This window comes from Saccostrea echinata, unplaced genomic scaffold (assembly GCF_033153115.1).
Source record: "Saccostrea echinata isolate AGI-Se365-2 ecotype Australia unplaced genomic scaffold, CSIRO_AGI_Sech_v1 ptg000054l, whole genome shotgun sequence".
NCBI lineage: Eukaryota > Metazoa > Mollusca > Bivalvia > Ostreida > Ostreidae > Saccostrea > Saccostrea echinata.
This window is the reverse complement of record NW_026889803.1, coordinates 47,953,141-48,097,319: the sequence shown is the minus strand read 5'-3', so window position 1 is coordinate 48,097,319 and position 144,179 is coordinate 47,953,141. Positions and strand designations below refer to the sequence as shown.

At 32.7% G+C, this 144,179-nt stretch overlaps 3 protein-coding genes and 1 long non-coding RNA gene across 4 annotated transcripts; 2 read left to right on the top strand and 2 right to left on the bottom strand.

Annotated features, from left to right (window-relative positions):
• Window positions 1–24,721: 24,721 nt before the first annotated feature.
• On the bottom strand, window positions 24,722–27,360 carry LOC133205274 (transcription factor HES-4-A-like). Its single transcript, XM_061341047.1, has 4 exons — window positions 27,237–27,360; window positions 27,001–27,096; window positions 26,177–26,264; window positions 24,722–26,057 (listed from the first exon to the last, which is right to left on the bottom strand). The coding sequence occupies exons 1-4, from the start codon at window positions 27,291–27,293 to the stop codon at window positions 25,099–25,101; spliced, it is 1,200 nt and encodes a 399-aa protein (XP_061197031.1). The 5' UTR covers window positions 27,294–27,360; the 3' UTR covers window positions 24,722–25,098.
• A 27,107-nt stretch (window positions 27,361–54,467) lies between these two features.
• On the top strand, window positions 54,468–76,841 carry LOC133204971 (neuromedin-K receptor-like). The gene is made up of 3 exons (XM_061340711.1): window positions 54,468–54,696; window positions 60,347–61,023; window positions 76,590–76,841. The coding sequence occupies exons 1-3, from the start codon at window positions 54,468–54,470 to the stop codon at window positions 76,839–76,841; spliced, it is 1,158 nt and encodes a 385-aa protein (XP_061196695.1).
• Window positions 76,842–101,339: 24,498 nt separating this feature from the next.
• LOC133205925 (uncharacterized) lies at window positions 101,340–104,407 on the bottom strand. The gene is made up of 2 exons (XR_009723679.1): window positions 104,187–104,407; window positions 101,340–101,487 (listed from the first exon to the last, which is right to left on the bottom strand). It is a non-coding gene; the product is annotated as an uncharacterized LOC133205925 (long non-coding RNA).
• A 15-nt stretch (window positions 104,408–104,422) lies between these two features.
• On the top strand, window positions 104,423–111,485 carry LOC133205924 (MICOS complex subunit Mic10-like). Its single transcript, XM_061341818.1, has 4 exons — window positions 104,423–104,496; window positions 104,898–104,945; window positions 108,081–108,190; window positions 111,355–111,485. Exons 1-4 carry the CDS (start codon window positions 104,424–104,426, stop codon window positions 111,373–111,375), a joined length of 252 nt encoding a protein of 83 aa, XP_061197802.1. The 5' UTR covers window position 104,423; the 3' UTR covers window positions 111,376–111,485.
• Window positions 111,486–144,179: the final 32,694 nt, after the last annotated feature.

Genomic DNA, 144,179 nt, shown 5'->3' with positions numbered 1-144,179 from the left:
ACATCAGAGATGGGATCAGCTGCGGAAAAATGCGTAGAAAATTCAGTGTGTAAATAATGGCCTAACATTTAGTATAAAAAAACGTCAGTCAGCATTTGACCAAAGTTTCTCCTTCACTGCTGTTAATTTTTTTTTCTTGAGGAGTTAAGAAAGAGGCTTGGTAGAACATTTACTAAATCCCGCTAAATATCTTTGTTTGAATTTTTTTTGCATGAAGTTTTAGAAACCAATATAGATATGGTAATTCAAAAGCAATTTGGTTGTTTGGAATACTAGTATTGAAATATTTAAAACTGACATGTGATTTGAAGAATCTCTTCCTTGGAAAGGGGGCGATGAGTATAAGATAGATTACACATGGCCGTAGGAAACGGGGGGGGGGGCACGGCCCCCGCCCCCCCCCCATGCCAATAATTTTGCCGATATATAGATTACTATAGAAGAAAATTTATAGCGGTGCCTTCCCCAACTGAAATTGCTTCCTACGAGTCTGTTACAAGTAACACTTGAAGAATTAAATCCAAGTTTTTAAACTTGATCATACTAAACCTTGTCAATAAAACTTCATTTTTATAAATTTGTACTTTTTTCAGTTTGTTGGCAGTGCTTCATCAACTTAGATTTTTGAAAAATCCTACCATATCAAATTCATATATATCTGCACACGAAATTCTAATCAGAGAACGAATCATTTATGAAAATTATTTAGGTGCTTATCTAGGGCACATTGGACATGAGCACATCATTCCTGTATCAGTATATCATTTACTCTCAATGTGATTTATGTTTTCAAGTTTATCGGGAGACTGGCAGGAGTTCCGCCGGCGACTCAGACAAGCATTGAGAGATCTGATCGGGTCAGGACACTTTAGTCAATTGCCTCTCGACGGTCGCTATGACTGCTTACTTTAAATGCCCATGTTAATGTGTCCAGTTGTCCTCCGGCCAGGTTATTTTGTTGATGGTCATCCTAAAAAAACACAAGTTTCAGTATCGTTTTTACATTTAATCGCTAGTAAGTGTAGATTGTAGACATGATAATGGATAAATATTCATCATTTGTAAATGGTTAATGTTCATCTGTCAGAAGACAGATGGATCTTGTGGACCTTAAAAAATATATCCTGCTGAGTGTTCAAAATGGATTGTGCAGGAAAAATGGCCTAACAAACCATATGCTCTGCTCCTGGTGGTTATAGTATAGATCATATACTAATTTAAACATGAACATTAAACAATTTCCTTTAATTTTCATGTATTTGAAAGTGAGGGCATTTTAAAATACACTCTCAATTAAGAATAGGTTATAAACATGAAATATCTTTTAGAAACGTACTTTGCTTTGCATATATAGTACCCTAAATCGTTTCAATTTCTTAACGTAATATTCAAGATTATATTTTTACAGAAAGTATCTATAAGATTCTTTTCTAAATGCAGTCACGTTGATTAAATATTGGGATTTCAAATTTTCTCATATTTCCTTGGAGTTTTTAAGCATCCATATCTGATTTACACCACTTCTTGAATATATTGTTGTACAGTACTCCAAAATTTCTCCTTCACTGCTGTAAATATTTTAGTGAGGAGCAAGGAAAGGCTTGGTAGAACATTTGTTGGAACCCGCCATATATCTTCTTTCTGTAAGGATTTTTATGTAATTTAGGAATCCAATATAGGTGTGGTAATTCAAATTCAATTTGATTGTTGGGAATATTAAAAATGTTCAAAACTGACATATGATTTTAAAGAATTACCTCCTTCGAAAGGAAATTATTAGTATAAGTTGGATTTCTACTTTTAGAATCAAAACCAAGTTCACAATCTAAATCACAATCAAAATAATGAGTCTTAAAATTAAAACAAATGTGAAGATTACGAAAAGTGAATGATAAAAAAATGTACAAATACAAATCTGTGAAGTGGGCATAAAACACGGACCCCTGGTAATTCCAGAGGACGATCAGGTGCTTAGGAGGAGTTAGCTTCAAAGACAATGTTGTTACCTGCTTTGTCAGCTGGTACCAGTACATATTGATCGTGTAATCTATATAATTATTTTAATCACATTCGAAGCAAAATTTATTCAAACCTAATATGTTTGAAAAATATACTTGCTGTGACCCTCAACTCGACATTTAGATATATCGATGACGTATTATCAATTAACAATATATTCAACTCGCTATATCGCAGTGAACTTGAAATAAAGGATACTGCAGTATGATACATCTGTTTCATATTTGGATATTTTACTAGAAAAAGAGGTTAATGGCAACCTAACAACAAAACTTTATGATAAACGTGATGACTTTAACTTTTCTATCGTCAACTTCCCTCACTTATGTAGCAGTATACCCTTATCTGCATATGGGGTTTATATCTTCCAGTTGATTCGATACGAAAGAGCATGCTCTACCTACGAAAACGTTCTAAAACATGGCAAGCAATTGAAAAACAAGTTGATAAAACTAGGATATCAACAGCCTCATTTAAAGTCATTATTTCGTAAATTTTGTGGCCGATCCATTGACCTTGTCAGCAAATATGATCTATCATTAAGTCCAATGCTAACTGACGTTTTTCATACCAATTGTCAGGCCATTATTTAAACACTGTATTTTGCTGATCATGACAATGAACACACGGCGGCGGGTGTGACCAGTTGATAGGGAATGCTTACTTATCCAAGTCACCTGATTCCACCTCTGATGTTTTTTAGAGGTCCGTGATTGCTCTGCTCCAAAATTGTATTGTTTCAACGGACTTTTATGGTTGTCTACTGTTCGTTATCTCCATATTTTATTCCGAATTATGAAAGACGGAAGAATAGATGGTTTTCTCACTGCTCTTTAGCCATTTAATGCAAGATTTAAAATCCATCAGATATTTTTAATCCATTCTGATAGAGTGGCAAAGTCTTATTTTTCATATTTGGCTGATCGCTTAGCATAATCATCCAAAAAAATCACAATTTTTATAGAAAAATGACGCCATTTGAAAGATAGGAGTTTCCTAACTTTTGTTCCTTTAAGAATAAGTGATTTAAGGTCCTCATTTTTAACTGCATTTACGTCACCTGCTATGACGTGTCCAGCAGGACTATAATCGTAATGTGAAGAACATGAACACATAGGATGATTATCTTTTAGAAGTTTGATATCTTGACACCGTAGAGATTTTTTGTACTTAAAAATTTGGAAGCAATAGTCAATGTATATATGTAAGAAATACAAATTGTGGACTTAACTTGAAATATGGTGGAATACAAATCTGGACCCTTTTGTGGTTTAGAATATTACTAATATTAACTGCGTCAATTTTTTTTGGCAATTTGTATTTTAGGTAACAAACGGGTTGCTTGAGCAGTGTTCTCTTCCGGAAAACGTGGCGATTTAAAAAGCCTATGGTTTACAAAATCTATCATTACAGATCCAGACTGTATTCTAGTGTCGCAGAATCCAAATATGGACATTCCTTGACCTTTACAAATAGTCCATTAAAACTTTCAAAGGAAAAGAGTAAAGTCTGGTGTGAATGTGATGAAGACCTAACTGTTTATTTACATATGGTGAAACGTTCTGAAAGATGATTCTGCCTCACACAATTTTTTTTCATACTTTCAGATATGTTTTTCTTAAGCTCACGAATCCTTTTGATCTCAAATATGGCTAAAGGTGTAGCGATATCACTAAGCTTAATTCCCCCTTTTTCCATTAAATTTGAAGTTTATGATTTTGTAATAATATTATAATTTTGAAAAAACAAAAAAAACCCAAACATATACGGGTGTTCAAAGTGCGACAATTGACATGCTCTCCTATAATTTGAACTGTTCCAGGGCGTCTTTAATCTTCAATACCAACAATTTTCTCAAGATATTGAAATAAATGTAATTAGTCATTATGCTCATTTTTCATGTAGAAGTATAGAAAACAAGGTGAATATAATGAAAAATCAGCAATGACGAGTATTTTCTTTTCTGAAATAAACTTCAGGATCGATCTCCTTACTCTAGAACAGCGAAAGAGGCACTCTCCTTCAAGGGGTAGCGATTTTATTAAATACTATGTAACAGTAACTTTTTTTTGTACTATTATTTTTAGTAAACATGTTTACTATTATTTTTTACTATTTCTTATGATGCTATTTGTAAGTAGTGTACAATTATGTTATGCTATGCTAACAGTGTAATGTTTTCTTTATTTGATTAGACTCAAGGAGGCTATCGACAGTATATAATTATTTGTCGTTTTATGTCCATCTGCTTCGGAAAACTACTCTTATTTACATCAATGCTTTAAAATTTCTTAAATCTCATAATGAGGTATTGAAGCTGAAATTAGAGAACTGGCTTAAATCTTCAAAATGCTTAACCTTTACATGCTTTTTGAAAAATCCTTCCTCTTAATCATGTATAACTTTATGTTAAGCAATAGTGATTACTTTGGAGACATATGTTTAAAAGGCTTTTTTTAAATATCATAATAACAAGACTCGGCAAAGTTTGTCATGAGGAAAATCCAAGGATTGACAGAACAAAATTGTTGACAATGATCCTTCTATCATTCTGTTTTAATCTGTGCGTGAACCTACTCTCTGGAGAAAACTTGGGTTCGGTATGAAAAATTAAGACTTGCTCTGAATTATTGATTTTGAAAAAAAGATATGAATATCCTTTTCGTTTAACTAAACTAATAATCGAAAGACACTAATTTCATAATGATAACTGAAATCAAATTAAATCATTAGCATTTCTCCCGGTAATAAAAATTTTACTGTTACCCACAAGAGAAACAGTGTCCGCAAACGAAGTGAAATTGAAAACACTCAACCCCCCCCCCCCCAAACCAATCTGGATTCAAGTATTGTATGTACCCCGTTTTATGTATTGTTAAGAACGAAATCGTACTAACTAACAATATTTTGTGATTTGTCAAATATTACAAGCTACTTAAAATATCACTTTGCTAATGTTTTTTTTTAGAGAGAGAGAGAGAGAGGGAGATTTACCTCCAAAATTATTAAGTATAATGAAATCAGAAAAAATACCAACAGAAAAGCACATGACAGGCAAATGATCTTTACGACAAATATGTTTGAATTCATTCTGTTTTACTCTATCCATCGTGGTAACCTAACTGTATTTTTTGTTCTACTGGTAATACATAAAGAAACGTTCAAACAAAATGCTTTCATTTAAAGGTTATTCATCTTCACATCAATGAAATAGAAAAACGTCTACAAGCACGAAAAGTGGATAAGTTTAAAAACCAAAAGGATCTGTTTTATAGCTAAAATATAGCATTAACTTTCAATAAACTTTCATTTCAAGTAACGTCTTAAAGCTCAGTTGTGCTTAAATGTCTATTGCGTTATTGAATTAAATTCTGATGGAAATTTGAAAATGCTATACATTGAACAGAGTGAGTGTGAAGACATAAGAAAATTGCTTCTGTCAAAAGAAATCTGTAATGAAATGAAAACATTTCCAAAATTATTTCTCAAATTTCAAATAATTAATCAAGTTAGATTTGTAGATGACTCTAGTGGTGTTAAGATAATTAGATATCGTTATCAATCAATTTCATTCTTAACTGATTAACTTTCATTTGAGTTGATTAATTTTCAATCTGAATTTTGTAGATATTAAACATTTTTGTTAGACAGCTTCTTATGAAACGAAGACAAAGAGCGTGGATTGGGTTTCTTCTCCAATTTAGAATATTTGTAAGTTAGACTAATTATGTTGTCAGAATGTTTCAATGTTCAATAATAAATAGTTAGAAAGAAACAGGTGCTCGCTAAGACATATAAAGACTGAACGGTTATCATTATATATTGAATTTCCAATATCACAATATGTGTTTCTCTCAATGCATTGTACGAGTCTAATTCAGGTTTAAAAAATGTGACACTTCACCCAATGTCAACACGTGCTCCAAAGATCACCAAAGATTAAAGGATTACACCCGAGACACTTATAAATGTTTTAAATTGAAATGAATTCTATTCTGACTTTTAAATATGCAAGTAAAGGAATAATGTTGAAATGCAATGTTATCTGATTTTCATTGAAGTGCCAATAAGGCATATAAAAATATGACATAGAAATGAAAAAAAAAACCCTTTCGTTCTACAGGTCAGTTTTAAATTAAACATGGAAATATTTCCAGTCAATCGACCTTATAGTGATCTGTTCAAGAAAACCCTAATTTTCATAATCATTGGTATTTCATCTATCTATCTATCTATCTATCTATCTATCTATCTATCTATCTATCTAGCTAGCTAGCTAGCTAGCTATTAGGGGACACCAAGGTATTTTTTATTTTGAACTGACCTTACAATTTATGTTTCAAATATTTGTAAACAATCAATGTAACGATAGGTTGTATTTGCAAATGAGGTCATTGTGTCGTCCACAGAATTTACAAAATGTTGAACTTTAAGGAAGATATATTCTTGTAACATCAACTTAGTTGTCAGTAGCCTATCTCGGTGTAGAAATTGATTGTTCTTGCTCTTGCGTATCGAATCAATTAGGAGACATAATACCAAATAAAGGTGAAAATACATGGCACACTTCAAGTATGACAACTGAATATGTTCCTTGCTCATTTTAAAACTATTTAATACTCTTAATTCGCATCATAGCTCATTTCCTTTATTTCAAACAATTCTACAAGATATCTTCTTTACGTTCTTGACAGATTTGTAGGAACTACGTGCATGTAAGTTCTGATAAACTTTTAAATACTAATAAAAAGTTCACTTCATAAAAATCAAATGTTCCGTATATTGCAAATATTTTATTCAAAAATCACTGAAATATTTCAAAAATAAAATTAAAATAATTTAGCGGATCGGTGGCGTGTCATAGATGTAATTATTTGCGAATATTATTCTGATTCTGCCTTAAAGTATGTCAGAATTTCACAATATAAACCAAATTACTTGATTTTAATCTAAATTTCCTCATTATACAACACAATACAAAATCACAGTGTCAGTGGAGATGTAAAAAACTGGAATTAGAATTTTGTCTAGCAAAGATTCGATCTTGTGAAACATAAGAGAATTTGACAATTATCTACGAAATTTTAACAAGGGTTCAATGAAACACAATTTTTATCTAACTTGGAGACATCTCCTATCGTGTGAAACTATGGTTCTTTTCTAACAAAATTAATTTTCCAAGTCATAAAAAAGCGAAACTGTGTGAATCTCGGTTTTCAATTAGCACTTAGCAGAGACATCCCAAGGGATCGCCGACAGGGTTTAAATTCTTAAGGACCTAGTCAACACAACCGTGTCTGTTAGTGGGAACTTTTTAATGCTGTAAATAAACGTCTTTTGTTCGTGATAGTAGGATATTTTTCGGACCAATTTTTCTTTATTTTTAATTTCCAAGTTATCCAAACTGTGTCTTAAGATTATTGACCTAAAGAGTTTACGTGTTTTGAGTTTATGTAGTTTGATTTTGTTTAAGTTGCAGCACAGTCATGAATTTTATAGTTTTTTTTAACAAATATAATTAAAATACATTATGTATTGATATAAACATCATATATAGACAACCATTCATATCAGAGATCTTTTTCAAACTAGTAACTCTGTCATTTTTTTTTTTTTTTTTTTTTTTTTTTTTGTTGTTTGTCGTACTATGGGAGATAAACTGCACATCATTACATAAAAAAAGACAAGAACATTCTAAACGTACACTTAAGGATTGTTGCTTAAGAAAGGAAAAGAAAAAAACCCATACCATCTGCAATGATTGTTGAAAGATAGCTTATTCGAAATTATTACCATAAAAATGTTTGTAGTCTTAACTTTAAGCTATGCTTCATCTTTCTTTTCTTTTTCTTGTTTTTGAAATTTAATAACTTTTTTAAAAATGATTATCTTTTATAAACATTTTTATCCTTTTATTGTACATTGTTGAGGAAAGCAAGGAAGTGTCAAATAAACAGAAACTCAAACGAGAAAAAAAAGCAGTCACCAACAGAATTCTAAGCTGTGTTCATCTGTTCCTTGGAATCATTTTTTCAATCATTGAACTTGTATTTGTTGTCATTCACATACAGAGGACCTGCCCTAATCAGTTACAAATAAGTTCATTGGTTCGTTAAACGGAATGTTTTCTTGTCGTGTGTGTGAAGGTATTTATTTCGATGCGTCACCAAACGTCAGGTAAACCGCTTGGCACGCGACCTACCAGTTATGAGACTGTGGGAAAACCCCGCCCCTTTTACAAAGCCACAAGATTACCTGAGCTACGTTTTCACCTGCATGATATCAGTAGATGATAAACCAAAGGGGCAACAGGAGAGCGTGAGAAAGTATAAAAACATGCACCGACTCAACCATTTGATATATTAGGACTTTAAATGACTAACAAACAAGAGATAGGGGAATGAAGCGAAAATATTCAGATACCTTAGGGAAAGGTACAGAAATTCTAATTTCTTTTGATCTCTGCAAAACAGGAGCAAATCAGTTACCATTCTATGTATTTGTCAGAGGTCGTTAGAATTAAACAAAATGAATAAAAACATTTTGTTATGTATTATTTCAGAGATATAAGAAACGTCCTTACCTTTGTTTAAGTTTAAATATTAGAAATCTTAAGACATAGCGAATTTTGTTTTATCACTGGCAGTTTCAGGTAATCAAACATAGTTATTTGAAACTATCATTTTAATCAAAGAAATTTAAAACGACATTACTAAAACTTCGTCGATTAACTATTTTGTTGCCAAAAGTCTTCCTAAAAAGGAAAGATAAAGGAACATAAACTAATATTACTTCTATTACCATGTACTTATTAACGCTTTACGAAATCCACTCAACATATAAACTATACTGCAAAAGCTGTTCAGATGGTATAAGTATTTTGAAATTAATTGCACATTTTTCCCATTTCTTGATTCACTAACTTTGCTTCTCATGTCTGTCTATCATGTGTTTTTTTTAAAAACTTAAATGTGTATTATACCAAATCAAGACTATACTAAAGTCAATCTTTGAAAGTATGGCCTGTAAAAGTTAATCAACAAAATATATACTGTCACACCTTGAAATTCTTTGCATCTTTTCCTTTCAAAATATAAACCCAGATATTCATGGGCAAATGGATGTTCAAATGTAAAAATGTGATTTAATACATCGTAAATTCCCATCCTTATGATTTATTGTGATCGCTTACAATATTATTGTATGATATATGTACCCTACTACTCCAGTTTAGAAAGAATTGAGAGAAAAAGCTACACTGCATGTTTGTCTTCTTATTCTAATTTGTGAAGAAGCATAAAAGCAAAATACATGCACGGATAAGAAGAAACAATTTTTCTGTTAAAACGAAAAGGTTGCATCCAGCGACCACTCAAAAATTGAATGGTGATGAATTGCAAGTACCTACCTTGCAAGAGATGAATTGCAAGTACCTACCTTGCAAGTTATTCAGTTCCATGACAATTCAGTGGATACATTTCAATTATATTTCATTGGTCTTTTTGTGATCTTTCAGTGTTTCTATTATAATTGACCATTCAGTAACCTTTCAGTAAATGTTTCATAAAATTTCAGTGATCATTCAATGGTCATGCAATGACATCCTCGTCAACTTAAGGGGTGTAATTTTATCCTTTGACGTTAGTTTGGCAGCAAAGAACTGACCATTTCTGAGTAATAAATTTAAAAATGAAAAAATAATTTATGCCACTGTGCACATTTTTGGCTGTCACATAAAGAAGAATGCCATTGTGATAACAAGAGAATGATGACCCCATATTGTAAAATACGCTTTGATATTTCAGTTTATTAAAATACAACGGTCCTCTGAAACGAAAAAGAAATTCACTTTTTAAATGAGCAAATTAGATCTCAATGAAATATCAACTTATTCCGTATGGTCCATTTTTGTAGTTCTTTTGAATATATATGAAAGCACCTGCTTTCCTTTTTCTGGTCATCAGAAAAGAAAATTAGAAATTTATTGATCATAGTCTAAATTTACCTTTTGAAGTTTTTGTAACTGTCATTCATAGAAAATTGACCATTTTTATTCAGTTCTAGATCCAGACTTTAAGGTTTTCAATTTATATACAAAAATGATATATAATACGCAGAAGAATCTGACATTGAAACATACTCACTACCAGGAAATCTACATTATCGTTATCCTAGAAAACATCGAAGGGTTAATTGTTTGATATTTTGTTATATGGAAACGAACAATCTCTGCACATCCTTAAAAATATTAATTATACCTGAAACACTTTTTAAACTACTGCTTACATGTTTATAGGCACAATGAAAAAAAAAACTGGATTGGGAATACACGTTTCATGAATATACTTTTCAAAAATTCTTAGAATGTCAGTAATTCGATTTGGTGATTTATAAAATCAAAAGAATGGATTGTGATCAATACCCTCTAGTGATAGATGGACGATCGGTTTGTCTTCACCCTCTCTCAAATTCCTGACTTATTAGAAGACGGCTAATCTGGACAATTTATCTCCATTTCTCATTTTTATAGTCCTGATAGAACAACATGACTTTGTATGTAGATTTAAGCCTTAATTAAAGATCTAGGAAATGAAGGGTGCCTACACATTTCTCAAATTTGAAAATACATTGTACATTCTTGCCTTTTAACTATAAAACTTGCTGAAATAAGATGTATCGGGGCATAATTTTGGGGGATCACAACTATAGAATATTTTTAAACTGTCATTTTCCTTGAGAAGTGTAAGAAAATAGTTTTTTTTTAAAAAAATCATATCAGAAAAAGAAAATGTAAGCACGGTCTTTCAGAAATGGTCATTTAAATGTTCTTGGCCTCTTCTTTAAAAAATATTCAATTGAATATGGTATCGGAATTGCATGTACTTTTCATATGATTTCTAATCGAATGCCATTAAAATGCTTCATTTAATAAATAATGTAATTCAATTATAACATTGGAGTGCGGGGAAAATAAGTTTATATTAATTGCGACGTCATAATGGACTTAGAACAAAATAGACATTCGGTAAAATATAATTTACTAGATCTTGACCTCAACAATTTGTAATAACCCAATCTATATCATTTTTGGGGGTTTCTAATTCTGATGGCAACCCCCCCCCCTTAGAAATGCAATTTAACAATAGAAAACTTACTATTACAAATTTTGCTTCCATGACAATAAACTTGTGAAACCGTTAATGAATTGTAATTTTTTGATTGGTTATTGATGTTAACTTTCATATCTCTCTTCAAAACTACTAATAAGAAACTTTTAAAAACAAAACCAATAGCTTGAGTGTATAATTTGTGACGTGAAATTATGATATGTTTATATATATAACTGCCCAACCGAAGGTACATTTGTATTAAAAACATGAAAAAAATGATGCCTTGCTTGTTCTGTCTGAGCTAATCGTGAAGTATAATGAATATTTGTCATTTGTTTTCATATACAGAATTTATACCTTTAGTACATAGATGTCTTCTGTTGAGCAACAAGGGATCTCAATAGTGCCAGCGCCCTCTGTGACACGGGGCCGTCCCATCCGAGAGACCCACGAAGGAATAATTATCTTGTGATTAGTCGTCAACAAAATTACTTGTTAAAAATCACTCTGATTCTACAAGTACTCTGAAGTTGATATTAAACAGAGATGCTGGAGTTCCTCATTGACAACATTTCTGTAGTCTTCGGAAACCAGATCTTCCAACAAACTGTTGGAATATCTATGGGCACTAATTGTGCTCCTTTATTAGCCCAACTTTTATTATATTCATATAAAGGAGAATTTAGTCAAATACTTCTGCATGAGTAAAAGAAAAAAAACTTGCCTTGATATGGCTTTCAATGCAACATTTAGATATATCGACGACGTATTATCAATTAACAATAGTTACCTCCATTCATATGTCAACTCGATATATCCAAGTGAACTTGAAATAAGACATCACAGAGTCTGCCAATCTATTTCATATTTGGATGCTTTACTGATTATAGACGATAAGGGACATCTAAAAACTAGATTCTATGACAAACGAGATGATTTCAGCTTTTCCATCGTCAATTTTATTTATGTAGTAATATTCTGCTATCGCCTTCATAGGGTGTTTACATCTCCCTTCTTGCTCCATACCCAAGAGCATGCTCCGAGTACGATCAATTCTTAAACCGATACAGGCCACTGACAGAAGACAGAAAAGTTAATTTTCCAAGGATTTCAACAACCTCGTTTAAAGTCAGCATTTCGTAAACTGTAAAACGTTATATGACGGTGTTAGCAAATATAACCAATCATTGGATCGTATTTTGGTTGATGTACGTGTTTCACAGCAATTGTTAGGCCTTTGTTTTTATACTGAATTTGGCTACGAAATGATCCGTCTACCTATCTTAAAAAATGAAAAATAAGGAAGTGAGGTATAGGTTATATGGAAGAACAAGGTCAACACATTTTGATACAGTTGAATAGCTCTCACCAATATGCACATGCATCAGTTTATGAATTTCATAAAAATATTTTGAACAGTTTCTTTGAAAGTACGTAGAAGTTTGAAGACGGACAGAAGGACGCAAAAGGCCATTTTCATGACAGGGCGAAATTATGCTGAGATAATATATTACACAAAGTTAGTACGCTTGAAAAAATGGTCATTGCCTGTCGCGTGTTGTCAGGAAGGACAGGGGCGGTACCAAAAGAATTGTTGATTGACAGGAAGTGTATTTTAAAAAGCTGTCATACGGAAAGACGGACAAAGGGGAATGTTTGGCGTGTGGCCAAACTTTGACCACCAAGCTAAAAACCTTAACACACGTGCCTTGTTAATACATATAATAGAATGTATTCACAAATGTGAATTGAACTTGTTTGTTTTCTTGTTTACATCAAAGGATTTGATAACTTTCATGAAGTTGGTCGATTATTTTCTTTTTTTGAAAGCAAAGGCATTCAAAAACCTCAACAAGCCGTCCCTTCCACACAATAGAAAGCACTTCGTTTAGAAACTCTCGTTTGTTTAAGGACTTTGCATGCAAAGATTTAACATTAAATTCTAATAAAAACGTATTCTGAAGATGTCACACTAACTTTTATTCCTTCATGGAAGTTGATTTGAAATGGTAATTGTAATAAGAAATGTCTTGATTTATATTTTTACTTATTAAACTTTTAACCACAAGTAGCAGAAGAAGTGAAACAAAACCACTTTCCCACGGCCTACGAGGGCTGGTTCCAAATTGATATACATAAATTAGTCTCGGTGAGGTAGTTCCTTGACATTAGTCAACGCCTGAAGACGAATGAAGAGAACTCAGACAATTCTATTGTACATCAAATAATAAACAATTAATTGAAATAATAAATCACACCAAGAACAAAAAAACTTCCTTTGAGTTTGTTCCTTTTTTGATAAGACCTATTAGCTGTATGGTTGAGGGACAAGTAAAAGAAAGCGGATGATCAAAAAATATGTTTGAGACACTGTAGATGTATCTTGTAAGTAGGCAGAAAAAAAGACAGTAAATGGATGAATTTATGGCAAAAGAATTAGAATTGTTTGAAAGAATGTTTGTAAAACGTAAACACAAGAAATAGAGGATACATGTTTTTAATGTTGCTTTGTTATTATCTGACATCATAGAGATTTTACAGAATCTGCTACGACGCAATCAATTTAGTTGTTAATTGATAACTAGGATTGTTCTAATTATAACCCGAATTGAATGGCGTGTATTAACAGTCAAATAACATATTTTGAAGAAAAATATTTCGAGTGCATTTTTAATGTTTCTTAACACGGAGATTGGAAAAAATTTAACTAAATACATTTTTCTTTTTGTAAGGAAACCACAAAATTTTTTCTTCACATTATGTCATTTAAAAATTTCTCTTTAAATTTTGGAATTCTTTTTATCTTAAAAGATAAATCTAAGAATTCACGGCGTAATTTTCTTGTACATATATAAAGGGCATTGATTTAAAGAAGACTAACCCTCCCTAAAAAAAATACTAACACATTTTATAAAAAATTGGGAATATCTTCCAGGGAGACAAATAAGATCTAGGTAAGTATGTGCGAGTATATTTCTAGCCAAAATGTTGACTAAAATTAATTAGCCACCTTAAAGTTAATTCCATGTTGCAATGATGAGAATACAGATATTACAATTTTAATCTTCATAATATTTAATTTTAGAAGTCTCATTCTAAAATTCCAATTCTTTACATGCTCTTGGGAAAAAGTCATACATGTACGAAAGGAAATCAAGTCCATAATGTAATATATTTTTTATGTTAATTTATTCTCGCTTACCATCACCCCGCAAGTTTATATATTGACGTTCTTGATATATGCTTAAAATGAAAAAAATGCAAAACAGTATCTTTAGTATCCTTCTAGGGGTTTTACCATATATTAAGTGCCCAACAAACTCTCAAAATGGTGCTTTGGTATGTGTTATTTATTTGACTGTGAAATGGTGAAGTCTCTTCCAACATTGTGGCAGAGAGGACGTGGGGTTTGTTCAGAGATTACGGAACTCTGATAACATCTTATGAACGTTGTGTAAACACCCCTACCCCGTTCTCGCTCTTGATATGTTGATTTAAAGTTTCCGCGATAATATTGAACATTCAGTCCGTGTTTGATTTTCCCACCCTTTCGATTTGTTAAATTCAATCATCAGTTTTATCTTCTTGTATGAAAATGTCCATACACTTCATGCACAGATTTTTTAGTTCAACAAGTCAATATTTGGACTGAAGATTAATTTTATTGTTAATTATTTTGCGTCAAAAGAATTGTCACCTCTTTTTTTCAATGCATCCGTTATAGACGGAAAGGTTAATCAATGTAATCTTATTTAAACCCTGCATGCATAAAGAAATTCATTTCTTCTAAAGTTCTGTCATGAATTCATTTTGTATTTAAAAAAAAAAATCATTTAGTCAGTTAATCTTTTCATATTAATTTGGATTTTTTAAAGTCAAACCGAAGACGTGAATTAAGATGTTCTTTACACATAACGAATGAAAGAATTTCAGTTTCAACGGTATAATACTGTATTTTGTTTATTGAATAAAACTGGTATATTTGGAAGTGATATTTTCACACTGTGAAAAAAATATAAAAAGTACGACAAAACTCGATATTCCTTCCCTCAAGGAAGAGTGTTATGAAAAAATATTCTCTAGCCTGTTATGATAGCGAAAGTAAATGAACCATCTTAATTGACAAAGACTAAAACTTCCAAAATTCCTCCAAATTCTACGATTTCAAATCACTTAGCTATGACGTTACAGCGTACGACACTGCGTTGCGCAAAAACAGGCAAAGGGAAAATTAAAGAAAATGTAATAAACAGAAAATTCATTATTTCGTAGTTGTTTTTGGAATTTATTTCACTAGTGAGACAGGATTTTATATATTTTCACTCGTGCTTTGCACTCATGGAATCCAGGTTTGGACTGTGAAACAGTGTTTACCTTTATAAACGCGAAGAAGCGGTTTATAAAGAAGCATTAACTGTTCTCACCCAGTTATACCAGTATAACTTGGGTAGTTATTAAATTCATTCCTTATAATTCAACTTTCCATCATTAAGTGTAGAAAATAAGACAATTTCTCGGTCAAAAATACCTTCGAATTGTACATATTTTAAATGTAACGTAAGCGGATTGATATGTTTTTGACGTAAGTCATTGTGAGGTAGGCAACACAGGTTATACGATATAAACTAATTTTTTTATCGATTCAAATCACGCGTTACAACGAAAATTAAATTATATATATATTTTATGAAGAACATCTTTATATCCTTAATCTTTACTTTTCAAATTTTGCTCTCCAAATATACGTTTATAGTCGCCTCACGCAATTCAGTCAGTTCTCAGTCGGATAGTATATGGACACAGACTGTGAAAAATATGATCAGTAGCACCTGGCTAATTAAATATGTATACCAGAAAGGTAAAATTTACTTTATATCTATCTTCTCACAAGAATCTGTGTGCAACCAGGTGTGCTTCACATGGGAAAATCAACGCACCTGACAAGAAGACCACAAATTACGTCCAATCTGTAATCTGAAGCAAAAGAAATATGCAGTCATCTAAGTTTAAGTCTTACGCAACTTATCTTTAATTGCTGAACAATCTTTGAAAAATATGTATCATTATTTCAGTCAAAGAATACAGTAAAGAGATTAAAGAAGTTTCCAAAACATAAATATGATGTCAATGCACTTGAGAAAATCAGCTGTGTTTCTTCTATGGAGGAAAATGCATATTTTAAAAAAATATTTATTAACGTGTTGTGCCTTACTCTTTAATCAAAATTTACTATAAATTCCAATGAAAGTGTAAAATAATTCACATTTTTCATTATTATTGATTTAAACATTGATATACCAATAGCGACACGAAAAGAGTCGCCATTTGTTGTAAAGTGAAACTTAAAACACCAGGCCAGAGCTTGTCAGGAAAAAGATCCCCTAAACAGATACTCCTCAAAAATATGTTGCATCTTTGGCCTTTTCCTGCAACTTTATCCAAAAAAACTCATTATCAAAGGTGTAAAAACAAAAATACCTTTAATTTAAGTTAATCTTCGCAGGCGCACATCAAGCAATTACGAGCAAAGATTAGACTCCCACCTAGATTTATCTCGGACCATCGGATATCTTGTTGCCAAGTAAAAAGATGAAATTGCAAAAGAAACTATTAAATTGCTATGTATAAGAAATTTAAAACATCCGTATTATAAGGTAATAATATCTTTTACGGCAGAATTGCCAGGTATCTTTGTTTAAATCTGAATCCCGATACCAACATACATACGTTCCCACGCTGGAAAAGAGTGTCTGGCAAGGATTCTATTACAGGGGAACGGAACATGACCTTCACAAGTCATACAACGAACAAAGGACACTTTCTCCCGACTTTCATCTACCCGCAAAGAGCCACCATCTTGCATTTTTCAGACAGGTCAGCGTGTCAACTGTTTTAATGCCCACTGCCTGCTAAAATAACATAATTATGTACATCAAGATTTTCAAAAATATCATTAATCTTGGCGAGAAAGCTCCTGACTGTCGACCTTATGTTTGGAGAACTACTAATCATTGCAAAGAAAAAGGCCAGTTGTCTCATTAAAATGAAAAGTAGACAACCATTAGGACCATAAAAAGTAAAAAGTTGTCATAAATGTAAATTGTGCCACGTGTTCGAAACTGCCCTCACCTTTTGAATCCCTTGGGTTCCAAACTTTTTTTTGTTGTAATTTTGTGTTATTTTTCAATTAAACGATTATCATATGTATGCTTCGTCTAATCGGTTTTGCATCAAATATGTATAATACATTTTTTCCATATCAGATCCTAGTTGATTCACAAATTAAGTTTATTCATGAAGATTTCAAACAAAAATGATATTTATTCTTTCAGCAGTTTGTTTAAAGTTGCCTTAAATATCAAGCCCAATACCACTTTACAAGAAATATCAATTTTGATGACAGTATTTCAGTTGGTTGGTTTTATATTGTCACATATTGTTACTAAGTATAGAATATATCATTTAGAGACACATTGTATTATATAATTACTATATATTTTTTTAGTCTAGTAACTCCATATCACACAATTCAGTCATCATGAATTCCTTTTGCATTCCTTTCACAATACGCGCCGTATTCCATGAATATTCATCATACACCTGGCAAAAATAAAATCAATCAAATCCTGCCAGATGACCACATCTAGAGATATATCGGACCTGCTGACCAGAGTCCAGAATATAGAGCCATGTCGGGTCACATCGCCCCCTGACTCAGGACACATGGGGACACCTTCTGCCCTCCAAATGACCACATTGTCTCTTTGTTTATCACAACATCAAACAGGAATGGTCAGAAAAAAGCGAGGTTTATGTTGATGCTTTTTGAATATCTAAACAGAACTACGATTTTGCTGCAACAAATGTCAAGAACAATTTTAATGATCAAGAAAAGTCTATTTGATTGAATACAAAGTAGAAGAAAATGTCAACGATTCTCGAGAAGTTTTATAAAAATTTGTGAATATGAAAAAAACCATTCATAGTTTGCACTGTGGTTAAAAAATAACTCGTTTTTTAAAGTAAACCAAATCATAGCTTATTTTATGCTGGAGTCTAATAACAAAGAAAACTGTTTGTTTTCTCATATGCACTTTCCAAAGGAGCCTAATCCAATAAGTTCAAAAATATAGTACAATAGTGAAAGATTCAAGTAACCAGCAAACATTTTATGATCATTTAAAATTCAAATGTCGAATTATAAAAGGCATACAAGATAGAATAGGTGGATATCTTCGGAATAATTTTGAAAGAAGCTGAAAAGTCTCTCGTCAAATAGAACATTCTCACTACCATCATCATTCATTTAATATAGAGATTTTGGACACATATTTAACCTGGAAATAAAGCTGAAATTCTGGAATATGCAGAAAAAAACTTTTTGTGTAAAACAAAAATTTCTATTCTAAAGGATGACTGCACTTAACGCCTGTTTTTGGGTCTTTTTCGGTTACTTCTCTTGCTTTTATATCTAAACCTTATCTCACTTTTGTGTGTTTATGAAAGAATACTGTCAATTTGGAACCACATTTAAATCTTAAAATGATTTTAGACTGTGATACAATAAAATGATTCAATGTTTTTTGTCCTTACTGCTTTCCAAATATAGTGAATTTACACTTACCTGCCCTTGATTGAACATTAGCTATGCATGAGAGGTGGAGCTAACATTGTAAGAATGGGTCTAAAATTAGACTTGATAAATAACAATGACATGTTTGAAAAAAAAGAACGTGATCACTCTTTCCAGTCTCCCTCTCCATTCTGTATGGCACAAATACACTTCTGACAAAGGTTTCAAAACGAAATTAACAATATGAGCACGTCAATGTAATTAAAGCAGATTTTATATCAATGCCAGATGACTTAACGTGTTCGAACACAGTGTCCTAGTTAACACAAAACATGCTACCTTTACAAGTCACGTGACGGAATTTAGTATTCACAAAGTTACCTGAAGTAAGAAATCACGTGGTGAATTATAATATTCAACATGTCACAATCCTTGGTTACAACACAGAGAGCGAATGTAAGAAGAAGCAGTTTTTTCTCTTTTTAATCATGAGCGCATGTTTGTCTATTAATCTCCTTTTAACACATTATTATTTATGCAAATATACAACTACTGTTAAACGTAGAACAATAGACAAACATGCGCTGACTATGTATAAAGTCAGTAAAAAAGTGGGCGTCCTCATTATCAAACGGAGATTCAAGAAATTGTGATGACCCCTGCCTTTGAAAACAGATTTGAACTTCGTAAATACACACTTTTATTAAACGTAACTACATAAAGTTGTAGATTGGATGTTGACCATTCTTGCAATGAAAAGAAAAATGCTTGTTTTGAAAGTTTACTTTGTCGCAAATTCCGCATGTCCTTAAGTGCAGTCATCCTTTAAGAATGTGGATCAGACAATAATTCACGTTTTCTTCTAGATATTTCAATGATCTTGACTTGAGAGCACAACATACTTAACCAATTCCAACTGTAAGAAGAAGCATTCGGTTATTTGTCTGATTGTATAAATGAAATGGAATTGATTCATTTTGGAACAAGAGTTGTATTAATGTTTAGTCAGGGCATTGCAGTTTGAAGAAACTAGGACAGAAATTGAAAGAATTTTGTAGTTATTTTGATTCATGGCTTCAAGGATGAAAAATTAGCTTAAGAGCACAAGAATTCTGACCTTTTATATATATATATCCATAAAAAGAAATCATGACACTGCAAAGTTGCAAGAAAAAAAATAAAATCATGAGAAGAATCAACTTGAAGTATGGTTTGTGTAGCATTTTAACCACAAGGACAATGGTTAATCTCGACCTTCGTAAAATATCCATGATCCAAGGTCACAAATTGCACGATTTTGGCAAGAGCACCTTAGTGCGAATATTAAAGTTAAATTATAATTGTACAAGTAAATTACAAAGTTGAGCAGACGAACAGCCAAAAGGAGCGAAAACGAGCTAAAAACCAATTGCATATACCTTCCAAGCGTGTGTTAGCTTCTGATGTAAAATGTATTATCTGAGTTAAATGTATTGTCTTGCCTACTGATTAGAAACACAATACGTCACAAACCCCGTATATATTCACATAATTAGTCAGTTCGCCTATAAGTCAGTTGTATTTTTAATATCTTGTTATTGACCCGCTTGCTTATTAGTCAGTACAACTTTTTTTAGCCAGAATCTATTTGCAATTTCAGATCAATTTTCTATTGTATTGACCATGTTTCAAATTCAAAGCATGTTTTGGGGTGTGACATCAATATTTGATATTTTAGTAAAAATTTAAAGAAAAATAGTATCTTTCAAATTTGTAAAAACTAGTCTTTTAGCATAAGGTAACCTTAAATCTTCATTTCCTTGAATTAAAGAATCTTAAAATTGAGCTAAGCCCTTTACAAACGATTATCGTTAAAGTTGTTACAAAATCACTATATTTTCTCCTCAATTAAAGAGAGAGAGAGAGAGAGAGAGAGAGAGAGAGAGAGAGAGAAACAATGTTTCTAGACTCCTTATACATTTACATTCTTGTAAGTTAGACATAGAGTTTTGGAACAAAATTTAACTCCAACACACCCGACCTATGGGCCAGTATATACGGTTATTGTGGCTCCTGAGAGTGTTATTACTTTGCAGAAAAGTCAAATCATCTTGGTCTATAACATGCCCCCCCCCCTAAAAAAGGAAAAAGGGGAGGATAAAAATGCCCCGTCCTCATTTTCAGTAAAAAAAAAAGTCAGACGAAAGTTCCATACATATATTTAATAAAATTTCCAATTATTGATTGAATTTTCAAAGAAAGCATCCAAAATTATGTGAAGGGAGGCCAGTTGATATTGGTAAGTTTTCTTGAATGACCATAATTTAATTTTGGAATGAAATATAATGAATCTGGCGATTGTTTATGTAATTTCTAAATCTAAAATGAAGTATTAAGTAACAGACAATTTGGACATATTCAAAGTGGCAGGAAACTACAGAAGCGTATTAGTACCACGTAATATTTTCATAAGTTGGTAATTCCAACTGTAAAGTTGGCTTTTTAAACTTTAAAGTTGGTAATTCCAACTTTAATCTTGGCTTTTCCAACTTTAAAGTTGGTAATTCCTATTTTAATTAATCTTGGCTTTTCCAGATTTAATATTGGCTTTTCCGACTTTAAAGTTGGTTATTTCAACTTTAATATTAGCGTTTTCAACTTTAATCTTAGCTTTTCCTTCTTTTTTCGGCTTTATGCGTAATATTCAGATACATTGTAGTTAGAGTCGTGTTGCCCTTTTATACATGTAATTATAATGGAAAGAAACGATTTACTTATGAGATTAGGATGGAAGAAGGAATTATTTCACTGTGTTTTATATAGAGAATTAATAAATTTAGTTCTGTTGTATTTGAAGCAAGACACACATGCATAGTGTTGATTCATCCTATCAAACACCTAATAATGGTCTCATTCGTTTTAGCTTATTCTCTTATGCAAATCAAAATATATGGTTGATCTCTTAAATAGGTTTGGTTGAAATCCTTTTATGAACGAATTTGTTTAAGGTTATTCTCTATTAAATTATATATTTAGATGAACTAAAAGAAATATAGGGGCTTTTCAAGTTGGGAATTTAATGTAAGGTCATAGGGAAGGTCAAGGTAAAAAATAATTGACACAGATTAATATCTCACCAATTTGTTTCAGTGTATTATGCCTGCATTAATAAAGTTGACCATAATTCAAAACAAAGGAAAAGGCTATGGAAAAGGGCTAGTAAAGCTCAACTTAAAGTTAGAAAAGCCAAGATTAAAGTTGATCGAATTACCAATTTTAAAGTTGGGAAAGTCAACTTTAAAGTTGAAAAAGCCAACTTTAGAATTGAAATTTCCAACTTCAATGTTGGAAGTACCATCTGTAAAGTTGGAAAAGCCAGCTTTAAAGTTGGAACTACTAACTGTAATGTTGGAATTACCACTTTTAATTAAACTTTAAATCTTAAAGTTGGCTTCTCCAACTTAAAAGAGCCGTCACCGGTAGCTCAGTCGGTAGAGAGCTTGCTCCATGATCGGAAGGTCGTGTGTTCGAATCACGGCCGCGACTGACCTAATTCGATAAAAAAAAAAAAGGTTGCAACTGTTCCTTCGCCAAGCGCTCGGCACTTTGAAGTGAAAGCTGCGGGTGAGACCTTAAAAACCGAGGCCCCGTGTCACGGCAGGCGTTGGCACGAGAAAGAAACCTCATTGCTCAATGGCCCTAAGTTCCGAGTAAAGTTCTAAATTTGAAGTCCTTCACCGGTAAATGGTGACGTCTCTATATGAGTGAAAAAATACTCGAATGGGACGTAAAACAACATTCAATCAATCAATCAAACTTTAAAGTTGGAATTACCAACTTATAAAGATACGTGGCACTAATAGGCTTCCATAGGAAACAGTATCGCACAAAAGGATACGTCAAAAATGAAACAAAGGTTTAGGGAGTTATTTCAGGGTTATAAGTTATTAATCAAATATGACTATAAAGAGTATAAAATCCAGTCATATCAATTTTCAAAAACCAATATTTAGTTTCACTATCATTTGTATATTACTAATTTTTTTTAAGTGATTATTTTTGTAACATTTTATAGGGGAACGGTATGAAGTCCCATTTACATTATTGTTGTAAAAAATGCTTTTAAATGAATGACCATTAAAGTACATGTACCTGTCCCATCATACCTGTCCTGAACCCTTATGTTGGATAAGATTGTGGTAATATGGCAAAATTCTGACGATCATCCATTCTGTGACTAACCTTTAAACCTTCCAGTCCCATTCATTTAATGTTGAATATTTGACGAAGCTCGAAGTCTGCATTTTGTTTTTAATGACTTAAAATGGAACTGCCACAACGTAGATCATACCCTGATATTAAATCGAAAAATAATTACGATGTCGTCGTTTCTCTTTATATTTTACGTATTCATGTATTCATTCTTACTAGATAAGCTTGGAAATTAAGGTGCGGGTTTCTCACAAGAACGTCGCCCTAAAAGAGTTGCCATTACATATTAAGTAGGTCTAAAGGTAATAATGGAATAAAACAGTGATCAGATAACTTTTGGCGTTAACGATCTATGTAATTGTAGTTTAATTCTGTATGAAAGTTATCAGACATTAGCATCACTGCGTATAGAATATTCTCTTGTGTAAGGGCCATGATAGAAAAGTACATCAATCTGATCGGTGGGAAAAGTTAAATATCACAGTAACGTCTTTTTAGATCTATTATTCTTCTATATTCATGTTTTGTGAGAATAGTATAGCTATATTTTATGCATGGACAACTTTGGTACAACAAATAACTTTTCCCCTTTCCACTCTCTTTCCCTCTCTGTGTGATTGGATGAGGGATATGCAACATTCATATCACAACCTACACGGTATTGGACAGACTTTGGATCGAGACTTTAGTTGCAAAATTAGTTATAAGAAATATATATATATATATATATATATATATATATATATATATATATATATATATATATATATATATATATATATATATATATATATATATATATATATATATATATATATAATGTAGATTTATAATCTGGAGGATTGTCATTAGTCATAACAGTTTGTCATTATGAAAATGAAAACTTATGAAGAAGATGTATTACGACATAACCAATTAACCTCTGTTTTCGACCACTCTGATTTTTTAAATATACATTTTTGACATTTTATTATGAACATTATATTAATTATATGCAAACATTGACATATCTTGCAAAAACACTACTTTGGGAAATAGGACAGGATATGTTAAGCTTCTTCTTTTGCGTACAAATGGTGATATTATTAAAATCCAAATTCTCCCTTTCTCTTGGAAACCTTTCATTCGGTGTTCAGAGGAATACCCCTGGTTTCTAATTCGTTCAGTAAGTCCCTTGTTAGCTTTGGGAATTTGACAGAGAAAATATGTATTTCCAAGTAAAGGAGACGTGTACACGCCATGGAGATATTTATCAGGATTGCTGATAGCACTTGACTCCTTCATATATTTTACAGAAAGAGGTGCTATATTTGTCAAAATTGACACTTGATTTTTTACATTCCTATTCTATATCTGCTGTTTTAAATCACAAGCCGATATGGGTATGAAAGAATTCATTTAAATCCAAAGATTCAAATTACAGACCTTCATCTACGTGTAAATTCTTTTCGACAAAAAGCACACAGCTGACAATTACTGCGAAGACGAGTAACGCATTTCTATAAATCTCACATATGGAATTTTCTTGTACCTTTCCCTCAGAAGTAATTGATGTCATGTTACATTGAATTTCACAATGGTATTGCCCTTTAAAAGGAACCGGTGGTATAAAAAGAGCTCGTCTCCGACATCGTTTTAATTTTGTTTTCATGTTTCTATCTAGTTTTGTATTGTTTTATTACTACAACTTGTGGCAAGCTGTGAATTTATTTATCTGTACCAGATAGTATAAAATGTAAAATGCCACAAAAGTCTCTCTTTTACATGTCATTTTCTTTCCGATCGAAATTTTAATTTTGTTAGCGAAATTCGTTTACAATACATTAAGTAAATGTTCTAACATGTTTTATTGAATGCATTCGAACGTACACTTTTAATCGCCATTCAAAAGAAAAAAAAAAAGTTTTGTAAAATGACTATATTCGTAGCACTAAACACTCAAGCACTCTATATCACAGCAATGCATCAGGAATAGCTAGTAAAACAATTCCCTAGTCTAATACACAATCGATGTACAGTATGAAGCACTCTTTTATAAAAAAAAGTATTTTTCGAGTAAACACTGAAGTAAAACATAATGAAGAATTACATAGCATGCATATTTATGTATTTTAATACAGTAATCGTAAAATTGTCAAAGTCACAATAAAAGTATAGAGAATGGAAATTTTGTTACACAAAAGTTTGAATTGTATGACCTATATTTTACCAAGGTCGCCACATTGGGTCTGTTTTATCCTCAAGTCCATGAGTAAAACGAGATTCGAGAGGGGGAACAACTCCCGTAGCCTTTAAAAGTGAGCCTTCATTTGTTATCTTGGTATTATTATTGTCAGAAAGCACATCAATCTTTGGACTGTGGGTGACCTGTGTTCTGGCATTAGTAACAGGAAACGCTGTGAATTGTGGTTCATGTTGCTGAACAGCAATTCCATTTCCGGATGAAACTAAGCTTACTGGCAGACCTACCGTGTTTGGAGAAGAGTTAACAAAAGTTGTATTTTGAAGAAATGACGGAAGGACACCATGAGATGTGGTTATCCCCCCTGAGTAAGCAATAGGTACTGTTTGATGAGTTTGTATCACACTGTTTGAAGAATGGCTGATCTGAAAGCCACCCTGAGGTTGTAAGACAGGGATTACATAGTTTGGTATTGTTCCATACTGTACCATATTGGCTGCAGGAATGATAAAAGCAACGTCTCCTGAGGACATTTGAGTTGGAATGGTGTGAACTCCTTGAATTATCTTCGAAGGAATATTTTGTTCACTACATATCACGTTTTCTGATTTGTGTGCTGTAATGTTCCCATTTACCTCCAAACTTTTTACATTTCGTAGGACTTCTGCTGATACATTAGACGACATAGTAACATTTCCGTTCACCTTTAAAACGTGTCCTGGATTTGATTGAGCAGCGTTTGAATTAACTTTAGGATATGGGCCTTGGTGCGAAATTTTTGTTAGAGGGGGAGATTTCGGTTCCTTGGTTTCTTCCGGTTGCTCAGTGTTCGTTGTTATATTTGCAAGGTGATTCAATAGTCGGGCTCGGAAATCTGTATTTAGTCCATCCATGTTTGCAAGATATTTGCTAACTTCACTTGCACACTCATTAAAGCCAAGTCGGTATTTATTTATCACGGCAGGGTCTGTAGCACTCAGAGCTTCATAAAAAATAAATTAATTAGTAATTTAATTAATTAATTATGATAATAATGATGGAGCGATATCAAAGTAATTAATAATTTAATTTTTTGTTGAATTGACAATATTTGAATCTCACCAGAAAATTGTTGTCTTTGTAATTGTCGTAGGTGGCGAACTGTCATTTCCAAGATATCAGCTTTCTCCATTTTATTTTGACGAGTACCCTATTTTATTAAAAAGGGAGAAAATGAAATTCTTCTAATATTAAGAAAAAGAAATAATTGATACTGACATAACTGTAAGAATATGATAAATATCTACAAACTGTTGTTAAGATACTAATCTATACCTTACTGTAAACACTGAACACATTGTAATCGAACAAATAAAGTGTCTTTATTACAACATAGAAACAAACATGTTTAATATTCTAAGATAATTAATGAAAAAAATCCAACGATAATCACATGTTTTACAAACAAGAGGATTTGTGCTTGTTTCATCTAAATTCTAAATACGTAGAAGTTTTTCTTTCCGGACGACTGTGGAGAGCGTTGATTTTTTTCTTTATCAGGTGGAGTGAAACAGAAGAGCCTGTAGCTATTACAGCTAGCGGAACGTCGCGCGAGATGACACTCAGGTAAACATCAAGATCGTGGGAAAGTTTTTAAAGACGACCTAATGAAATGTTTTCCAATTTTTCATTTTTTTTTAAACTTAAAAACATTCGAAAATGTGAAATCGTACAACCCTCTGCTTTTAATTTCAGAAGACAAAAATATTTTGACAAACTTGAAATAATTAAAATAATTATCAATCTTTGGAGGAAGACACGACAAAAATGTTTTAAACACCTAATAAAATGTAAAATTAAATCAATTTTTTGTTTATTTCCTTCTGATATTAAAAAAATGTGATCGATATCACATGAAAATGTTCCATATGGAAGTTAATTTCTACCTCAGCTTTCATGACGTCCAACAGCAGGGACTTTAATTCAGCCAAACTAGCATTTATTCGTGCTCTTCTTTTCTTCTCCATCACTGGTTTCGAATTCTGCGAAAACAAGTAAGATTTGATTGTTAAATCTACCCTATCTATTTTTTAAGATCAAAAACAGCCAATTGTGTTTTTAAAAACGATACAAAGTAAAGATTTCTTTAATTTAAACTTTTAAACTATAAAAATCTCCTTACTTTTCGAGTTTCTGATGCAGTGGACGATACATCGGAATTCTTTTCTGGACTCTCCATTATTTCAGACCAGAGAACGCCCGTTCGCTTTAGTACTTTTCCTTGAAAGTGTCACTTTTAAGAAAATTTGCGCATGCTAGGACTCGTGGGAAACCTTAACATTATGAATCTTCTTATTTGTCATTCTCAATATAGTCCTGCCTTCAGTAGGTAAAGAAAGTGGTGATTGGCTCGTGCGACGGAATTTCTTGGCGTGTGTGTAAAGGTATTTTTAGTGAAGTGTCACTGAAACATCAGGTGAAACGCTTGGCACGCGACCGACCAGGTATGGGACTGTGGGAAAACCCCGCCTCTTTTACCAGCGACAAGATTACCTGAGTTGCGTTTTCACCTGTATGATATCAGTAGATAATAAACCAAGGGGCAACAGGAGAGCGTGAGAAACGCCAAAACATACACTTATTCGGCACTTGATATATTGGGACCATAAAAAGGCGTACGCCTCGGTGACTACAGATTGAAGGCAAACAAACCTAGAGACGTATACTGGCGCACAGTGAAAATGTCAGTCGTAAGCGTGGCGAGATCCTTGCTACATGAATACAAAAGTACTATTATTTCTGCACTTAGTTTTCAACTTTTTTAAATTTCAAAGTGAAACATACTCTATTTGTCGTGCCAGGACAGCAATGCATTGGAATAAGGCCATAGCTGTTATATCATTGGTAAAGTTTATGCCTATAAAAAGTTCATTGATTCATTTCAAATTAAAATATGCTCAGATAAATTATTTGAAAATTATTACATATTGTATAAACTTACAGCTTTATGTATTCGGTTTAAGATAACGTCTTACACAGAATGAGAAGATTCACTGCAATTTACGGACAAGGTAAAGATATCCAAGAAGATAGTTGTGTTCTACGATGGCCGATATGGGCCGGACAAAAAGTAATCACGAGTTGTGTTCGATTTGCCGGCAATTCTTAGATGCTGGCAAAAAGTAACCACGAGTTGTGTTTGATTTGCCGGCAATTCTTAGATGCCGGCAAATCTTAGATACCGTCAATTCTTATTTAAAATATTTAATTAAATTGCCAGAGGATATAGAGGTTTCAGAAATCAAGTTATCTTAATTGGGCAAACAGTTTGACAAAAACAAAAAACCAAAAACGATGTTCAACAAGGCAGTTTCATATCAAAGCGAAGTCAAGATATTTAACTGGCTACAAAGCAGCCTCCCCGAAAATTACAAGAAGTCTATAACGGGTGATGGGGGTATGGATCGGGGGCTTTTTCAACATTAGTCTGGGTTACGTTCACTGTATATAGGAAAATAAAACATTTCTTGTGTAATGTATATCGGTCCTACGCAAATCTACAAGTGTAAACTGCTCTTCATCCTCATTAAATGGTTTTTCATAATTTTTGCTTAGGATATGGTGGAGCCTAGATAAAAACGGACAATACAAATTCAGATATTTTCTGTACTTTCATGATCATCCTCACAAGTGTTTATGGTAGTTTGGTAGTTTATGAACCAGACAATTTTTTTTAAACATCTAATCAATTGACTTCATGTAGCTGGGCCGTCAATCAGCAGGCAGCGTGTACAGCGTTCATTAAGTATTTGAGGGAACACTAGATTTGTTATCAAAAAAAATTAACACAACTATTGAAGATCAAATAAAATATGTGTTGGTATGAATTTTAAAAGATATTATACTTTTATCTGGAGTGCACGCGTCTGGAAACCCCTTAAACAATGCCTATATGCGGTTTCCCCCTTCACTTCTCTCAGTATTCTGGGTTTTTTTCCCCACACCATTTGCCCTGTTAAGTTAACTTGACTTCTGTGACCTTGATATTCTCTGGCATTTAAATTAAATGTTACATATAAGAATTGCTATTACATGTAACGAAGATTTCCCGGTTCTAAGAATTGCCGGCAAATCAAACACAACTCGTGGTTACTTTTTGCCAGCATCTAAGAATTGCCGGCAAATCAAACACAACTCGTGGTTACTTTTTGCCCCGGCCCATATCGGCCATCGTAGTGTTCAGAGTCAACCCAGCAAAATGAAGAATGCTACTGAATCACAGTATGAGTTTGGATGTCAATTACATAAAAAATGTTTCTGTAGAGACTAAAATGGCAATAGATAAAAATGAATATTATTTTTTTTTTAGATTTATGAAGTAAATAAATTATGTTCATATTAGTTGTCAATACTTGTTTTGTTTATTTTACTTTTTCCTGTTTTGCACTTTGGAATAGATCTGTGAGAAACAGGAACTTACATAATGTTGTAGTATTGTACGTAAAGATAAATTATTTTAAAAAATATTATTGTTGATAAGAGTGTTTTATTACACATTTTTATACTCTTACGTACATGTAAACTGCAGTCTATGTGATTTCAAGCATGCTCAATATAATTCTATATATCACGGTTACAAGTGCATCTTCGAGGTTATTTTAAATGCAGGTTGGTTTGTCAATACATGAATATGCATGCATGTTACTTTTGGTATTTATAAATTTCTATTTGATATTCATTCTTTGAAATTAACTTCAGCAGAATAAGGTCTTGATCGTGCACCAGATACTTTGAACTTGATTCGACACCATGCTAAATATTCAACAGAGAAGCTACAGTTTAAGTATACTAATAAAATTTTGTTTTGAAAATCATTTACTAGATATTCTTTGATATTATTTGTCATCCCATTGATATCAGACTTATTTCAATTGAATTGTTTTGATTTGAACATATTTTATTGTAATAATACATACAAAAGGATTGGATACAAGTTCTTTCAACTTAATAAATCCTCTCCTTATTATACAAACAATGAATACAATATATGTTTGTCATAATAAATAAATTGAGATAATTTACGAGAATTATGTTGTACATGTAATATGTATGAAAATTATAAAGACACATACTCTGAGTAATCTACCAGAGCTCTAATACTACATAAACACTGATTACAATGTTTATTGAACAAGAAGCTTTCATATTTGCTAAAACATTTAAAATTTTCATTCTGCATATACATATTGAAATCAAAGACACTGTTTTGAATTAGAATCTATCTGATTCTCGAATAAATTTCTGGACACTACAGAAAATTTTAATATTTACATCGGTAGACAAAGATTCGTTTTCACATAATAAAAAATGAGTATCTATTATATTTTGCTGGTTAAGTTGAAGAATAGTGTTTATTAAGTCATTTCTTGGACGTTCATATTTCTTGCATGCAAAGAAAAAATGATAAATGTCTTCAGTTTGGCCGCAAGTACATTTGGGGGAAGAAATTATATTTCTCCGATACAAGTCGCTATTTAAAATAAAATTATGTCTTAATTTAGTGTGAATTATATTCCAGAAACGTTTTCCATATGAAAGAGGGAAGTTTAGAGGATGGTGTACAAATACTTTTCTTAAATTGATTGATGGACTTTAATTCCCTCACTCCCAGATTGAGAGAATTCCAGTTGTTAATTACGTCTGGGACAAAGGATTTTTTTAAAGATTTCAAGTCTACATTTCGGAATTGTGTAGTTTTCTATATTACGAGTATTGTATGATGAAATGTTTGTATTGAATTGTGTATTTCTATCCATAAATAATTATATTAATATTTATTGAGATATTACAATTATTTTTTCTCTTTAAATAAAGTTTGAATTGAATGAATTATGTATGTACATATATAAAAAAAATTGTTTTGATTACTCTTTTTAATAAAATGATTTTTTGAGATTTCATTTTGATAAATCTGTAGTAATAATTTACTCCATTGTATTGATCACAGAATACTCCGTCTACTTGATCAATACATAGGGCATATGGCGGGTGTTACTAGTTGACAGTGGATGCTTACTCCTCCTAGGCACCTGATCCCACCTCTGGTGTTTTCAGAGGTCCGTGTTTTTTGCACAGTGCGCGATTTTTTTGTTAAGTGTATTTATTAGATTAATCAAACTTCTTTATCTTCACCTTTTCCATTATCATTATTATCTCTACAAAATGATACCTTTCATGAAAACTTCCGTAAATTATGCAAAATATCACTTCAATCTTTGAAACACGGGTAAACTTCAGGTAAAAATTACGTAAAAGGAGAAAATAACTAAATATAATTGAAACAGATCACACGCGTTGTTTCATTTGAAATAGAAGATAACAAAAGCATCCATGCTCAAAAATCCACAAATTGTGAGGAGCAAACACATCAGAGGCGGGATCAGCTGCCATGGAGGAGTAAGCATTCCCTCTTATGCTTTGACATGATCGGATAAACGGAGAAATCTGTATCCAATATATCATGAGAATAAAGGCCTCACAGTTTTACATGTAATCGTTCAATGTGTGCAAACTAGAAAAACACTGTTGCTGATTGCTACTTTATAAGGTGTGTTGAAGTACTCAGTGTTATGTTAATATTCTTTATACATTTAAATAATAGCCAAGTGGAAGTGGTCATATACGACGAATGATGCTCATGTACCGGTTGTTTGCTGATTCTGTTATTTACAACAATTCTTCACCTGCAATCATCATATTTATGATGGGTAGAATCAGCTAGGTAAGATGAGTCTATTTCAAGATAACATTTATAGTTATTGATAATTTAGTGCAAATAAGCCTCAATTAAAACTTTAATAAGCAAATCAAAACGCTTGGTTTTGAACTCTTCAGTAAATACCGATATTGAATAATTCTCATTTTAAAATTTTGATTTATTTCATTTAAATAATTAATATTCATCTATGGGAAAATATCTAAGCTATAAATGTATAATAAAGGAGTTACAGAACTTACATGTATATTGATGAATATTGACACTCGCTGGCTGTACAAGTGCACTAGCAACCCCGTGCATTTGTCCAACTCGTGCCAATATTCACTAATATAAGTTTAATAAAGCCCTGGCTAGTATTATTACTATAAATATTTACAATATGTCGACGTTCTTTCTGTATATATTGGATTAAAAATGTCTTTTAATTAGTCTTCTTTACTATAATTATACATGTAATATAAGTAAAGTACACACTATCAATTAAACCCACTATTCTAAAATAAAATCGTAGTTTTTTTTTTAATTTCCTAGACTAATAATATTATTCAGCAATATTCTGTTTCAATGAAATTGCCCAGCGTTTTTAACTGGCTTATCGTCTCACATTTAATTACATGTGAATTTTGCTTTTGGCTTCCTTAAGAAAAGAAACAAATAATTTCACACCCAGTTTGAATAACAACAATTTATTTTTATTTAAAAGATATATATGTATAATTTATATGACAATGAACAGTTGTCACTGACAGATAGGCCATTATCTTGTTTTTCTGAAGAAAGGGAAAAAACCAAAAGACGATTGTTTCCCCAAATGTTCTTTCTTTGTGTGAACCGAATAAAAGAATTTTGATTTCGAGCACTTTGTTAAGATAAAAAATAATAACACTTCGGGTTAATCAGAAAACCTGACTCAGGTAACAAAAATAAGCACGCTGAGACCATGAATCATTTTTCAGATAAAATGATCTTTAGGTAATACGATCGTAAATCTTTTTTCTGTATATCTTTAAAGTTCTCATAGAAATCGGAAGAAAAGTAAGACTATTAACGAACCTTCGGCATTTAATTTGTTATCTCCTTAAATTATTCATTTTAGTAAAGTGCCAACTAGCTGTGATGATATAAAGGGGGCCGAAAATTTAATTAACACTTTTGAGGTGGCTGCCTTTAGGGGCACGAAACTAAGTTTACATCAAGATCAACCACTTGAAGTTTCAAAAACATTCGTTTTAATACAAATATATTTGTCAGTCTACGGATAGTATCTACTAATGTTAATTTATTTTTCGTTTTGTAAAACGTTTTTGAAAATTGTGATCAAGCAAATATACTTTTCAAAGGTGATTATTAAGACAATCTTATGGTAGTGGGCATTTAACTATTGTATAATGTAAGTGGTGGCTCTTGGTAGCCAGGCAAAACAATAAGAGTCGATATTGGATACTAGTATATATATCAGTGTTAATTCCCTGTTCATTAACTTCACCCTTTTTACATCCATAAGATATGAAAAGGAGCAAATGATGCCTTAGACATAGACATTGATGAAGTGAAATACAAATAAGAAATTTAACAAAGGGACATCAGAACATGATTCATGTTTACTGTTATCAATGATGTTTTATTGTAGAACATTCATTTGTCTTGTTACCATACCAAAGGAAAGGTAACGACTTGTCAAAATTCTCTTCTTGTCTGCTCGTGATCTTTTAAATAATCTGTATAATTTTGTTCCTTATGACATTTTTCCTATGGTTTTCTTTCTAATTTCACATACATATTAAAGTGCCAAAATTTGTATAATTGAAATGTAAATTAGTTAGTCATGACTATATTTTTCTGTTACCGTATCCTTAATGGAATGTTATTTGCTTTTCTACAGGAAGAAAAAACAACGGAAAACCAATGAATCAAGCCCTTTGAACACATTCCATGTCATAAAATTGTTACCTAACCTTAAAGCATAATACATTAAAGAAAAAAAAAACCCCAGGATTATTCACACGTTTTATAGGGCTTAAAAAGGCAAAGGTCCTGAAACCTCCAAATAAAGCTTTTGTTTCATATCTAAACATATTCAACATAATGGCATGTAAAAATAAATGCACAAATGTTATTTCTGTCAAATACAATTTTAGTGCAATTGGAGAAAAATACATTAATGTAGACTTAGTTTTCGATGACAACTAGATTGATGTCGTTGAAGCGGTGTTTTATCATGTATACATATGAAGTACAAATGTCTTGGATTTGATGAAATAACAAAGATGAATTATGAACATAAATTCTAAAATTAATAAGGTTATGGTAAAAATTTTGTCAGAGCTCTGTCATTTTACATAAACCCTCTCAATTTGAATAATCACAAGTAACAGACCGATTTAAAACTTCATATATATCAGAAATAAGGTCCTTACAAATATGAATATGCTCTTGTACAAGTTTTCTGTCTATTTACATTAATCGACCTTTTATAAAAGCACCGGGTTTGAAACTATTAACTTCGATGACCAAAGTGAAGGAAATTGTATCTAGCATTACACAACTATGGACTTCAATGTAGGTTGATATGTGGTTATAAGGACCCATGTCAAGTTTGTTTGTTTGTTGTTTAACGTTCCTCTTGAAAGTTTTTCACTCATATGGAGACGCCACCACTTGCCGGTGGAGGGCTGCAAATTTATGCCTATATTCGGCATTTAGGGCCTTTGAGCAATGAGGGATCTTTTTCGTGTCAACACCTACTGCGGGACCTCGGTTTATACGGTCTCAGAAGGACCGGTCTCCACATCCCGCAGTGGATTCGAACCCTTGACGTACATATAAGGATCATCTCCTTACTCCGGGACTCTAGAGCAGACGGTCTAACCACTGCGCCACGAGGGCGACCCCATGTCAAGTGATATTGACCGAAGACAAAGAAAGTGATAGCGACCGATCTTGTTTATGTAAACAACATTTAAAGAGTATCAAAAATAGGTGGTCGGTGCATCGCAATCTTTTCACTTTTTAAAAAGAACATTATCAGCGATGATTTGTTTGTAATCGGATTAAACGGAAATGTAATGTGATAAAATTTCCATAGACAAAAACTCTATGATCTTTGGTAATATAATAAGTAAAATTGCATCAGTTTGACATCTAAATTCGCAATAATGTAAAATGGCTTGTTTTAGATAAAGACGTCGGGTGATAATGTGGCTTAGTACATCATTCAGTAGTGTCTTGAGCGAAGTAAGACTCCTTTCCATACCGGAGAAGAGACAGAAACGCTTGTTTCTGGCACTGGTTTATACCTGTTTGAAAGATTCAATAATGGCTGGACTGGTTATCCAATGGAGGAGGCGCTCGGTAGACGAACAAAATATGTGAAATAGATACACTCAGTTGCCAGCTGAAAATCAAATGTACTCTCCAATTTCTTCTTCAATGGAAATTTAAAATTCTAAAGAAAAGGAGCACAATTCCTGAATAATTTTACAAACGTCATAATCAGGAACTATGTTTTGACATCATCGATGTTGCGCCGACAGCCATTATGTAACATCAGTTTAATTGGAAGAAAATTTATTGATAGAGATATTTTTTTTTAAATTCATATATATAGCATTCAAAAAGTTGATAATAGTGCATGCGAATTTTCATCTTAAGAACAATGGTGAAACAAAAATTTTGTAAATATTCGCATTGCTGTGAAACCCTCGTTTAATCACTTAAGGTATGTCACTCGTGAAATTTGTTATATCAAGGATTTTTAAGAAGTATGTTTTGGATAAGTACTCATATAGTATGACTCAGAATCGCAGAGAAAACAGGGGGTCAGTGTGCATCTGACTGAGCTAGCTATTGCTGCTGAACTGTAGATCTCTGCTTGAGAAAATTCGGACAGACAAAGCAGAGAGCTACAGATCCAAGCGTTGTAAAAACCTTCGATTTACGCCGCCGCTTTTTTGTCGCTCGCTTTGGGTATTATTTCTTGTATTTTATGCTCTCATCCGCTTTAAAAATAGTATCCGATAATTAACCATATATTTTACTCCTATTCTTGATACCTTATTTACCTTTCAACGGTTCCAAACAGCCCTTAATGGTTTTGGAATGTCGGTTTAAAAAATCCCCATTCCGACGTCCATGTTTGGGGTCGTGCGAAAAAAAATTTCTCTCAAAAAACAAATACTTGCCGAGAAAATGTAAATAAAAAATTCAGGAGGTTCAAATAGCATGTATAATGTCTACAAATAACACAATACGTATGTAAAAAAGAAATGAAATAAATAGAACTCGGGCGTGTTATTTTAGGATGACACCAACGTCGACGTCGGAATGCATTTTTTTTTACTGATATTCAAAAACCACATACGGCCGTCTGGAACCGTTGAAAGGTAAATAAAGTATCAGGAATATGAGTAAAATATATGGTTAATTATCGGATACTATTTTTAAAGCGGGTGAGAGCATAAAATACAAGAAATAATACCCAAAGCGAGCGACAAAAAAGCGGCGGCGTAAATCGAAGGTTTTTACAACGCTTGGATCTGTAGCTCTCTGCTTTGTCTGTCCGAATTTTCTCAAGCAGAGAGCTACAGTTCTGCAGCTAACTGAGCTAAGGTACAATTAAGTTGACCTTTTTGCACTTAAATTTTAACTCTTTGGTTAATCACTTTAACCCTTATCATATTTTATCAGATGTAGGCAATAAATATAATCTTATTTTACGTAAAATAGTTTGAATAATATTTATCATTGAACAAATCTTGCAAATTAATGCGCGTAAATTATTGTGTGACCTTTTTGCACTAAAAAAGTAACATATTTGGGGTATTAAAAGTCTAAATAGGCAATAAAATATTTTCTTGTATCAAACTTTTTACGACTTAAGTGCTGATCAGTCACAAGTATCGAGTAGTTTTAAATAATGAAAGAAAAAGTTGAAGTCAGTGATGTGAATAATCTAACTCAGTCGTAACTGAACAAACTTGGCTGTCATTACGCAACAATAGTTAAAAAAAATGTTTCTAATATTATGACATCACGTTCTACGTAACTGTTGTGCATCCGTTCTTGCTTGGAAACAGTGAGCCGAGCGATAAGATATTCCTCGGACTAGCTTTCGCATCAATATCAAAAAAGAAGGATTATCACATGACTTCCTTTCAGCCAATGAAATAATGAAAATTTTCTTCTTTCATAATATTGTAAAATAAAGTATCAATAGCTTGGTTTGTTCCCCATTTTGCACACATTTGAAGACCAGGTATTGAAAAAAATGTGTGCAAAACGGGAATTTATCCAGGTTAGATTGTATGTTGTTTTTACGTCCCAATCGAGAATTTTCACTCGTATAAAGACGTCACAATATACCGGTGAAGGGCTTCAAATTTTGATCTTTACTCGGCACTTAGGGCCATTGAGCAGTGAGGGATCTTTATCGTGCCAACGCCTGTCGTGACACGGGGCCTCGGTTTTTAAGGTCTCATCCGAAGGACCGGCAACGTTCACTTCAAAGTGCCGAGCGCATGGCGAAGGAACAGTTGCTACCCAGTTTTTATCGACTTAGGTCAGTCGCGGCCGAGATTCGAACTCACGACCTCCCGATCACGGAGCGAGCGCTCTACCGACTGAGCTACCTTGAACGATGTGTACAGGTTAGATAATTATCTAATTGCTATAGTCTATATCATAGTGGTGAATTTGGAGAAAGAGAATCTACGGAAAGAATAGGAAGAAAAAAAGATTACTTTTGCATTTGATATTTGTCGCCCGCGTGACGCAGTGGTAGAGCGTCTGCTCTAGAGTCGCGGAGTAAGGAGCTGATCCTTGCGTCGCGAGCTCGAATCCCACTGTGGGACGTGGAGACCGGTCTTTCGGATCAGACCGTATAAACCGAGGTCCCGTGTCGCAGTAGGGGCACGAAAAATATCCCTCACTGCTCAATGGCCCTGAGTGCCGAGTGTAGGTCATTGCAGTTCTCCACCGGCTTGTGGTGGCGTCTTCATATGAGTGAAAAACTATATTTTCAAACATAAAAAATAACATAAATACTAATCAAAATTATTATTACATTCATATGATACTTACTGGATAAGTAAATTTTTTTATCATTTAAGATTGAATTCATTTACTCATTCATTTTATCCTCATTAAAAAAAGGTCAACAGCGATAAGGTTATTTGTATAAATCATCAATTTCATCTTTAGATGGGTTTGACTTGTAAATTTTCAAAATTTATTCTTTGGTATAAAAATTATAATGTATTGGTAGAATACAGGTAATTCCAGGTAAATTCCTAAGGAGATCAGACTATAACTGCTATCAAAACATCCCATAAAACAAAACAAACGCTATTAGAATTCAATCGGAGTATTCAGTTGACGGTTCGTTGAAGATCAGTTGACCGTCAATTGGCCATTAGTTGAATTTTTGCCATGCAAACGAGGGAGCATTCAACTCATACATACATGTATAAAGATGTATATCATTTTAGTAGTCCAATTCTTCTGACTTTTCCTTCTCATGCAGAGACACAGCAGATTTTCCAAACACACTGCTTGTCTTTGGTTTTCAAAACTCATCCATTTTTTTTTTTGAAATGCATCATGCACTAACTAATGGATCCTTTAACAGTTGTCAACTTAACAGAAAAAAGGGGGAGTATTCAACAGTGGTCAACTGCAAAGAAAATAGAGGAGCGTTGAACAGTGGTCAACTGCGAGTATTTACCTAATGGTCAACTGCAAAGAAAATAGAGGAGTATTTAACAGTGGTCAACTGCAAAGAAAATAGAGGATCATTCAACAGTGGTCAACTGCACAGAATATATACGAGCATTCAACAGTGGTCAACTATATGCAAACGAAATATATGGAGATAACGAACAGTATTCAAGCTCATCAGTCTCCAAAATTTGTATTTTTTCTGAGCTTGAATACTGTTCGTTATCTCCATATATTTCATGTACATATAAATGCAAAAATTGAGCTGGTACACTCTCACAAGATGCTATGCCTCCTTTATATTCTGTGCAGAAAAAAGTAGATTTAGTCTGAAGTAATGGCATATTTTACCAGCAACACAAAAAGAAACACAACAAAAACTTAATGCACGACAAGTTATCGGAATTCTTTTAATATTTTAACAAGTACACAATAGTAGGGACCTATACTAGCTACATGTACATGTACAGTATTAAGAAAAATATATTTTAGAAAAAAATATAAAGAAAGAAAAAATTAAAAAATTTATAATTACATGGATTGCACAAGCTGAACATTCATGAAAACAATTGTCTCCACACTCTTACTAAACACACACTGACACACGTTACTTGATTCAAATTTTGATTGTTGTACAGTGCAGGGAACTAATTTTGTTACATAAACCAGCATCAGCATCAGCATTAGTAGCATCAGGATCGAGCTAGCATCAGGATCAGCATTTAAAAAACAGCATTACCAGGATCAGCATCAGCAAGCATAGGATAAAACCAGCATTGACCTACATAAAACCAGCATTATCCTACTAGCATCAGAAAATCAATGATCTTTAATTCAGTAAAAAATTAAAAAAGAAAGAAAGAAGATTGGTTAAAGTATTCACATTATTGAATCATAGTGAGATATTATGATAAAATAATTGTAAAAGGCACTTTTATTGCTTTAAACGGCAATGCTGAAATTCATTATCTACTTCCGGTAGCATGATGCTGCTTCCGGTAGCATTGACCTAATTATAAAACAGCATCAGGATAAGGATTACTAGCATTAAATCAGCAAGCAAAGGAAGCATTCAAATCAGCAAGCAAAGGAAGCATTCAAATCAGCATCGATGCTGTAACAAAATTAGTTTCCTGCACTGTAAGAATTAAGGAATTGCAAATCCGATCTACATAAATGTCATTTCAAACCCAACATAAATAGAGTATGAGAGCTTTTCTAACACTGAGTGGTCAGCTATAGCCATCTCTGCAAGATTTCATAAAGTCAGATTGTTCAACAATGGTCAACTCTTTTCTCGCATGAAATTTTCAAAGTATTAACATACAACTAATGGTCACCTCGGTGAAAAGCAGTCAATTGACGGCCAACTGACCATTTTATGCAAACAGTTGAACAACTTTTCAGAAAAAGCATTCAACCCCTAGTGGTCAATTATTTTCGAGTATTCAACTCAAAATGACGGTCAACTAGACATTTTCGAATATTTCACACCTTTTGTTCTATACCTAATTATTAAATGTGTGCAAAACGGGAACACACCAATAGCCTGGGACCTGAGCAATTTAATTTTCTGAAATCTAGATGTGGCATTACTGCCTTTTAAAAATTCTTTTTAAAGAAGTTTGTACAACTACGATGCATTTTCATGCTATGTTAATTATTCCGCTATAGTCCCTTTTCTTAATAAAAGGCTGTGCAAATTTACATCCTAATGAATGGCTAGGGCTATGGACTTTTTTGGTAGACTCTATTCCCAATAGCGTCATAAATATCTTTGTTTCCCTTGTTGTATGTCATCTCTGTATCATTGGAAAGTCTGCAAACAAAAATCTTGACTTTGATAATTACATCCATTATATATTCACTCAGTAGAATTACTCAATAATATCTCATTAACATCAGAATCTTAACCCTTCTTGTGTTTACTATAAATCATTATAAATATAGTTCCTGTAATAATGGCTTTAATGAAGTTATCATAAAGTTCTTTATTACAAAACAGAACAGGAAATAAATTTCAGGTCGGATTAAATGTGCACTCATAAAGAGATTAACGTTGAATTTCAGGCATGATGTAATGAGAATTCTAGTTCATGAAAAACCCGTTTGACAACCTTCTAATTTTCCCACGGTTGAATGTCTTCAGAGGAAGAATACATACCCCTAGTCGAAATGTCGTTCTATCATTAATTTCTGGTGACATTTATTAGTTTAACAGATTTTCTCTATTATGTGAAACTTATTTAATGTGACGTTCTTCACTTCAATAAAGACGAATTTAAGGAGCAAATGGTTGTTTTGGAAATGAATTTCTATCTTTTCAGTTACGTTGGAAATAAATCACTAAATATCTGATTTGGAGATTTAAATATTGAAAACAATTTATCAAGTTTAGTCGTGGCCTGATTTAACCTATTCATTTATAGATCTTAAGCGAGGACTTTGAAATCGAATTTGTGTTGTTCAGATGATTCTACGCAACGGACCCGCTTCATCATTTCTCTTACTTCTTTGGAATATCCTACACTAAGTAAACAGAAAACAATGAAAACAAGAAAATGGACATTATTTTTTTAAGTACGCCTTTCGTTACTGTCATTAAAATTAAGTTTAGACTGAATTAAGACTAATTCAACTAAGCAAACTGCAAACCTTGCAAATATGAATTTGGAATAAAACTAAAAAGGGCGTCTTGAAAATTGTGCAATTTCTAATGTTCGTGTCAGACTGTCCTTACTGCAATTATCTGTCTACAACAATCCACTTTGGTACAATGATCACGATTTTTTTTTCATAAAATTTATAAATTTCAGTTTTTGGTAACTGTCTGTCAATTTCAAAGTATAATTTCGTAGACTCATAAACATGCAAAATAAATATCAAGACACTACCTCTAAAACTTCAAAACACGCAAGTTAAATAATTAAACTACCAGAGTGTTTTTGCAACGTAGGTCAAAGGGCAAGGTCAAGTGGTATGTAACACTACAATTTTTCATATTATTTTATGACAAGCTGTGCACATGCAAATTAAGAAATAAGTCTAACTTACCTCTAAAATGTCAAAAATATGCCGTATATCGGCACTTTTAACTATTTTGAAAAGTAGGTCAAAGGTCAAGTTCAAGGCTTAAGATATTAGTAACCATGATAATTTACAAAAACCATATTACCAAGCAATATATGTGCAAAATATTTAATCCATACCTCTTACAGTTCTCTAGATATAAGGTGTGACAGACAGACAGACAGACAGACAGACAGACAGACAGACACCGGGAGAAGTGATATCAAAGTGTCCTCTGCAGCCGACACGAAAAAGAAATCGTTTAATTGTTGCGGCAATGTACATGTATTTATAATTTGTAAAAACTGTTGTGTTTCGTTTACTGATGAGAACATTTTAACCTCAATAAAATGAAAAGTCCTCATTTTGAGGATAAATTATGCTTTGTTTTTGTTTGTTTTTGTTTCTGTTTTTAAATGATTATTTTATTAAATGGAGCGATACAATAAAAAAAATGTCATAAGCAGATGCATTTAGTATGTACATGTATGTATATTTTTAATATTCATTGCAAAATAGAATTTAACCTAGTATTCAACAAGGGTTACCTAGTATACATGTATACGAGTGGAAATAAAATGTTAAACTATTAATACTGAAGGTACAGTAAGCTATGCGCGATAATCCAAAAATGACAAGAAATATTTAGAACACAGACTGTCTCATACCAAAAGTTTAAGAGCAATAATAGATTAATTTAAATCTAATTTTGTTGGTACAAAAACTGAATTAACACCAATGACTTACAAAGTTTAAATCTATTGGAAAGCAACTCATCCGAACACAGACTGCTTTGTCTCTCTTTAGAAATGTTCAAAAATGAAATAAAAGATGCAAATTAGCAACGGTTTAATGTACATGTATGATAACTATACATTATTCTATATGTATGTTAATAAATATTTTGTTATTTCGATGATTACTCTCTGCTTTTTATGAAAAATTATGTTAGTTAAATGCTAACATCATGGGAATATATTCTTATAATAATGAATTGTTTATTTAAGATTTTTTTGTTATCAATAAGTATCCTCCCTGAAGTCCGAAACATTGTATGATGATGCATGATAATGGTTATTTTGTTTCGTGTCTTAGGAGAGGCAGAGAATGATCATTCAAAATCTAACAGCTAAAATATCGTCCACGGGGCGCGTCACATTGCCTCTTCTCCCACTTACAGTGGCTTCATGTACAGGGCCATGGAGGACGGACGTTGTTTCAAGTTTGTGAGTCACCTCCTTCCGCCTTACCCCCGCCATTTTTTGTTGTTAATATTTTATTTTTGTAAGCATTTTCGGACCCATATTCGTAATTTTTCTGTTGTTTAAGTTTTAATTACGAAATTTGGAATAGGTGTATCTCCCTTTACAAAAGTGGTTCATTTTTACATATTTATATTTTATATCTTAAAATTATATGACATTGCTACATATTGTAATAGATACTTTTTAGAATTTCAAACAAATCATTCAACGTCACGAAGGTGAAAACACACGACTAACTGTTTAACAGGCTTTTCATTTCATCGAAGGAGGATAATACACAGTGTTTTTAGTGATGAGGGAATTGTGATTAATGGGTTACATATTGCTTTGATATAAAAGGGAATATTAGTATCTAAGATTTAAACTGCAAATTCAGAATATTGAGAATTTAAGGTATTACATGTTTTTTTCCTGGGATATGGTCATAGTTAAAGGAGGCCCCAGGAACATGAAGCAGTGTTAGACTGAAGTCAAAGTTCCAGTCATTCAGAAGAAATCTGTTATAAACGAACACTTGAAAATTTTAAATTTTGAAACTTGAGAGAGAGAGAGAGAGAGAGAGAGAGAGAGAGAGAGAGAGAGAATATTGATAACATTTTAAATTGTATGTATTTTCTATAATAAAACTTTAAGACAATGATTGAATTTTGATTGAATTCTATGACTGCTACATGATCCTGGGATCTGAACCAAAAAATCTCTATTGGGTTGAAACCTTACCCATTATAACTTTAAGAAAAATATGTATAAAAAGTGTATGATTATGGTTTTCTTATTCATAATTTAACTACAAAAATAATTAATTGCAACGAAAAGAATTAATTGTGATTTTATGTAAGGACTAAATTGTTTTGTAAAAATACGCCCCCGATACTTAACTGCTTAACCTAAATAGACAATAAATAGACTTAGAAATTTTAGCTTCATCATTTTGAAAAGTACTGTAATGGATTCATGATTCACAAAATCTATTATGGACTCTTTAGGTGGTTAATATGGTTTGATATTCACGAAACAAAATATCAGTTCGCTTAAGTCATTCCCCTCGATTAATGTTGATATTTTTCTGGTGAATATTAAACCATATTTACCATGTAAAGAGTCCAAAACCATTTTATATAGTCTGTTATAGTATAGAAAAGGCGTTAAAGACTGTATAAACACACCATTTTCATTCTGACCAACAAAAAGATTAAAAATGTCTAGATTATATGTTATAACTTCCAAGGTTACCTTTCTTAGTGTGTAAGACATTCAGTAAAGAATTGTCTCCATATTCTCTACTGTACATAGAGAAAAAGTCAACATAAATGGCAAAAGGTCCTCCAACAAATATTGATTTTGTCATTTAATTAATTTTTATGCTCTGTTCTCACGAATGCGCTTCATATATTTAAATCACATTAATTTAACACGAAATTAAATAACTGCTCACAAAATCTTGAAGAAACGAGATTTATGGGTGACTATTTCCTGTGATGGAGGGATAATTCTTCAAATATACACTTTTTTTTTTTTTTTTAATTTATTATCTTTAAACTTGAGTCCTACATATTTTTAATCAGAAATGTTTTTATTATAAGCTATGAATATTTAATATAGGTTTCAATTAATATTTTTAAAACAATTTTTACAAATTTTCTTAACAGACTTCACCAAAAAATTTTAAAAAAATATTGAGGAATTCAAAATAAATTTACATATTTTTGGCCTGAAAATCGCATCGAATATTTTGACCAGTATCTCAAACTTTACATCACTAGCCCCAACCTTTTCTTTCATTATTTTAAACTACAATATACATGTTCTTCCAACCAATCTAAACTAAAGTCATAGATAGATTGATACAAAAGATAATATTTTATTATCTTTTTAGATTAATACCCGAAATATGATTTTTTTAGTGCAAAAAGGTACAATAATTTACATGCATTAATTTTCAGGATTTTTTCCAATAATTAGTATTATTTATTCTATTTTACAAAATAAGATAATATTTTTTACAATGATCGCATTAGGTAAATTATGATAACTGTTAAAGTGATTAACCTAAAAATCACAATTTAATAGCCATTCTCTGTAAGCATTTAAACTCTTATATAGGGAGTGTGGCACGCTAGGTCTTAGATTTTTATGAAACTTGGCACACATTCCTATAATGATGTATGAAACTAAAATTCATAATAAAATGGTTGCTATGGTCAATGGTTACCATGGCAACCAACATACATTTTTCATGGCCTAAAAAATGCTAAATTTTGATGAAAAATGACCATTTTTGACTAATTAAAAGTCTTTAACACAACAAGATATTTACATGACTTTATCTTTTTGTCAAAATACATCATTTTTATAGTTCTTTAGATAATTTCTAGTATTTGAGTAACTTAACCTCATAGAAAAAATATCCCCCCTTTTTAAGTATGATTTTTCTAAGGAAAAATTGTAGATTTTAGGCTCTTTTGAAAAGCTTGGTATAAATTTTTGCGGACATATTGGAAAAAATAAATACATTGGTTTGAAAGTCCATATATAGTTGTAATATAAACTGTAAAGAACCACTTGGTATTCATACCTTGTTTTCATGTTACCATGGTTACAAACTAATGCTTTTTTTAAGAATTCCAGACAAGGGCAATAGGTATCTACTATCAGTTTCCATATAAATACCTGAGTATTTTAAAATGGATTAAAACCAAATTTGTACATGTAGTACACAATAGCAAAAACAAAGATAAAAATCAATTTTCATAACAAAAGGTCAAAGGTCAAGGTCAAAATGGCTCGATTTAGATGGAAAAGTAAGGAAACTAAGTACATTTTTTCAATGCCATAACTAATACTTTTGTTTTAAACAACATAATTATGAATAAACAAAATTACAGTTCTGGTGGACAATATATGTAACTAGCATCACATGAATTGGTAAATACGGACAGAAGGTCAAAGTTCAAGGACACAATGGTATATAAAATTTGCCTTTTTGTCCCCTGCTTTCACCTGAAGTGGGGAATATTTATTTAGGTCTGTCTGACGTCCATCCGTCTGTCTTTCTGCAACACTTTCGTTTCTGCACGATGTCTCGTGAAGCCTTTGAGCCTTTGCAATGAAAGTTTATATAACAACTCCCTGTGGCCTAAGGAAGACCCCCATTGATTTTAAGGTCAAAGGTAAAGGTAATGAATTCATAAATTCTGTCTGTTTTAACACTTTATTTCCGCACAATATCTCAAAAACTTCGAGCTTTTGCAATGAAATTTTACACTGAAACTCCCTATGGCCTAAAAAAGACCACTATTGATTTCGAGTTCAAAAGGTCAAAGGTCAAGATCAAAAATTTATACATTCTGTTTGTGTGTAAAATTTTCATTTCCCTGCGATATCTCAAGAAGCTTTTAAGCTTTTGCGATGACATTTTATATCATAACTCCCTTTGGTCCCGCCCGCAACTCTTAAAGTATCCCGTCCCCCCAACCCCACCATCCTCCGACCCCACCCCTCAAGACCCGTACATGCTCTTTTTTCCTTAAGCAGGGGACACAGCTTCTCTGAATTAGCTTGTTAGTATAGCATTTAAACTCGGATATTGTGAATGTTGTATCCTGTTTTATATACAATGCATTTTACTGAAATTGGTAATACATTCTCACCTTTAGCTTGATGCATAATGTTAAAATGCTATGAGAATGGTTTCATTTATTGAAAAAAAGTAGCCAACTCAAAATATTGAAAGCCTATACACTTACCATATTGAGCGACTTGTATGTAGAGAATTGTGCTACGTGCATGTAAAAACACTCTTTTGTTGTTTGGTAGACTAAGTCCTTGTTCTAAAATGTACATTTTAAGACCCTATTTAACACTCCACACTTTTCCAGTGACAGTCAAAATGTGTTTTCCTGTGACTTTTTTCAGAGAAGTTGACAGAAAAAGCTTAAATCCATTTTACTTTGAAATACAGTAAAAATCTATCATGTATTATTCTTAAAAACTTGAAAATTAAGAGACATTGATGATAAATATTTTAACCCAAACATGCCTGGATTTACGTAATAGATCTGCTACTTCCAAAATTTAATCAATAATAATCTTTTGTAAAAATCTGCTGGACCTTATGGTTTGTATTGTAAACATAATTTCTAAACTTGAGTCCTTGAAAATATTGAAAATAATCTGTCCCTGCCTTCTTCCTACGCTTTTCATTTTTTAAAATGAACATGATAAAGTAACCAATGACCAGGACTTACTCCATCCCTTCCAGGAACAATGTAAAAGCACTTACCCCAAATAATTGGGTAAGAGGCATTTGTAAGAAAAACACAGATCCCTTGTGAAACATTAATTAAGAAGCGTTATATATAAATATGAAAGAAAGCAGTTCATTCATAAGTGATTAACCTCAACCCGCCCCCATTCAAGAGTATAGATTTTTTGTGGTTAATTTTATGATTTTTTTCTTTTGGTAGAAAGGGGTGGGGTGGGGGACTTGTCAGAAATTTATTTATGTTTTCATTATTAATAAAATACAGCTACACAGATTTACTATTAATTTTACTGCTACAAGGTTCGATCTACATTTTTCTTAGTCTAGAGAAATGATAAACTTGATAAAAATGATAACTTTAAATATGACTCAGACAATTTGTATTTCTATGCAACCCCCCCCCCCCCCCCCAAAAAAAAAAAATGAAAGTATAATTTTCACTGGTCGAAAGGAATCAATTACAAAACAAAACATTTTCATTACTGACCTTAACCATTTTTTTAATTCTTTTTTTTTTTTGGATAAAGACCATTCCCTTAAAGAAAATACTTGGATCTGGAACATTATCAATTTCTTTGTAAATATTTTCAAAGTCATTGAATAAAAAGTTCAAATCTGAAATATACACAGATAACTTTTCTCTTTTTTTCTGAATCAGATACAGATAAAGGCAAACAGTAGTATTAAAAAGATTAAGTTTTCTGTTACATCCCTCACTAAAACCGGGTTTTTAAGGTGTGGCTTTTTTCTACATGTAGCCTTTAAATAGAGATAAAATATACTTTTACGTTCTTTAATTTTAGAATGAGGGTGTAAAGAGTATCAGTTTATATTTTAAATGTAGCAAATCAAGTGAAAACACTCATCATATAAAAATTGTAAATTATGAATGACATAAATTCTGTTTAAAACTGCATAATATGACTGTGTTGACTATGGGTTAAGGGACGACCATTTGATTCAGAAGGGGGGAATTTTTTCAGAGTCAGATTATTTATTTTCATGGAATTGAAGGACAGATTATTTATTTCTAATATGATCCACGACAGATTATGTATTTTTTGCTTCACTGAAAAAAGGCTGAAAATAAAATAAACAATCCACCCACCCCACCCCCCACCCCAAGGGAAAACGCCCAAACTTTGGTAGGCATTTGTTTCGGGAATAATTTTTTTAACCCATAGTACAATAATAATACTTATTATAATATGGGTTAAAAAATTATTACCGAAACAAGTGCCTTTGGGTTGGAGGTTGTAGCACTTATCAAAGATGGATTATTTATTTTCCTGCCAGTTGAGGACAGATTATTTATTTTCAACATTTTCAAGAACGGACTTTAGTTTCTAATATCTGTAACCCCCCTCCCCTCGCATCAAATGGTCATCCCTTTAATGACAGACATCAACTTCCAGTTCTGTACAAACATGTAAATGTAGCTTGACTTTAATTATTTAGGTAAAATCAATAGCCTAGTTCTCTCACATTATAATTCAGTTTTTTTTTCCACATTTGTTTTAAAAAGGCACTGATCGACTTTCCAAGGCTGTATTCATTATAATATATCAATAGCTTCAATATCATGAATGTGCACAGAGCTGATTTCCTGTACCATGTGGTCTTTTACATTTCGCCACTGTTCACTCATCAAAATTATTCTTTTGCATGCAGGAAATAAACAAAGAGGTTAAAATTTGTATGCACATTAAATAAACAGAAAAAAACACTTGATTTTACTTGAAATCCAGGATACATGTTGATAATGTAAACAACTTCCAGTCAGTTTTGTCCAATGATTTTTTTATCTCTCGCACTAAAGAGCTCACAATTATCAAAGGGAGATAATTCAATTTTTAAATGAATGTTTGCTATTTTAATCATAGATTTCTTATATTTATAGACTGAATACCAACAATGTTTTTAAATGCCTTTTAAAATCAGATGTCATACTTTTTATTTCTGTGAGTAACATGAATTGAAGTAGCCGCATTTCATTGATTGACATTCCCAAAAATTGCATTTTTTAAGAAAAAATCAACTTTAGACACCGTTTCCATGGTAACTACTCAACATTCATATGATCTAACAACATTTTTTGGAGTAGTTTATGAGGTGGTAAATTCTAGCCAAATTTGAAAAAAATCTGTGACTATGCGTGCCACAAATGTTTAAGTGGTTACAGAGAATGGCTATTAAGTGCAAAAAGGTTAGGATAATTGGTACCGTAGCTCATTAAGATGCACACTGACCCCCAATTTTTTGCGATTTTGAGTCACGTTATACAAGTACATGTAGTTTTCTAAAATATACTTCTCCAAGAATCCTTGATATAACTCCTGTCAGGAGTAACAAACCTTGAACTCTCAGTGTGAACAGGGCATTACTGTTGACCGGCAAAGAGACTCAATATTATTGATTTTGATTCTGATTAGTAGAATGATTTATCGTGATGTTATAAAACCGTCACGACTCAGGCCCGTAGGAAGCAATTTCAGTTAGGGGAGCACAACCATACATTTTCAATTGGGGGGGGGGGGCACTATCAACTACAAAAAAAATTCTTGACCAAAAAAAAGTCATCAGAAGTTATTATTGAGGGGGCATAAGCATATACATGCAGTAGCTATGTTTTCTATTAATAGTATTCTAACAAGTGCCCGTCCCCCGTTCCTTCGGCCATACGACTTTCAAAAAAAAAAAAAAAAAAAAAAAAAAAAAAAAATTGAAAATAATGTCACAATATAGATTGTGTGAGTGTCAAACACAACATCGCTGCTATTGTAATCATTTATCAAATTAACATGAGTAGCGATGGATGTCTACTGAAATATACATGTAGATTTAACGAACAGTAATCAAACTCAAAAGTCTATTGAAACAATACAAATTGGGAATAGAGCAAACACGAATCTCCAGTAACATTAGAAATGGGATCAGTTGCCATGAAAGAGTAAGCATCAGCTCTCGACCGGTCACACCTGCCGTGTGCTCATTGTCATGACCAGGCAAACGGAAAAATCCGTAGACAATTCAGTGTTTAAATTATGGCCTAAGAATTAGTATAAAAAACATCAGTCAGCATTCTACTTAGTGATAAATTATATTTGCTGAATAGGTCATTGAATCGATTATAGAACTTGCAAAATGATGATTTTAAACAAGACTATTAATATCATAGTTTCATCAACTTGTTTGTGAATAGCTTGCCTCGTTTTATACATTGTTCGTACGTGGAGCATGCTCTTGCGTAACGAATCAACTGGGAGATATAAACCCCATATGCAGGTGATAAAGGGAAATTGCTACATAAGTATGTGAAGTTGAGGATAGAAAAGTTAGTCATAACTTTTATCATAAAATTTTGTTGTTAGTTTACCATTAACGTCTTTTTCTAGTAAAATTTCCAAAAATGAAACAGATGTGTCAGACTCTGTTCACCGGGATATATCGAGTCGACATATGAATGGAAGTAGAGCTTAACAGAGCTTAACAAAAATGCAAGAGAGATACAAAACAAACATGGCCTTCATGATTCCAACTATAATGCATATTCAAAAATCATAATTATATTAATTTTTTGAAAAGACGGCTCTCCTTCCAAAAAGCCTTGTACACGTCTTCAGCATTTTTATATCAAAAATTTAAGGTTGGGGTTCCCTTTACTTTACTAACACAACACACTTAAAAATTAAAAGATATGACTAGATGTGCACAAGACATCATTTTGGAAATTACTGAATGATTTGAATCTCATACAGTGGAGAACGGATAAAAATCGAGATTTAAATGTCGTTTATGTAAAAGGATATTTATTCTATTCTTCAGATGACACTTAAGGAATTGACATGATTATCTTGTAGTATACTAATAGTATATCTCTCCAACATTGCCTTCTTCCAACAAAATTTCTCACAAAGTTCGAAATTTAATAATTGTTGCAACTTAACTAATAAGCTGAATGATTCCTTTTTATGAGAAATTCAAAAAATGGTCTTCTCAAAATCTATGATCAAGACAAACAAAGACATACAAAATTGTTATTTTTGTGACAAAGTTAAAGCCTTTCCTCTTTTTAAGAGATGTGGATGAATTGGTAAGAAAAAATGTTACAAGCCCTAGTAATATCGTCTTCTATTTTAATGACTAAATGCACCATTTAGGGCTGGAGAAAAGTGGAATTAATGGAAAAGTTTAAAAACTTGTAAGTCTCAAGTTGCCTTAGCGTGGGGACATGATACTAGTAGCCGTGCGGCTTACAAAAATGCAAGGTTTAAGACTTATAAGACAAGCCTTAACGGTTGTAACGTGTTTAGTAATTCTCCAGTCTGACAAGATTATTTCGAATTCTTAAAAGAATTACGACAGTAAACAATTTTAAGACAAAGTTTAAACCTAAATTCTTTTTTCTTTGCCAATGATGCGATTTATTTTTTTTTAAACGCAACACCTTCAGAAATATTTTCGGAAGATATATGATGTTCTCTTTTCACTCAAAAAGAAACATTTTTGCTGGAGGCAAAATGATTTATGATTCTAATAAAAGTAAACTTTAATGACCCACAGATTAAATTTTATCAAAATTTACTGGTATATTACTTGATGTATTTCAAAGCTTTTATTCTCTTTTCAAGATGATTATTTTCTTTTTCATGAAAAAAATGTAATTTATGACGTTAGATAAAATAGGTGACTTACTCATTAAATTGTTTGCAAGATGCTTGTCTAAAATAAATTGGATTTGCAGAAGTTATTTGCCAAAGAATTGCCTGGTTATTTATCTTAAGTTGTTTTTAAGTTTGGTTTGGAATCATTACAAAAATTAATCAGAATATGTGACAGTTATATACGTAAATTCGAATTATTATACTTAAATAAATTGTTAAAACCTTTCCAGGGAAATGTGTTTTTTTTTCATATACAATGTTTCACAGAATGCAGAAACATGTAAAGGAGATATATGAAATGTGACAACAACCATCCTGATTTCATGCTGTTTATACCTTGTAATTATTACATGACTTTATAGAAGTTGATTGATAATGTTGAAGGTTTTGAAGTTTTTGTAATTATTGGACTCTCTTATCGTGACGTATAACAGTTCTAAACCCCTTTTATCATTCCTGTTTGTGACGTAGCAATAGAGAAAAATAAGGCAAATCGCCTGATGAAAAATCATTAGTACCTGAGAATTTTCCTGGGTACATTTTAAGCAATAATTTCTCTAGGGAACTACCTGCGTAGATTTTTTTTAATTATTCTTTTTTCAAATAAAGTACGAACCCGTTCTTATTGATATTGAGTAACTATGTAAATTACCTTATTACAATATTGTACTCGACTTCATCCGAAGTTAAAGAAAACAGATTCTGGAGTTTATAATAGATCTACAATAACAAGTGCATTTTTAACAAAGCAAAGAATAAATAAAAACAAACAAACTTCATATTTGGATATTCTACTAAAGAAAATCAATGATAGCAAATGCACAAGTATATTTTATGAACTACTTCCCTTAATTATGTAGCAATATACGGGCATATGGGCTTTATCTCTAGCAGTCCATTCGATACGCAGAAGCATGTTCTTTGTATGAACAAAACGTGATAGACGATAGACAAATAAGTTGATGATACATGGATGTCAACATTTTGCAAAATTCTATGGTTAGTACGATCACCTTGTTTGCAAATATAATCTGTCGTAAGGTCGAATGTTCACTGACGTCGACATGATTCTTACAAATAAAATAGACCATTATTTTCATACTGAATTGACTATGGATTTCTCCGTTTACCCGACCATGAAAAGACAAACGGCGGGGGTGTCCGGTCGACAGGGACGCTTACTCCTCCATGGCACCTGATCCCACTTCTGATGTTTTCAGAGATCCGTATTTGCTCTGCTCATAGTTTGTATTGTTTCATTGAATGCTCTTAGTTATCTTCGTATTTCATCGTTTGTACGATTTAAAAGTTATTTGTACAAGATAAAAATTTGTTTGTACATTTTGTTGTTTATAAATATTTATTACTGTATTATACTGTTCATGGCTTAAGGTAGGCGATTGATGTTATATTAAATAATAGCATGTTTAAACTTTTAAAGAAAATATTTTAATATCTTTTAACAAATTAAACAGAATTAAGACATTAGAGATAAAAAATATTGAATTTTATAAAGAAAAATATGTTTAACGACTTTGTTATTAATAGTTTGGTTGAACCCGTTATTGTATGTTTGTGACACCGAAAGTTTTGATGTATTGATCTTAATAGCTAAGAAACAAAGAAAATAGGAATGATAGTGATTAGATAGGCGCCATTTTTGCGGGACTCTGACCGTAATACATCTACCTGTATACTTGTACTATTTCTTTGTTGAATGTAACACTGCTTCTACTGGTATTACATGTACAATTGCAGTCTCCTCAGATTAAGGTAACAGGGATAATATTAATATTTTCAGTTAGTATTCAGATATATTGCTCACAAGTCTATACAGAACAAATATATGTAGATGAATAGTCTATGCTTTGCTCCAAAACTCGAGAGGAACCTTGATATCGAACATTCTTGAAAACCATGAAATACATCTGTATTCATTCATGCGTTAATTTCATGCAGGTCTTTCTTTTTGCTGTGTTAACAGCTTTCAGTGGTTGGGGTTGAAGGGACAAAGACGTACAAATTTTATTGTGTCAGACCGCTTTCCGATTACTTAAAGAGCGTACTCATGTAATATATACTTTCTAATGAAAATTATGTAGTCTGCTACACAAATATGTAAATGATTTTAAATATCATTCAGATTAAGAGTTATATTTTTTTCCGTGACATACTGCCTTGAATTATTCTAAAAGAATATGTGAATTTCTTTACGGGTTTAATAACAATTTTAAATTTTGTAAACTTGAGCTTTAGATAGTTAAAAAAAAATTATTTTGCAACAAATTGGTTTCGTGACAACTCAGTGTTTATAATGATAGAAAAGTAAAACAAACCAGAGCCTCTGTAGTCTCGACATATTGTCAGAGATTTGATCCCTGAGTATGTTAAACTTAATTAAATACCTGGTATATGAGATAAATGACGAAATGTACTTAGTATTAACATTTATTTTATGATTTGATGGGTTTTTAATAAACTTTGTATAATAGTATTATTAATGCTTCATGAAATATTGATATTCATATTCTGTAAGTATTGATCTTCTTCTACCCAAGGTATTTAAGAAAGCTCTCAGAATCCAGGCGGAGATGAGTCTCAACGCTGATACACTCTGTTGTCTTACAGTGACACAGCACCGATATTTTTTTTTTCAAAAATGAGTGTAAGTTTAGAATTAGGGATTTTTCTTAGCATCATATCTATGATATTAATCTTTGCAGTGGTCAGTAATTTCCTCGTCGTAATCATCGTCGCCAGAAACAAGAAGATGAGAAGTGCGACGAATATCTTTATTGGGAATCTTTCCCTCAGTGACATCATTTTGGGTGCCTTTGTCCTACCACAGAATCTACACGACTTGACGCACGCGGAAAACTTCCACGAAGGTATGAAAATTGTTCAGCTTAATCTGAATCTTTTTTTTCAGAATCTTTCCAAGTTTTACAGAACATTTTGATCACATTCATAATAAAATTTGTGCTCCTACATGTATTCATGGTATAAAACTGCAAATCAAAAGCTGTTTTGATTTCTTTGTTATAAAGGATGCACTTGTTTACTCAAATATTTTATATATATATATATATATATATATATATATATATATATATATATATATATATATATATATATATATATATATATATATATATATACACATGTATATATAAAGACACCGATGAAAATAGTCGTTCTTGCAAAAGTTCATTTATTTTGCAGCAAAAAATAATAATAAGAAGAAATAAATGATAATAAAAAAAAAAAAAATAAAAGGCATTGAACATCAAAATTAATGAGAAAGATACACTTTTTTATATAGCATAAACTACGTTTCAGATCTCACGTTCCTTCCTCGTTTCAAAGAAAAGAAAAATTCAATTAAAAAAAAAGATAGCATCTACTATCACTGTATAAAACAACGCTCTCGTTGAATATTGACACTTCAATCAATTGACATTTCTCATTCTTCACTGTTTAGCTATTTATCTATAGCGATGAAGCATCTTTTGCCAAGGAGGTCTGCGAACTGTATCAAGAATTCAGTCATTGATTAGTATGTCATTGTTCGATAAAGTACCACACTGCATGATCACTATTGCATTTTATAAAATTTTTCATGAGTATTTCAAATTCATTGCAAATACTTGCTGGATCGATTCAATTTATTCAATTTGTCATATTTAAGGATTGTGGGATGCCTAAAAGAAATTATTATTACTAAGTTACATGTAGATTCATTTGGACCTTTTATTTGATAAATGATTGTGATCCTAGAGACAATTATTTACAGTTTTATTGCATAAATTTGTAATAATGCACACATACACTGTATGATATTGGTCATTTCAGAGCATCAAAATGATTTAATTTTCCAAGTGAAACTGAATGTGTTCAAACACAACAAAGCGGAAAATAGCTATTTTTATTCAGGTTATTTAATAATCATATTACTCATAATTTGGAGACATACGAGGGGTGATCAGATAGTTCGCGAACTATATTTACAAAACCACAACTGAGATCAGAATGGAATTTGACAACATATAGACACACACATATTCTATGAATAGCAGGTGTTACATTATGTTTTGCTCCATGTTTGTGATGTCACAATGTGAAAATGACGTCAATATGTAGGTGACTTGTGACAAAAAATGGTTGACTCAGTCGTACTCGAGCAACGAACGGCTGTAAAGTTTAACGTATATCTTGGAAATTCCTTTGCAGTAGAATATGATAATTTGTAAAGGTTTATGAAGACAAAAGACTTACCAGAAGTTCGTTATTAATTGGATTGATTGTTTTAGTGAAAGCAGGGAGATGGTTAAAAGAGACAGAGAACTCGAGTTTTGATGATCACCATGCTAATTCTGGGAAGGGATGTCGATCCTTACCCACCCATCCTATTGCCAACAGTTGGCCATTTCTGACAGATGGACTGTTCTTGTTATAAAAAATATCTTGCATGGTAAGAAATATACGACTTGGAAAAATCTTTTAGCTTCTATGAACAGACCGCTACGGAGCCTGTCACGTGACCGCCTGGATCACGTGATTCGTGCATGTGCAGAACAATAACAGATTTGCATTAAAATCGGAGAGGACTACTTTAAAAAAAAATGAGCACTGAAACCTCATTTTATTTCTTTTGAGGAAGTAATTCAATTAGTTCGCAAAGTTTTTGATCACCCTTCGTACAGCGAATCTCGATCCCGAAGTTTTATGTTAATCATCATTAGTCCCATACTGATGAAATAGTTTTAGGGACCGTTTCCTATCCGCTTGTCTTACATATATTAAACTGAGCTGTAATTTTTTTGTGATCGAGTCTACCTTGAATCACAGATTTAGTTTGCATTTCGTTCTCTTTCGATGATTTTTGTCGGAAATATGGCTAATATTGTTAGAGGACTCACTATTGCTTAATATGCTAATTTTCAGAATGCTTGTTGTATTCATTAGGCAATCTATTTATTTAATTGCACTTATTTTTTTTTAAATTTCAGTTAAATGATTTGAATTATCATGAAAATTCTCAATATTCAATATTTACATTCAGTGTAATTTGTTTTTTTATGAAATCCATTAGAAATCTACGACGTTCAAATTTCGGGAAGTTTCTAGTATGCCGGTCCCCAGAATCACGCGACTGCGCATGAGCGGTTATTTCCCTTGCCGTTGCTATGCACAATGTAAACAAACCGCCATTTTCTCCTCGCTTCAACAAAACGCATTCGATCGAGTGATTAGGTAATAATGAAATGCGGGTATCAAAAAAATAAAAACACTACTTACCTTAAATATCAAAATCATCCATGCTGTCATTAATATTTGGAGACAAAATAGGCAGTAGCACATGTCGTTGTTTCTTAGGCGATGTAGGTTTGTCGGAAGTAAGTTGAGGGATGAGAATTTGGGGGTTGTACACGGACTTTATAAGTTCTAGAAATTTTAGGAAAGGATCAGAGGAATCTTTTAAGTATTTTTTACGTATACAGTACTGGCTAAAATAAGTGTCATAGAGAGATTTAACAGTCCCGCTCAGTGGCAGTGATTTTTTCAATGCTCTCCAAGTTGACTCGATCGTGTTTGTGTGTGCACCAGTGGTAGGGTCGACAAAATGCAGAGAATGGTTAACCTTTAAGTGATCGAATTCCTCCTGGTCGAGAATGTCATATGCTTTCCAGCAGTCAGATATAATAGTAGTTCCCGGTAAAATATTTTGTTTTATGATGCCGAGTAATGTTTCTCTCGAGCGATCTGTCACTGTCGTGAAAAAACACTTCTTTGATCCTCTCTCTATCCCTCCAAACACCCACACACCTTCAACTTTTCGTCCTTTATGAAATTTTCTCTTTCCAAATTTGCTCTCGTCTATCTCGACAACTTTCCCCTCTCCTCCTATTTTCTCAGATTCCTTTTCTAATACGCAGGTGCAAACCTCCCGTGCGAAATTGTACCAGTCTACGATGGTTTGACATGCAATTTCAAGTTCGTGTCTGACAAATAATTCACTTACTTGGTACACCCAAAAATAAGTAATTAAAAGAATTTTTTCCAGAGTTAATTTATGATTCTCGAACCAGCTCCCAACTCTCACGGACACTTTCTTGTGACATTTTTTGTTGGAGCATCTCCAAACATGTTCGTCGCTGGAATAACTAGAATCTTCCTTAATCCAAATTTTCCCGTCTCACAACTTTTACATATTTCCCCATTTAAATCAATCAGAACATTCAATCCAATTAACCACTGAATTAAACAAGTTAAATCGGTGCTTTTCTGGTAAATATCCTTTAATTTCACCGGCATTTCATACAATCAGCTGTTTCTGTTTACAAATTACGTCACATGCTAGTATGTACCAGTGACGAAAATCTCATGAATATTCATTTATTTCTACAGAACGCGCTCGAGACAACCTTCGAAGTTGACAACATTAAAAGTCGATTTTTCAAGAAGCGTGTAGTTTTATTTCTGGATTATGTTTTACTTCGAATTTAAAAAAACTGTGTTTAAAAACCAGTTTTTTAAACCTCATTTTTTACAATTCATCTCTGGGCTTATTTTGACTTTTTTTGGCCTTTTTATTGATTTTTTTCGATCGCTCACGCGATCGCTTTATTATAATACACCGCCTTCGGCGGCACATATTTTAGCGCCATATTAATGGGGATCGGCATACTAGAAGTGTTCCCAAATTTCTATAACACACGCGAAACCTTTTCACTTCGCGGTAGAATACACAATAGGAACTACATGCATTTTCAATACTCTAGGAATTGTATAGTGGAATTGAAATGTATATTGTTTTGACTCAATTTAATTAAAATCAACTACCTGTTAAATTAACGTAAAATATAACAAATGTGCGTTTAAAATTAATATGTCATTATTTTTTTTCGAAATGTTCATTTGCGTTATAATTTAACTTTCCAATGTCACAAACGGCTCTTACGTCTATTAAGCACACCAGTTCTGAAAGACAATAAATTCATAATAAAGATAAATGAAATAAACATTTATGAAGAGAGAAAACATTAGAGAATGTAAATATAAGCATTGAATTCTGTAACACATCTGGCCGTGCCGACAAATTATCATACCGCGCTAACGCGTGGTATTCAATTTGTCTGCACGGCCAGGGTGTGTTATAGGACCGACGACATCCAAAAATAAGAATTCAATGCCTTTCTATGCTGACCGGTCAATCAAAGTATTTAAGGATTTTTTTATGTAAATAAAAGTTATAATTAGAGACTTCTTAGAATTTTTGAAAATACATATGAATTTCCAAACAAATTTCAATAATTTTAGCATGTGTAAGCTTTTACTCTATAGACTGTTTTGAGTGATTAAAGCAATAAAAACTGTTTTTCTCTTCTTCTTTTTTTTAAATTCGTTTTGTATCAGTCTGTATATGACTTCTTCACCATATGTGAAATTAAAATAAGAAAATAATTCAATATATGAAACATAGAAAATATTACCTAATTTAAAAAAAAAAAAAAGAAAAAAAATTGAGTATACTTCAGCGCTAAGGTAACAAAATGATACTCCAAATCATAAATCCAATTATAACTACTGATGTAATTGATAGGTGTTAAAAGTATGTGTCTAAACAAGGGACAAGTAAAGGATGCATGTTCTAACTATATGTTTGTTAGTCACGGATAAATATATTCAAAAAGAGCTTAAATAAATATAACGAACGGTTTTCTCCAGGTGGGGGGAATGATATACACAATTCCAAGAAAACATGCCTTTCATTAATCAGAACAATTATTATCAAATTCCTATTCCATGTAAAGGAAGAAGAGGTGATAGCCTTTGTATGGAGACGTCTTATTTCTTATAGAGGGGACCACTATTTCTTTTGAAACCTAGAAATAGCAATTTTAAATGATACCGCATTTTATTATGACAGTTTTTTTTTATGTGAGTGAGTGTGTTACGTAAAAGGCATAGGCACCTAACATTACTTATTTTTCTTTTAATAAACAAAATATACCCCTTTACTTAATAATTTACCTGACGTTCCTTATTTTTCTTTTAATAATAATAAAAAAATACCCCTACCTAATAATTCACAAAGTACACATCGCCGCCATCTTGATTTCATCTAGGTCGGTCACATCAATTTGTATTTTCGTCTCAAACTCCGTGAAATATTTTTTTTATTAAAAGAAAAATAAGTAACGTCATGTTCCTGTGAGTGTAAGCTAGAACATTATATAAGTATACAAACTGTTTGAAATATTTTTCCGGCGTTAAATTATGCAACTTCCATACAACAATAGCGTTTGCTTGGGGACACAAATGTAAATTTTGCGCAAGGAAAAGAATTCACATAATGTGTTGGTTTGTTGTTTAGGTCTTATCAAAGATGTTTGTGTGCTGATAAATTATGTGAAAATTTACTCTTAGCATAAATTTCTCCCACGCAAACATTTCAACGTTTACAATTGGTGTCTCGGACTGATACAGGGTATGGTATAAAGAAAGGTATGAATAGTTCTCTATTTTATCTTTCAGGTGAAATACTATGTAAAATAGTGAATGGATTTCCCATTTTTTGTATCACGGCCTCCATATTTACTCTGGTCGCTCTGTCCTGTGAAAGGAAGCACAGTATCGTCCATAGTTTGCGTCCACAACTGACCTTGACCACCTCCAAGAAGATAGTGGTCAGTGTGTGGGTCTTGGCGGGCATTGTGTCAACGCCCTCGTTTGTAGAGTATTCTGTAACCACAGTTGGCCTGAAAAAGAACGTCACAATAGAATCGTGTGGCAGTACGTTCCATAGGACATTCTCAATTTTCAATGGGCTATGCGTTCTTTTGCTTGCCTATGTCATACCCTTAATCATCATGTGGTATAATTATGTTCTCATCATTAAATTTGTGATGAAGAAAACATCTTCTGTAAGGGATACACCGACCTTTCAATTGAAAAGAAATCGAAATAATGCGCACTGTGGGAATAATGAAGAAATGACGTTGAAAACTACATCAAATGAAAACATTACAACGAATTCTACTTCAAAACCATCGACTTCTAGACTCGAAACGATTGAAACTACGGAAAAGAGAGGATTGCCAAGCAATAGCTTTCTCTTTGCTAAGCGAATGAAGATCATAAAGATGTTAATTTTAGTTGCTGTGCTGTTTGCCATCTGTTGGTTGCCATATTTTGTCTCCTTAGTCATTGCTGTAAGTATTGTAACAATGCTAATGTGTAAATGATTAAAGTTGTCCCTTGTCATTAAAAGTCAAAGGCATCAAAATCTCTCAAATGATTAAAGACTAATTGTAAAGAGTGAACGGGATACCTTTTTTCAATCAATGACATCTACACGTTTTATATTTTCAATCTCCCCAGTATACCTGTAGGTGTTATATTCTGCCGTTTGGAATTTCAATAGCAATATATCATAATATAAATGTCTTTTATTGATGTAATGTTCATTGCATTTAAAAAGAAAAATAGTTTTTCTGAGCAGAAGGGGAAAAATTAAACCGTGATCATGTAGCAAATTGCAATATTGGATTTCAATTAGTGAGAAAGAAAATAGACAATTCATTTTAATGGAATGATAAAGCGATGTTCCTCGCCCAAGCGATAGTTTCGTATAGCACAGAAATGATGTAACCGAAAATCTTTCTTACAATGATGATGGAGGTTAAGATTATCGAATAAATTGTTAATAGCTTTCTGTAATATTTCTCATAAGCCGTGAATAGACTTCAAAAATCTTCTCGCGTTTGGGCGAATAAAAAAATTGATTCTGATATGCATCTTGTAAAAAAATATTCTCGACTTTTTTGGCTTAATACTAAGTAAATTGGTTATACTCCAAGATGAGCAAGGAGAAATCAATTCAGTAAAATTTCTTTCTTTAAACCCCCTTCGAAATAGATGAAGACCGCACCACTTTTCGAATACACTGTTATACAGTACTCTGAAGTTTCTCCTTCACTGCTGTTAATATTTTAGTGAAGAGTAAAGAAAGAGGCTTGGTAGAACATTAACTGGAACCCGCTATGTATATGTGTTTGTAAGGATTTTTATGAAGTTTAAGAATCTAGTATAGGTACGGTGATGCAAATTCATAGTGATTGTTGGGAGTTCAAGATATCAATTATTCATTTTGCTTTCTGATACCTTTATTATATGGCAAGCCCTTTTACTATTTATTCGTAAAATATTTTTTTCTTTCAATAAGAGAGATATCTCTTTAGCTTAGAGAGATATCTCTTTAGCTTATAGAGATATCTCTTTAACTAAAAGAGATATCTCTTTGACCAAGAGAGATATCTTTTTGACTTAGAGAGATATCTTTATAACCTAGAGAGATATCTCTATAAACAAAAGAGATATCTCTTTTTGCAAGAGAGATATCTCTTTTACTTAGAGAGATATCTTTTTAAGCTAGAGAGATATCTCTTAAAGCGAGAGAGATATCTCTTAAAGTTAGAGAGATATCTCTTTAACAACGTTAAAAGAGATATCTTTCTAAGTTAGAGAGATATCTCTTTAGATTTTCAAAAAGAGATATCTTTCTAAGTTAAAGAGATATCTCTCTTAATGAAAGAGATATCTCTTTTCAAGTTATCCTTAAAATGAAATAATTATTCCTCCCTTATAATACGAAAGCGAGGGTAGACACAACATGGCAGGGAGTGTATGTGTGATGATCATATATACGGTAGATCTCTCCCTCTGGAATAGATTCAGCATGCCCAATCCCAGAATGAAGTATGTAGAAAGTAATGTTAAATCCCTTGTTTGAAACAACAAAAGGATAATGACTACTTTGTTGATAAACATGCTTAAGTCTTTATATTCAGGAAAACGAAAGTCTCAACTGCGATGGACCGAATTTTCTCAGCTTTTGAAATAATTAGCTGTTTCTAATTTTAAATCTAGACAACACTGAATTACTTGTCATATTTATTTAAGTTATATTGTAAAATAGGTCAAATTTAAAGACTACTTTAATTAACATCCTCGTCGAAATCAAGTTGGAGAAATCGGGTGGGGGTCTATTCCGTTGAACAGTGAACTTTTGCTGAATATTTTTACTGGGCGTAATTAATGTTGTTTTGTGGAAAAAAGTGGGGAGATTTGCTCCCAGCCAACCACCAGCAATTCTACAATTAGCCCCATTAGGTTCTGATACTCATGGTTTAATGCACAGGTGCTTAAGGACATCCCCCCCCCCCCATCAGGCCCGTTGCAACGATTTCAAAAGGCGAAAAGGGGGGGGGTAGCAATTTCTCCAAAAAACATTAATGGCTCTCTGAATTATTTTTCATGATTTTTTAAAGCATTTGTTGATGTATGATGCACTATAAAAATTCACAATTGATGCAATAAGCTATACATGTATATGTATCCAGAGATATATATGTCTCTGGTATCTGATGTATCCCCCCCCAAAAAAAAATATAAATAACCTCTCTATTTATATCATTGGTATTTTTATACATAGCTTATTAATGCATTAATTGTGAATTTTTATAGTGCATTATACATCAACATATATGCTTAAAAAATAAATCAAAAAATAACTCGGGAAGCCCAAAATTTTAGAGGGTTGGGGTGGGTTGTGTTCCTGTTCCCTTGAAGCACCTGTGGTTTAATTATGTACATTTTGTCTTTTGTCTTTTATACAATAAGCTGAACTCTGATTGATTGCAAAGATCAATAATATGCGCTAGTCATTATCCTTCAATAAATTGCACAAAAAATTAACAAATTTAAATAAATTCAGTCTAACTAAAATAAGATCTTTATTCCGCTCCAACAAGATTGCTACACATTGCGATCTAGTTGGGTCTAATTTTTATTTTTTCTGCTCTCACTAAAGGAAAGGGATCAAGACATTCTTTGATTTTGATGCAAATTCTATTGTGTGAAACGGAAATAAAAATTATAATAATGGATTGCCAAGTCATAATTGCAACACTTCTTTAAAAATATGGAAATCTATAGCTTGAACTTGTTTTTTTTTTTTAGAAGTTTGAAAATTTGCCTTAGCAGAATAGAAATACTTTCCTTGTCATCTGAAATGTAGAAGAATATAGGTACCCCTTAATCTTCAGAATTTTTATGCCCCCACCATAACATGGTTGGGGGGGGGGGGGGCATATAGTGTTACCCTGTTCCATCATTCTGTCATTTCGTCATCATTGAATTTCCGTTCATTATCTCGGCTACAGTTGTACACATTCAACTCAAATTTGATATATGGATACGTCATAGGAATATGCAGGTCAAGTTTGATTGGTCATGGTCTTGACAGTTATCCCCCTTGAACTTGGAAAAGATTTTAAAAAAATTCTCAATTTCTAATCATTATCTTGGCTACAAATGTGCAAATTACAATTTGCAATTTGAAATTTTGGCTGCCTGCGGGGGCATTTGTGGTGTTACCACACACATCTAGTTTGTAAAATAAAATCCTTGCCCTTTGGTCCTTGTTTTCATTTCCCAGCAAAATATATATATGATATATAATATGATAATCTATCATAGTACATGTACATTCTCTGACAATTCCTCAGAATTTTTTTTTATATTTTTGAAATTAAATATTTCTGATATTAAGCAAAGTTTACGGTTCAGTGCAGTCATTTAGGGTACCAGTAATATTCCAAATCACTTTTCATTTAATTTTATTTAAATGCAAAAGGTGTAAATAATTTTATGCTAGAAATTGGCTGTTTGGTATTGACAGAAAGCAGTTTCAGTGACTATGGCACAATTCATTGAGTATACCCTCCATAAAGTAACCATGACTGGGAGATTTTTTTTTTTTATCTCTGATATAGTGTAAAACAGGTCACTTCAAATAATTTGTGTGTAGCAGGTTGAGACATCTGAGTTGTGTCCCCTCCTTTGTCATAATGCCAGCTAGTGTAAAGCTGAGATTGATCAATGTACTCTAAGCTAACTTAAGGACTGTGCTCTAGACCTGGTGTATTCCTAACAGGTATTTATTCTTACTGATTGCATGACTAAATATTAATAAAATATATTAATCATATCTTAATGAATTCCTTCTGTTCAACAATCTTTGGTTTACCTCATTACTTAAAAAAATGTTACACAGAGGAATTGTCCATTACAGAAAGACAACTATAGTTGTAAGGGTCCAATCACTTTGAATCCATTTCATTTAACATTTATATTGGAATGGGATATAACTCAGTCAACAATATTAGTTTTCTTTATAATATCCTTAGCTTTCAAATCTTATACATGTTTGGCCACAGAAGGAATACACATGTAGTTTATGAGAACACACAAAATAAGTTTGTTTGTTTGTAGACCATTCGGCGTCATCACATTTATGGTAATGTGTTAAATACACATAAATAAATACATGTATAACTTTAATCCACTCTGTCTTACAAATTAAAACCCTTCAATATTATATACAGAAGTAGTTGATGAAAGGTTGACACCTACATACACTGTAAATGAACTAAAAATTTAAGAAATACCAGGTACATGTTCTAAGATTGAATTGTGTGTCTTTCAAGCTTGTTTACTTCCATTATGAATTAATAATTAAACCCTTAGTTTGGCCCTCGCTCACTTTCATATTTTTAGCTCACCTGAGCGGAAGGCTCAAGTGAGCTTTTCTGATCACATTTTGTCTGTAGTCCGTCTGTCTGTCCGTCTGTAAACTTTTCACATTTTCGACTTCTTCTCCAGAACCACTGGGCCAATTTCAATCAAACTTGACACAAAGTATCCTTGGGTAAAAGGGATTCAAATTTTTTCAAATGAAGGGCCACGCCTTCTTCCAAGGGGAGATAATTATGAATTCGTGAAAAATTAATGGCATCATTAAAAAATCTTCTTCTCAAGAACCTATGTGCTTGAAAATATGAAACTTATGTGGAAGCATCCTCAGATAGTGTACATTCAAGTTTGTTCAAATCATGACCCCCGGGGGTCGGGTTGGGCCGCAATGGGCGATCAAAGTTTTACATAGGAATATATAGGAAAAATCTTAAAAAAATCTTCCTCTCAAGAACAGCAAAGCCATGATTGGTCATATTTAAATGGAAGCATCCTCAAGTAATGTAGATTCAAATTTGTTCAATTCATCCCCCCCCCCCCCCCCGAACCACTTTTATATTTAAACTTTTCAACCTTTCAACACTAAACTGATTTCTGCTTTTTCCTAGCCATAGTGCTCAGGTGAGTGATGTGGCCCCTGGGCCTCTTGTTTTTAATTTTATATTATCTATTCCTTTATTTGCTTAGCTTGACATTGAATGATCAGTTACATTACTACATTTTGTAATATTTATTTTTGCAATAATAATTTCACAGGTGAATCACAAGAAGCAACTACCTAAACAAAGTTGAGAATCTGAGGGTGTCCTACCAAACCTATCCTGTCCTGTTTGAAGAATTCCAGGCCAAGAAAAGTGATCCACAGACTTCTACACTCTCTGCACATTTACTTGTTTTTAAATGTCTAAAATTGTTTGAAAAAGTTTAATTACTTACTGGTACCGTGTATATGCATGTATCCTCATTTCAACAAATGACAAAGCAATTTATTCCCAAGTCAATAAAACAATGTATCAATGTTTTCAATATCTTCATTTGAATTCATTTTAAAAAGGTTATTACATGTACAAACCAATACTTGTGTTTTTGTGTACTGGTAATACATGCTATGAAAAATTGTAATATCATAAAGTATAGTCGCCCTGATGCTTATTCTTATGTGACTTTTTTTATTCAAGAGATCTTCCTAAGTTAAGTCAGTAAAATCTAAATCTGCAAAAATTCTATCATTAAGGATTCAAAAATACCTTCCAGTTATGGATAAATTGTCATGGATTCTACATGCATGTATACTATAATTGAACTATGCCTATAGAATTCAATGACTGTGAACAAACTACAACATTATACCCCCTATACATTTTTTTTTCTGAAAATGCCAATATCAGTTTTCTAAATGTGACCTTGAACTTGCCAAAATGATACTTGTTAAGAAAGAAAAGATATATCTTCTATCCATCATAAATCTTTAAATAAAAGGGAGATATTTACTATTTCTCCATTTAAGACATTATGGACCTGACATGAGCAATTTTTTTTGCCAATGACCTTGAACTTGCCACAATATCATGGGTAAAGGTTATGATGTACTTTCAGCTTACAAATTATCTTTGAAGTTTCCAGTTTCAATACTTATCCACGAGGGAGTAATGAAATGAAAACAAATTTCACACATTTACTGCCATTAATCTTGACATTGGATAAGGTCATGAAACACCATTTAGACATAAGCAATCTTTGTGTCAAGTATCATTTGCAAATTATGCATTTGACAAAGGTAATACACTTTTTCTGCCAGTTACCTTGAACTTGCTTAAAAATGACCTTGATTTAAGATCAGTCATAACCGCAGATCATGCTCAATATTTGCGATAAGTATGAGCCTCTAAATGTTCTCAATTACAAAATATAATCAAACTGGAATTATAGATTTTTATTTTATAAAATCACCTCAAACTTCATCAAATAACCTTGGGTCAAGGCCATCACACATATATTCAATTTATGCATGAGGCACAAACTTCCAATGCTTCTTCAATAGGAAATCAGGGTTTGGGCTACAGTCAGCCTTTTCATTCAGCCCTCACTCAAAAAAGTGTAAGGTAAATATGAAGAACATAAAGAAAAGAAAATGAAAGAAAAGACAAAAATTTTATATTACTTATAGATGAATGAAAAATGAAACTTATACTTGTGTATTGGGAGCTAGAATTGAAAAAAAAACAAACAAAAATCTTAAGTTATAAACTTGATTGCCGTTAAATTGAAATTACATGTATTGTGTAAAAATATTATACATGTGAAATATTCTACCACTCTCTACCATTGGCCCATACATGTCTGAGAGATGAACAAATGACAGCTCTGAATAGGAGATTGATATCCTACAAGTTTAAATAAGGTCCACAGTATCAGTAACATAATAAAAAACTATACTAACATCACATGTACATGTAATTTTTTTTCTGTAGCCAGAAGATTAATAATAGGACAATAATTTCTTCTTGGGTTGCAGTTTTGTTGAAGTGTATACAGTGAATTGTTAAATTATGGTCACTTGGCATAGGTGGAGTAAAACATCTCTTATTGATAAAACTTGGATATTTCAGAGTTCCACAGATCCATATAGGGCATTCAGGTGGCCAGATAGTTAAATTGGTAGAGCAAATGACTACTGATTCAGGGGGCCCTGACTTGAATCCTGGCCTGGTAAATACACCCCACTGCTTATTTCTTTTCTGTCTATGCAAAGAACTTGACAATGCAGACTTTCCCTCAATGATAGAAGTGCTTGTCTCTGCAGACTGTACTTGTGACCTACACATACACAAGGAAAAATCTTTTAAAACTTTAAGAGAACATAGTGTCTTTTTGAATTGATCTATTTCATGTTTCAATGTTGTTAACAGCATATTTCTAAGTTATGATAAAAAAAATACATACACATGTAAAAATTAACTCACACTTTTTCAGATAATCATATTGACTTGTTACAATCACTGGAATCTTGGACATCCTTCGCATTCAAAGACAAGTGTCACAGAAAGTGTGTTGAACATACCCTTGTTGCACTTGAACATATCTGAAACAATGACAGAAAAAATTTGTAGGGGATGTTTCATTAATCATTACATGTAACTGATCTTTTCAAATTAAATACAGTGGTCTGCAACTGCAGTAGAAAAACATGAAATCAAAAGGCCCATGGCCACAATGATCACCTTAGTCACTATGGCCATGTTCTTCTTTATAAGCAGATCCCCCCCCCCCCCATCTTCCGAAGTAAAACTTGATTGTTTTGCCTGTTCTAGCTGGCTCAACCCTAGCCCCTGGAGACATGAGGATCCCAGCTTCCTTAGAAATATTACTTATCTTTCTATTGTTCTTGAGAAGAGATTTTTATTTCCTTTTATTTTTGTTTCCTTATATATATTCCTTTGTAAAACTTTAATTGCTCATAATGGCCCCACCATACCCCCCATGTCATAATTTGAACAAATTTGATTGAACGTACAATACACAACCTAATGCTTCCATGTAAATACAGTTGAACTTCAGTATCGAGAACACTGATATCTCGAATACCATGGATATGTCGAAGTCCCAATTGCTTATTGTTTAAGTAATATACCCTTGATATCTTGAATCCTCAGATATGTCAAAGTTTTTTCTTGGTCCAATCGAGTTTGAGATAATGAGATTTCACTGTATGAACAATTATGCCTTAGCTTGACTGAGAAGATTCTATAAAAAATTCCTACATATTCTAATGTAAAACTTGATCACCCATTGTTGCCCCATACTACCCTAGAGGGTCAATTAAGCTATGAATGAACGTGAATCTACAATATATAATAAAGCTTGCACATAAGTTTAAACTCACCTGGCCCAGTGGTTCTTGAGAAAGATTTATATTTATCAAATATGTCATAAAAATTTTCACTAATTATCTATTATCTCCTATTGAAAGAAAGCGGGACCTTTGATTTGAATATCTTTCATTTGATCCACAAATTTAGATCAGAATTCAAAGCTCAATTCTCGCCTTCAGCACAGGAAAGCTAAATATGTTTCAAAATTAAAGGAACAATCATTTCATTCTAAGAAGGGGGGGGGGGGATAGAGGGCTATTTTTCAAGTCAGCTTATTTCTTTCCATACCAGTGAAGGACAAACTATCTATTTTCAAGATGATAAATACAGAAAATTATATATATTTTTTCTTCACTAATAACATTTTACCCCCCCCCCCTTACACACACACACACGGGGGGGGGGGGGGGGGAGGAGGACAAATTATTTGTTTTCAACATTTTGAGGTTTAGATTATTTATTTTCAAAATCTGCAAGTCACTTCCCCTTTTCAGAATCAAATGGTCTACTCGCTTTCCACAGGCACTTGTTTCTGTAATACTTTTTTTAACCCATAGTATGATAGTATATTAATAACATAAGGTATCCAACTCGTATGCAGGTAACGATCACAGGGTGTGCTTCCGGAATGTAAACAATGTAACATTGTTTAAAAATATATATATATTAAAACCCATCCTGGTGACTGATACAATTTAGTAGATCTACAAATATTTCTTTCTCTTTATTAACATTGAATGTTAATAAAGAGAAAGAAATATTTGTAGATCTACTAAATTGTATCAGTCACCAGGATGGGTTTTAAAATATATATATATATATATATTTTAATTTATATTGTTTACATTTCGGGAGCAAGCCCCTTTTATACGTTTATGATGTTTCATGATCGGCTAAGTTTCTTACTCTGAACTTCTTTCCATTAAATCAGTTGATCAAGCACTTGTAGAAGGACAGCTCCCTTTTTGTGTCGTATCTTGGGGTCATTGTTACACCTGCAAGTCAGTAATTTGCTCACAAATACCATAAAACACCACATGTTCTACTTTCTCGTCTCTACTTTCGTTTTGATTTAATGCATTTCCGTAAATATAAAGCTTACTTCCGGTAAAGGGAGAAGTCATTAAAAATGCTTTGTATATAAAAATAATGTAGAGAGATATCTCTTTACAGTAAAGAGATATCTCTTTTTGCTTGAGAGATATCTCTTTTGGACACTTTTGAAAGATATCTCTTTCATTTTGAGAGATATCTCTGAAGAAAAACTTAGAGAGATATCTCTTTTACTTTCAGAGATATCTCTTTAACTTGGGAAGATATCTCTCAAAGTAAAAGAGATATCTTTTTAGGTGAAAGAGATATCTCTCTAAGTGAAAGAGATATCTCTTTAACGCTAAAAGATATCTCTCTTAACGAAAGAGAGATCTCTCAAAGGAAAAGAGAAATCTCTTTAAGTGGAGGAGATATCTCTCTAAGTGAAAGAGATATCTTTCTAAGTGAAAGAGATATCTCTCTTAGTATAAAAGATATCTCTCTAAGTGAAAGAGATATCTCTTTCTTAGAGAGATATCTCTTTAAGTTGAGAGATATCTCTGTTTTTTTAAGAGATATCTCTCTAAAATAAGAGATATCTCTGTAATTTTGAGTGAAAATTTATTTTACGAATAAATAGTAAAAGGGCTTGCCATATTATTACGTAATAAGGATTTGATTCAATCTTGTAAGTTTATCAACCAATAATTTTAATATTATATATGCCCTGCACTTGCACAGTGCTGAATTGAAAAAAAAAATAAAATGCTTGATGAGGGATTATGATTACAAGAAAATCACAAAAAGACACGATAAAAGAAATGGAAAAATTAAGATTATTTCAAAATAAATTCACTTTTTGCAGGAGGTGTGACATACAAATGGTAGAGCTGTTATTTAAGGGAAGTGGTAAAATGTATGATAGATATAGATTAGGTTAAAAACCTTAAATCATAAAAAAAATTAGCTTAAGAAAATCATGTGCATTTGCAGATTGTAATCACCAATAAGAGGAAGAAAAAAAGGGCAATTATATTAATACAAAATAGAATTAAATTCTGTTTGCTCACAACAGGACTTTTCGTAAAAATTTCGAAGTTGTGTTTATTTTAAAATGACTGTCATCTGTCGCTTTCAAAGTAGAAAATCCCAATGAATTAAATTTCTTCTAAATATAATATAGTTTATACGTTAATTATCTAGTAAATGATCATTTTAATTATAACAAATTGATTTACGCCTTAAGGCTTTTTATGACTAAGATGTTTTTATTGATTCTTAGTTTGTCTATTTCTTCAAAGTTGAGTTGTTTTACCGTTTAAAAGATGGTAAAAGACGGTAGAATGATAGCAGTATATACAGTCAAATTGAAAGCGTTGATGATCAGTCGAGGAGGCCATGTCGTGGGGTCGTACCGCAGTCTTCATTGGCTAAAAAAAGTTAACGTACAAAGCATGATATAGTAACAACGTAGTTTTGGCGCACATGCCCCCAGAGAAGTGTGAAAGAATCATAGCCTGATCATAAGGCCATTTTAGTCAATTGTGCCTCAACCTGTTACACGATCAAGCCCCTTCCCATTGACTTTGCTATGAAGCAAACGCTGTCTCTACAATCCTACTATGACTTTGATTCGAAGTCTCTATAATCAGTCAGTATCACACTCTACTACTCAAATATTGCGCATGCTCAAAATTGTAGCTTTTCTACTCTCTACTAGGCGCACTGTCGAATCAACTTGCCACGACACTGGAAATCATTTAACAATCAGGCTAGATTTTAATACAAACGGGTCTTTGTCCGGTATGAAGGAGGTTTAAGGTAGCATGGTCTTGATGTATATAGATGCAATGACAACGCATCAAATGCGTGGAAATATCATGGTGACAGAAGGAGGAGTGGTTTGGGGTGGGAGAACTGACTACGGTTGGCTCACGATAAGAAGGCCAAGATTCTTTCACGCTTGCACTGCAACCAAAGAACATTTATTTCTAAGCCCATGCTACCTTTCTCATGTTCTTTCAAAATACCAAAAATTTAATATGGGTAATCAAAGATAACAAAACTATGATATCTACAGCAACGACAAAGTCTCACACTAAATAGATGTTTTTGAAGTGTGCATCCCTAGATATTAAATCTGTACAAGTCTGGTCTGGGCAGTATCTATACATGCTTGAAAATGGACCTCCGAAAAACTTTAAATGTTGGTCAGATCCCGCTACAAAACTGTGTCTAGTAATGTGTATACCTATCATCAATACAAGATAAGTCACCATAGGGCTAAGAGTTATTTGGGAATGGGACAGCTGTAAAACATTAACCTGTTCATTAACCTGGAAAATGAAGGTCAGATTCAGGATTAAACGCAAATCTTTGGTGTGCATCCCTAGATTCATTATCCATGCAAGTTCATATAGATAGGGCTAACAGTTACACTGGATTGAACATACTGCAAATTTTTCAGTAGTCTTGTAGTGTGCATTCTTCGATGCATTTTCCAAGCAAGCTTGGTCTAGGCAGAGATTTGACCTGTTTACTCATCCGGAAAATGTAGGTCAAGTTATCCAGCATCCAAAGTCTGGAAGTGTGCATCCCTAGATGTATCATTCATTCAACTTCAGTTCAGGTAAGGCTTACAGTTATTTAGGAATGAACTACTCCAAAACTCTGAACCTGTTTACTCGTCCGAACAATAGTAAGTCAGATTCAGCAACAGAAACCAGTCTGGTAGATTATGATCCCAAGAGGCATCATCAATGCAAGCTTTGTCGCCTTAAAGCTAATTGTTACTAGGAGATGAACCTTCTCCAAAATTTAAACATGGTCACTCATCCAGAAAATGTGGGTCAGGTCCAGCATCCGGAAGAGTGCATTCATGGACGCATCAACCATGCAAGTTTGGTCTTTGTTGAGCTTACAGTTACTAAGGAATGAACCTTCTTCAAACGTTTAACCTGTATACTCATCCGGAAAATGTAGATTAGATTCAGCATCCAAAGACAGTTTGGTAATGTGTATTTCATCAATAAAGTTCAGTCACCTCTAGGCTTATAGTTACTTTGGAATGAAACTGCTCCTAAATCTTTAACATCCTCCAAACACTGAACCTGCTCCAAAAAATATTAACCTGGTCTCTTCCACTTCTGGGTGATAAATCACAAAATTTGAATCAAATCCTTAAATTTAAAACTTAATAAAATGTTTTTATTGCAAAAAGAAAAGAAATAGATAAATAAAAGAATAAAAATAGTCACTCGAAAACAAGTACAATATAAATTGCTTTAATTAATATGCTTTTTTAAAAAAAAAATGAACATTTCGATTTACTCTTAGTAGCATACTTCTTAGCTGTGAAAAAACTGGCTTAGAACGTGAGTTCACGGTATGATTGTAATAGGATATAAAAGACGTGGCGCAAGTGTTTATGCAGAAAACTTGGTATTAGCCTCCACCTCATCTCCTTCAGTTTTGCGCGTATGAGGATCGTTGCAGCATCGTGATTGCCTTTACACAGAAAAGTTGTTTCCAGTCTTTAACGATTCCATCACGATCGCATAGATGTTGGAGGTCGCGTAAAGCGTAGCAAAGTCTTCATTCAGTGTGAAGGGGGCATAAGAATGAGCTTTGAGATTCACTAAATTGATTAAATCATGGCTTGAACGGTTGAGCTAGCGGAGACTATAGCTTGACTTTAAGTCTGATGTTAATGTAAAGGGGAAGATAATTTTATTGCATCGCTAATTGAGCAATTTCATGTCGTTTTCCCCAACAGCAATAAAAAACTGTAATATTGTAAAGTGCAGGTAATTTTTATCATAACGATTTTTCATATTCCGTGTTACAACTATCCGAGGCATTCTCATTTTTAGTAATGTATCAGAAAAAAGTATACGTACATGCATGTATTTTGAAAAAGAATATGGAAGACTAATATGTAGGATTTAATTTATAGAAAAAATACGAACTATTTGATAAGAATCCACGATACTCAATACTGTTTGTTTGTTTAATGTTCCTTCGGGAATTTTACTCATATTGAAACACCACCACTTGCAGGTGGAGGGATGCAAATTTAGACCCGTACTCGGCACTTATAGCCTTTTAGCAATGAGGGGTCTTTTGTGCCAGAAACTACCTTGCAAATTGGTTTATACTATCTTATCCGAAGAACCGGTCTCTACGTCCTGCAGTGGGATTTGAACAGACATTTCCTTACTCAGTTACTCTAGAGCAAACGCTCTAACCATTGCATCATACAGGAGACTGTCCAATACTGAGGGAAATGTTTAGAAAATACGACGAGTTGTTCTGTTGGATGCTTTAAAGTTCAATGACCCTCTGAGAAGAGAGATTACTCTAAGTGGGCCGTCTTCCTTTGTTACTGTTCGACGTACGCCGAATTGCGCCGGTCATATGATCGGCGTAAAACGGCTAAGTGGCAAATGAAAAAAACCGGCGAAAACAAAAAATAAATATACTAAATAACAATCAATTGATTATAATCTATCTTTTACATTATGTCTTAGCGAAAAAAAGGTTGAATAATTCAAAATTCAATGTAATAAAAAAAAATCATGGACCTCATGAAAAATTTTAATTTCGAAAATAACAACAGATATTAAATATATGAATGGAAATTTGTTCAATAAATGCAAACAATAAAAGAACATGCCGAATTGGTAAAAAGTATCTGCATTTTAACAGTTGTTTAATTTTCCCGCCATATTTCTAAGACCGGCGAATCCGTCGCCGGTCATTTTAAACCGGCGAGATCGGCGTACGCCGGCGAACCTTCCCCAGTCGAATGAAGTAACAAGTCGGGTTACCAAAGGTCAAGCAGCGCATTCGGCGTACGCCGGTTTGACAAATGAAGTCCCATCATTGTGGGAAAAAAAAAAATACTTTTGTGCCTTAATAAAATTGTCAAATTTTGAAGTCAATTTTTTACCCGAAAGGCGCATTGCAAGCAAAAGGTAAACTAAAGTAATGTTCATTTTAATCATAGATAATAAATTTCTAATTATGAATTTGGCAGCATTAAAGCAAATATTTATATAAGTGAACAGAGGGATCACGGACCTTAAAACAGACTGAATATACAGACAGTACAAACTGAAATAACCCCCGAAATTGATTCTTCCATAAAGAAAGACATATAAAGGCGTAGAAAAAAGGGTAAATATCATAATAATACACCACTGGCATATCTGTCCGTGACGTGATAACACGTTCATTATTTGTGTTACCATATCAAAGGAGGTCTTGCCGATGGAAAAAGACATTTATCTGAAATACGCAGCTCAATTTCTTCGAAAAGATCATTAAGCAATACACTCTCAGACAGATAAACATTTTTTTTTTCCAAGTCATAAAATAAAAAAAACCGGAACTATACTATAGATTTTGATTTGCAAATTGCATCAAAAATATCTCATGAATTCTTAATTTCATCTTTCTAACATGCAACGAATTTCCAGACTTTCGATAGTTTCGAATTTGCATCTAATACATGTACATGTAGCAAGCACATATATATTTACATTTTTATTGCCATTGATTCTAGAGTTGACCCCCTTTAATACTTTAAGATAAAAATGAGAAATAAAGGGTTCATAAATAATGTCGCAAAGCATTTGTGTCTCACATGTCTAATTGTAAAAGGTTCTATTACCATATGGGGTAGAACATACCTTGTTTGAAAAAATACAACCTATCGTTAGGTCGAATGTTAATGATCACTTTTTAAAAAAAATCGATATAGGCAATTATTTTCACACTGAAAAGTATACGGATTACTCTGCTTACCTGATCAAAACGACTCACAGCGAGTGTGACCGGTCGTCAAGGGATGATTACTCCTTCACTGTATCTGATCCCAACTCTGATTTTTTCAATAGTACTTGTTTACTCCTCTTTCAGTTTATTTGTATACTTGACTTTTGAACATGACAACTGTTCGTTATCATTATCCTTGACCCAAGCTCCTATACTTTTGTGACGTAGTGTTATTTCATGGGAGAGGATATACATGTATATACATGTAGTTTGGCAGCGGTTGGGTGGGGGGAAGGGGGATGTAAAAAGTCTCAAAAGTTGTTGATCTCCTTAAATCTTTTCACATGAACAGATCTACACCAGTAGATGGGAAGAGCTATAAAAGAATTATTTGCGTGAACAGGCATACATGGATGATTATTTTTGTATAACCGGATATAATTCAACAAATTTTTTTTCGTGTAACAACATTTAAATAATTGTATTTTCTTTATTCTTAGAAAATGAACGGAACAGACGATAGTGAAGACTACAAGGGGTCATATAACCTCTTAAAGATATTCCTTGCCACATTTAGTGTGGGCTACAACGTCATTCTTTACGTCATCTTTAACCCAAACTTTAGGAAAGCCATATTGGATATTATATACTGTAGAGGATGTAAGAAAAGGAGAACAATCCAGACTGGGTCGGAAAACAAAGAGGAAAAGGGACAAGACAGAAACAAAATGCACGTATCAAGTGTTGCTTAAAACATACGGTACAACACTTTGGAATACAATTTCTCCTAAGAATTAATTTGCTCAGGCCTTTAGACCTTTTTTTTTTTTTTTTTAAAGAAGAAGATATTTTTACTAACTTTTATACAACGATTTTGTAACTTACTAGCTCTCTGAAATACATAATTTGGTAATTTGGACTGAAATACCAGAGAGCTACACAGCCATCCATTGCAAAAATCTTTACAACGACGTTTTTGATCACACGTTTGGGTATTATTTCCCGTATCATGGGCATTCCCACATTGTATTCCCACATTGCGTACCATTGTATCCGTTAATCAAACATATATTTTACTCCTATTCTTGTTACTTTAATTACCTTTCAACAGATCGAAATGGCGTCTGTGGCCTAAGAATGCAACTGCTCAAGAAACCTACCCTACCGATAGCTATTTTTGGGTCAAACTAAACTACGCATGGCTACCAAGGACAGTCGAGTATTTTGGTATGAGAGAGAGAGAAAGAGAGATGTAATTATTTCTCTGCGAAGCCCGTACCTGTGTATTGCTTGAATTTTTGGGGCTTAATTGCGAGAAAAGTCGTGAGCATTTCTGATTTTGAATCAATGTCCTTAATAACAGTAGTTCCCAATTACTTAAAATGAAAACATTCTGCAATGGTTTGTTAATGTAACGTGTTTATAGACATTGTATGGCCGTATGTAGTGAAATAGCAGGAGCACGCACACTACCTCATTTTACATCATAAATCAATCGATATTTGGTGAAAAAGAACTCAACTTAAATCAAAAGTGTTGTCAATTTGTTGTCTTTTCTATTGCTCTTATTTATAAGTTGTGGAAACATTCTACAAACAAGAAAAAAAATATCTCAGTACAATTAAGATCACGCATTCATATCGTCGAGTTAAATTTTTCATAGGAATGAATGATATTCTGCTAGAGAATTTAAGATTCATTCAATCCAAATTATAACAATAACTAAAATACTGGTATTACATTCTTATTAAAAAAATCATTTATACAAATGAGTTACATAGTAAGTAGGATCTATGTTTTAATTTATGCATAGGGGTATTGAAATCATTGTATTTTTATCTCTATTAGATTAAGTATGTAAGGATAGAAAATCAAATAACATATTAGAAGTTTTTTTTTAAAGAAGATGGGTGAACATGACGAGCGAAAAGCCTATAGTGTGACAAACATGAAGGTGAAAAATTAAATCTCAATTATATCAAAATTTTCCTTGATATTTAATCTAACATTAAAATATACTTTATGTAAAATCTCTACAATTTGCAAAAATCTCACAAAGATTGAAATTATTTGCTTATGAAATATTGTACACACACTAAAGAGGGCAAAAAGAGTCATTTTCTCATACTATAACACTATTTTTCGATATGAGTGGGTCTTCGCTCCATTTTTTTGAAAGTTAATCCTCGAAGTTTGCATAAAAATATACATTTTTTGGTTTCCTAAAATATGGAGCAAAGACCCACTATACCTTAAAAATATATTTTTATGACATATCATTCGCATCTTTTCGAGAAATACTTGAAGTCCAGTAAGTCAAGGGTCATATCGCAAACATGATTTAAATGCCAATATTTATCAGATCTTGCGTAGTCAAGTGGTTAGCGTGCTAGTCTCGAAAGAAAATGATACTCAGGATTTTTATTGCTACGGTTCGAACCCCCACGAATATCACATTATTTTTTAAATAAAAGAATAAATTTTCCGAGAAAATTTTCCTCAGAAAAGCTTTGTTTATCATAATTTCATACATTTCAATAATGAGAACTTTACTCTAAATACTGAATTCACAAATTGAACATGATTTTTATATATTTGAAGCTATAGGCTTTCTGCACGCTATGTTCGCCCATCTCCTTTTCGATGAAAATTAATTGCCTGACGTCACTACATCAGGCAGTGATCTAGAGAGGATTTTTCATTGACCAGCTGGAAGATAGTCTGATGACAAATTAAATACTAGATGTGCCTAAAACGTATAAATAGCAATTTGCAATGCTTTAATTATGAAAAAATCCTTTGAAAGAATATATACCTGTTGATTGTTTATTTCAGGTTTATTGTAGACATTATAGAAAAGGTTTAGTATTATATAAATTAATAATGCCCGTGATACATAGTCTCGTTATTTCTGGATGAGTTCATTTGTTTCATGTCATTCTGTAATCTGGACAAAAATTCAATTCTTACTTAAATGAGTCATATTCAATTTGTCGGAGATACATGTATTATTTGTTCCGATGTAAACGAACTACATTAATTAACAACGAAAGATGTTACTTTATTTGAAAAACAGTAAATTCCCCACAGCGGTTGAGACTGTTGTTAGATTACCGAGCATTGAAAAATTTGCCAAATCTCTCAACAATTTTCCAATGATCGCCATTATCTCTCATTGATCTCCCAATGGTCTACACGATCTCTGTGGTCTTCTCAAGTTTTGATTCTACTCAAAATAGCTCTCAAAGATTTCAGATGTTAGCAATATCTCAAAAAGGCCAAATGTCGCCCTCTGAGCACAGAAAGTTTGCTTGGATCTTGATCATTTAGAAGTCTTTCAAAGAACGCAAAAAAAATTTCACGGCTTAAGGAAAAAAGTCATTTGAAGGTCATTTGCAGAGAGACAATCTTAGTTTACTTGATATTGTAGTATTTTACTTTAAATTGTAGTAGAGACTATAAGATTTCAACAAGTGCTTGAGAGATCATTGGGAGATCGTAGAGACTGGTGTGAGATCTGGGAGAAACTGTTTTCCTCAATTTTTCATCTCGCAACAAGCGCATTATAATCTGCCAATCATAATTAGAGGGCCCCTTTACACAAAGAGAGATCACTGAAAGGGTGATATTCAGCTTGTCAACTCTTTGAAAGTCTCGAAAGTCTGTCTACATGTATATGCAAATGTTTTAAGGCAAATATAAAGTGCTTGGGAAAAGTAGGATAGAACTACATTTCATGGCAATCTGTCGAGATCACTTCATGATCTAGGCACTCAAAGAATCACATTGAAAGTTCCTTCAGAGTCTGATGGTAACATTGCTCTCTTAAGCTACCTCAGAAAGTGAAGAGATCTACGGATATTGCTGAGAGATAAAGTTTAACCAAGAGTGATCACCGTAAGCCATAAATAGACAAGTGATTAAAAAACAGTGTTCTTTGAAATACCTCTGAGAGATCATTAAGCGATGGGCGATCTTTCCGCGCTGTTAGAGAGAGTGATTTCCTTGAAAAAACTATTTTGGTTAGAGTCTAAACATCTTAAAGACCGTGGACAATGAATAGACCTCTGGAAAATCTTGGCAGTACGTTACAATGGCTGGCCGACTGCTGGAAGATTGTTAAAAGATCTAGCCAATTTTACAACGCTCAGTAATTGCTCAAAGGTTGCCACCTCAGTAAAGCGGTTTCATAAACATGTTTACTCTTTTTTTTTTTTTTTAGAGATCGATGAGAGATCGAACGATTAATTTATTGTCTTCTTTATTTTTTTAAGAAGCTTCAACTAACAGCAGGAAGATGTTGGTGTTCTTTTAGTAAATTAATAGTTCATTTACATCCAGAATGAGTAACCAAAAAAATTTTAATTCATTATTTCACTAGAATGACAAAGACCTGTGTAATTATTTGAAGAAAATTCCGCACCTTAGGGAAAACCCTATAAATTTATATTTTATACTATTTAAAAGGTATGAATTTAAAAAATGCAATGTAATAAGATTTTAAAGAACTTAAATTTCTGTGTACTTTACATTGTGTCTGGAACTTTATAAAATTCTTCCAAGCATATCTTTTGATATAGTTAGTGTCTGTGTGTGTTAGTGTGATCCAGTTAAATACATGTTTAATTTAGAATTAAGATTTGTTTGCTTGTTCTTAATCACAGAAACATTCATTTTATATTGATGTGAATCAACAAATAAGTTGTTTAGAACAAATGCATTGATTGCAGATACACTCTGTTTGTTATTATTAAATATTGTTAAATGTGTGTTTTCTCTTTCTTAATATATACAGTACCTATATTTATATATACTTGCTTTTAATAAGATTTCAGAATATATATGAGTATTTTGCAGATTTAGGTGCATCTTTTAAGATTTAGGTAATAGTTTTAATATAACTCCCGTGTATAGTATTAAAATAATCTTTTCACTTGATTGATTTTAAGTGAATGTTAACATTGTCTGTCTTTCAAACGGGTTGGTAACTCTTGAATTATTTAACTCATGAACTATTTAATTATAATAACAAGGTCGGGTTTTCGGATTGCAAATATGAAATGTAGAATAAAGTAACATGTATTTATACCATTACTGTCTTCTTTTGATGTTGCAGTAATACAGAACTAAGATTTACATAAGATTAATAGCGCCTGTCTACAAGGTTGAACTTCCCTACCATTTTTACCAACATAAACTCTGTAATCACTCGATGCCATTGCAATTTTTCATAATTCTGCATAATTCCTGACATACTTGAAAGAAAAAAATATCATACCAGAAACCACAGGCACTTATTTTTGCATTTTTTTAATCCAAAGTATAATAATAACACAAAATATCTACACCAAATTGCATGGAGTAGCGTAAAAACTCTGCTCGCCGACGGGAAAATTCGTTTCACACCACTAATCTCAAGCAGAATATGTTCTTAAATTTTAATTGGCTAAAAATCTGTTTCTAAAATTACATCGGAAAAATATAGTCATGTTTTCATGGAAAATAAAACGTAAAGAAATTTCATATTTTCACTGCAAACTTTTAACATTATAATTGAATTTTTGAACCCACTCATTTTCAAATTGCTCTCTGCTCGAGATTAGTTTACATACCTTTTCATGGCAGTCGGAGAGCAGTGTTCTGACGCTGTTAATATGGAGATAAAAGAAAATAGAGACAAGCATGCCAAATATGGTTGTGTAGAAAAATTATCGTAGACGACATTGTTTATAAACAGTTTGCCAGTGTATGTTTTTTTAAAGTGTAAATGACTGTGATTTTTGTGAGGGGGTACTCCATGTAATTCGGATTACATTATACTATTGGTTGAAAAACTTATTGCAGAAATAAGTGCCTGTTTACAATTAGACATTAGTGTTAGACATTATCAGCGGTGAGATTTACCATTTTATTACCTGTTGGTACGTTTAAATTTTATGTGTTCCTTTGGGGAATAAATGATAGAAATAAATATAAGATAATTCACGTAGATTGTATACTTAATATACAGGGGGAGAGATAATGACTTTAAAAGAATTTTATGCATGTTTACCATATAATCAAAAGAGTCCAGTCCTAACGCCAAAACCTCTGACCGAGTGGCCATAAATTTCACAGTTTAAAAAAGCACCCTTGTCCATCATAACCATGCACTTAGCTTGTTCTCCTCCTAGGCATCTGATCCCACCTCTGGAATTTCCAAGGGCCCGTGCTTTATGTCCTGTTTACAAATTTGTATTGTTTATATTTTTTGGAGATCGATCACTGTTGATATCTTCATTTTTTCAATCCACTCGTAAATGTCAATGTCTGATTTTTATGAAACAATTTATTTCCACTTTGGGTTTCAGCGGCGAGATACTTTTTCAATGGGTGCTAAAGAATACGCGGCGCCAAGTCATAAGTGTGAACCTCTAGCATGCTGGAGAACTAATGATCCTTCGTTTATTTTTAGTTTATTTGTTTTATCATATAATTTTTGAAATTGCTATTCAATGATTCTTTACGGGGTTGTAATATACTAACTTAAAGATGACCGTCAAGGCCGTTAATCCTCTATTCCTTTGCTTTTTGATAGCAGTGTAAACTAATACGCGTCATCACATCCTGGATGAACTACGAATATACTACGATTATGTATGTCTGAAAATGTATTTCTATTGAAAAAATAAATATCACAAATATCATCATTTACCTTCATCAGACATATAATATTTTGACTCCATACTTATTGATGTAGTACGGGATGATTTGACTGAGAAAACACTGTGCGATTGGTACATGTACATGAAGATACAGAACAATACTGAAAATTGTATTGCTACAATTTGGAACAATACAAATTGGGAACAGAGTAAACACAGACAACTAAAAACATTAGACGTGGGATCAGGTGCCCTGGAGGAATAAGTATCACCCGCTGTGTCATTCATGTCATGATCGGGCAAACGGGAAAATTCGTAGACAATTTAGTTTGAAAATAATGACCTAACAATTTCTATGAAAACAAAAGTCAATATAAATTCAATTGAACGATAGACTGTATTTGTTAACAAAGTCATTGTATCGACCATAGAATTTGCAAATTGTTGACTTTTGATATCCTTGTATTATCAATTTAAATCTCTATATAGCATTTAGAAATTATTCGTACGTAGAACAAGTTCTTCTTATCGAATCAACAGGGAGACATAAATTCTATATGCAGGTGATAATGGTAATTTGTTACAAAAAAAAGGGAAGCTGAAGATCACCACGTTTATCATAAAGATTTGCTTGATTGTTATAAATGTCTTTCTCTAGTAAAATATCCAAATATGAAACAGAGACGTCAGACTCTGTGGTGACTTTTATTTCGTGTTCAAAGGGATATATCGAATCAACGAAGAATGAAAATAAATATTATCAATGAAATTTATAGAGATAATGAACAGTATTCAAGCTCAAAAGTGCATTAAACAATACAAATTTTGAAGCAGAACAAACACGGACATCTAAAACATCAGAGGTGGGATCAGGTGCCATGGAGGCACCTGGAGGCAATTCATAAAGCGTCGTCGATATATCTGAATGTTGAATTAAAGGCCATAGCCAGAGACTACTTTTCATGTTCAAGCTTTTGAATAAATTCTGTTTCGTATGGAGACAAAATTAGGTCTGCTAATAATGGATGCAATTAGTACCCACGTCCTTGAAACTACTTTATCATAAAAATGTAAAAATCACCTTTCAATCTTATATATCTACTCGTTAAATGTACTGTATGAATGCAAACATATCAAAATATTCCTGTAAAATGAGAGATAGAATAAAGTTTTTGGAATGTCTTTTACCGGAGGTGATTTAGAGATTCTGGAATCAATCAGTCGAAATTAATTTGGTAGTGATCATGTTTCAATTTATTCTGGGATTCCAATTTATTGATCGTCAGCTGTTCATTACAACATTTTTCTAAAGATGTAATCTGGAGTGATTACATTTGAGAAACAAGGATCATACATTTGGAAAAATCGTATATTCTAGTATAACATTTATGCCATTAGTTCATATTAACTTTATCGACAGCAAATACGTATATTTAAAAGATCGAAATCTATTTGCGCTATATCTTTCTTAATCATTAAAACACGTCATACATAACGGCATTCCTTTCATTAAAGAGAATTAATGATGTTTTATTAAAAAACGTTTTTGCGCGCGTGCGCGTTTGTGTATTCACATATTTACCCCTTAACCAGCAGAAAGCACATATTTGACAAATTTACATGGATCCAGTATACTGAGAGCTAAACGTGTACTCATCCGTTAGCGCACTCAATAATGACTATGTTTTTATAAATACAAAATCATGATATTTTATATATATACATATATATATATATATATATATATATATATATATATATATATATATATATATATATATATATATATATATATAATTTCCGTGTTAATAACATCAATAACAGTTTATTCCTTAAAATTCGTCTATTGTAAGTTAACAACTGCCACCTCATCAATGACTGCATCCAAGGCTTTGGTGCTTTCAGAGGCAACTTCACTTGTCTCATTTTGAACATTAGAAATTTCCTTTTTCACTTCGTTTTCGGTAACATTTTCCAAATTTTCAAAAGCTACTGTTGACTTTTTGCGATGATACATATACTGCTTCAAATTACTGTGATTAGCCAGCATTTCCATAAAAGTTTTCTCAGACAGATTTCTGTCGATTAGAATGTCACTACGATCCTTAAAGTCTTCTAAAAGTATTTTCTGCATAATCTTTTGAGTCCGCGTAGGATCCATTTGTCGAAGCTTTCGGTTTATTTCCGGTTTAAAAGTTTTCATTTCAAAACCAGAATAATACACACGCGTTTCTATTTTAAATCTTCTAGCTGTCCTAGGAGTTTGAACAAGTTCTCTACGGAAACCTCTCTCCATTGTCTTGAAATTTGACACTTTATATTCGTTGTTCAACACCTGCTGGAAGGCCCTCAGTTCCCGGAGGGATTTTTCGGTTCTTTCTTTCATCCGTTCCAACATAAAGTCATTATGGCGTTTGTTTTTCTCCAAAATCTTATGGAGTTTCCTAGTCCTGTCAGACTCGATAATATTTACCTTCACTGCCCTCGCTCTGGTCGCGTTTGAGATGTCCAACAGAGAATTGTATACTGTTCCTTTTCCTACAGGACAGTTGATACGATCTCTCTGCACTTTCCTATTAGTTGCTTGTGGCATTCCTCGACAGAAGTAACTTTTCTTTGTACTTATTCGTTACATAAGCAGTAAAACGTAACATCTGTTTGCCATTTTTACCATTATCAGTACTTTCTAGTCAATCATTTTCAGTTTACTCAAGATGCACTTACTTCTAATATTCAATAAAAAATCATTCTGCTGAAAAGATGTGGTCAATGAAAGTCTCACGCAGAAGTTGCCCCTTCCCCTTTCTTGTTTGTTTTTATGTGTTAGATTTTTGTTACGTTTGTTGGTGCTGATAAAATGAAGAAAGAACTAATCAATGACGTTTAAAATTTGAACAATAAAGAAACTTCAGTTATAATCAAAGTTCTAGTCGCTCAAACTCTGACACAAAAGAGTTTTGTTTAACAACCAACTTCGTTATCTACAATCCAATACGTACTTTCTCAGGTACAGTCAAATACCAGGTACACGTCTTCTACAAAATTAATTAAACATAGGCAGTATTTTATTTAGGTCGATATATTTTCGTTAACAAAGTGTTGTCTATTTAGAGCCATGTTCATATATCAGAAATTAGATTGATTTTTTGTGAATATTAATCGTATCTTAGAAATATATTGAGTGTCAAAGCAGCGGTGATAGTACCCATCATCGAATATTCTTTTTTTATTTTCAATAATGTCACACAAAAGAGAGGGAGGGTATTTCTTGCCTACTGAAGTTCTTGTTTTTTTTTTAAATTTCTATTATAAGAATTTTATACATGTCTTTACATCTTTCCATATCAATATAGAACATCTTCATAGAATGAAATATGAAGATAAGGAACAGTATTCAATGTCGAAAGTTCACTGAAACGATACAAATTTGGAGCAGAGCAAACACGGTATATTTGGTACATAAGAATTCATTTTGTTTCTGTTCACAAAACTGTCTTTAAACTACCTCTTTCAAACCAGAATATTCAACAAAATTTGTTTTTACGCCTAGTTCTGTAAAGGTGTCAAGGCTTAAAAAATTATTATCAAAGTCAAACAAGTCACTTATGAAATCAAACAAGCATTAAAATACTAAGTAACTTTTAAGAAAGAAAGAGGACTCGCCCATGATGATTCCTTGATTATACCATACATGCTATTGGAATATACTAGCATTTGAATTTTCTGTTGTTCTACAATACAAATCTTAAGCCAACTTCTATCCAAAAAGTGTTCGCTATTTTCTTACATAATTTTGCAGTAAAGGTTGGATCAATTAACCAAAGATTTTTAATACCTGTTTGTAGTTGTTCTTGAAGTAATTTACCCACTTGGAATCTAAATGAATTAATCTTCTTATCCAGCTTGAGCTTAATGCTATCATAAACTCCGAATTATCTACCATTTTAAGGCCACCAACTCTGTAGTCTTGAATGATAATATTTCTTTTATTTTATGAATTTTATTTCTCCAAAGAAAACAATATTCTTCTTCAAAAACGTTTATTTCAAATGATGGATTAGATAAAGTAAGTATCACGTGATTTAATTTATGGATAATCAATGTTTTAATTACAGTTAACCTACCAATGGGGTTAATTTTCTGAGTTTCCATTGATTCAATATTTTTCTTAATATCACTGAACTCTGATGTATAACTGAGATTAATCATGTTATCTAAATCTACAAAAATTTAATCCCTAAAAAACAAAAAATACTCCAGTCTAACTTCCACCTAGAATGGTGATATACATCCTTTGAAATTTTTTACTGTTAATCCATGTAACTTTTTTTGAAAATTTATTCTAAGCTCTGATAAGTTTGTGAAGTAGTCTGTTTCTCTTAGAATTCCATTCATAGATTCAGGCGATCCCTCAGAGACAAGCGATGTACTAGTATCCTCTGCTTATGAAATGAAATCTTGTACTCTTCTCTATTGTTACGCCTCTTATACATTGTATCTTTATTTTTGCGGATGAAAATACCCAAAATTTCAGCACACAATAGGAAGAGGGCTTGATCTTTACTCACCAAAAAAAAAAAAAAAAAAAAAAAAAAAAAAAAAAAAATTAAATAAATAAATAGATAAAATAAAATTAAAAAAAAAAACTGCTGTTGAGGGGAAACTACTGATGCTCTGTGCTACAGAATATTCTAGAGGTGGTATAAATCAAAAGTAGATTCTTGCAAAAAACTTTTAGAAAGTTTAAATTTTTCAATTTTTTTTTTTCAAAGTAAGTAACATCAAAATGTTTACTTTTCTACACTTTATATGACCATTCCTCAATATAAATTGAAAACTAGACTTGTTTATATCATAGACAACTGCTTCTTCAATAAAAATGGAACTTGGAAATTTTCATATCTTGTGATTGGTCATCCATAAAAATACTTTGTTAAAAATCATTCTGATTCTACACACAAGTACTCTGAAGTTGCTATTAAAAGGATGTTGGAGTTCCCCATTGACAACATCTACATGTACATCTATGTATTCTTTGGAGATCTTCCAACAAACAGAATTCCAGGGACATAATTGTGCACCTTTATTAGTCTACCTGTTTTTACATTCCTATCAACCAGAATTTTATTTTCCCATGAAGCATAATTTATTCAAAAAACCCTACACGAGCAGAAGAAAACACTTGCTGTGGTCTTCAATTCGAGATTCAATTAACAATAGTTACATGTACTTCCATTCATATGTCGACTCGATATATCCAAGTGAAATAAAAGACACCACAGAGTCTGCTATATCTCTTTCATATTTGGATGTTTTACTGACTATAGACGATAAGGGCCAACTAACAACTAAATTGTATGACAAACAAGATGACGTCAGCTTATTCATCGTCAGTTTTCCTTATTTACATAGTAATTTCCGCTATCACATACATATGGTGTTTTGTCTCCCATCTTATTCAACACTTAGAACATGATTAGCATGAGTATGATCAATTTTAATATAGAAGCAAGCTACTGATAAATCAGTTGATAATATTTACCACACTAAATCATATTAATAAGAAAAGCATATATGAGTTCTTTAAAATCATTTTCCATGTGAATTATTGAGTAGGGGTTGGGTCGATATCAGAGATCCAAATTTTATATAATCCATATGTACAGAAAAAATATCTCTAAGAACGACAGGACCGAGTTGTCGTATTGATATTGAAGCAGTGTTCAGTGTGGATTTAACTTTAAGTTACAGCTCCCTCAGTCCCTTGGTCCACAATAAGGAGTCAATATTTTTTTAACAAATATACTTATATTTCTTTAAATGTCTGCTGGTAAAGAACATATGGGCCAAATTGACTCAGGTCAGCGCTGTGGCAAGTGTTTTCTTCTCGCGAAGGAGTTCTTGAATAATTCTAGAATGAGATATATGCCTCTTATTATTCTACAGTACTGTATATTTCCAAAAAAGGAACCCCTTTGGCATGCATGAATCTCTTATGCTTTTCATTGAAAACTAAAATTTGTCTGCAAAAACTTTATAGCATTAAAAGATAACATAGGAATAATTTTTGTTGTTGTTGTTGTTGTTATTATTATTATTATTATTATCATCATCATCATCATCATCACAATTATTATTATGATGCTTCATAAAGAAAAGCGACAAAGAAACCTTTCATTTTGTTATGTAAAACAAAACTGTAAATATCGTTCTATTATAAGATGTAATAAGAATTTCTATTCTTTGCAATTAACAATTTCGAATGAATTATTAATGAATAAACGGAACTGATTAGCAATCGTAGTTGTTGACATTTATAAATACATGAACATGTACATATCATCCAGGTGTGAAATTATGGCACCCTAACAAATAATTAAAGTTTTCAGGTAAATCGTAACTCTTGCTGTTAAAAGAAAAATATGAAGTTGATGATGTCGATGATAATGAATCAATCTTGTTTGTGGTGCGTTTTCAACATTTAATGTATGTATTGAAGGTAGATATACCGGTTATTGTAACAATTATTAGTATATTCTAAAATAATGGATAGTCAAGAATACATATGATTAATTGCTTTCATAATGTCTTTGACTGTTCAAACTCAAAAACAACAAAATGGAGAATACTGCAAGTAAGTACTACTTTAAAAGTTAGAAAACGATTCTTTAAATTCAATCCAGGTATTTCAGTAAAGTACAGGTGCTTTTATGCGCATTGCACCTACAAATAAATTTGTACTTGTCATTCATACTTGGTATGGACATGGTTCCATTGGCAGGCACTGGACCCTTTGCTGCTGTGAAATAACGGTGAGACTGATGAGACTGGTATATGGCCATTCATGTCAAGTAGCAGACGATTTCCATTTCAATATATAGTAGTAGTATAAATCTTTTTCGTTATTAGTATTGTAATTGATTACTTTCCTGATAAGTCCTTTTGTTTATATTAATATTGCCTAACTGAAATTCACATGCTTAAATTGTCTTCAATTGCATCTATTATTTAAAAAGAATCACAGTTGCGCTATTCTTTTTGCAAGTCTGCAACTTATTAGTGATATTTTCTCTGAAATATCTTTTGTTTTCTTGCAATTATTCAAATTGTGCTTATATTTGATCGGGTATATCGATTTTGTACATATACGTCTAGCCAGATAGATATTTTTTGTGTACCTCAGACCTGATTAAACTAGTTATTATGTATTTACTGTGATTCGTAGTGTTTAAATCATACAGTATTTGATTAGTCGTCCATCTATAAATTTCACATTTTTCGTGTTTGAAGTTAAAAAATTGTGACTCATTTCAATTATTCATCCTAAACCCTACCCCTATTTATGGACAAAAATCTACAACTTGCACAAATCATACAAAAGTGACAAATGTACTGTAACAGACAGTATTGTTTACAGAATTAAGAAAAATATTTTATTTTGGAGAAATTGTACGTGAATGTCCCAAATGTCATTTAGAAAACTTTTCCCCCTGAAAATATAATATTTTGAGAAATATCCAGTATGTTTTCACGATGTCAAGACTGTCATGTGAAGTGCTTTCAACTCTCTATGTCGGACATCGTTATTAAATTCAGCAGCAGACACAAAATTGTTTTGGTCAAAATCATTAGGCATTCTGACTTGCAAGAACTATTTCTACTTTTATTCATAAATAAGGAAAGTAAATAAGGTGAGTTTTAAAATGCTCTAGCTTTCCTCACGGCTATGGCTACTTAGGTGATTATGGGAATTAATCAGTTTGACTGTACATGGCCCTGGTCAGTGATGACTGAGGTGGGGTAGTGACACCAATATGTGGGACAGTCATTGGTGGCGGATGCTCCTGCGTGCATGTGGCGTTATCGTCAACCCCACCTCAAATGGACGCTTGTGGCGCAGTTGGCGCATTTCCTTTTATTTTATGCACTGATGAATCGAATTTCAACATTAAAATTCAATGGATATATTAATGGGATAATGGCTAATTGTACACATATTGTTGTGCATTCGTGAACTTGACCCAGTGCACAATTCAGCCCATTTGGGGTCGCCACATTTGTTGTTGATTGGTGGGGAGACGACCTGGAGGCCGCTTCCAAATTTGTAATAAATTATGTCACAGCGACCAGATACGCCAAAACTTTCAATAAATTTCATCAACTAGTAAAGAGTTATTTTTTTAATAACATCTGAGATAAATGGCTTTTCTACATTTAATATAACCATTTCTCCTTTAATTAAAGAGCAAGATAAAGAATGTGAAGTGTAACATTACAAAATATCCAAATCATTGCATCTTACAAGTGTGAAGTTTAAATGGTCAAATTAATAGTTTTGACTCTTTACTTTGACTTTTGATTAGTTGATCCAAAAACACATATATCTTTCTCTTACAAACTGTCACAATCATGTACAAAAGGTTTTCGTGGGTATTACCTAAGTGTATAAAGGCCTTCGCAATCTATCAATAGAATTCATAAAAATGTCCAGTTGGTATAACAATTTTAAAGGGGAATCCCCAACAAAATTTTAATGGATTCTGAAATTGCTTTTAAAATATTGATTTATTTTCTGAAAGCCTTTGCAAAGTGTATTCATATAATGAAGGTGGCACTTTATATGAACTTCCAAAAGATGCTTATATCGGAAAGATATTGACTTAATTATAAAGAAATATCTAAGAGGGTAAAAAAATTCACATGATAAGGTAGCAAACTGCTTGTAAAGAAGGTAGACATGACTATGAAATAATGAGCCTTTCGTAGATTAACGAATTTATTTTTGTGTAAGATGTCTTACTATTCCACTAGATATCATTACATTTTATCGAGCTCGCACTTACATTATGATTTTTAAAGAAATGGAAGGGGAAAGGGGGGGGGTGCTCCGTATATACACCCATAAATACAGTTAAATGAAATAAATGAAGATAACGAACAGTGATCCATCTCAAAAAGCCTACAAACAATACACGTCTGCGAACAGGGCATAAAACACGGACCAGGTGAGGAGTAAGCATCCCCTGACGATGTGTGACTATGTACTGATCTGGTAGACGGAACAATCCTTAGTCAAATTTAGTATAAAATAAAGGCCTAACAATTAGTATGAAATATTTCGGTCAAAATACGACCCAATGATACATAATATATGTATGTTGTATTTGTAACAAGGTCATTATAACGACAATAGAATTTCGAGTCGAAAAATTGATACAACATTGTCGATACATCTGAATGTCGAGTTGAAGGCCACAACAAGTGTTTTTCTTCACTTGTAGTAATTTTTGAATGAATTTTGCTCCATAGTAATACAAAAACAGGTCGGTTAATAAGGTACACAATTAGTTCCCATCGTAATTCCCACAGATTGTTGGAAGACCTGGTCTCCAAAGATACATAGATGTTGTCAATGAGGAATTCCGGAATCCTTTTACTAATCACCTCAGAGTACGTATGCTTAGAATCAGAGTGAGTGTTTACAAAGTAATTTTGTAGATGACAGCTGCATGACAATTTCAGAATTCCATTTTTATTGAAGAAGCAGTTGTCTATGATATCAAAATGTCTAGTTTTCAATTTAACGTGAGGAATGGTTATATAAAGTGTAGAAAAGTCGCACGTTTTGATGTTACTAGCTGACTTTTAAAAAATTCTGTGATTTTAAATTAAAGTTTTTTGAGAGTTTTTGAGAGTCCACATTTGATTTACATCACTTTTCGAATATGCTGTAGCACAGTAAATCTGAAGTTTCTTCTTTACAGCAGTTAATATTTTTGTGAGGAGTAAAGATAGGGGCTTGGTAGAGCAGTTACTGGGCTGGGCAGTATATCTTTGTAAGAATTTTTATGAAGCTTAGGAATCCATTATAGGTAGAGTAGATCGAACTCACTTTTGTTGACAGGAACATTAAAAGTTTTAAAGACTGAAATGTCATTTTGTAGAATTTCATCCATAGAAAGTAAACTATGAGTATAAGTTTGATTTCATGATGTAGAATTAAAATCAAGTTCTTTTAAAATGCAGTTGTAATAATGTCAGCCTTGCAAACAAAAGCGATTGTTGCAAGCCATGTCTGTTGGAACCGTAACATATTATTCATGCATGCAGTTTTTCTTAATTCTTCTTTCACTTCCGATTTAGTGAAAACAGAAGGCTATCTGGTTCGCACATTGCCTTTCAACTTCCTAGTACGAATCCTCTGAATCAATATACATAGGTATATAGTTCTGGAACACTTAATTCATTCTAGCAAAGTCTTCAGGTCTTCCTCTTCATATTTCGCCCATCGTCTAGCAACTTAAATCTTCGACAGAATTCATAACTGAAATGAAGTTCTATTGCCAATCGAAAGATAGGGCTCCCTGTATTTAGGACCTTTTAAAATGATTTCCTTTAGGTCGTTATTTTTCAACTATATTTACATCACCAGTAATGACATGTCCAGCGGGACTATAGTTCAAAGAAGAGTAAGAGCTTTGTATACAGTTGAAAAACCTAGTTTTGATCATTTTTGTTTGTTCATTAAAGAGCAATTGCTGCCTTGCCACGGCCGACTCAAGAATTTAAAAGGAAATCCCCTGTTCATGCTGTTTCTATATTTAATATTTAAAACATATATTTACTAATATATTTTCGTACATGCAACTATGTCATAATTATAACAATAATTTTACATATTCATTATTCAGGCCCGTAGCAAAAGCTTCAGAAATGGGTGACCGACCCCCCCACCCCCCACCCCCCCCAAAGCGAAACATAAATATTTACTGATGTGTAAATCGACTATTTCACCGTACGGATTAACAAAATACATATTCCCGGATTCGGGGAAGATTCCGACCTCAGGCTCATCAATGAGGTATAATATGTATGCTGTTTTAGATCTCGTAACCAGCCTCTATAACCAGGCAGAGCGCATGCGTGAAATAAATTTCCATCGAGATCGGAAAACAGCAGAGAGGAAATTCGGAATATATAATGGAAACTAGTAATGCGGAATGATACTATAGTCAGATGCAGAAATTTTTGCATAATTCGATCAACTTTTATTTAAAAAAGCAGAAGAATAAATGAATCAACTTTACAGTTAGTTTTTATTTATTTATTTATTTAATTATTAATTTATTTATTTATTTAATTTATTTATTTATCATTCTTATAATTAATTAACTAAGTAACTGATTAATTTATTAAAAAATATATATTTGTATTTTTTTTAAATTCATTTATAACATTCTTTCCTTCATTTATTAATTATTCCATCCATTAATTAATTATCTATTAATTAATTCATTGATTTATTAATTTGTATGCATGTTTGTTTATTTATTTATTTATTTATTTATTTATTATTCTAATAATTAAGTAATTGATTAATTCATTAAGAAGTTCATTTATTTGTTTGTTTATCTATTTATTATATTCATTCCTTCATTTATTTCGTATTCTATTTATTTATTTATTTATTATTTATCTATTTATTTATGCATTCATTTATTCGTATTTTTATTTATTTCTTTTTTTTTTAATTTCTTTATTGATTGATTGATTTATTTTTGTATTTATTTATTGATTTATTTATGCATTTATCATATATTTCTTTTATAAATTAATTATTTTTTACAGGGTTTGTATACTTATTACCAGGGTCTGTTTATGTATTGCCATAGTTTGTATACCATCACCAGGGTCTATATACCTATCCCCAGGGTCTGTATACCTATCACCAGGGTCTGTATACCTATCACCAGGGTCTATAAACCTATCACCAGGGTTTATATACCCATCACCAGGGTTTGTATACCCATCACCAGGGTCTGTATACCTATCACCAGGGTCTGTATTATCTATCACCAGGGTCTGTATACCCATCACCAGGGTCTGTATATCCATCACCAGGGACTGTATTATCTATCACCAGGAACTGTATAGCTATCACCAGGGTCTATATACCTATCACCAGGGTCTGTATACCCATCACCAGGGTCTGTATACCCATCACCAGGGTCCGTTTTATCTATCACCAGGGTCTATATACCTATCACCAGGGTCTGTATACCCATCACCAGGGTCTGTATACTTATCACCAGGGTCTATGTACCTATCACCAGGGTCTGTATACCCATCGCCAGTGTCTGTATTATCTATCACCAGGGTCTTTATACCCATCACCAGGGTCCGTTTTATCTATCACCAGGGTCTATATACCTATCACCAGGGTCTGTATACCCATCGCCAGTGTCTGTATTATCTATCACCAGGGTCTTTATACCCATCACCTGGGTCCGTTTTATCTATCACCAGGGTCTATATACCTATCACCAGGGTCTGTATACCCATCACCAGGGTCTGTATACTTATCACCAGGATCTATGTACCTATCACCAGGGTCTATATACCCATCACCAGGGTCTGTATACCCATCACCAGGGTCTGTATACTTATCACCAGGGTCTATGTACCTATCACCAGGGTCTGTATACCCATCACCAGTGTCTGTATTATCTATCACCAGGGTCTTTATACCCATCACCAGGGTCTGTATACCCATCACCAGGGTCTGTATACCTATCACCAGAGTCTATATACCCATCACCAGGGTCTGTATTATCTATCACCAAGGTCTGTATACCCATCACCAGGGTCTGTATACCTAGCACCAGGGTCTGTATACCCATCACCAGGTCCTGTATACCCATCACCAGGGTCTTTTTACCCATCACCAGGGTCTGTATACCTATCACCAGGGTCTGTATTATCTATCACCAGGGTCTGTATACCTATCACCAGGGTCTGTATATCCATCACCAGGGACTGTATTATCTATCACCAGGAACTGTATAGCTATCACCAGGGTCTATATACCTATCACCAGGGTCTGTATACCTATCACAAGGGTGTGTATGCCCATCACCAGAGTCTATATACCCATCACCAAGGTCTGTATTATCTATCACCAGGGTCTATATACCCATCACCAGGGTCTGTATACCCATCACCAGGGTCTATAAACCTATCACCAGGGTTTATATACCCATCACCAGGGTCTGTATACCTATCACCAGGGTCTGTATTATCTATCACCAGGGTCTGTATACCCATTACCAGGGTCTGTATATCCATCACCAGGGACTGTATTATCTATCACCAGGGTCTGTATTATCTATCACCAGGGTCTTTATACCCATCACCAGGGTCTGTATACCCATCACCAGGGTCTGTATACCTATCACCAGAGTCTACATACCCATCACCAGGGTCTGTATTATCTATCACCAGGGTCTATAAACCTATCACCAGGGTCTATATACCCATCACCAGGGTCTGTATACCTATCACCAGGGTCTGTATTATCTATCACCAGGGTCTGTATACCAATCACCCGGGTCTGTATATCCATCACCAGGGACTGTATTATCTATCACCAGGGTCTGTATATCCATCACCAGGGTCTATATACCTATCACCAGGGTCTGTATACCCATCACCAGGGTCTGTATACCCATCACCAGGGTCTGTATACTTATCACCAGGGTCTATGTACCTATCACCAGGGTCTGTACAACCATCACCAGGGTTTGTATACCCATCACCAGGGTCTTTATACCTATCACCAGGGTCTGTATACCCATCACCAGGGTCTGTATACCTATCACCAGGGTCAGTATTACCTATCACCAGGGTCTATATACCTATCACCAGTGTCCTTATACCTATCACCAGGGTCTTTATACCTATCACCAGGGTCTGTATTATCTATCACCAGGGTCTATATACCTATCACCAGGGTCTGCATACCAATGACCAGAGTCTGTATACCTATCTCCAGGGTCTGTATACCCATCACCAGGGTCTGTTTACTTATCACCAGGTTCTGTATAACTATCATCAGGGTCTGTATTATCTATCACCAGTGTCTGTATACCCATCACCAGGGTCTGTATACCCATCACCAGGGTTTGGATATCTATGAACAGGGTCTTAATCTGTAAATCTATGTCAAGGGTGTGTATTATCTGTCATTAGGGTCTGTATGTACCCATCACCAGGGTGTGTATACCTATCACCAGAGACTGTGGACCTATTACCAGGGTCCGTATGTCTATTACCAGCGTCTGTATTTCTATAACCAAGGTCGGTATTATCTATTAAAAGGGTCTGTATACTTATCACCAGGGTCTATATTATCTATCACTAGGGTCTCTATTATCTATCACTAGAGCTGTACATCTATCACCAGGGTCTGTATACCCATCACCTGTTTGTTTGTCCGCAAAAACGTGCCCATTACTTTTGATTGGTTGGACCTATGACTTTCATATTTCACATGTGCATTCCTTGTGATAAGGCCTTTGTTTGGGTTCTAACATATTTGACTTTTTTGACCTTGATCTTTGAGTTTTTCCCACTTTTTCAAGAATTTACCAAACTTTAACCTTGGCTATAACTTTTCAACAGTTGGTGCAAGGGCTTTCATACTTTATACTAGTATGTGTATTCATAGTAGCAAGACCTTTGAACGGATATTAAAAAAATTGATCTTGACCTTTGAGTTTTACCAACTTTTAAAAATTTTAACCTTGAGAAATTAGTATCAGGGCTATTATTTTCCACATGTGTATTCCTTGTGACAAATCCTTTCTTTGGTTTCCGACATATTTGAAATTCTGACCTTTATCTTGGAATAAGACATACTTTTGAAAAACTTTAATCTTGGCCATATATTTTGAACAGTTGGTGCTAATTCTTTAATGTTTTACATGTGTATTTCTTATGACAAAGCCTTACCCTGGGTACCTTTAATTTGACCCTTTGACCTTGACCTTGCAGTTTGACCCACATTTAAAAAACTTTAACCTGAGCTAAACCTTTTGAATGGTTAGTGCCTGGGATTTCTTATTTCTCAGATATATTCACTGAGAGTCCTTTCTTTGGGTAACAACATTTTTCAGCTATTAAGGACATACGCAACGTAGTTTGAACTTTATTGTCTTTTTCCCTGGAGTTGAGGATTTCAAATACTTAAAGGAACTGTTTGCTACATTTTAATGTCTATATATGCTGTTGTACACTTCTTCTAAAATAAATTTGGATAAACAAAACATCTAGAATATATGTTTAATAATTTTTGTATATTTTTCTTTGAATTATACAAGAATTTTCATCAATTGATATCTTTTCAAAACCCCTGGTAATGCATGCTGATTTTTTGTCTACGAACATCTGATGGCACTATATAATCTTAAATTAAGAATATCTTTAAAAATTATCAGTAGGTAAAGTACGTTGCGTATGTCCTTAATATTTGAGTTTGAGTTGCATTTGAGAAACTTTAACCATTGTCAAAAGCTGCCATACAGGGACATCAGTGTTTCACAAACACATTTTGTTTTAATTTGAAATACCAAACAAAATTAAATTGAAATATTCTATAATAACCATTATAGATTTTAGATAATTTTGTTCACTAAAGAAGAGAAAGTCCTTTGCTGTAAAGTGAGGTTTATTTGTACGTTTATTTGTTCACTAATTTGTTTATTTATTTTTGGCCTGAAATGACCATGTTATAGACCGTTCGAGAAATTAATACGGTATGTTCTTTGACATCAAACATATCAAACTTTCATGCATACTTAGCTTTGAAGTCTACATTTGGACTTTGCGACTTTGTAAAAATATTTTTTAATGAACGCCTGCACTGAAAATTTAAGTTTAAATTTCAATTTAAATTTAAGGAGGTATAACCTATCGATTACATGGATTTTTATTGGGGGAAGTGGGTTAAAGTCACTATTTATAACAAAGTGTTGTCAGTCTAACTATCATGATAAATAAAGAAGAATGGCTAAATAATTGTCTGGAATGTGTTGCTTGGAATTTATTTCAAGGCCTAAACATGTAGATCAAGGTGTAGGGAAAGGTCGACCAATAATAACGACCTCACTATAGATTTTCAAGGCACCTAAACACTACAGATTTTATTTATTTCATTTATATTTACAATTCATCAAATTATAATTTCAGATTAACAATTTGTTATTACAATTTTTTATCTTTTATAAAACAAGTTAACATTTTATAATTGCAAATTATTTGATTTGTTGTATAAATATTTTCCTTCCTACTGAGTTTATGTTAAAGTATGAATTTGAATTCCCCCAATACTGATGTACAAAAATCACCGTTACGGAAAACAAGATGTGTTTGTGAAACACTGATGCCCCCGTATGGCAACTTATAGCAAAGGTTAAACTTTCTCAAACGCAAATCAAATATGTTGGTACCCAAAGTAAGGTCTTGTCCCGAGGAATAAACCTGTGAAATATGAAAGCCCCGGTAGCAACGATTGAATAGATATGGATAAGGTTATTTTTTTTTTTCAAAAGTATGTCAAAAATCAAGGTCAAGGTCAAATGGTCAAAATTAATGGTGCCCAAGGAAAGGCCTTCTTCCAAGAAATACACCTGTGAAATATGAAAGCCAAAGCACCGACCTTTCAAAAGTTATGACCAAGGTCAAAGTTTGATAAAATTTTGCAAAACTGGGTCAAACTCCAAGGTCAAGGTCAAATATGGTGGTACCCAGAGAAAGGTCTTGTCACAAGGAATACACATGTAAAATATGAAAGTCATAGCTCCAACCAATCAAAAGTTATGGGCAAGGTTAAAGTTTTTTCGGACAAACAGACAGACGGACGGACAGGGCAAAACTACATACCCCCGAATCTTCGATACGGGGGCATAAAAATGCGAATAAAGCGTTCGATTAATTTATCTTATCAAATAAATTAAAGAATTGAGAACACTTAAACTGGTTGCAAATTTTAAATCTAGTAGGAAAATTCTATGAAATATTTTGTTTATAAAACAAGTAGAATCAACAGTTAACACATTAATCACAGATTGTGTTTGCCCGCACATGATTAAAATCATGAAATTGCCCAAAAATGTACGATACATGGGAGAATTATTTGAAATCGCAAAGATATAGTCAGATAAGAAACAAACACACTCAATTTTGTAATTCATATTCGATTATCTTGTGATTTATTTTTGAAATTGTGTATACTTCATAATTATATTTAAAAAATCCCTGTGATTCATATTTAATTATGCGAAAAGTTCATATTCGAAATCTTGTTACTGTGTATTTTTAGGGATGTCAAAATATTTATTTTCCTTAGTCGACTATTCGATAACATTATTCGAACGATAGTCGAATATTCGGAGCATTTTCTTAAAATAAAATTTTAATATTTCAAACCTCACTTGTAAATGCAGGAGGTATTTATAACAAAAAAAACCTTTTTACCTCATATATACAAAAAAGTAACATCAATTGCCTCTGTTGCACATAGATGTTTGCAGGCACCTAACGTGTGGGCAGTGTGTTTATATGAAATAATTTTAGACTGTAAATTATTCATATATCAGTTTTTATTTTAGCAAGCATAAAAAAATTGCCAGCATGATATTTTAAAGTTTACAAAAATAAATGGAGGGGTGGGGGGTTAATACACTATCTACGCCTTACCCTTTGAATATATGTATTGCTAATAAAATTAATTTGGAAAGATATACATATCACTACTTCAAATAAAACGTTTTATCATAATTATCAATTTATCTTTCATGGAATTTTATTCAATTATTCTCCATTGCTAAAGCAAATACGCCGGGACAGTCTATGTGTTTGTTCATCACAAAAATTTGAACATTGGTCATAATTTTTTGTTTAGTTTATCAATTTCAAGAAATATTCACCTAGAAAATATATAATAATTTTGAGAAGATCGGACTCTCATATTCCACATATGAATTACGAATTACAAAATCTTTCTGAATTTATTTTTTTTATCTTATGACCTTGTCAGTGAAATTTGATATACTTATAAAAAAAATAACCCTGACCTAAGCTTAGTATGGAATGAGATATATGTTTTCATAATTGACCTGTGCAATACCCGTGACAAAACTATAACAAGTCACTGGAATGTATATAGCCTAAGATCTTTGACCTTGGCATTTGACTTTCTTTTTACAAAACTTTTAATCCTGGCCAAAGCTTTGCACCTGATGAGACAGGACTTTAATATTTTCTTGTACATGAACATAGCTGTAACAAGACCTTCCAAATATACTTTGATTTTTAACCTCATAAACTTGACATTGAAGTTTGATCGACTTTCAAATCATAACTCGATCCTTGGTCCTAAGCTTTTAAACAGAACATCCCACTTTAAAAATATATAATAATTTTAAATATGATGAGCCGCCACGACAGTCACAATATGCCATAGACGATTGCATCCCAACCAAAAAGAAAAAAAAAAAAACAACAAAAAACGATTAAAGACATTCCATATCATTTCCATGCAGTGAAAATACACTGGGTCTCCTTCTTGACAACATGACAATTAGGGTTTGTAGAACACAAATTTTGGCACTATTATCCTACTGTTCTACTGTCATGAACATAGAAGAAATTTGAACTTTGTGTTGGTTGCTCTTCTTTTATGATAATTTTTAAAATTTCACACTTTATTGATTAATTATGTAGATATGTATATCTTCACATTTTTTCTGGAACAAGTAAACAACATAATGGAATTTTTAGATTTCTCTCGATTTATGCAATAGAGGAATCAGGATACATTGGCATTTACAATGTAAAGATAGTTTCACACAATTATAAATCTTTGTCCATTGTTATAAGTTTCTATATCCTTTGCTTCCTCCTTGACAGGCTTACACTACAAAATAAAAAGTAAATAAGATCAATATAACATTAGAGTCAATGCATCTTAATCACAATAAAATCATTATAGTTCATTAAACAACTCATACGTTCTCCACAAGATGTTACGTTTATGAAGACACCCTAAAAAGTAATTGGATTCATTTTCATAATGCAAACTATGTTGAAGGTCACCCTACTAAAAAGATGGGAACTAGACCCTGCACGAGGGAAGAAAAAACCGTGATGAAGGGTATATAGACCCTGGTGATTGGTATACAGAACCTGGTGATAGATAAACTGACCCGAGTGATGGGTCAAGAGACCCTGGTGATTGGTATACAGTACCTGGTGCTAGATAAACTGACCCTGGTAATGGGTCAAAAGACCCTGGTGATAGGTATACAGACCCTAGTGATGGGTATACAGACCTTGGTGATAGATAATACAGACCCTGGTGATGGGTATATAGACTCTTGTGATGGGCATACACACCCTTGTGATAGGTATACGGACCCTTGTGATAGATATATAGACCCTGGTGATAGATAATACAGACCCTGGTGATTGGTATACAGACCCTGGTGATGGGTATACAGACCTTGGTGATAGGTATACAGATCCTGGTGATGGGTATACAGACCTTGGTGATAGATAATACAGACCCTGGTGATGGGCATACACACCCTGGTGATAGGTATACAGACCCTGGTGATAGGTACATAGACCCTGGTGATAAGTATACAGACCCTGGTGATTGGTATACAGACCTTGGTGATAGGTTTATAGACCCTGGTGATGGGTATACAGACCCTGGTGATGGGTACATAGACCCTGGTGATAAGTATACAAACCCTGGTGATAGGTATACAGACCCTGGTGATAGATAATACAGACCCTGGTGATGGGTATACAGACCCTGGTGATGGGTATACAGACCTTGGTGATAGGTATACAGATCCTGGTGATGGGTATACAGACCTTGGTGATAGATAATACAGACCCTGGTGATGGGTATATAGACTCTGGTGATGGGCATACACACCCTGGTGATGGGTATACAGACCCTGGTGATAGGTATACAGACCCTGGTGATGGGTATACAGACCTTGGTGATAGATAATACAGACCCTGGTGATGGGTATATATACTCTTGTGATGGGCATACACACCCTTGTGATAGGTATACAGACCCTTGTGATAGATATATAGACCCTGGTGATAGATAATACAGACCCTGGTGATTGGTATACAGACCCTGGTGATGGGTATACAGACCTTGGTGATAGGTTTATAGACCCTGGTGATTGGTATACAGACCTTGGTGATAGGTTTATAGACCCTGGTGATGGGTATACAGACCCTGGTGATGGGTACATAGACCCTGGTGATAGATAATACAGACCCTGGTGATGGGTATACAGACCCTGGTGACGGGTATACAGACCCTGGTGATAGGTATACAGACCCTGGTGATGGGTATACAGACCTTGGTGATAGATAATACAGACCCTGGTGATGGGTATATAGACTCTGGTGATGGGCATACACACCCTTGTGATAGGTATACAGACCCTGGTGATAGGTATACAGACCCTGGTGATGGGTATACAGACCTTGGTGATAGATAATACAGACCCTGGTGATGGGTATATAGACTCTTGTGATGGGCATACACACCCTTGTGATAGGTATACAGACCCTTGTGATAGATATATAGACCCTGGTGATAGATAATACAGACCCTGGTGATTGGTATACAGACCCTGGTGATGGTTATACAGACCCTGGTGATGGGTATATAGACCCTGGTGATAGGTACATAGACCCTGGTGATAAGTATACAGACCCTGGTGATAGGTATACAGACCCTGGTGATAGATAATACAGACCCTGGTGATAGGTATACAGACCCTGGTGATGGGTATACAGACCCTGGTGATAGGTATACAGACCCTGGTGATGGGTATATAGACCCTGGTGATAGGTTTATAGACCCTGGTGATGGGTATACAGACCCTGGTGATGGGTATACAGACCCTGGTGATGGGTATATAGACCCTGGTGATAGGTACATAGACCCTGGTGATAAGTATACAGACCCTGGTGATAGGTATACAGACCCTGGTGATAGGTATACAAACTATGGCAATACATAAACAGACCCTGGTAATAAGTATACAAACCCTGTAAAAATAATTAATTTATAAAAGAAATAAATGATAAATGCATAAAAAATCAATAAATAAATGCAAAAATAAATCAATCAATCAATAAAGAAATAAAAAATAAAGAAATAAATAAAAATACGAATAAATGAATGCATAAATAAATAGATAAATAATAAATAAATAAATAGAATACGAAATAAATGAAGGAATGAATATAATAAATAGATAAACAAACAAATAAATGAACTTCTTAATAAATTAATCAATTACTTAATTATTAGAATAATAAATAAATAAATAAATAAATAAATAAACAAACATGCATACAAATTAATAAATCAATGAATTAATTAATAGATAATTAATTAATGGATGGAATAATTAATAAATGAAGGAAAGAATGTTATAAATGAATTAAAAAAAATACAAATATATATTTTTTAATAAATAAATCAGTTACTTAGTCAATTAATTATAAGAATGATAAATAAATAAATTAAATAAATAAATAAATTAATAATTAAATAAATAAATAAAAACTAACTGTAAAGTTGATTCATTTATTCTTCTGCTTTTTTAAATAAAAGTTGATCGAATTATGCAAAAATTTCTGCATCTGACTATAGTATCATTCCGCATTACTAGTTTCCATTATATATTCCGAATTTCCTCTCTGCTGTTTTCCGATCTCGATGGAAATTTATTTCACGCATGCGCTCTGCCTGGTTATAGAGGCTGGTTACGAGATCCAAAACAGCATACATATTATACCTCCATCAATATGGCTAAGCGATCGGAAGATGAATATGGAGAAAAGGTCAACAGAGCTATTGTTGACACAGGGGTTAAAATGGGTAAGTGAATAGAAGTCTGGTAAGCTTTTCGTATACTTTTACTTTCACAAGGTCGTTTATGGTACATTCAGTAGAGAAAATTCGCGCTACTATTATCTTACACTTTATGATACGTTATCTATGCATGGCCGTATTTTTTTTTTGCTTGTCAGAAAATTTTGGTAGTGCCCCCTCAACTGTCAACTGAAAAAATGTTTGGCTGTACCCCCCCCAAACTGAAATTGCTTCCTACGGGCCTGCTATGTATGGATGTGTGTGTGTATATATATATATATATAGAGAGAGAGAGACTGGATACACAATGGATAATGTCATGGCGAATTCAGGCATACTGATTATTCTTGAAAGTTCTTTAATACTGTTTTATTTACTTAAGTAAATCTTAAAATCTTTCTTTTCAGCAACTGGTTTCTTGGTCGGTGGTATATTTTCCTTAGTTCTTTTCAAGCGTGAGTTAATCTTTCTTTTGTTCATATAAAAACTAATATGTTGATTGTTGAACTTGATGATGCAGTCGTTAGGGTGAGCATAAATACGTGTATCTATTCAGTTTTTATTTTGATCTGCTTCTTCAAACCACACGTGACATTTGGAACGTTTAGACTCTGACGTCACAAGACATTGTATGTTAGTTGCAATCTGAAAATTTTAACAAAGAACATTTTAATCTACTATTTATCCGCAATATCCATTAAATCAAGGTGATTTTACTTTTGGCAAACTTTTGTTGTTAACGTGAGAATGTGGTTTACAGCCAGATGCAGTTCGCAAAGGGTAGTGAGTCCAGAGGATATGTCGAAAATATTCATTTGGAAAGTCTTTGCAAAGTCTGAAGTTTCTCAGGCATTGTCATAAGAGCTAGCAGTGCGAGTGGCACTTTGCACCATCGCTGTGCTCACTATAAAACTGGACTAAAATCAGTTCTCTTTATGAATTGGCTGTGTATTGAGCAAAAAAATTCATTATGATACGATATGATATTCTATAAAGTGATATGCGACATATTGGATTCTTTAACAATTCTATGTAATGCATAAATTATACAAGACTTGAGTGTTTTATAAACCCTTCTGTAGTTCTTGTCTCAAATTCATTACAATGTACACTTCACATTCTTACTTTTATCATCTTTTATTCCAACGTGTTAAAGTACAGTTGTCTTTATGTTATATAATAATTATCAGGGATGTGCTATCTCCTTAATGCCAATTTCATTATTGATCAATTGTCTGCGTGGCGCAGTGGTTAGAGCATCTGCTCTAGAGACCAATATGAGTGAAAAACTCTCAAGAGGGACGTTAAACAACAAACAAATAAACGTTATTGGTCAGTTTTTATTCAAAACAGGTAAATATAATCTTTGATGATTGAAATTCCCAACTTTTTCACAGAATTATAAGTAAAACTGCCTAACTGATACGTAATTGAAAATAATTTTTCGATACAATACATTCTTGAATATCAATACATATAATGTATAATACATCGATACATTTTAATATTTCAAAATATTGATCCAGCCCTACTTTGTGATCAGTTGACAGGTGTTTTTGACACCTTAGTCTTCAATACATTTCATGTACTCTGCTTGGTATAAACCACAGGGACAGTTTCTTAAAAAAAAATGTATATGAAGAAAAGAAAGCATACTTAAACCACCTGCAGTAGGCTTCTAAGTAATAGTTATTGTATATTTATTATGGTGTATCCTGATTTATTTGGACGAAGGGCGGTGACGAGTGCGAAGCACGAGTCTCCGCCCCTTCTTCCAAATAAATCAGGATACACCATAATAAATATTCAATAACTTTCTTGTATCATGGCCAATCAAAACGTCAATAATTGCTATGTCCCAAATTTTGAAGCATGCTTTTTAATTACACCAATAAAAAATATAGTTTTTGTCAGATGACGCATGGATATTCTCTCCTTCCCGCCAGTATTTTTAAATTGCACATTTTATGTGTGTGTTCATGAGAAATGACGTCGGATTGCAGCTCTCCAACTTAATATAAAAATGGATTGTTAATGAAATTTATAAGAAAACCTTTGGATATCAAGGATGAAAAATTCGAAGTTGAAGAAGGGAAATTCAGGTGTTAATCGAAAATCAAGAAAAAAAAGATATCCGTTGATCATTTGACATATTCAATTCGAGAGCTGTAGCATGAACAAAAACGCTGTGTTAATAACTCTTCATCTATGGATGCAGTACAGCTGAACTTTATTCTAGTTGAGCAAAGAATACAGCAATGATGGTATATCCTGCTAAAAGGCTCTATTACAATAGGTGTGATATTTTAAGATATTTATTTGTGGAATTCATGTCAAGAACTTGATTTCTCGATGCGGTGGATCGAATATTTGCAGAATTCCGTAAAAACATTTCGTATTTTGGGATACATGTGCACTGTAATTTATGTGAAAGACCTTTATTTCATTGGCAGAAATTTTGTCTTTGTACATATCAAAGTCCATTTAATTCTGTAGTTCTTCAATATACATGTGTTGAAATCGCCTTGGTGTTCAATAATTTATTTACACGGCACAGTTTTTGCTGGCTCCGCCCATCGGTGTATCTCCAGTTATTGTACACTTGACTTCAAAGGAAAAACACCACAGCCATGATACAATGACCCTTCTTATGCACATATTGCTTTTATTATTCATAAAAATCAAACATGAATCAGGGAGTGAATGTCATTTTGATATGAATATTTATATATAACATGTGTAACAGGAGAGGGAAAAAAATGCAACAGACAATATTTGGATTCCAACCCCGGCCCCCCTGGATCTCTAGTCAGGTGCTCTACTGAGCTATCTGCATGGCCACCAGCGATCGAGCCTGTCTGATCACCATATTCCTCCCTCTTTAAAGGTCTTTGGCCCTGATAGACACTAATGTAGGCTCTTCCCTGGCAGGTCTTTCACCTGTCACTTCCAGGGCATGGCATAGCACCAAATGTAACAGCAGAGAAGAAAAATAAGATGGACTAGACTGGGATTAGAACCCATGTCTCCTGAATCTCCAGTCAGGTGCTCTACCAACTAAGCTATATTACCACTGGCAAATGAACTTGTCTTATTGCCATGCATGTAACAGTCTCACTGAAATGCTATACTGTAGATTCCTTATTTTACGCGAGTACTTAATATCGCGAAATGGCCCTATGACGTCAAATCGTGAAAAAATAATTCACGAATGGATGATTTATCTAGAGATTTTACATATATTAAAGCACCATAAAAATAAAAGCGAGTAATTTTATTTCGCGAGCGGTGCTTCTCGCGTAATTACGCGATAATTTATTCCCTGTGTATATAAAGGAATCTACAGTAATTAATATTTGAACCAGAAAACCTGTGAACTGAAAAAGAGTTGACCAAAACCAAATAGACCATTTTTTTTTGAAAATACATCTTCAACAATATCCCTCCAACTTATAGTCAGATTTCAATATAAATTATAAACAACAACTTTTCTCAGGTAAAGAGGTTAAATATTGGTTTACCATAGTCCCATTTCTACTCTGAGGGTTTTCTTTACTGTGCTTTTGTTAAATCCATTGATATATTTTCAGGAAGAACATGGCCAATCGCATTTGGAGTAGGGACAGGTTTTGGAATGGGATACAGCAATGCAGAAAATGATTTCCAGAACAAAAATGCTGCATTATTAAAAAGACTACAGGTAAATTTATCAATGTGTTTGTGTATTTTGTTTTGAATAGCAGTATTCCAGGATTGAAAGCAATGTCAGCCTACAGCTAAGATTTAAAATGTTTGTTGGTTAGTTCATGGATTTTCAATACCTTCTTAGGGGCTGACATTCAGCTCTTTTCCCAATTAAAAATGGGCTCAATTTTCCTCATTGGTTGGTTAAAATTCCAAAAATTAAAATATGAAACTTTTTTTTTTTTAATTTTGTAAATGCTACAGGCCAACATAGGGGCCACTGATGCAAAATACAGAAGTAATCATGAGGCTTAAAACTTGGCCAGCTTTTAAAGAGAGAGAAGTTTAAGTCACTTTACATTTTTTTCATTCACTATTATAAAATCATCATCATTTAAACACATATTCCTTACTGACTCTTTCTGAGATAGATATTTAATTGCAAACTTATCAAAACATAATCAAGTAAGATACAAGGAGAACTCTAGATCATTTTAGTGAAAGCGTGCCTTAGTCTTGAAGACTTTGTTAATGTTGTTATCAATCTGTATGTTATTTTTGTGCAAGGAAACATTACAAGGAAAATGTTATAAATACTCGCCTTAAAGCCATTTTCACAATAGTAGTGATTTTTATGTTACTTCACATTAACTTTTAAAATAAAAATTATGTTTCATAGTAAAAATCAGTCAAGAATGTAATAAATCTGTATAATTTTCAATTAAATTCTTTTTTCAAAACACATAAAATCTTATTTGATATGCTTCACTTAGAATTTTTTTCCCCATAATTTTTTAATTTTAAAAGTTATAGGTAATGAAAAAGATGAAGATAAAGAATAGTGATCAATCTCAAAAACTAAAATCTGTACAAATAATTCCAGAGGTAGGATCAGGTGCTTAGGAGGAGTGAGCATCCCCTGCTGATCAGTCACATCCACTGTTAGCCCTGTGTATTAATCAGATAAATGGAATATTCTGTAGTCAAATTTAGTTTAAAGACAAAGCCTAACAATTCACGTGAAACATGTCAGCCAAAATCTGACCCATTGATAGGTTATGTTTGCTAACGAAGTCATTATAACGACCATAGTATTTAAAAAATGCTGACTTAAAACGGGCCTGTTGAAATCCCTGTACCATCAACTTATCTCTCAGTAACTGGCCTTAGTTTAAAAATTGATCATTCTCAGAACATGCTCATAAGTTGGGAGATGTAAACACCATATACAGGTGATAGTAAAATATTATTACATGAATAAGGAAAGCAGACAATGGAAAAGCTGAAGTTATCTCGTTTGTCATACAATTTAGTTGTTAGTGTGCCTTTACCATCTCTAGACAGTAAAACATCAAAATATGAAAATGGGTGTGGCAGACTCTGTGGTGTCTTTTATTTTGAGTTTGGGCTATATTGAGTCAATATATAAATGGAAGAAACTATTGTTAATTGATAAAACATCGTCAGTATATCTGAATATCGAGTTGAAGGACATTTTAGCAAGTGTTTATTCTTCTCATTTAGAAGTTTTTGAATAAATTCTGCTTCATAGGAATATAAAAACAAGTCAGATATTATAATAAAGGAGCACAATTAGTTCCCAACAAAATTCCAACAATTTGCTGAAAGACCTGGTCTCCAAAGACTACATAAAGGGTAAAAAAAAGGGTATTTAAGTTGTAAAAGTGGATAAAAATGGGTATACAATGTATTAGTTTATAAACTGTGGTTAGTATCAAATTCTGGTTTTCAAAACTTCTTAATTCTCTCTCTCTCTCTCTCTCTCTCCCCCCCCCCCAATTTCATCAAATTGTCTTTTACATTTCCCAATTTTAAAAAAAAAGGGCATTTCCCAAGATAGGCTGAGACATATAGAGTACTTTGTCTACACTGTAGCTCCAAACCACACTACACATTTAAGCAGACTAACACAGGAAAACATGGTCAAGAAAACTTGAATAACTCGCATTTAACCTGGAACCACATCCAGAAATCAGCAATGACATTACTATTCCTTAATAATAACTCAATAGATTTAACCCACAAGAAGAAATTGTTGTGTGGACATAGAGGATATTCAATGTTTTGTAGTTGGATATGGAATTTATGTCACAAGTGGGACAGGATTTTTTTTTATGTTTTCATGAATGCGAGGCCCAAGTGAAAATATCAAAAAGACCTGTCTCATGAGTGAAATAAATTCCATATTCAACAAAATATTGAATTTTCTGTTTATGACATTTTCTTTTATTTTCTCTTTGCCTCTGTCTTTTCATAAGACAGTGTCATTTCTGTGACATCATAGTTGAGCAGTTGAGACACCATTGGCTATTGTGGGACTGAAAACATTGTAAACATGGATTTCAACAACACATCTGGAGAAACTTTGGCAGTTTTAGTCTCTTTCAGGATAGTTTATTTACTTTATCTTATAACAGGCCAGGAAGAATTTTTTACAACACTCTTTTTTTAAGGGAAAAAAAGTCACCAGTTTAACTACATATCTGATTTTCTTTCACAATGTGACAAAATAGCACTTTTATTCAATATATAGCTAAGTCTAGTTAATAGTTACACTAATGTGATAAATATTGAATTGTTAAAGATTGAATTTTCTGTTTATTACATTTTCTTTGATTTTCCTTTTGCCTCTGTCTTTTTTTAGACAGTGTCATAGGCTGTGATGTTATAATTGAGCGGTTTAGACGTCATAGCTAAGCGATTGCAAGATTGAAAAACGTTGTAAACATGGATTTTTACCAACATATTTTGAGAAACTTTGGCAGTATTACATGTAGTCTCTGTTAGGATGGTTTATTTACTCTATCTTACAACAAACCAGGGAGGTTTTTTTAAACAATCTTCTTGAAAGGAAGAAAAATCAAGAATTGTGCCTCACTTCTAAAATTCTCTCACACTGTGAGAATACCATTTTGATATCCTTTCAAACTGTGACTGAATATCACTTTTGCTCAATAAATAGCAGTATTTCACTGTTGAAAATTATGTAATAAATACTGTAAATTGCAGTGTGGGTAAAGTTGATCAGTGTCAACTAATTAAGCGTGGATTTGTCCTGAATGTGCTAATAGGGACCTTTAAGCTTGTAAAGTGTGACAATAAGGCATTTCTAAGCTTGTTAATTGTTGATTTTATAATTATTTAGTTTTTTTTTTTCAGAAGGTACCCGCCAGCACGTGATGATTGCCATCCAATTACATTTGACTTGAGAAATTTTAGTTGCTATGTTTCATGTACAAGTGTGACAGTGATCAGAGATGTGTACTTTTTAAATAAAGTAATTTCAGTCATCAGTGTTAACTGTATATGTACAAAAAAAAAATTTAAATTGAGGCAGACTATTGACAAATAAGTTGATGATACAAGGATATCAACAATCTCGTGTAAAGTCAACATTTCACAAATTCGATGGTCGAAGCAATTATCTTAATTGCAAAAACAATTTGTCATTGGGTAGAATGTTGACTGAATTTTTTTCATACAGATTGTTAGGCGATTACTTTCACACTGAATTGTCTATGGAGTTTTCTTTTTACCCGATCATGACAAAGAGCATAGTGTGACCGGTCAACAGGGGATGCTTACTCCTCCATGGCACTTAATATCTAAATGTCGAATTGAAACTTACAGCAAGAGACTTTATTTTCATGGATAAGTTTTTGAATAAATACTACTTCTTATGAATACAAAAATACGTCTGCTTATAAAAGGGCGCAATTAGTATCTATCGGAATTCCAACAGGTTGTTGGAAGACCTGATTTCCAAAAACTACAAGAATCTTGTCAGAAACTCAAGCATCTTTTAAATATCAACTTCGGAGTACTTTTGTGTAGAATGAGAATGTTTTTAAACAAAATAAGTCGTACGTTTTGATGCTTTTGATTTTGGTAAAAGAAGATGGGCGTATTTGGCGTGTGATCTGCAGGAATCTTTTGTACGAAACATAATTTAAATGTCCACTTTTACATGTCGGTCTGCTGTCTACAGTTGGACAAAGGTTAAAAATTGTAATATTTAAGTCAGCTATCTTCTAAGATAATAGATTATACAGTATAGTTATGTAACAGGAAAGAAGAAAATGTATGGCTGAACCGGTAATCGAACCTGGGACCCTGGCTTCACTGCCAAATGCTCTACCAACAGCCGTCCGCGACCCAAATCATTACATTCCTCCCTCCTTATATATTATTTGCCCTTGAAGAAAAACTCAATATGTTATCGCCCCTGGCAGGACTTTCACCTGCAAGTCCAGGGATGGTCAATGGTACCAAATTATGTAACAGGAAGGGAAAAATATATGGCTGGACTGGGAATCGAACCCAGGATCAGTGCATCATACCCAGGTGTTCTACCAACTGAGCTATCCACGGTCCAAACCATTACAGTTAAATGTTTCAGTAGGTTTAAAGAATTACTTTCGCTCTCGGTGCGACTGAGTCAAAATTTATCTATTTAAATGACATATGGATACGGAAGCGTATAGTTTTGAACTTAATTTCTTATTATGTTCCCCAAACGAAGTTTGGGAACATATTGTTTTTACTCTGTTTCTTATTATTATTATTAAGTCTTCCGTTCACAACGGAAGACTTATAGTGATTGTATTGTTTCTTTTTATTAAGTCTTCCGTTCACAACGGAAGACTTATAGTGATTGTATTGTTTCTTTTTATTAAGTCTTCCGTTTACAACGGAAGACTTATAGTGATTGTATTGTTTCTTTTTATTATTATTAAGTCTTCCGTTCACAACGGAAGACTTATAGTGTTTGTATTGTTTCTTTTTATTATTATTATTATAATTATTATTATTATTCCTCCCAAATTTTGTGAGCGCCATTACTCAGAGATGGTTGGATAGATTTTCACAATTTTTCACACGATAGTAGGCTGATATATGAAGTTTTTATAAAATTCCGTTTTTTGAAAAATTCACTTCCGGTCCGAAGTTATGGCCGAATTTCCAATTTTAAAATGGACTTTTGTCCGGTGTTTTTCTCAGAAACGGTTTGAGGTAAAGATGTGAAATTTACAGGAATATTAGATCATGACATTCTCTTTGTTTCGAAGTTGTTTTCGTGTGTTTCCGGTACTTCTTGTCCGAACCGGAAGTGAACTTGTGTTAGGTCAATTTTTAACTTTTTTGTATTTTAATATTTTTTCAAGATATTATTATGTATAACAGAGGTTCTTCTACAAATACTAAATATATAATTTGTTTTGAAATCAGATTCCACATTTTGTAGATTTTCGGTACCGTCATTTTCCCTATTTACCTAGTGTGTATACAGTGGGCAAAGAAAGATAACTCTGACTTGTAAGTGAGAATAGAACTTTCGAGATAAAGGCGGAAATAGTATCGATGACGTCAGAGACATATACACTCTCCATATCAAAATATTTAGACGTTCCATATTCAATCTTCTAAATGTAAGAGTACGTTGATTACCGCTTCCAGTGCATGTAAAGTTTGAAGTTGCCAGTGGAGTGTAAGTCTGTTTTGACAGTTAATTGATTTACACATGAATATATCTAAAACAAAAATTAATATATATGCTAGCTATAGGTAGCTAATTCAATTAAATATATTATAAGCACTGAATATACATTTATAGTGATGGACAGGCATGCAATTTTATCTATCTCGTATACTAATTTCAGAATACGATAGTTATAAGCTTTCTATAATGCAGACGATTTATTATTCTCTATGATTTGAATGCGAAATTATCCCGATTTCCGAGTTTTATTTCCTATATTAAAAAATATTACATACACTCAAAAAAGAATTAAGCGATAGAAAATTGTAATACAGTACTGTTTTAAAGCCTTTATAAATAAATTGATATCTGCCACTGAAAAGAAAGAAAATCAATCTATAGATTAGATTTGGTTATTACATGTATATTTGATAAAAAGTTGAATTATTTATGACACATGATCTATACTCTATATACCCAAGGAGTTATAAAAGATGTGAAAGGCGATTCTTGGATTCTTGTGAAATACTCAAAGAGTTAAAAAAATATGTGAAAACGCGATTCTGTGTGAAATAATGCTTCGCAATATCTTTCTTTTGAAAAAAAAACATGATAAAAAATTGCACAGGTCTGTTGATATGTGGGATGAGTATACCTGAATGAACACAATTTTATGCAATTATATATAATTATGTACATTGTACATGCAACTGACCTGTACTTTTCCTTATAATTCATAAAACATAAAACTATCTAATTCCTTTGAAGCCGCCCCCGCCCCGCCCCCCCCCCCCCCCCCTCGGTTTTGATTAATATGTGGAGATGTTAGTGCAGCTAGGCATTTGAATTATATAATCGTTTTAGATTTAAATCTGGAACATGTGGTTATAAATACATTTACATGTATACAGAATTTCATATTCTATAATGGTAGATTTGTCATTATGATACTGAAATGTTCAATTTACATGTCTGAGAGAGAGAGAGAGAGAGAGAGATTCCCTCTTAATCCCGATCCTCCTTTCCATTTACATAGACCAAAAAATAGTTCTATATCAGTGACACCCATTCTTTATTAAATGTTTTTTGATTTCATAGTCAGTCATGGTCACATCCTGTATATTTTTCTGCTTAAAAAGTATTACACGAAGTGCACGTGTGTTGACCTGTCAATCAAAATAACCTGACGCTATATGCACTGCAAAAAAGTAGCCTGAGTTCGAAATGATCTTGAAGTATGATCTTTAAGTACATCTGATGCAACAAACTTGTGAAAAAATAAAATAAAATAAAATATCGCGGTATAATAAACTTCGATTGTGGGACGTGGAGACCGGTCCTTGGGATGAGATCGTATAAATCGAGGTCCCGTGTCGCAGAAGGTGCTGGCACAAAAAAGATTATTCACTGCTCAATGGTGATAATTGCCAAAGTATAAGTATACTCCGGCGAGCGGTGGCGTCTCCATGTGAGTGAAAACTTCTCGACAGGGACGTAAACAACATATAATAAATCAATCAATTAATCGATTGCTTAATAATTACTGTTATTGAATAATCTTTCTTATAGGTATGCTGTCAAATCTTGATAGCTGATAGTACGGTGTTCATTCGTCTGTTTGTCTTAGAAATGATTGCAAACAATTTTTTTAAATTGCTAATCATCCTTGCTCTATGATATACGTATATCTCTCATAGGTGCCAAATGCATTACACAAGATTGATCATGAAAATCAAAGTACCATAAGTACTGAAAGGACTTTTTTTCAGTTATTTTTTCTTTCACAGTTAATATGATATGTATGTTTTTGACACAGAAAAAAGCAAATTCTTACAGATTTAGAAGAACGGAAGACTTTTTTGTTGCCATGGCAACAAGAGTCTAGTTATTATTATTATTATTCCTCCCAAATTTTGTGAGCGCGATTACTCAGAGATGGTTGGATAGATTTTCACAATTTTTCACATGATAGTAGGCTGATATATGTAGTTTATATAAAATTCCGTTTTTTGAAAAATTCACTTCCGGTCCGAAGTTACGGCCGAATTTCCAATTTTTAAATGGACTTTTGTCCGGAATTTTTCTTGGAAACGGTTTGAGGTAAAGATGTGAAATTTACAGGGGTATTAGATCATGACATTCTCTTTGTTTCGAAGTTGTTTTCGTGTGTTTCCGGTACTTCCTGTCCGAACCGGAAGTGAACTTGTGTTTGGTCAATTTTCAACTTTTTTGTTTTTTAATATTTTTTCAAGATATTATTATGTATAACAGAGGTTATTCTACAAATACTAAATATATAATTTGTTTTGAAATCAGATTCCACATTTTGCAGATTTTCGGTACCCTCATTTTCCCTATTTACCCTCTGTGTAGACAATGGGCAAAGAAAGATAACTCTGACTTGTAAGTGAGAAAAGAACTTTCGAGATAAAGGCGGAAATAGTATCGATGACGTTAGAGACATATACACTCTCCATATCAAAATATTTAGACGTTCTATATTCACTCTTCAAAATTTAAGAGGACGTTGGTTACCGCTTCCAGTGCATGTAAAGTTTGAAGTTGCCAGTGTAGTGTAAGTCTGTATTGACAGTTAGTTAATTTACACATGAATATATCTAAAAAAAATTAATATATATATATGCTAGGTAGCTAATTCAAGTAAATATATTATAAGCACTGAATATACATTTATAGTGATGGACAGGCATGCAGTTTTATCTATTTCGTATATTAAGTTCAGAATACGATAGTTATAAGCCTTCTATAATGCAAACGATTTATTATTCTCTATGATCTGAATGCGAAATTATCCCGATTTCCGAGTTTTACTTTCGATATTAAAAAATATTACATACACTCAAAAAAGGAATTAAGCGATAGAAAATTGTAATACAGTACTGTTTTAAAGCCTTTATAAATAAATTGATATCTGCCACTGAAAAGAAAGAAAATCAATCTATAGATTAGATTTGGTTATAACATATATATTTGATAAAAAGTTAAATTATTTATGACACATGATCTATACTCTATATACCCAAGGAATTATAAAAGATGTGAAAAGGCGATTCTTGGATTCTTGTGAAATACTCAAAGAGTTAAAGAGTGTGTGAAATAATGGTACGCTATATGTTTCTTTTGAAAAAAAAAAAAAAAAAAAAAACATGATAAAAAAATTGTACAAGTCTGTTGATATGTGGGATAAGTATATCTGAATGAACACAATTTTATGCAATGATATATAATCATGTACATGCAACTGACGTCCGTACTTTTCCTTGTAATTCATAAAATTATCTAATTCCTTTGAAGCCCCCCCCCCCCCCCCCCCGTCTTGAATTTGAATTATATATTCGTTTTAGATTTAAATCTGGAACATGTGAATAACATTACCATTTACATGTATACAGAATTTCATATTTTATAATTATGAAATGTTCAATTTACATGTCTGAGAGAGAGAGAGAGAGAGAGAGAGAGAGAGAGAGAGAGAGAGAGAGAGAGGAGATTCCCTCTTAATCCCGATCCAGACCAAAAATTAGTTCTTTATCGGTCACACCCATTCTTTATTAGATGTTTTCTGATTTCATAGTCAGTCATGGTCACATCCTGTATATTTTTCAGCTTAAAAAGTATCACACGAAGTGCACGTGTGTTGACCTGTCAATCAAAATCACTTGACGCTGTATGCACTGCAATTAAGTAGCCTGAGTTCGAAATGATCTTGAAGTATGATCTTTAAGTAAATCTGCTGCAACAAACTTGTGAAAAAAATAGAATAAAATAAAAAATAAAATATCTCGGTATTATGAACTTCGACTGTGGGACGTGGAGACCGGTCCTTAGGATGAGATCGTATAAATCAAGGTCCCTTGTCGCAGAAGATGCTGGCATAAAAAAGATTCCCCACTGCTCAATTGCGATAAATGCCAAAGTATAGGACAAAAATTTACAGTCTCCACCGGCGAGTGGTGGCGTCTCCATGTGAGTGAAAAATTCTGGAGAGGGACGTTAAACAACATACGTATAATCAATCAATCAATCAATCGATTGCTGAAGAATTACTGTAATTGAATAATTTGTCTTATAGGTATGTTGTCAAATCTTGATATTATAACTTTACAAAACTCAGTGACTTTACGTTTAATGTGATACTAACTTAATTCATTATATTTTTTTATAACACCATCACAATTATGCCAGAACATATACACAGTGAAGTATATGATAGTACGGTGTTCGTTCGTCTGTTTGTTTGTCTTAGAAATGATTGCAAACAATTTTTTTGAATTGCTAATCATTCTTGCTCTATGATATACGTATATCTCTCATAGGTGCCAAATGCATTATACAAGATTGATCATGAAAATCGAAGTACCATAAGTACTGAAAGGACTTTTTTTCAGTTATTTTTTCTTTCACAGTTAATATGATATGTATGTTTTTGACACAGAAAAGCAAATTCTTACAGATTAAGAAGAACGGAAGACTTTTTTGTTGCCATGGCAACAAGAATCTAGTTATTATTATTATTATTATTATTATTATTCCTCCCAAATTTTGTGAGCGCGATTACTCAGAGATGGTTGGATAGATTTTCACAATTTTTCACATGATAGTAGGCTGATATATGAAGTTTATATAAAATTCCGTTTTTTGAAAAATTCACTTCCGGTCCGAAGTTACGGCCGAATTTCCAATTTTTAAATGGACTTTTGTCCGGAATTTTCCTCGGAAACGGTTTGAGGTAAAAATGTGAAATTTACAGGAGTATTAGATCATGACATTCTCTTTGTTTCGAAGTTGTTTTCGTGTGTTTCCGGTACTTCCTGTCCGAACCGGAAGTGAACTTGTGTTTGGTCAATTTTCAACTTTTTTGTTTTTTAATATTTTTTCAAGATATTATTATGTATAACAGAGGTTATTCTACAAATATTAAATATATAATTTGTTTTGAAATCAGATTCCACATTTTGCAGATTTTCGGTACCCTCATTTTCCCTATTTACCTAGTGTGTAAACAATGGGCAAAGAAAGATAACTCTGACTTGTAAGTGAAAATAGAACTTTCGAGATAAAGGCGGAAATAGTATCGATGACGTAAGAGACATATACACTCTCCATATCAAAATATTTAGACGTTCCATATTCACTCTTCTAAATATAAGAGTACGTTGGTTACCACTTCCAATGCATGTATAGTTTAAGTTGCCAGTGTAGTGTAAGTCTGTATTGACAGTTAATTTATTTACACATGAATATATCTAAAAAAAAAAAAAAATATATGCTAGGTACCTAATTCAAGTAAATATATTATAAGCACTGAGTATACATTTATAGTGATGGACAGGAATGCAGTTTTATCTATCTCGTATAGTAAGTTCAGAATACGATAGTTATAAGCCTTCTATAATGCAGACGATTTATTATTCTCTATGATTTGAATGCGAAATTATCCCGATTTCCGAGTTTTATTTTCGATATTAAAAAAAATATTACATACACTCAAAAAGGAATTGAGCGATAGAAAATTGTAATACAGTACTGTTTTAAAGCCTTTATAAATAAATTGATATCTGCCACTTAAAAGAAAGAAAATCAATCTGTAGATTAGATTTTGTTATTACATGTAAATTTGATAAAAAGTTAAATTATTTATGACACATGATCTATATTCTATATACCCAAGGAATTATAAAAGATGTGAAAAGACGATTTTTGGGCATGGATTCTTGTGAAATACTCAAAGAGTAAAAAAAAAATATGTGAAAACGCGATTCTGTGTGAAATAATGGTACGCTATATGTTTCTTTTGAAAAAAAAAAAAACATGAAAAAAAATTGCACAGGTCTGTTGATATGTGGGATAAGTATACCTGAATGAACACAATTTTATGCAATGATATATAATTATGTACATGCAACTGACGTCCGTACTTTTCCTTATAATTCATAAAACATAAAACTATCTAATTCCTTTGAAGACTCCCCCCCCCCCCACCCCCACCCCCGTCTTGATTAATATTTGGAGACGTTCGTGCAGCTAGGCATTTGAATTATATATTGGTTTTAGATTTAAATCTGTAACATGTGAATATAATTACCATTTACATGTAAACAGAATTTCATATTCTATAATGGTAGATTTGTCATTATGAAATGTTCAATTTACGTCTGAGAGAGAGAGGGGGGAGAGAGAGAGATTCCCTCTTAATCCCGATCCTCCTATCCATTTACATAGAGCAAAAATTAGTTCTATATCGGTCACACCCATTCTTAATTAAATGTTTTCTGATTTCGTAGTCAGTCATGGTCACATCCTGTATATTTTTCAGCTTAAAAAGTATCACACGAAGTGCACCTGTGTTGACCTGTCAATCAAAATCACTTGACGCTGTATGCACTGCAATTACGTAGCCTGAGTTCGAAATGATCTTGAAGTATGATCTTAAGTAAATCTGATGCAACAAACTTGTGAAAAAATAGAATAAAATAAAAAATAAAATATCTCGGTATTATGAACTTCGATTGTGGGACGTGGAGACCGGTCCTTTGGATGAGATCGTATAAATCGAGGTCCCTTTTTGCAGAAGGTGCTGGCATCTGCTCAATTGCGATAAGTGCCAAAGTATAGGACAAAAATTTGCAGTCTCCACCGGCGAGTGGTGGCGTCTCCATGTGAGTGAAAAATTCTGGAGAGGGACGTTAAACAACATACGTATAATCAATCAATCAATTGCTGAAGAATTACTGTAATTGAATAATCTGTCTTATAGGTCTGCTGTCAAATCTTGATATTATAACTTTACAAAACTCAGATACTTTAGGTTAATGTGATACTAACTTAATTCATTATATTTTTTTATAACACCATACACAATTATGCCAAAACATACACACAGTGAAGTTTATGATAGTACGGTGTTCGTCTGTTTGTTTGTCTTAGAAATGATTGCAAACAATTTTTTTTTAATTGCTAATGATATATTACGTATATCTCTTATAGGTGCCAAATGCATTATACAAGATTGATAATGAAAATCAAAGTACCTTAAGTACTGAAAGGACTTTTTTTCCAGTTATTTTTTTCTTTCACAGTAAATATGATATGTATGTTTTTTACACAGAAAAAAGCAAATTCTTACAGATTTAGAAGAACGGAAGACTTTTTTGTTGCCATGGCAACAAGAGTCTAGTTATTATTATTATTATTCCTCCCAAATTTTGTGAGCGCGATTACTCAGAGATGGTTGGATAGATTTTCACAATTTTTCACATGATAGTAGGCTGATATATGAAGTTTATATAAAATTCCGTTTTTTGAAAAATTCACTTCCGGTCCGAAGTTACGGCCGAATTTCCAATTTTTAAATGGACTTTTGTCCGGAATTTTTCTCGGAAACGGTTTGAGGTAAAGATGTGAAATTTACAGGAGTATTAGATCATGACATTCTCTTTGTTTCGAAGTTGTTTTCGTGTGTTTCCGGTACTTCCTGTCCGAACCGGAAGTGAACTTGTGTTTGGTCAATTTTCAACTTTTTTGTTTTTTAATATTTTTTCAAGATATTATTATGTATAACAGAGGTTATTCTACAAATACTAAATATATAATTTGTTTTGAAATCAGATTCCACATTTTGTAGATTTTCGGTACCCTCATTTTCCCTATTTACCTAGTGTGTAGACAATGGGCAAAGAAAGATAACTCTGACTTGTAAGTGAGAATAGAACTTTCGAGATAAAGGCGGAAATAGTATCGATGACGTCAGAGACATATACACTCTCCATATCAAAATATTTAGACGTTCTATATTCACTCTTCAAAATTTAAGAGTACGTTGGTTACCGCTTCCAGTGCATGTAAAGTTTGAAGTTGCCAGTGTAGTGTAAGTCTGTATTGACAGTTAATTGATTTACACATGAATATATCTAAAAAAATTAATATATGTGCTAGGTAGCTAATTCAAGTAAATATATTATATAAGCACTGAATATACATTTATAATGATGGACAGGCATGAAGTTTCATCTATTTCGTATATTAAGTTCAGAATACGATAGTTATAAGCCTTCTATAATGCAGACGATTTATTATTCTCTATGATTTGAATGCGAAATTATCCCGATTTCCGAGTTTTACTTTCGATATTAAAAAATATTACATACACGCAAAAAAAGGAATTAAGCGATAGAAAATTGTAATACAGTACCGTTTAAAGCCTTTATAAATAAATTGATATCTGCCACTGAAAAGAAAGAAAATCAATCTATAGATTAGATTTGGTTATTACATGTATATTTGATAAAAGGTTAAATTATTTATGACACATGATCTATACTCTATATACCCAAGGAGTTTTAAAAGATGTGAAAAGGCGATTCTTGGATTCTTGTGAAATACTCAAAGAGTTAAAGAGTGTGTGAAATAATGGTACGCTATATGTTTCTTTTGAAAAAAAAAACATGATAAAAAAATTGTACAGGTCTGTTGATATGTGGGATAAGTATATCTGAATGAACACAATTTTATGCAATGATATATAATCATGTACATGCAACTGACGTCCGTACTTTTCCTTATAATTCATAAAACATAAAATTATCTAATTCCTTTGAAGCCCCCCCCCCCCCCTCTTGATTAATATTTGGAGACCTTCGTGCAGCTAGGCATTTGAATTATATATTGGTTTTAGATTTAAATCTGGAACATGTGAATAACATTACCATTTACATGTAAACAGAATTTCATATTCTATAATTATGAAATGTTCAATTTACATGTCTGAGAGAGAGAGAGAGAGAGAGAGAGAGAGAGATTCCCTCTTAATCCCGATCCAGACCAAAAATTAGTTCTATATCGGTCACACCCATTCTTTATTAGATGCTTTGTGATTTCATAGTCAGTCATGGTCACATCCTGTATATTTTTCAGCTTAAAAAGTATCACACGAAGTGCACGTGTGTTGACCTGTCAATCAAAATCACTTGACGCTGTATGCACTGCAATTAAGTAGCCTGAGTTCGAAATGATCTTGAAGTATGATCTTTAAGTAAATTTGATGCAATAAACTTGTGAAAGAATAGAATAAAATAAAAAATAAAATATCTCGGTATTATGAACTTCGATTGTGGAACGTGGAGACCGGTCCTTTGGATGAGATCGTATCAATCGAGGTCCTTTGTCGCAGAAGGTGCTGGCATAAAAAAGATTCCTCACTGCTCAATTGCGATAAGTGCCAAAGTATAGGACAAAGATTTGCAGTCTCCACCGGCGAGTGGTGGCATCTCCATGTGAGTGAAAAATTCTGGAGAGAGACGTTAAACAACATACGTATAATCAATCAATCAATCAATGGATTGCTGAAGAATTACTGTAAATGAATAATCTGTCTTATAGGTATGCTGTCAAATCTTGATATTATAACTTTACAAAACTCAGTGACTTTACGTTTAATGTGATACTAACTTAATTCATTATATTTTTTTATAACACAATCACAATTATGCCAAAACATATACACAGTGAAGTTTATGATAATACGGTGTTCGTTCGTCTGTTTTTTTGTCCTAGAAATGATTGCAAACAATTTTTTTTAAAAATTGCAAATGATATACGTATATCTCTTATAGGTGCCAAATGTATTATACAAGATTGATAATGAAAATCAAAGTACCTTAAGTACTGAAAGGACTTTTTTCCAGTTATTTTTTTCTTTCACAGTAAATATGATATGTATGTTTTTTACACAGAAAAAAACAAATTCTTACAGATTTAGAAGAACGGAAGACTTTTTTGTTGCCATGGCAACAAGAGTCTAGTTATTATTATTTTTCTTCCTGGGTACTTTTTTGTCCGTGAGTGATCTCGGAAACTATACATCCAATTGATGTGAAACCTTTTTAGGGTTACTAGGCATGTTATGTAGATTTGCGGAACGAAGGTCATTTTGTGCGCACGTGCATGCACGTGCGTGCGCGTGCATTGCATAAAATGACCAATATTCTTGATATAGCTGTAACTTTTATATTTTTTCATGAAATGCTTTGATACTCAGAATATAAGGATATATTAAAAGTGTTAACAAGATGACATGGTCAGAATGCACATGCATGCACGTGCGCGCACGTGCAAAGCGTAAAATGACCAATTTACTCGATATAGTCGTAGCTTTGATACTTTTTGATGAAATGCTTTGATACTCAAAATATTTATATATATTAAAAGTGTAGACAAGACGACATGGTCAGCCTGCACATGCATGCATATGCATGCACGTGCGCGCGCATGCAATGTGTTAAATGACCAATTCACTTAATATAGCCATAATTTTTATATTTTTTAATGAAAAGCTTTGATATTAAGAATATACAGAAATATTAAAAGTGTAGACAAGATGATGTGACCATCATGCACATGCATGCACATGCGCGCGCGTGCAATCTGTTAAATGACCAATACACTTAATATAGCTGTAACTTTTATATCTTTTTTATGAAAAGCTTTGATACTAAGAATAAACAGACATATTGTAAGTGTAGACAAAATGGCATGGTCATTATGAACATGCATGCAGGTGCGCGTGCGTGCAATGCTAAGATGACCAATATGCTTGATATAGCCGGAACTTATATATTTTTTGATGAAATGTTTTGATACTGAGAATATAAAGATGCATTTAAAATACAAACGGGATGACATGGTAATCCTGCACATGCATGCATGTGCGCGCGCGTGAAATGCAAAAATATACTTCATTGCCTTATTTAATGAAGCTTACAAGAAATAAGACACCAAAAGGGAGTTGGGGAGCGTTTGGGGAACATCTGTAACGGTCCCCGTTACAATTATAACTAGTTTCCTGTATAATTTTTAACTTTTTTGAGATCTTTTTAACCGAAAGAATAGTAATGATATAGCTAAGTAATCAGCTCTCTGGATCCCTTTTATGACCCCTGGTCCTTAGAACAATAGCTTGAATGGAAGAATTTTCCGGTAATGTCCACATATCTTTTGCTATTTCGGGATTAGTGGTTCCAATAGTATGTTTTAAAAATTCTTTATTATTTCTCAGTAGATATAAGGGTTTAGCTCTTCATTTGAATGGACTTGTCTTCTTTTATTAAAAGATCTCTTTTTTTTCTTTTATGAAATACAAATCTTGAAAAGTACTTCATCCTGTGTCAAGTAAATGCAAATCCAGTTTAACTCAAAAATTAAAGCAGTTTTCTAGATCAAAAGAGTTAACTGAGATTCATAGAAATTAAGTAGTGACAACTATCGATGAAAAAAATATAACATAGAACTGATCTTTGTCTATTTGTACAAAATGATTAAGAATTTTGGCAAATTCAACCTGTACATTAACCCAAATCTAGACATTCATGTATAGAATAATTGCTTCTATGTTAAGTTACATATACAAACAACTGCCTGGAATAAATTTACAGGACAAAAGAATTGACCTGCTTCAAAAAATTACTTGTTTAGCCTCCGATACACTTTAACCATACCTTTCATATATAATTATGAATCTTGAAATTTTATACCTTTAATGTTTTATCGGCAGAAAAAAAATAATCAGTTGTCATTATTACAGGAAACGTCCACCACAGTTTCAAAGCATGTTCGTCAGATCGAATATTCATTATTGTTAAAGAATCTGGTTAAAGAGATATTTCTATTAACGAAGTTTGGCATGTAACAAAATAAGAAAACAGATGAGTTCAAACGGAGGGCTTTACATGTAATTAAATTATTCATTAGTGTCCTCGACCTATGTTTCTTAAGACTTACGGTAGAAAAAAGACTTTCCAAAAGTACATCCCTACTACCCAATATACATGTAGGAGGACCACCACCCTCCACTTTCCTTTAAGGGTGTACATGTATATATTTTGGATTGTTGTTTTATCCCCATAAAGTACAACATTCTTAATAATAAATAATGTGAGTTATTAATTGAAAATAATAATCCTTTTAAGGAAACATAAAATCCTTAAAAGAAAGAATCCACAAGTGCATCGTGCATGTTGATCATTCATTGATTATTATTGGCTAAAATTGTTTCAAGAAATATTTCAGAAAATCACGGAACACCTACGCCGGGGTTATAGCATAAGCTCATTTCAACTTCGTCGAAAATGAAGATTAATAAACTTCTGCGTTGAAAAAAAAAACTAATTGCTAATTGACAATGTATTTTTGGGCAGGTTATTTATATGTTACATACATCTTTGTTAATTACTTAAGGTAGTACATATAGATAGGCCAAAATTCTCCTCAAATTCTTTTTTTTTTTAAACTTTGATATTTTGTTCCAGGATACAAAATCTCTCCTTATATGTAATGTTAAAGAAATGTAACCGCACAATTTTTGCCCTCAAAGTTTGAAATATGGCATATCAGACCCCTGTAAGAAGATTGTGAAATCAGACATTCGACTTGAGAATGCCTTATTTAAAAACTATCAATTGATCAAATGCAAACTTGTGTGATGCTGTTTATAAAGGCAACCTTTTTGTTACTACAGCAAAATATGTTGATACCGGTAAATTTGAGTAAAATGTGATGTAAAAATAGAACATACATAACCCCGGAATTGAAAATTCACATGTAAATATGCCACACTTTAAGCCCTCATAAGAGAAAATGTATCATTCAATTTTTACGAAAAATCAACAGAATGTTTTTGGAGCAGTTTTCTTTTCAAGTACTTTTATGCCCTATATTAATCAGAGATGCATGGGGAATGCTTCTAGTGTATTTCATTGTACCAGTCAGGGTTTCAAATGCTGCAATTTCAGCTAAAGAATGACCAGGTTAATGTTTTTGGAGAAGGTTAAAGTTTTTGGAACAGGTTAAAGTTTTTGGAGCAGGTCTCATTTCCAAGTAACTATCGACCCTATATTGACCAAACTTGCATGGATGATACATCTAAGGATGCACACCACTGGACTTGCTTCATCAGACCTATATTTTCCGGACGAGTGACCAGGTTAAAGTTTTTGGAGCAGATCTCATTTCCAAGTAACTATAAGCCCTTTACATGTATTAACCAAACTTGCATGGATGATACATCTAAGGATGCACACTACTGGACTTGCTTCAGATGCTGGATCTGACCTATATTTTCCGGACGAGTGACCAGGTTAAAGATTTTGGAGCAGATCTCATTTCCAAGTAACCATAAGCCCTATACATGTATTAACCAAACTTGCATGGATGATACATCTAAGGATGCACACTACTGGACTTGCTTCAGATGCTGGATCTGACCTATATTTTCCAGATGAGTGATCAGGTTAAAGTTTTTGGAGCAGATCTCATTTCCAAGTAACTATAAGCCCTATTGCATGGATGATACATCTAAGGATGCACACTACTAGACTTGCTTCAGATGCTGGATCTGACCTATATTTTCCGGATGAGTGATCAGGTCAAAGTTTTTGGAGCAGATCTCATTTCCAAGTAACTTTAAGTCCCATGTTGACCCAACTTACATGGATGATGCATCTAAGGATGTACACTACTGGACTTGTTTCAGATACTTGATCTGACCTATATTTTTCGGATGAGTGACCAGGTTAAAGTTTTTGGAGCAGATCTCATTTCCAAGCAACTATAAGCCCTATATTGATCAAACTTGCACGGATGATACATCTTAGGATCCACAATACTGGACTTGCTTCGGATGCTTGATCTGACGTATATTTTCGGGATGAGTGACCAGGTTAAAGGTTTTGGTGCAGACCTCATTTCCAAGTAACCATAAGCCCTATATTGACCAAACCTGCATGGATGATACATCTAAGGATGCACACTACTGGACTTGCTTCGGATGCTGGATCTGACCTACATTTTCCAGATGATTGACCAGATTAAATTTTTTGGAGCAGATCTCATTTCCAAGTTAAAGTTTTTGGATCAAATCTCATTTCCTTAAACTTCAATATGCCAACAAAGGAATTGACGGTTAATATAAGTAGTATTCTTAATCACAAAAGGGTCCAGTCTTGTATTCCACCATATTTCAAGTTAAAGACTACACCTTGTATTTCCTATAACTATAAATCGACTATTGCTTCCAAACTTTTTAATTACAAGAAAACTTTACAGGGCCTGGATATCGAATATCTCAAACAAAATCCTCCATCGTGTTCATGTTCTTCTTCACCCTATAACTATAGTCCTGCTGGACACGTTATTAATGGTGACGTAAATATAGTTATAAATGAGGACCTTAGATCACTAATTTTAAAAGGTCCCAAATATAAGGAATCCTGATCCTTCAACTGGCGTCGGAATTTCATAAATATTATGGATTCTATAGAGGATGAAAAAGAAGACCTTGACACTTTGTCAGAATGGATTAAATGTATCAGATGTATGTTAAAATCGCGCATTAAAAGATTGGGGGGCAATATGAGAACCATATATCCTTCTGTTTTAAAAAATCCAGAAGTAAAAAAGAATTAGATAGATTATATGATCAGTACGTACTGGTCCCTGCTGACAAAGCAGGTAACAACATTGTCTTTGTTTGTAAGGCTCAGTGTATTAAACGTATTTTAGAGGAACTTGGATTTAATTCTACAAGTGGTAATCCAATTTATACTCATAGTTCCCTTTCTAAGGAAGAAATTCTTCAAAATCATATGTCAGTTTTGAATATTTTTAATATTCCAAACAACCAAAATGAATTTGAATTACCATATCTGTATTTGATTCCGAAACTTCATAAAAATCCTTACAAACAAAGATACATAGCGGGTTTCAGTAAATGTTCAACTAAGCATCTTTCTTTTATATTTACTCCTCACTTAGATATTAACAGTAGTGAAGGAGAAACTTCAAGAGTACTGTACAACAATATATTCGAGAAGTGGTGTAAATCAGATGTGGATACTTAAAAATTCCAAGGAACTTTTGGAAAATTTTAAATCACAAGATTTTACAAAAATCAAAAGCTTAAAAACTTACGACTTTTCTACTTTATACACAACCGTTACCAACGATAAATTAAAGTCCAGGTTTTTTGATATCATTTACACCTGCTTTTTCAATAAAAATGGAACTTACCTTGTCAATGGTCATTTGCAAAATTATTTTGTTAAAAAACATTCTGATTGTACACACAAGTACTCTGAAGTTGACATTAAAAAGATGCTTGAGTTTTCTGATTGACATTATCTATGTAGTTTTTGGAGACCAGGATTTCCAACAATCTATTGGAATTCCCATGGGTACCAATTGCGCCCTGTTATTAGCAGACCTTTTTTGTATTCATATGAAGCAGAATTTGTTCAAAATCTTATACGTGAAAAGAAGAAAACACTTGCTGTGGCCTTCAACTCGACATTTAGATATATCGACGACGTATTAACAATTAACAATGGTTATTTCCATTCTTATGTCGATACGATATATCCCGGTGAGCTTGAGATAAAAGATACCACCGAGTCTGACACATCTGTTTCATATTTGGATATTTTACTTGAAAAAGACGTTAATAGTAATCTAACAACCAAGCTTTATGATAAACGTAATGACTTTAACTTTTCAATCGTCTTACCCTTACCTTACCCTTACTTTTGCAGCAATATACCTTCATCACCTGCATACGGGGTTTATATCTCTCAGTTGATTCGAAACGCAAGAGCATGCTCTACATATGTACAATTTCTAAAACGAGGTAAATTATTGACAAACAAGTTGATGAAACAAGAATATCAGCAGTTTCGATTAAAGTCATCATTTCGTAAGTTCTATGGTCGATACAATGACCTTGTCAGCAATACAATTTATTATTGAGTCAAATGCTGACTGACGTTTTTCATACTAATTGTTAGGCCATCATGTACACACTGAATTGTCGACGGATTTTTCCGTTATTTCACGATCATGACAAGGAGAACACGGCGGGTGTGACCGGTCGGCATGGGATGCTCACTCCTCCATGGCACCTGATCCCACCTCTAAATTTTGAGGTCCGTTTTGTTCTGCTCCAAATTCGTATCATTTCACTGGACTTTCGAGATTGAATGCTGTTCGTTATCTTCATATTTCATTCCAAGTAACTATAAGGCCTATATGAACCAGACTTGCATGGATGATACATCAAGGGACGAACATTGTCAAACTTGCTTCAGATGCTGGATTTGACTTACATTTTCTGGATGAGTGACTGGTTTATAGTTTTTAGATAAGTCTATTCCCAAGTAACTGCAAGCCCTATCAGACCAAAATTGCATAAATGTTGCAACTAGGGATGCACATTACTAGATTATTAGTTTAGTGTTGGACTTTGCCTTACTTAGAGACAACATTCGTTGAGGTGAGCTCTGTAATCTCAGATTACCTATGTTTACAATTCATTGTTTCCGGAATGTTTTACACTCATTTTGTCTTCGGCGATACATGTACCAAAAGATTTCGTACTTTTCGAAACAAACTACTGTTTAACGGATGCAAAATAAAATGATCATAGATCAATGCAAAACGATATAAAAACAATATACATTATTATCTGAATTAAATTGGTGCGATGTATCTTTGTTATAAATTACAGTTTTACAATCTTCATTTCCGACGTGAAAATTGAAGCTCTCATTGGCATTGCAAGTCGCCTACAAGAATAAAGATTTGGAGTACTAGGGTCATTTGTAATCATATTCTGTTTTAGACTTATCTAACAGTAATAATTTTATGTAACACTAGAAGCTGCAAGAAAATTGAATAAAAACAAAAACGGCTAACATTTTTCTGGCCCTTCCTCAGTGTAGACACCATTCTAGAATCTGTTCCTCCATCAGGATGATCTTTGTCCGAACAAATATTCAATTTGCCCGAACAACATGCAACCTGATTCTTAACACAGCACTTATCCATCCGAACGAATAATTATTTTGTTCAAACAAATTTATTTTTATTATTTGTACGAAAATCTTTTATCTGATCCTTCATTGACGCTGTAAATATTGTTATTAGTCCCTTACCGGTGAAACCGGAAAGGACTATAGGATCTGTCTGTCTGTCTGTCTGTCCCTCCATCTGTCTAGACTGTCCCACTTAGTTGACCGCACTTTTTCTTCTAAATGCTTGCAGATATTGAGCTGATTTTTGGTATGTGAGCGTACCTGATGAGTTACAGATCAAGTTTGCATTTCCTTCTCATTCGATGATTTTTTTTACGGAATTATTTTCTTTTCAATTTTTAAGGAGAGCCAGATTTTCCACTTAGTTTTCCGCATTTTCCCTAAATGCTTGCAGATATTGAGCTGATTTTTGTCGAGTTCACCTTAATGAAATATATGGTGGCATATTTCTGCCCCTTGTGTGCAAGTTATTTTTCTGTCAAATATGTCGACATGCAAGATAAATATGCTGACATGCAAGATAGTTATGCCAACATGCAACACAACTATGTTGACATGCAAGAAAATTGCAATCAAATAAGAATTATAAAAAATCTTTAAGATATCTCAAAAATTGCCCACATGTGACTTCCAATATGCTAGATGCTACTTATTTATGTCGACATGCAAGTTATTTATGTTGACATGCGAAATAAATATGTTGGCATGCAAGTTATTTATGTCAACATGCAACTTAGATATGTTAACATGCTACTTATATATGTCAACATGCAACTTATTTATGTCAACATGCAACTTAGTTATGTCAACATGCAATTTGTTTTTGTCAACATGCAACTTAGTTATGTTGACATGCGAGATAAATATGTTGACATGCAACTTAGTTATGTTGAGTAACAGATATATATATAATTTAAAAAAAAGTAAATATCCAAAAATGAAATCACAAATCGATGTAAATGTCTTAAGACACAGGCATGGCGAAAAAGTTTACAATGAATATGATCGATTTATGATTTTATTTTGGATATATACTTTTTTAAATATGATCGATTTTCAAAATGATAAGATTTTGAATTAAATGATCAAATTTAAATGCAAAAGAAATTATGTGATACACAATTTGAACATTTGTCCGAGCGTGCAGATTCGTTACTACCCAAGACACGTGCAATGAGGCACGGTTCTGTTTGTTTGTTTGTTTGTTTGTCTTTTGTCGGTAAAATTGAAATTGATTTTAATGATCGAAAATTAATTCAAGCAAATGTTGCAGTATAAATGATTTTCTATAATATGAGGTGGACAACAAAGAATAAATTGAATTTCCTTAGATAAAATGTCCTGGCGATTTAGAAACGTGACCGTAGATTATAAAACGTTTTTAGGGCCCCTCTCTGCGGGCGATCTATAGTAATTAATGTGTTCGTCCGTCCATCTGATCGTCCGAGGTCTCTTTTAAAGGGTGTGCAGTGACCTTGAACTATGTTTCAAGGTCTATGGTTAAGGTCATAGCAGAACTGTATCTGAAAAATGCATGTAAACATAAATAAGTTGCATGTCAACATATTTATCTCGCATGTCAACATAACTAAGATGCATGTCGACATAAATAAGTTGCATGTCGACATAAATAAGTTGCATATCAACATATTTATCTCGCATGTTAACATAAATAAAATGCATGTTGACATAAATAAGTAGCATCTAGCATGTTGGATGTCACATGTGGGCAATATTTGAGATTTTTGAAGATTTTTTATAATTTTTATTTGATTACAATTTTCTTGCATGTCAACATAGTTATGTTGCATGTTGACATAACTATCTTGCATGTCAACATATTTCTCTTGCATGTCGACATATTTGATAGAAAAATAACTTGCACACAAGGGGCAGAAATATGCCACCATAGAAATATACTACACTGTAGTAGTTCAAATTTTTAATTTTTAAGGAAACCGGATAACACTTGCTGGTAGGGGACCTTATTGCTTATGCCGGTAGGTACTAATATTGCTTATGCAATACTCTCAGAATGCTTGTTTGGAAAATTAAATGTTCGTCGGGCATAAGAGTATTTAAACCTTTCCGCTGCTCATACATCTTAACTGAAAACGGGTCAAAACATCCAATTTGAACAACAGAGCATTCAAATATTGCTAATTGAAAATGAATTACCTTTTCTTCCTAGTAAGTAGATTAAAATATAACGAATAGTCACTCTAAAATTTTGTTCCTTAAGCTACAAGTACCATGTTTTTGGAAGGAGGAGGAGGGGTGCACGGAAGAGTCTGGGAGAGGTACCCTCTTCTCTGAGCCAGGACAATTTTGTAGTAGATGTATATTTTGATAATAATTTAATAAATGATAATAAATAGATAAATTTAAAATAGTCAAATAAATAAATAAAATCGAAAGTCTTTCTATTACTAACAAAGTATTTAAGTTATACCACCCATCCCTTTAGATCCACCTACACATTTCATACCTACACTCATTCATTGGTTATACACTTGCATTCCTTTGGTCAGAAAGTTTTACATTGTCCAGTGTGAATATTACTCAGATTTAAAATTTCATAGTCTTGTAGACACACAGAAGTTTTTCTGGTGAATTACTTTATTGAAATCTACAGTATTGTATTTATCATATTTCCTGACATTAAATTCCTGGACAGAGACAGAAATGTAAGTACTAATATTTCAACCTTTTAAACTAATTAATTAGAATAAGATATACATGAGAAACTAAGAAATTGTTACTTGGTGAAAATTATGTGAATAGAATATTTTATACCTATGATTAAATCAGATATGGATAAATCTGATATTTCTATTAAGTTTAATATATCAAGATCCTAATAAATGTATACATGTATGGATAAATATTTTCATAAGAAATACTTTGGAGTTTCTTTGTAAATACTGAGTTATAGTAAAGAGCATATCTTTAGGAATTTATTATTATTGATATAGTGTATCATCATATTTGAAAGACCCATACAGTTTGTCAGATGGATTTGGTTCCATAAACCGGTATGCATTGCTAGTTTGTTATTTTATTATATAAGAAAGATAACTCTTCACGATTGTGGAAAGTGATTTTAAAGATTAAGCTTGTAAGAGTTATTTCCCTTTACACATGTACAGCGTATTAAATTCCATAGAGTGAAATATTTATTTAGAACACTATTTGTATAATGATTCCTATGTATATCTACTATTATATTTTATTGTACTATTCTATTGTTATTGCATGTTTTATATTAATTTCAGAGCCAGTTATGTTGTGATATGATGAATAGATAATTTAAAAAAAAGACTAAATGTTCTTCGACTTATTTCATCAAATTCATGCCGGGATTCTCGTTACAATTTTAATAAAAGAAGAATTTAAATTGCATTTTGGTGGGTTCTGGGCTTCTGGACCCAGGGCTATGTAAACTTTGCTAGCTCACTTAAATTCTCAGTCTCACTTTTATAAATGGAATTAATCGTGGAAAATTTAAAGTGAGACTGAGATCAAAAGTGGGCTCATCTAAGTTTTATGGCCCCGGGAACTGGAGCATTCTTGAAAAAATGACAAATTAAATACATGCATATGTAATCATTATCAAGGAGCATTACTTGAAACAAATAAATTATTCATGTTTTTATTTAAAAATTATATTTGTGAATTATTTTAATACCCACCCCTTCCGAAGGCCATATAATTTGTTAGGTGAATGAATGGCTTATTTGGCACTATTTGCAGTGGTTAAAATGCAGATTGTTCTGTAACTATTTGTTAAAAAACATTTTCTCAAGGTACTGGTATAGTTATCCAATCAAAGGTTCTATAATAATAATAATAATAAAAACCCACAGTATTTGTTCTTGCATAAATTTAAAAATCCATTTTAGCTTTTTGATTTAAATATATCCTTACTAGTATAATAAGTACGTAGCTTCGAAAAATAGTCTCGCTTTTTTGATCTCAACTGTGTTCAAAGAGGAATGACTCGGATTTAAAACAAGACCTCTTATGTTCCTTAATAATATATAATTTTCCCTAGAATTTTTTTATTGTAGTGTTTGCTACTTTAAAAAGAGTTTATATTGAGTTTACATTACCAAGCATTTATGCAAGATACAAGATAATGGTGTTTCCTTTATAATCCTATTGGAAATAACTTGAATCGCTAATTTCTCAACATTTTGTGTATATTGTTTGAAAACATATTAGATTCACAAGATTACAATAAGTATAAATATTTTTGTCATATTACGAAGAAATACAAAAACAGATATTCGAGGAACCTATCCATATAATTGCTAAATCCATGCACGTAGTATCATTTTTGAAAGGGGGGGGGGCAATTAAAAAAAGACAACTTACCTGAAAAACGTTGACAAGCAAGCAAAAAAAAAAAGTCTGGGAGAGGTACCCTCTTCTCTGAGCCAGGACAATTTTGTAGTAGATGTATATTTTGATAATAATTTAATAAATGATAATAAATAGATAAATTTAAAATAGTCAAATAAATAAATAAAATCGAAAGTCTTTCTATTGCTGACAAAGTATTTAAGTTATACCACCCATCCCTTTAGATCCACCTACACATTTCATACCTACACTCATTCATTGGTTATACACTTGCATTCCTTTGGTCAGAAAGTTTTACATTGTCCAGTGTGAATATTACTCAGATTTAAAATTTCATAGTCTTGTAGACACACAGAAGTTTTTCTGGTGAAAAACGTTGACAAGCAAGCAAAAAAAAAAAAAAAGGGGGGGAAAGTTTTTCAAATTCATAAATTCTATTTCGGGAAGGAAGGGATACCAAATTTCATCAATACATTTACAATGATTTAACTAACTACATGTATGCTACAATAAAAAGGGGGGGGGGGCTTTCAATGAACACTTTCAATAGTAAAATATTATGTTTGAAAAAGGGGGTCAGTCCCCTGATACGTCGTGCCTAAAGTCCATATAATTGGTCCAACAAATGAGAAAGTGAAAACTTAGTCATAACAGAAATTTCTTGGGTATATTAGGTAACATTATGGAATGCGTCATGTAAAATTCCGATAATATGCTTCAACCTCTCAGGCATAGAAATTTTTCGTCTATGAAATAAATGCATACATCGAAGATGGCAAAAATTAACTTTTCCCCATAACACAATTCTTCCGTATGCATGAGTGGATCTGCACTCATTTTTTCAAAAGGTATATCATACCTACAGTAAATCTTGTTTATTTTTTTTTTTTTTTTTTTTTTTTTTTTTTTTTTTTTTTTGGTTAGCAAAATACATGGAGAAAGGACCCACTTAACCTTGAAAATACACTTTTATGACACAACATTTAACTTTCGGTTATTCCGGTTATTCAAGGCCTATAGTTATACCACAAAAATGATTTAAATGCCATAAACCAGTATGAGATACAGTCAAACCTCGTTATCTCGAACTCAATGGGACCAAGAAAAAACTTTGAGATATCCGAGGATTCGAAATATCCAGGGTAAAATACTTAAAGAATAAAGGGTTGGGAATTCAAAATTGACATATCCATGGTATTCGAGATATCAGTGTTCGAGATATCGAAGTTCATCTCTATGTAGTTTAGCAGATAACCTTAAGTCTCAATGAGAAAACAGATGCTTGGTTTCAATACTCGCTGCAATCGTTTTATCATAGAATGATTTTATGGCAAAATTTTCTGCACAACTATTGGTTGTATAACATAACGTTAAACCTATTGTATGCGTTTGAAGCTGTACGTATTTTCCACTACAACATGCACACCACACCATCCCCACTCCCACATAGTCTTAAAACATATTTATTTTTAAAGTGCGTTAATATCGATCATATTAAAGCACTTTGAAAAAAAAAAGTGCACGGCTTGGTCAATATTCTTGAAATTTTAGGTATGATAAATAATTATTTGAACCTGGTTGGATAAATTTTCGGTGATGACGTCACTTTAGGATCTGAGATATAGACGTTTTAAAGATTTTAGGGGTTGTCTTGTTCCCAAAGGTTCTCATATATGTTATAAAAGGATATTGGTCTTTTAGAAATAACGGAGAAATGATTGTTTAATAGTACAATTTCGTTTCTTTTTTATTTTATCCATCTGTAATAAGTTCGGTAGTTGTAGGGGTTGATAAGTGACTTAAAGCATCGCATCTTTCTTAGGAAAAAGAGAGCAATTATGATTTTTCCATACCATAAAAATTCTTTCTCTCTCTCTCTCATCTATTTATCTATCAATCTATCAAATACATCTATCTATCTATTGTGAACATATATGAAACAATGGTTCACTGATTCAACTTGACTGAATGTAAATCTTTACTTTAGCAAAGTCATCATAATTTGATTAATTACTTTTCTAAATAAAAATAATGGTAATGGTAATTGTAATGGTAAAAATTTCAAAGTAATTGTAAATTTAATGCATTAAACTTCAAAGTAATTGACCCCAGGTATGCTTTACTCATTTGTTAGATAGTAAGAAAAAGAAATCTTAGCCACATTACTCACTCGACTTTTATTGGTCCCCTACCGGTGAAACCGGAAGGGACTATAGGTTTCCTCTGAGTCTGTCCGTCCGTCTGTCTGTCCGTCTGTCTGTCTAGCTGTCTGTCTGTCTGTCAGTCTGTCCCACTTGGTTTTCCGCACTTTTTTTCGTAACGCTTGCAGATATTGAGCTGATTTTTGGTATGTGAGTGTATCTTTATAAGTTACAGATCAAGTTTACATTTCGTTTTGCTTCAATGATTTTTGACGGAATAATGGCCTTTTCAATTTTTCAGGGTTTTCCGCACTTTTTTCCGAAACGCTTGCAGACATTGAGGTGATTTTAACGGGAACCAGATTACACTTGCCGGTAGGGGACTAGTATTGCTTATGCAATACTCTCAGAATGCTTGTTTTATTTGAAATGTATTTGATTTTTTAATTTTGTAAAGTTAATTTGCCCAAAGTATAGTCAGTTGGCTATTGTTGCTTAAGATCAGCATTATGGCCCCTGAGCCTCTCTTGTTTATTATAATAGGTCGCATTTTTTCAGGAAAGCTTATCTCAACTTTTTTAAAATCTATTCTACGTTAACACAAATTTATTTAGAGAAAGTATATCAATTTCATACCAAATATGTAAATGAAACATAAAACGCACGGTATTCAAGCGCAAAAGTCAATTCAAACAATACAAATCAGGAGCAGAGCAAACACAGACTTCTAAAACATCAGAGGTGGGATCAGGTACCATGGAGGAGTGAGCATCCCCTGCTGACCGGTCACACCCACTGTGTGCTCCTTGTCATTATCGGAAGATAACAGAAAAATCCGTCGACAATTCAGTGTTTAATTAATGACCTAATTATTAGTATGAAAAACTTCAGTCAGCTTTTGACTTAATGATAAATTTTATTTGCTGACAAGGTCATTGTATCGACCATAGAACTGATGAAATAATGACTTTAAACGAGACTGTTCATATTCTTGTATCATCAACTTGTTTTTCAATAACTTACCTCGTTTTAGTAATACACATATTTGGGTAGGAAAGATAAAGAGTTGGGTTGAGGGACCTACTACTTGTTTTCTCGTTCTTGATGAGGGTAGATCAATTCATCAGTTTTTCGAAAGAAATATAACCAAATAATGCTGTCTATTACTAAAATCTATTTTTTTTGATTTATGCATATTTTTTAAAAGTGCGTTAAGTGTCTCCATGGTACAAATGCTGATGTACACTCTTAACGCACTTTGAAAAAAAAATTCAAATTGAAAAAGATATTAATAGTAATCTAACAACCAAGCTTTATGATAAACGTAATGACTTTTACATTTCAATCGTTATCTTCCCTTTCTTATGCAGAAATATACCTTCATCACCTGCATACGGGGTTTATATCTCTCAGCTGATTCAATACGCAGGAGCATGCTCTACGTATATACAATTTCTAAAACGAGGTAAATTATTGACAAACAAGTTGATGAAACAAGAATATCAGCAGTCTCGTTAAAGTCATCATTTCGTAAGTTCTATGGTCGATACAATGACCTTGTCAGCAAATACAATTTATCATTGAGTCAAATGCTGACTGACGTTTTTCATACTAATTGTTAGGCCATTATTTACACACTGAATTGTCGACGGATTTTTCCGTTATTTCCCGATCATGACAAGGAGAACACGGCGGGTGTGACCGGTCGGCAGGGGATGCTCACTCCTCCAACCTGATCCCACCTCTGATGTTTTGGAGGTCCGTGTTTGCTCTGCTCCTATTTTGTATTGTTTAATGGACTTTTGAGCTTGAATACTGTTCGTTATCTCCATATATTTCATGGACAATTACAACATTCCTTAGAAGATGGGCGATCAAAATGCTTATTGTGCTAGTAATTTGAAAGTGAAAAATTAAATTTCAATTGTGAAAAAAAAATTCTATGATATTTCATTTAACATTAACGTATACTTTATGTAAATTCTCCACAAATCGCAACAATTTCCCACAGATTGAAATTATTCGACTATGAAATAACATACATACATCAAAGAGAGCAAAAATGAGAAATTCCTCATATTAAAACATAATATTTTGATATGAGTGGGTCTTCGCTCCATTTTTTTTTTTATTTTGAAAGATTATACATATGTATTCAAAGTTTCGGTTAACAAAAACATGGAACAAAGACCCACTATACCGAAAAAATACTTTTATGACACAACATTCGTATCTTTCCGACAAATATTTTAAGTCCATTTAGTCAAGGATCATATTACAAACATAATTTAAATGCGGATGTTTGCTATATGGGTAGAGTAAAAACAAATCCGCACACCTAATTATCAACCTGCACAAAAAAATCAGGCTTTGTGAATAAAAATCTTTAGTTTTTCATGTGTCTTTTGATACTGGCTAAATTTCTGCCAAATACATGTATCTCATTGATATCTTAAGACACAAAAAAGTTATGCCCAAAACTGATGCTAAAAATGTGAGGAGTGCATCACCTTTTTGTGACATTTTGATAAGTATGTTTTAAAGATCTATTAAATAATAATGATTTGTATTAGAAATTAAGATTTTTCTTATAAAATTAATCATATAGAGCTTTAAATTTAGACTGTGGTAACTGCTTAATTAAGTTATGGTCATGGCTGATGCTGAAAAAATGTTATATCATGTCAGAAGTGCAACAGAAATAGTATAATGATGCCAAAAAACATTGATTTTAAAAAATCTGTTCGATAAGTAAGTGGAAAAAAAGAATTGTCAAACTGCAAAATAATAACATATACAAATATGTACCATTGTTATAATATGTATTGCAAACAGCATAAATGGGAGTCAAGTATCTGTGCATACCCATGTATGTAGGGAGTGGAGCATTTGATGTTTTGCTCCCCCGCTTGGAAAATCCTTTATCAGCACGTATTTTCTTTTACTATCCTTTTTGGATATTAAAGACACAAGGAACATTTTTTATCGAATAAATCTATCATTTACACATCCACATTCCCACGGTCAGGTTTGCAACGCATTTTTATGAATAAGTATTATTTGATCAATAAGCAATTATCAAAATAATTAAGTACCAAATTAATGACAGGTTAATTATTGAAATCTGTCCCTTTTTCAATTTTATCAATCCAGATGTTTTTTTAAATCTTTTCTTTTGATATTTTAAGAAAACAAACAAAACCCACAGAGAAATTGTAATAAAATTCATATAATTCCACCACGACCTTAATGAAACAATGTTTTGATGTAATTTATACTTCACAATTTTACCTTAAAGTTTCACATGATCTTCGTCAACAGTGCAAGAAAAATGCTTGAGTTATCAATCATCAAATATCGATATATAAGTACAAACAAAAATGATGCGTAGGATGTTTCTGTTTGACCTCAACTGCTTACAGTCTTTGTCCCATATTGTAAAATCCCCTACAAAAAATATACTTTTTTCTTCTTACTACCAGGTATATTTTAAGATAGTTTCACGACATTACTAGGGAATAATTTGTCATATTAAGCTAAGTTTAAACAGTTTTATACTTTTTAACCATGAATTATATATAAAGAACGCACAATTTCATTATAACTTTATGTTTCCAGAACTTTATGAATTTTTGTGTTCCGTGGCTTTAATTTTAAATCTCACTGCAGTCAAGAGTGCAACAAAACTGTTTTATAAGTATCAATGAACTTCATCTCTCTTTACTACAAAATAAATTGCAGAAAACGCTTGATACTATTTGTTGTTGAAATCATTATGTCTTTCAACAAATTAGAGGCATTTTAAGTCAATTCACAGAATAGTTTTCATCACTTAAAATATATTATAAACAAATATACAATATGTATATTAAATAAGCAAATAAGCATATTTGGAAGTCAAGAAAATATGAAAGTGTTTATTTCCCTAAATGGATAAAAATATCAGATATTAACTTATGTTTCATAGGGTGGTCTCCCTTCCATCCCTATTTAATTTTACTTTAAAACAATATAAATAAAGCGCAATTGCAAATGATAGGCCCGTCAGACATAAACAGATGAATATGTGCATGGAAGAAAATCAAGTCAACCATGGTAAAAAATTTCCATCCTGATGTTTTATGTGCATCTCCTACGCTTTAGTTATAAATACAATGTAACAACGATAGTGCATCATATGTATTTCTTAACTGGTTGTGCTGGAACTACATAGATGTCCATCTGCAGCTTTGTTCATCGTAATTTTTATAAATGAAAAACAATGCCACAACCCTAAAAAAACATCAAAATACTAATCATTATGTTTATTCTTGGACTGTAAAACTGTCGTCTTAGTGTATATGACACTGCAATTTGCAAAGAGGTTAGATTCCTCTGGCCAATTCCTAAGTGAAATAGATAACATTTGCTTTATCAGAGATCCTCTAATAGAATTTATTTAGACAGTCTTCTTGAGCTAAATATGCATACTGCAATACTCCTAAATCTGTATATCTTTTGTCCCTTGAAAACATTTCTTTCAAATAACACCTTAGTTAAGGTCACAGTGATCCTAATCTAGGGTGCAGTACTCCTACCTAAAATGCATAAATTGACCAAATTTGATGATTCTTGGTCTAACATTTTTCCAGTTATGAACCGGACAGTGTTTTGCCATATTTGGTCACATTAATTAACGGTCACAGTGACCTATTTTAATGTGCCACACACTTTTTAACAAAAATGTATCAGCTTGAAAAGTTTGATTATTCTAGGCCTCATAGTATGAAAGTTATGAGCCGGATATGAAAAAAAGCTCATAGACAGACGGAAACAGACAGACAGCTTGACAGACATACGGACGAATATGAACGCACCACCGAAATACGTCCCTTCTTAAGTCGGGCGTATAAAAAGTTCTCCTTGCTGGTAAGTTTTGCACAATGAATAATAATAGAGAAGAATACATGTATAACTCTTGTAGCCTTCTCAGCGTAGTTAACAGTTACAGCGAGAGGAAGTAACCTAGAGATTTCCGTATGACAATGTAACGAGAAAAAAATATAGTACATATTGAAAATAATACCTAATTGAACAAACTATTTCTTTTTCAGAAAGGTTTAACTTTTGCATAAATTTCTTTTCAATCTTAAGCACTGAAAAAAATAGAGAAACATCAATTTGTTGAAATACTTCTAATTACACTTAAGAGAAAATATTTCGTTAAGAATGTATTCTTCTGAGGTGTCCGTAACGTTAAATGTACTCTCCTAACATCCATAAAATAAAAATATTTTTTGCCCACTGACCACTATTTTCTATCCACATTTTGATTCCTTTTATAATTTATTGTAGTCAAGATGTAAGGCTTCTAAAATATAAAGAAAAGTTTAATTGTAGATCATACGTTTTGGGGACTTAATTTCTTCAATCAAGTCTATGAAAAATCCCGAGAAGTCTGGACAGGTTTAATTCTTGCCATGTCTTCATCGCCGTATATCTCAAAAATAAGCTTGTTAAATCATATTTTAAAATTTTCTTTCATCATTTCAATAGATACATCTAATTAAAATATTAAAATACCAAAATTGATTTTTCTTAAAAAAAAATTTAACTCATGCAGAATGCATCCTTATGATCCTTAATATAAAATTATCTTATCTCTCTATAAATATTTATATTATTTTCTTTCATAATATTTCCTTTAATTTCTCCAATTTCATAAATTGGAGGTAGATATTTAAAATTGCAAGAGTTTTACAGCGTACAACAGGGTTCAATGAAAACGAAATGACTATGGATACTAACTGACTTTCAAAAACATATATTTTTCTTGTGTACATTTCATTATTGACTTTTGTTGTATGCAGGAAAAAGCGTAATTACTAGTTAGAAAGACGAACATCACAACATCTCAAATCAACACCGTAAGGCTTACATATAAGTTACAATACAAAAGATTTTTTTTTACTGTTTTGCTTTAATTACAGAATGACTTAATCGAGAGATTCCATAATTATCATAGAGCAATACAAAAAAAAAAAAAAAAAAAAGGATTCCTCCAAGTCTGGTCAGATATTTGCAAGATTGAAACCAAACAAACAACAAGGTTTTGATCATTTTTTCTTAAACCATAAAGAATCGTCCTGAGATTAGTTGAGTCCATATAATACGGCCTTATATAATAAAATATGGTAATCGGAAAAAAAAATCAAAATTGGACAGAGTAATTTGATACATAGAAGATTGATTCGAAATTGAACTAATTAGAAAACAAAAGGAAAAAAGCTGATTTCGTGCAATTAAAAATAAGACTTCGAATAAGGCAGTATATATTTAAAAACAGCGTAAAAATGGATGCTCTTTGAAGAAAACAAATAAATGTACACTGTTTGAACCAGGATTGAGCATGAAGGGATACGAAAACGCATTTATGATAGATGTTCCAATTATATTGAGTAAGCAGTTGTCTGTGATGTCAAATGCCCACTCTTTAATTTTTCGTGAGGAATGGTTATATAAAGCGTAGAAAAGTCATATGTTTTGATGCTTTTAATGTTTGAAAAGTTTTCACGGAGTACGAATAGAGGCTTGGTTGAACACAAAAAATATTTTTACTCCTGGTAGATATTTTCAGGGGAATAATAAAGATTTGTTTCTAATATATTTTTTTAAACATAAAGCATCGCTACACCATTTCAAAAATAAAATAAAATCAGTCCAAAAAAGTCTTCTAAAACAATAAACAGCTCATATACATATATGAGGATGTATTTCCCACTGTAATTGATGTAGAAACATATGGTTCGGATGAACAATAAAGAACATTGTTAGTGGCAAACAGCTCTACATCATTAATGGAGCAATAAATTCTCTATCATATTCAGAATGTACTCAGCATTTGTAATCATAAAAAACAATTACATTCGGCGTTAGATACTATGTCTGCAAATAATAACTCTGACCACACGATTTCCATATACAACAGGAATAAATATGTCACCAAGACTTTGCCATCAACAGGAAAACAAGAAGATGTTGTAGCGAATGCATTATCTGATATGTATTCCCACATCATTTATTGTCTAAAGGATTTGCATGGCATAAAGACAATATGCAGTATAATTATTACCGTCCAAAAGC

Bases quoted from the DNA above. Each gene is read 5' to 3' on its own strand.
- LOC133205274 (XM_061341047.1), bottom strand. From the start codon at position 27,293: ATGGAGAGTCCAGAAAAGAATTCCGATGTATCGTCCACTGCATCAGAA. The intron at 27,097-27,236 runs GTAAGGAGATTT...TTGTTTTCGCAG, and splicing joins CTGCATCAGAAACTCGAAAA to AATTCGAAACCAGTGATGGA. The intron at 26,058-26,176 runs GTGAGATTCAAA...TTTTTTATGAAG, and splicing joins ACAAAGACAACAATTTTCTG to CTCTGAGTGCTACAGACCCT.
- LOC133204971 (XM_061340711.1), top strand. From the start codon at position 54,468: ATGAGTGTAAGTTTAGAATTAGGGATTTTTCTTAGCATCATATCTATG. The intron at 54,697-60,346 runs GTATGAAAATTG...TTTATCTTTCAG, and splicing joins CGCGGAAAACTTCCACGAAG to GTGAAATACTATGTAAAATA. The intron at 61,024-76,589 runs GTAAGTATTGTA...CTTTATTCTTAG, and splicing joins TTGTCTCCTTAGTCATTGCT to AAAATGAACGGAACAGACGA.
- LOC133205924 (XM_061341818.1), top strand. From the start codon at position 104,424: ATGGCTAAGCGATCGGAAGATGAATATGGAGAAAAGGTCAACAGAGCT. The intron at 104,497-104,897 runs GTAAGTGAATAG...CTTTCTTTTCAG, and splicing joins TGACACAGGGGTTAAAATGG to CAACTGGTTTCTTGGTCGGT. The intron at 108,191-111,354 runs GTAAATTTATCA...TTTTTTTTTCAG, and splicing joins CATTATTAAAAAGACTACAG to AAGGTACCCGCCAGCACGTG.